The sequence below is a fragment of the Fringilla coelebs genome, assembly GCF_963513975.1.
Source record: "Fringilla coelebs genome assembly, chromosome: 5".
Lineage (NCBI taxonomy): Eukaryota > Metazoa > Chordata > Aves > Passeriformes > Fringillidae > Fringilla > Fringilla coelebs.
This window is the reverse complement of record NC_140033.1, coordinates 59,778,264-59,921,626: the sequence shown is the minus strand read 5'-3', so window position 1 is coordinate 59,921,626 and position 143,363 is coordinate 59,778,264. Positions and strand designations below refer to the sequence as shown.

Here is a 143,363-nt window from a genome sequence, read left to right as displayed (position 1 = left end):
AAAACTCTCATGACTCACATATACACATGTATATTAAATGTGTGCATACACATGGACACAAATAAAACCTATGAAGACCAACCTGAGCCTCAAGGCCAGAGGTGCCTCTATGCAGAGACAGCACATGACACTGATTACTGCTTGTGAACTCCATTCCTAAGCAAGGGTTTTTCATAGCCCTGCCTGAGATGAAGGATGGATTTATTGTTGAAGGGAGAAAAGTGGGAGCCATGGTGTTGGGGGTCTTGTTTGGTTCATTTGGGTTTCTTATTTGTTTGTGTTTTTCCTTTTCAAACCATGTAGGGAGATGGACTTGAATTTTAGAAGTTGAAAAAGGAAATTCAAGTTTTAAAAGCACATTACAGAAAATCATAACCTCAGCAGTAAAAAACCCAGTAACAATACAGGTTACAGTCTGGGGCCAGCCCCAGTTTTGGCACAGCTAGGAGTAAAACACAAACACAACATTTCAGCAATCATTCTGTCAAACCTTCAGCCAAGACAAGCCTCTTCAAATCCAAAAGTGACTTCAAAGCATTCCTGAGCAGGAAAGCACCAACAGGAGGGGCAGGTGGGGACCCAGAGCTGCCTCAAAAGAAGAGCCCTCCAGGGACTGGAAAAGGAATGCACCCAGCAACCTGGGTACAATCTGAGGAGACACAGCACCCAAGTGACTGCCCAGCTGTCCATTGGCTCTGCCCTGCCAGGCTCACAAAGCGAAAAACAGCAGGAAAATCAAACACACACCCACCACAACACATCCCCAGCACCTGAACTGATCTCAGAGGATGAAGAGCCCCACAGAGATGCTGCAGGCTCTGCCTTCACATTCCTGCTACACAGCAGCCCCTCAGTATTACCTGCATTCAGGTGTCACCCATGCATCTCACGTGGCCAAAACAAGGGACAGCCACAATCCCAAAGTTTGTGCCCGCAGCTAACAAGATCAAGCATGGGAGGGCAGGGGAAGAGCTTACACTCTTGAGCCTATCAGTCACAAGAATAACCATAGTGCCTGCTGAAACTTGGGTCTTGCCTTGCTCCTGGCTATCAGAGCCACAGTCCTCCCTTTCTAAAAAGCTGCAGAGACTGGAAAACTGAAGGCAAACCTGCACCGACCACAACAGAAAATCAGGCTTCTTTCCCTATTTCTTTACAGCTGTCAGAAATGAATCTGTGCCCCAAAAGGCTGAATGAGACCTCCCTTACCCATCAGCCCTATTCCCAGTCTGCCCTCCCAGCTTCTTCATGTCCTTTCAAGAGCATTTTCCACTCCACAGCTACCCACTGTCCTTCCTCACAACCACTCTGCAGCTGTTTCCAAAACCCCAGGTATCAAAACTAGAAAGGAGAAACTTGGTGGGAGAGAGGAGGCAGTGCAGCTGGTGTGGACAGTTGGTACACACGACACAGCCTCCTTTTTCATGTTGCAGCCTGAAGCCCTCCCCAGGCCATATGCCTTATTCACCACTTCAGGCCAACAAAAGTGATCAACCAGCTGCAAGCAGCCAGGTCAAGCCTGGAAATCTCTCTCCCTCTAGTTATCTTTAAAGATTATGCAAAACTGAATCTAAGAATAGATTCTCATCATGGGAAGAAACCAAATAATCCATTAAATGCCAGATGTCTTGTACACTTGTGCTTTAAAACTGACACCTTCAGAGAGCCCACAGGCTGCAAGTATTCAAAAAAATTTGTTCTGTACAAAGCTGGAGAAATGGCCCTCAATACAGTGAAGTCAGAAGAGTAAGTGGGGAAAGCCAGAGTTTGGACCTTGACTTTATGGGCACTTCAATGTATTCTCACCTTGAGCTTAACAGGACTTCTCAGAAAAGTTAAACCCAGACTTATGAGTTTCCTAAATTTTACAGTTCTAGCTCTTTTTAGAAAAACTTTATATAAAATTTACAGTTACAGGAATAGGTCAATTCAGCAGTTGCAGAAATTATGGTAATGGCCAAGCAGCGGCCAGCAAGAAACTGCTCACAGCAGAAATTACTCCTTCCCCTGCAGGAGTGGGCAGGAAAATGGAACCAGAGCAACCAATCACTCCACCATAATGGCTGAGAGGAAACATTAAATAACATTTTCAATAAGGTGGTGGAAGACTTGGGGGGAGGCGGGTGTTGCTCTGTTCTTTTAAAGTTGTTCTAAGCTTTTTGATGTTTACATATTTGCAATGGAGTTTCTCTTGCACTTTTCATGTAAATAATGATTGTTTTGCATTCCTTTCTGAAGGAGGAGAGAACTGATGGACTGTTGGTTTGACCAGCGTGGTTGGAGAGGTGGCAATTTCATCCTCCAATCCAGGGTCACTTTTGGAATTCTATAAATATCAAAGTCTGGAAATAAACGCGCCTTTTTTGCCTTAAACATCTCAGCGTGTGAGTGTCGTTCATTTCGTGTCCTACTGCAACAGGGGGGGAAACAAAAGATGGAAACAGACACCAAGAGGCTTAAACCTGTCTTGAACATCATGTGCTGAACAAGGCTAGCCTTTTTCTCAGCCTCCCTGCATGCTGAAAAAAAACCACCCCTCACCAGAGAAAAATCACGAAAACACTACAAGAGCTCACCAATTTGCCCACTGGGATGGGTATTTGGAGAATGCAAATTTTTGGGATATTTCATATATGTCTCAGCTCCTGCCACTCCACAAAACCCCTCCCAGCTCCCCAGCAGCAGAGGATCATGCTGAAACATCCAGACCTCCCCCTCCACACTCTGTACCTTCTGGTCCCCAAAAGGAAACCGGTGCTCCCAGTGTCTGTGCCCTCACTCCACCAAGGGGACTGGCCTCCACTGGAGCTGTCAGGAGCACTGTGTACCTTTGCTGTCTAATAACAGAGATGCTTTCAATCCCCAGCGTCAAGCCCTGCAGTACTGTCATCCACAAAATCCTCTTTTCCTGCTCTCACAGATTCAAGGAATGGAAAATCATCAGGGTGATGCCTTTGAATATCTATCAGACAGCCAGGTTCCCTCTAATATTGCAATTTACTAAAGTATTTCTCTGAGCTTCACTGTTTTGAAGTCAATAGCTGCAGAAAGATTATGAGCACGATTCTGGGGTTAGGACTAAATAAAATCCCAAAAACCAAGAACAACTCCTCCTCCTCCTCCTCTCTTATAAAACACTCTGCAGAGTGAACATAAGACAAAATGTTTTCCATTCATTTTCTATTTTTAAACCCACTTGTTAATGTTTCTTGGCTTTTTAAAACATCATTTGGCTACAGCTCTATTACAGTGATCTCAGCAGTATGCATTTCTTCAGGAATTTTCCCCAAAGGAAACTTCCCTCACTTTTAGCCTAAGTTGAAGCTTCCCCTAGTTAACTTCCAGAAGAGCTTGGTTTCTGATGTTCCTTGTGCTTGTTTTCCCTTCCACAATTAATATCTCCTGTATGTGTTAATTTAAAAATATTCCTATAAAACAGCTAGGAAATAGAAAAATGGAAAACTTTCTGTAGATTATGTCTCCCAATAATTTCCAAAAATCCTGTCCCACATTGAAAAATCCTTCTCACAGGTTTTATTAGTTGCCCTCTTGTCAAATCTCTAAAAGATTTCATCTTGTTCCAACTGAGCACTTTGGACTACAAAACTGTCAGCCTCTGAAGACCTGTCTGGTGGATCTTCACAGTTTAGCTGGTCAATGCTTAGCCAAAAGCACTAATCCCTCTCCCTTTTATTCTAATGCAGCTTAACACTCCACTGTTTTGTGCTGTAAAGCTAATGGTGAAGATAAACTAATTTTTAGGAGTCAGAGTCTGGCATTGCATTTATTCCTTTAGTTACCAGATATTCATGGTCTTGCTCCTCCACCAACCACTTCACACCAGAACAAGTTTGGATCTCCTCCTCCCACCATTCTTGCCTTTCCCCTTTTCCCCATCTGGATGTTTATAACTGCTGAACTGCAGGTAGCTGTTAAAAATGCTATGGGTTCTCATCAATTTCTGTGCATCATCATTTTCCACAGTTCCACCAGAAGCATTTCATTACTGCATCATCACAACAAATGAACATGGGCTCAGTGTGCTGTACCTTCATTAAAGTTGTCATCAGTGGAGATGTGGGTCAGGGGAGACTGGGGTCGGGAGTCCCCACAGAGGGAATAGCTGTGCTCAGCCTGGATGAGGGGTGCTGGGGATGCTGGAGACAGTTCCACCTCCATGATTTCATTCTTCTCAGACAAGAAAGGATCATTCAACAGCTGGCCTAGGACATCAGGTGAAAATTCATCCAGGAACTCTGTGAAGTGCTGTGGAGACAAAAAGGCAGGGGAAAGTTTATCTCCTAGCCTGTCTGTCATGCCAAGCACAGGAGGGAATAGATGAGAACAATTCTATATGTGCACTGGTCATCGGTGCCAGTCAGCAGCAGGATCCCCCAGCCCTGTCTAACAACCTCCTCCTCCAATCACTGCTTCAAGCTGAAGAGCTACAGCTAGAACAAAAGTCCTCTCAGAGGCATGCATTACAACAGAAGAGTCTCTCACTGAACTGCAACAAAAATGGAAAATGGAAGCATGGTACTCATGTCCTGAAGCAGTCTCCTCCTGCCACCCCGAAGGTACTCACTACCATGCACCATAGTGGCAAAAGTGGGAAAGCACATCTCCCTCAGACAGAGTGAAAGATCTTGCAGGATCCATCACCAGAACATACTGTGTATGGAATAGAATATAAGGGGTTAATGTTCACTGAACCACAGAAGAAAAATGAAACACATTCCAGCACAGACTGACACCACATATGACTGTTTTAGCTGCGCAGAACTTTCCGTGTGCTCCAGGAAAACGGGTCCATGCACATCCACAGCCAAGCAATTAACACATTTGCTATAAAATGGGCTTCCTGGTTGATTTATGTATCTATTTTAGAAGTAGCATTCCACCTAGAGCCCATATCCAGCTTCTAGGCCCCAGAGCTAAAGCTCCTGACAGCCAGTACTAATTACCACTTTGTCTATTGCACTGAATTCATTACACCAGCAGCCCATGTTAGATCTGTATGTAGCAGAGTAATTCCATGTTTGTTTATTATTCAAAATGAGCACAAACCAAAGCTTGCAATCTATTTTCTCCAATCTCCAATCCAGTTCCCATCAACCGCAGAAAACTTTGTCTCTTCATCTTCTTTCCAATGTCAGAAAACTACATCTTTGACAGATGAAAAATCTGCACTGCAACAAACCATTCCTGTTCATCTCATTCACACAAAGAATTCTATTTTTGGATAAAAATACTTGCACAGTGAATTGTAATGAGATTTTCTGAACAATGAACGATTATCTACCATCTTATATAGGAATCTTTTGTCAGCTCAGGCATGATGCTATAAAAGTCTAAGTTTGTTTGATCTGTTTAGTTTTGCAAGCAGTATTGATCTTGGCTCTTCATCATGCTCTCTCCTGCAGAAACAAACACTGAAATTCAAGATTCAGCTTCCTGTAGGCTAAGTTAAGAATTAAACAAGTCAATATTGTACAAAACCCACAAGGGAAGCAGTGTGCTCACACCCTCACATTTCACAGCTCCAGCAGCACCTGTGGCCTTGAAGCCTCATGCTGAAAACCCTGAGCACAGCTGGCTCCCACAGAGTTCCTGGATGTTCAAGCACCTCCTCCAAATGCTAACTGTGCCTTTTTTCAAAATCACTAAATCTTGAGTCCATTCCGAGCGACAATGAGGAAAAGAAAATATTGACTGAATACAAGGCAATAAACAGAGGACCACGGCTGCTATGCTGGAATAACAAACCAGCTCAAGAAAAGCCTTTACAAATGGCAAAACAGATTTGTAGCCTCATATTTACTTACTGTAAATCATAACACTAATAAACTCTTAGAGGACTCTGCAAGAGGGTCATGACCACCTTAGAAAGCCTCGTTTAATTTTGATGCCCAAGGACTCACTAGCACTTCACAACCAGGTGCTTCCCAACAAGGATAAAAGTATAAACACCCCACTACACCACCCCACTATGCAAAGAAAAAAGAAAAAGGATGCACAAGAGAAGTTGAACATCTTGGTACCTCAATAAAGACACTGAATAAAAGAGGGTAGGCAGCCATTAATGTGTAAACAAGGCACAGAAATACTTCCCATCCAGGAAAGAAGTCAAGGATGAACCTATAAAAAAGCAGTGCCTTTCTTAGGGACAATGCTTTTCCCCCCAGTCTACACATTTCTTTTCATTTGGAGCAATGGCAAGAGTAAATTATATTTGTTTACATATTTTCCTAAAGCTGGAGCATTTCCTTCTTTTTAATTCTTGCATGCATCACTCTGACTGATGAGTAGCAGATGCTGGAATATGGCTGCTACAGTATTTGTACCATGGTTCCACAGGCAGCTGCTTTACCACCAGCATCATCCAATTTCAGGATGTCATCCTTGAAAATATCATACCTATGTGTTGACTTAGTCTGACTATTTAGATGTCATAACTTAACAGACACAGCTTAAAGAAACATGGTCACAGTCTACTCAGCTATTTTTAGCAAATTCACAAATAAAGATTTTTATTAGCCTTCTGTCTATCACTGCTTTGATATGGAATAAAAGCTTATCAAATGTTATTTTACTATTCCATTTGACTGAAGTTAGGCCCATCAGATTTTACTTTTTTTTTTTTTCCTTTCTAAATGGGGAATTTTACTAAAACCACTTCAGGAAAAGCAAAGGAGGAAACAAACATTCACCTTCAGAAAACCAGAGAGAAAGAGGACCTCAGGGTGGGGAAGGATGTTCAACACATTTGTCAATATTTGTGCTTTCTCCTTTTCACATGCAGCTGCAAAGCAGCAAACTGTGAGCAAGAAAAGAATATGCATTTATAATAGAATATGCATTTATAATAGAATTATCTGAGAGCAAATACATGGTTGGTTTCTAAAATGATTTTCTAGTTTCATTATAAGTATCAAGTTTATTTTTAATGGTCTGTGATGTAACATTGTACACTGGCCAATAGAGACTGCCACAGGTCAGACTGTGCAGCTACTGAACTCAGCAAACAGACAATTTTAGGGATCTGGATTTCTCTGATTTTAAATATCACAGGCTCCTTGATTTATAGGAATTTTTCAGATGTTATGCACTTCTCTACTACAGTGAATGCTTAAAGCTAGATCACTTTTTGTCCCAAATAAAGCAACTGTCTCACTGAGCGTGGCTCAGTTTGCTTAGAGAACTAAAGAAGAAAAGGCACCTGAGCAGCAGCTAAAGTAGAAACCACCTGAGGGCAGCTCCCCAAAACTTCCACCTACACCTAAGCCGCTCCTTCTCTTTTCAAAGCACATTCTCCCACTGCCAGCCCCTCTCCTCCTCCTCCTCCTTCTCCCCTCTCTGCTTCCACATGCACCTCAGCGGTCATCAGCCACTTCCATAGCTGGAAAGCCCCAGAATAACCCTCAATTTTGACACAGTAGCAACCACCCCTGTGCTCAGGAACAAGAAAGGGCAATTTGGGAAGGAAACTGAGACTTTGACCCCTAGAACCTGTATATAAATTTCCTTGCAAAAGAAAAGAATTCTTTGTCTACGTCTTTCAGCTGGGCATCTTTCACCCAGTGAGTTCACCTTTACAAAAATTTTAAAAACAGAGGAAAGAGCACTTGCACTGATAATCTGCCTTTTTTTTCTTCTTTTCCCTTTTTGTTGTTAATACCTCTGTAGACAGCTCAGCTGCCAGATTCCTGCTATCCTCACACCCCACTGGCAGCCCCAGCACTAATTGCAGACATGTGTTAGTACAAGGAGTCTGTTTGAATTATTAAACTGTTCTCACCACATAGCAAAGAGATGTGTTCAGCTAGGATTTTAACCTCTGTAAAAAGTCAGGGATTTAGGACAGATGTAACCTTATCTTCCACCTCCCCTTCCCCCAGAACCCTGAAAAGAAAAACAAAACAGCAGCACTCCTGTTTACACACAGGAAGGAACTGGCAGCCCTGAGGAGTTTCAGCACTCATCTGGCTGGACACTAGCTCATGCCTGCATCCTGGGTGTTTCTGGGGAACACAAACACCTCCAGCCATGCTGCTGCAGTAAGCAAACAGAGCAAAGCTCTCACATCCGGGTGCACAGGGGGGTTTTGGGCAGCTCTTGGAAAGTAGCATTTGGCTGTACACCAGCTGTGCTGCGGGCTGCAGCTCTGCACAGCATCTGCCTCTTCCTGCCACACAAAGGCCCTTTTCTCCAGCTGCCTCGGGGACCAGGGTTTTTTTTATTTCTTGTCTGATCAAATGAAGGTCTGTGAAGCAAAACACTCAGGTTTTGCTAGGTGCATGTCAGTGCTGGCTTCTCCACCAGCCAACCTGAATCCAGATGAGAGCAGCACCAACCCAGCTGGCTGTTTGAAAATGACATTACCATGCTGAAAAATCAAAGTCATCTTCAGAAAATTGACCTTCTAAGAACTCATTAAAAAAGGAACGCAGAGAAGTCAAGAGCCCAAAATGACACTTCACCATTATATTTAAATTTTAAAACAAGCAGCAGGATTTGCTGAGCCTGCAAAATGCACTGCATCAGCTGCAAGTGTCACACACCTTTGTAGCAGCACAATCCCACCTTCTCCAGCAGAACCATGCCAGAGGGGAGCTGCAGTGACAGCACCTTTGCATACTGCAAAACAAGCCCAGCTCTCCCAGCAGACCAGGGTAAGGCAGCCATGCAACGTGCCAGGGTTATAAACACCCACAAATTCAAGATATTACCCTCCTGGGAGTTAGTGGCTCCCTCCTGGCCCAAAATCTCCCCATCCTGAAGGGATCTGTCACCCCTCCATAGGAGGAACTGTCAGGTACACAACAGGCACTCATAAAAAAAAAAAAAAAATCCCACCACCCACTTGTGGGTACAAACAGCCTGGGGGGTTATTTCTTTATTATACTGTAAAATCATTTCATGTCTACTCAGTAACTATATTGAAACTCCCTCATTTGTGGGGGAATATGAAGAGTAACACAAAACTGGTATTTGAAACCAGCAGTGAGATCCACTATAAGAGCAGACACAATTGTTTGGACTCACACCAGCATTTACTCACTTTAAGCACTAAAAAAAAAAAAAAAGTGGACAGATTTTAAAAAATCCACTAAGTGAATAACGTGCAAGTTGTGTCATCAGCAAAACAAATGCCAGGAAATTCAGAGCTAATAGATTTACATGGTAATTAAAGCTGCACATCTTCCCAACTTGCTCAGGTTACACAGTTGGAAATGCTGAAGTTCATGCTGAGCAAATCTTATAATCCACCCCATTATGTACACATGTATGCACACATTTCCATTGCAGACACTCAAATATTTCCACCCCACAACCAGCAAAGCAGGCATGCAGTTTTTTAATTTATTAGGGGGATTTTCCAAGAACCATGCTTACTCCTTTGCCTGTCTTCCAAAATATTCTTTCACTTTTTTCTTTAACAACCCCCACCAAAAAAATATTTTGTATTTAAAAAGATAACTAAAACCTAAATGAAACTCTTAAATGGAAAGGACTAAATATGGGTTAAAAGAAAGAAAAACAAAAACCAAAGCCAGAAACAAAGAAGCTCTTGTGCAGCAGAGGCAAGGGTGAGAAACAACCCTCAAGTTCAGTCCTTTAAGTTCACTGTCTGCAAGAAGAGAAAAGGATGCTATTGCTCCTTCCTTGCCCAAGCCTCTCGGGAGTCAGGCAAAATAGGAAAATCCTTCTCACACTCCCCTGCCCTCCTCTCAGTGCATAGCTCTTGGATCCAGCCTACTGTTTCGCCAGGCTGGGTGCATGTTTTGCTGTTTCCCACTCCCTTCCCAAGAAGCCAAAGCCAGAGGAGTGAGTCACTGGGGCAAGAGCAGTGAGTCAGTGAGATGGAAGCCCTTCAGAAAGGCTCCCCCCATGTGAGTCCCTGACTGAGACCTCAAAGTACATTATTAATTCTGTGTTACAAGTAAGCATTTGGATTAAGCTTCAGGTCAGATGTAGCTGTTATTTTCTCTCAGCTCTTCCCCCCCCAACTCCCCTATGCCTTTTCTTTTTTTTTTTTTTTTGCCAGCTGGAGCAGCAGAAGCCCAGAACACTGAACCTCTCTATTACTTGTCCCCTTCCCCTCACCACTGAGCAGCAGGGTCACAATTCCTTACCCAGTGATTGCAGAGCTGCAGGACAGGCCTGACTGACCCATCTGCATCTCACAAGCCTCCAAGCCACCAGGAGTAGGGGCAAGCCTCTCCTTGCCACCTCCAGCCAGCATGGCTCACACCACACAGGGAGGGGAGCTCAGCTTCCAAAACTTACTCACTGGGGTCTCCAATGGACACAAGATACCCAAAGAGACCAGTGATGTATTAAAAGCTGTGTAGTGAAGAAAAGTATGTTTGGTTGGTTTGTTTGGGTTTTTTTTTTCCCCGTGCTCCAGCCATGCAGTGCCAGTCATAAATATTTGCTGTGAGATAATATTAATTTGCTTGGTTACACCCCAGCTACACCTCCAGGCTCTATGGAAGGAACTTGGATTTACTGCAAGTTTTACATCAAACTATGTCTTCTGTGGAACTCACAGGGTTAAGCCAAAAAATAAACAGTGAAGAAAGTTTCCAGATTGTATACAAAATTTACAATTCAGTGGTGGGCAGTTATGGCCCTCTTTGCTGCCCAAAAGCTCAGCAGCAGGGATAACACATTTTGTTCTTGCGCAGCTGGCTCAACTTACAGCCATTTTTAAAAGAACATGGTTGCTCCAGATCCTTCTTGACAGGAGACAGATCTTAATAACATAGGAGAGTTTTACACCACTTGGGCACACAGCACTTGGCTTCATTAAACATCATCCCTCAGCATGGAAATGGGAGGGGATGAAAGCAAAGAAAATACATCTCAGGCCTCCTGCAACAGCATCCCTTGGTGATGGGTACAGATGAGCCCTTTGTAAAGGGCACAGCCAGCACAGTTCCTGCATTTTAAACAAAATCCACTAGTCCTGCACACATCTCAGAGATCACAGAATATCTCAGGTTGGAAAGAACCCATAAAGATCATCAAGTCCAACTCCCAGCAGACTTTAGAATTATAACAGGAAGGAGGAAAAGATAACCACTGATACTGCTAGGAAACCTCAGAAAATTCATAATTTCACATCTAGGTTCCCATTAGTGCAGGGGACCTCCTGCAGAACACAGATGCTTTCCAGTTCAGCTGTTTCATGTTTGAAGCATTCTCAACAGCCTCCTCCCTGAGGACCAAATTAGTATCTTTCAAAGGAGGATCTTTCATCAGTCTGACTGGTGTAGGTAGGAAACAACTCCTGCTCTATCAGCAGTGCTTGCTAGTCCTGACTGACAAGACACTTGACATTTAAAATAAAAATCCTAATTCTTTCCTTTAAAAGTATTTCTTCTTTAATGGTTGCAAAGTTTAAATGGCAGGGTTCCAGCTTGCAGCAGCCATGATTCTTTCTTTTTCCTAACGCTGACTGCAACCTACACACCACCCAACAAAATCCTGCCCTTTAATTAAAGCTGTCTGTTATTATAAAATAAGTAAGGCTTTATGATCAGTATTGGGCATGCTATTTCACAAAAGAGTTAGCAGTCTTTGTTTTACAGATTTATAGTACTGGTTGGGAGATGTTCTGCTGCACTGTTTGTTTGTTTGTTTTCAAGAATAGAAGCTGAGGCTTGAAAAGACACAAATTTAAGCTCCTCAATGTTTATTTAGGCACTCTTCAGTTTTGAAGAGTCAGACTATCAAGTGCCTAAATGCAGACACCTGAATTAATTAGAGAAAATATGAATTACCTTTTATAAAAACTACCAAAAATTCATACACATAATAGTTGAAATTGCAGATGTGTGCATAGTTTTAAAAGGAAAAAACACACCATGCACATATAACCCTTTCCTGAACTCAAGAAACAGGTGTCTGAGTACAGTGGAGGGAGAATAAAAAAGCAGTGCTTCTGTGAAACAAATGTAAAAAAATCAACAGGTCATATTGCCCTACCCAGGAGGATGAACTGCCCAACCCTTGCAGAGCTCAAGGATCAGCAGCCTTTGGCTAGCAATGACCTGAGCTGCCAGAGGGTTCAGACCCTGCCCAGCAGGACCTGTGTCTATCACACAGATATCTGCTATCAGGGCAGGAGGAGGAACACACTGGCAGGACTTTGTGTTCAGTGCTGCTGTCACTGAGGGTTACACATTAAGTACCTGCACTAAAAGAGTTGGTTGTGTGTGTGTCTAATACTCTTCCAGTGTGTGATCTCACCAGACGGGCAAACAAACAACCACCCTGAAGAAAACCTTTCCAAACAAGTCCTCTACCTTGCTTTCAGTAGAAACATCCTGGGCCTTGATGTGATGTACCTCTCACATTTCCCCTGAGCTGGCACTAAGCCCAGACACCACGGATGCACCAGAGCTGGGACTTCATCAACAGCAGGTACCATCACATCCCTGACTGACCAAACATTTCCAGTCTGCAACTTTGCAGCAAGTTTAATGTCAAACCTGCTGCTGCCCCAGCAAGCTAATGAAGAGCAGTGTGACAGTACTTGATGATGACAACACCAAGAACATCCCTACCCTGTACCTGAAAGACAACATGGTTTTTGAAGGCATGACACTGGAGCTGCTTCAGATGAGCCAGCCCTACCAAATGCATCCCACAGCAAACAGCCTTGCATTTTAAAGGCACGCCCAGTGGTCCTCTGCTCCATGAGATGGATACTTCAGGACACCCAAGTTGCACTTGCACAGCCTTAACTCTGCAGAAATCCACACAGGAACCCACAGAAACGGTTTTGGCACCTCATTTTGTATGGACCAGTACTTCCATCAGCACTTTGGGACTCTTCCTCTGAGGGAAGACATATTTCATTTTATGTCAAAACAAGAGTGTGGGTGGGTCACTTGGTTTTTACTCGTGTCAAAGGCAGACAAAGTTTGTTTTGAAGCCCTGCTGAAATCTGCAGAAAGGAAAAAAAAAAAGGAGACAGGATATGAAAAAGATCAAATAAATATACACTTACAAGCATGTGTCTGGAAAAATCATTTTAAGATACCCCACACTTGAGAGTTGGTATTCCAATTTCCTATGACAAGCCTTTTGTCCCAGTGCCACTAAACATTACTTCACTCAGTTTTATAAAAAATAAATAAACAAACCATGAGTGGTACTGGAATAGGGTTCAGGACCCACAACAGCAGTAGATGGAAACACCTGTATCCTAAGACCAGGTCTTAAAAACAAGCTTCTGTGCTAATTTTACCTCTCTGCTTCCTTCCAGAGATGCAGGGACTTGTGGAACAGGTTATCTAGCAAGAGGTATGGTGGCTCTCTCTGCTCATGAGTCCTGGGAGTACAGGGGAGACTTTCAAACCAGTGCTGCCATCATTTGTCTGTGACCTGACACTTCAGCTTCATTTTTTAGCCCTCTCCCACTCAGAGCAGCCCTCTCTTTCATCTCTAGCTCCCTCTCTGTACTTTCCATTTCCAGGCCTTTGCTCCCAAGCAGGTGAAACTGAGGCCAAGCTACTCAGCCATCCCCTTGCAGGACATAAAGAAGAGCAGCAGAACTGGGAATGAAGCTGCAAACTGCAAGCAAAGACTCTGGAGGAGCAGAGCCAGAAAAGCAAAGCAGCAGAAGGAAAACAACAGGAAGAGTCAAAGTCACAGCACCTGGAAAGGGATAAAATAAACCAGTGACAGATTAAAATAAACCAGTGACAGATAAGCAGCATATTAAGATTGTGCCAGAACTTCTTCCATCCCCAGCTGTGTATTTTTCCCAAGTGTCATTGACTTTTGTGCACTGCCATTTAAATCTCAGCCTATTACAGCATTTACTCTCATGACTGCTCCAGACTTTCTCTCTTTTGTTCCTCCCCACCTGGAAGACAAAACCACTGCCATCTCACCATGGCAGGGGAAGAGAAAACCACACAGGGAAAACAAACCTGCTTACCATGGGAACATAAATATTATTCATTTCAGCTACTGAGAGAAAGGAAAAATGACCGAGAATTAACGTAAATCAGAATCTAGAAAACAAGAAAGAGTTAACAGAAAATGCAATTCAGAGGGAGAAAGATTGCTTCTGAGTTTGTCAGGATCCAGAAGAATGTTAATTATAGATCAGGCCACTGCTTGGCTGCAGTTATTGAGGGGAGAAAAAAGAAGATCAAAATGTTTAATTGAATATTCCTGGGAGGGGGCGGTTCTGAATTACTGCTTTTTATATAAGCCCAGATGATACAGCCATCCCACAGGATGGTAATGAAACCACTTTTATTCCAACAATAATGGAAGAGAATATAAAAACAGCTACTCAAAGTTGGCCATTTTAATTAGAAGACCTAGAAAACTTCCATCTGTAAAATCTAAATAGAGCTTCTAAGGAGCTCTTGAAACTATTTTCAGTAGGAGACAATATTAGTGGACTGTAAGAAATAATACAAAAATATTTAAATGCAAACAAGGCAACCAAAGTAAAAGCAAGTTAACCTACCTACTGTTCATTTCTGAGGAAGGGAAGAGATGGAAAAGGGAAGAGCCCAAGAACTTCCAAAAGGAAGAGAAATCTAATTTATGCTTATAATTCCCCAATAACTGATAAGCTTCTTAAATTTTCTCTCATTCTGAAATAATATTACAAGCTCAATACCCCTTGTCATGTAAGGCAGTTGACTTGGTGCTATACAAACAAAGCCAGAGTGAAAAGAAGTCAACATGCCCCATTCAGTGTGACAAGGAAATCAGAAATCTCCAGATGTGAAACACAAATGAGCTGACTGTGCCACACGTTTTCAGTGGGTTCCCATAGGGATCAGACTCTAATACTGTGACCTGAGAGGAAAAGCCACCACCACTGAAGGTTGCAGATAATGCAGTATCAGCAAGGGCAGCAAGTAACAAAATGGTCAGGTCACCAAACCAAAACACAGAGAACTTGGTAAGCAGCCATAAACAAGAGACATGTCTTAAATAAAGCTGAAGGAAAAATAAAATAAAATAAAATAAAATAAAATAAAATAAAATAAAATAAAATAAAATAAAATAAAATAAAATAAAATAAAATAAAATAAAATAAAATAAAATAAAATAAAATAAAATAAAATAAAATAAATTTCTCTTATGGTGTACACCAAAGGCCCCAAGTCACACTTGGGCAACTGACAATCAGAAGCCAAGACCTCAGGACTCAGGGACGTGGCTGAGGAACATCTGTGGGACAGGTACCACAAGCACTGGGTCCTGGGGAGGAATTACTGCAGGTGTGTGCTCATGCTCCAAGTGCAGGAGAACCCTTCTGTATTTCAGGTTCAGCCCCTCACCCAGTGCTGGAGTTTCACTCAGTCCCTGGTGTAGCCAAGCGCTGGGAAAACTTGCATGGCCATCCCATGCTGTGGGGCCAGCACCCAAAGAACAGCAGGGAGGTACTGCAAAAATTTTTGCCCTTTTTATTTATTTAGGACTTCTTTTGTTTGTAATTGTTTCTTAAATGAGAAATTTCTTTCATATTTAGCAGAAGTGTGCCTGTAAAGCTCAACCCCCAGCTACAGCTCTGTACTGCAGCCTCACCCCACTCACACAACCTGCTGCACAAGTCTGTGCTCCCTGCAAAACCAGAGTTTGAGGACTTCAGAAGACAGAGAGGCGTGAAGCACAAATTGCTCTGTGCTCATGGTGCAGGCAGCTGCTACTGGTCACAGCCAGGCTCCACTCCTATGCCACCAAATTTCAGAAAAAAAGGAAGTTGAACAACTGGAGAAAGTTCAGAGAATCACAAGAAACACTATAGAAAGGGAAATCTTGCTTCAAAATAAAAGCAAATAAGAAAAGAAGAAACCAACATATTCAGCTTATCAAAGAGGAAACAAATACAGAACATGAATGTTCCTAAGTAATGAAACAGGGAATAAGACTTCTGAGGATGGCTCTACCAGCTTGCAGCTAAGTTTACCATCTGGAGCCACATCCATTCATTGTGGTTGACAATATTAAAAAAAGGGAGGACAATCAATCACGAAGGAAGAGTGTGAATTCTTCAACCCAAGCCATTCTTAATTGAAGAGTAGAGGTTGCCCTAAAAAGATATGCAGGAATTCAAACAATCTAGGGAATTTTTATAGCCCTTGATTTATTTATGTAAGGTGAAAATAATTCATCATAATTGTTTCCTTTGGCCCTCTGGCAGCCACACAAGGCTGTTTACTAGAACGGCAGCGTGCTCTGGAGAAACTGATGCACAGCAGAGCTGGGAAACCTGCTGATGCAGCTTAGCATTCCTGTACTCCAGATAACTCGATACCCTTGGTATCAGGAAGGCAGCTGGGGAACACAGTTCAGGCAGGCAGGTTTGAGACCAAAGGTTGCTGGTGTCAGACACAACGCCCCGCTCCAAGCCTGCTCCAAACACAGCCCGGCAGGCTCCAGTGGCCGGCACATCCCACAGCATAGCCCACTGGAGGCCTTTTCCCTTGTTTATTTTAAAGGCTGGGCTTCCCAGCTCTGCTGCACAAGTGAGTCAGCTTTCCTCCCCACACCAGAGGGCTGCACGCATGTCCCAGCTAGCTGGGAGAGGGAGCCCCTACCACTTGTCATCACTGCAAGAGCCCCAGCCCAACAGCGAGCTGGGAGAGGGTCTCAGAGGAGGAAAGATTTGGTAAGCTTGCATTGGACTTCAGGGTTTCTCTACCAAAGAGACTGAAATGCAAGCACACACATGCAAACTATCCCCTATCCTTCTGAAATTCTTTCCTCAAGATCGGAGTGGCAGCCACACCACACCACAAGCAAGTGGTAGTGACAACCTGCAAGGATTCACAAGCACAGAGCACTGCTACAATTTTCAGAGTCCACATTTGATTTCCACATCCAATAGATGGCCAGTTTCAGTGCTGATGGGAGATTCCCCATGAGCCCAAGTGAGAGGAATGCTGAAGTGCATAGGGAAATTAAAAGGGAGCTTCCACGTGAAGGGATTTGCTTCAAAAGAAGTAATTTAGCAGCTGCTCACTTCAAAATCTTTTTTAAGTCTTCTAGTTAGTAAAGCTGCATGTGTCTGGGCATCTCTTTCAGGGCCTATCATCCTTTCCAAGTGCCAAGAAGCATTTCCTTTCCAGAAGCCTGCCCACAGCAGAGAAATCAAAGGCAAGTAACTTTATTCTTGCTTTAAATCTGACAAAGAGCGCAAACACAAGCATGTAATGTGCAACCCTGTTCAAACACAGCTAGAACAAGGTTACTTGTGCTCCTATTTTACATTAGACATAAGCTGTTTAAAAAAAGGTTTTTAAAGCTTTTTTAGTTTGATAAAGATAAGCTTTAAAAGCAACCAGCTGACAGAATGAAAGGAGAGGGAGCATTTAAGGAAAGGAGGAGTTAGATCCAGTTTTAAAGATTAATTACAAGATTAATGCCAGCAGAAGGTGCTCCAGCCAGCACACACACACAGAGCCCTGTGCAGCATCTTCCCCATCCACATCTCCCAAACCCTAATGCACAAACAAAGCTGCTTTCACTTGTGGCACTGAAATTTAATTAATTGGATATACTGAGCAAGTGAATGAGCCGTGCAGAGTGGAAGATGCCTCTCCTGAGGCTGCAGAAAGAGCCTGCCAGCGTCCTGGGGACAGAGACGGCGCAGGGGAGTATCAGACATTGCATAAGCACAGGCACACGTCACGGCTCATTCCCACCGTCCCGGCCAGCGCTCGTTCAGCCCCCTGCCAGCCACGGCCAGGATCTATTCCAGCTATTCACAGGCGGCTGGGTGCCCGAATGGGGGAGCAGGGAGGGGAGGCCAGCCTGGGGGTGTGCCTGGGGACGGGCAGGGGACCTGTCCCAGCACCCAGACAGTGCCTCCAGGGTCCCCTCAGCCCCTGCTTGTGCAACCATTACCCCCAGTTTAGAAGCCGGGGGAGTAGGGTGGAAAATGTGGTTTTTCCAGACTTTAGCAGCATATTTTCCTTCTTCTAAGGAAAGAAGTATGGCCTAGTGGTTGGAGGGCTGGGCAGGAGCTGCCATCACACCCCACCTGGGCCAGCCTGCCCTTTGCCTCTTCACTCCACGCACCCAAGGGCAGTACTCTCCAGTCACAAGGGAGGGATCTCAAGGGTAGTGGCACGGAAGATTGCATCACATTCAACGCCAAAATTATCAGGCTCATAAGAAAACCAAAGCCAGCTGGAGAAAGCCCCTTGTTGCAGGGCACAGCACTGGACACGGTACAAAGGCCAGGAGTGAGAGACATGCACACAAGCGCTTGCAATTGTTTAGGTTAGTAAATACCTTTGAGATCATCAAGTCCAACCCAGCACTGACAAGACCAACATTGAACCGGGTGTTTAAGTGCCACATCTGCACATTATTTAGAAATCCCCAGGGATGGTGACTCAATCCCATCCCTACACAGTCTGTTCCAGTGCTTAACAATCCTGTCAGTAAAGAAAATTTTCCTATTATCCAATCAAAACCTCCACTGGAGCAACTTGAGGCCATTTCTGCTTGTCCTTGGGAGAAGAGACCCAACTCACATTGCTGTGACTTCCTTTCAGATAGCTGTACAGAGAGCAAGAAGGTCACCCCTGCACCTCCTTTTCTCTAGACTAAACAACCCCAGCTTCCTCAGCTGCTCCTCATAAGATTTGTGCTCCAGATCCTTCCCCACCTCTGTTGCCCTTCTCTGGACTTGCTCCAGCACCTCAGAGCCTTTCCTGTCGTGTGGGCAAACACTGGATTCAAGACGTCACCTCACCAACGCCACACACGGTATTTTAGGCTCTGAGGGGTACCCAGAGGCAAAATGCAAGCTCAGGAGCTCAGAAATCAAAATCTGCATTCAGGAATTTTAGGTGCTGTGATTTCTCCCATGCAGCCTGTAAGGCACCTGTGGCACATGGCCACACGAGACCCCACTGCCAGGGACCAACCCAGCACAGCCCCTGGCATAACACAGCTCCAGCAGAGACCCAGAGGGAGGAAAACTCTCCTGGAGCTAAATGAGCCTGTTTGGCTCCAGGGAAACACAGGTACAGAGCCAGAAAAATAATCAGGGGAACCTTGTACTGCTTATCAGCAATGTGTAACTGCAGAGCCAGTTAGGAACTATATATACACAGATTTATATACATGTGTATGTGTGTGGGCTGGTGTGTCTGTGTGTATTAAATATAGATCATTTTTTTAACGCGGCACCGTTGGCTGTGTAACATTTCGGATGAGCATCTGCCACAGACCATCTGGGCTGGGAGGGAGGGAGACCAGAATGCCATGGGACTCTTGAGGAATTTGAAACTTGCAGTGGATTTTACACAGAAAGCTGTTGCATAAGGGACACTGACAAATGTGTGGTAGCAGGAAGGTTCTTTAACTAAAAGAAGGAAAAAAGAAGAAACAGAAGTGATCCTAAAACTGTTGCTTCCTGTGGGGGTTGGAGCTGGCTACAGATGACAGGACTGACTTCACACCACTTATATTCAGCATCATGAAATGAAACCAAACCAAGTTGCCAGGACAGGCTTCAGTGTGCCAGAAGATCAAGCACTGAACTGATGTTGCCCCAATGAACTGAAAGTGGTACCTGGTGTTCAGCAGGTTAGCACAGAGTGCCTTTTGCTTCTGTCAAAAAACAAAAAGCACATCAAAGCCACACAAGTTTTAATTCATTAAACTAACATACAAGAACAAATGGTTCCTGTGTAAAGCATTCCAACATCCTTCTAACCATCACATTCACAATGTTTATGTGTAGATAGAATCTCAACCACTTCCCTGAGAAGACTGTTGCAATACTTGACAGCCCCTTCCACAAATTTTTTTATCATATTATCCAATCTAAACCTACCCTTGGTACGCCTTCAGGCCATTTCCTATTGCTGGTTACCTGGAACAGACTGACCCAACCTCCTTTCAGGGAGTTGTAGAGATCACTAAGGTCTCCCCTGAACCTCTTTTTCTCTAGGCTAAACAATCCAGCAACCTCAGCCACTCCTCAGAAGATCTGTACTCCAGATCCTTCAGCAGCTTCTGTTCTCCAGAAGCTAAAGTTTTACAAACTAGAAGATTTTATAAATCAAGGCTCACAATAATCACATCTTATGCAATAACAATAAAAAGACTCAGACATGCCAAAACTAAAACCATCAGATTTTTCAGAATTGCTGAGCATCCTCCTCTCTATTCCTCTATTTTTAATTTATTTTTTTAATCTAGTTGCATGAGCTGCAAAGTCTAACAAAGGAAACTAAAGAACATGAAATATGTTCGAGTTTGCAGAGTCCGCAAACTTCCCCAGAAAAGCGATGGGTGTGCAAAAACAGCAAGGGATATATAAAAGCACTGCTCTGTCTACCAACAAGTTGTGGCTTCAGATGGCTTTGGAAAATCTGGTCTTTGGCAAGTCAAAATGAGCATGGCTGGCACTAATGCCAAAGAAGAACCCAGTATTTCTGGGATTTCTGAAAGCTGAATTGCTCCTGTGTTGTAACAGTTGCAAGCATGCACATGCTGGGAACTCAAGCACAGACAGTAGAGAGAAATAGCTCTTCTTTTCGAAAGAGCAGCTGCCCCTCTTTTCCCCACTAAGTTACCTTTATTTTTCCAATAATGCAATAAAAATATCTAGTAACATTTCAAAAGGTCCAGTAGGGTACCATTTTGTAAAAGGAACACAGTAGATCATTTTACAGAAAGACCCAGTAGTTTTGTTCCATGAAAGGGTTCTGTTACACAAGCCTCCAGTTTGAGCTTTATGGGGACAGCCAGGCACACCCAGAAAAGCCTGCAAACAGATGGAGATAATAGAAATTTAAATGGACCATCCAGTTTTTAGCATAATTCCCATATGCACTATTCTACAAGCTACCAGGTGGGTGGGATGGAGGGAAGGAGTAGAAGACATCATCCATCTCCCCATCCTGCCTACAGTGCTTCAATCTCTGGTGCATGTAGCTGCAGTTAAACCTACTCCCCTAATCACAGGATTTGTTAAACCAGCCAGAAAAGGTCAGGACAGAACATGGAAATAGATTTAAACCGGATTCCCATCCTAATAGCAATTCAAACTGCATATTCCCTAACTAAAATGAAAATATTGAATAAAAGCAGCAGCAATCTGATATGCTTTTAAAGGTTTACTGCTCTAGCCATTCTTATTTAAGCAGATGATTTGTCTGATCCTGGTGTAAATCCATTCTTAAAAGTTCAAGCGGTAAACAAGGATACATGCTGAGAATCAGCCCTTTTTGATGTGTAGAAATTTGTATTCCTGGCTTTTCTGTTGATAAGATAAAGGGTTTACACACAGTGCTGTACCTACAGGAATAAAAGCTGGACAGGACTTTTCACACCACATCACAGTATTGTTAGGCACTGCACTGTACTATCACACAACACCACAACCCTGCACCTCCAAGAGGGACAACTGGGCCAATAACACACAGGTTACAGACCCAGCCAAGGGCTGTGAAATCTCTCACTGCCAAGGGATGTCCATGCACGTATTCAGGTGTTCTCCTGGGACACTCTGAAGTTGGTGCTTTGTTCAGGGAGAAAATCCAGCATTTAAGGAGGACTACAGAGAAGGTCCCTACCAGGACTTACAAGAACCACACCTTCTTAAGTCTTCAGTGATAAGACAAGAATACACAAGACCCAAAGACACAACTGGAGAGCAGAAGAGGAATGTGCACAGCTCCCCATCTTGTCCTTCAATATCAAATTCCCATGACAATGAGTCTTTTCTTCCCGAAAATAAGAGCACGCTTGTGAAACTGCTGCAGGAGCACCACCAGCAAGCCGCCTCTACTGATACACACAAGCTTCATCCAGCCACAAGCAAGATAACCTCTAGCAGCAAAAAGGTCCTGTGGTCATTCACCTTGTTCAGCCCCTGCCAGCAGTGGCACAAGAGCACACTTGTGAGCCTGTGATGGGGAAGAGGCACAGGGATGTTGGGGAAAGGAACAATATTTCACCAAAAGCCATGCAGAACACCGCAGGTGTTTTCTGTATCAGATACCTATCTAGCCCCAGGATACCTGAACCCTTTAGTCACTGCCCAAAAACTCAGATAAACAAGTTCTGGAAAAATATCCAGGAGAACAGCCCTGGTTTAAGATAACATCGTGCCAGACACCTGCAGGACTATCACTCTCCTGATGGCAGGAGCAGGCCTTCACCCCTGCCACTCCTGTTCTCAGGAAGGGACAAGGAGCCTAACTCACCTGCCTGGGCAGGGTTAAGCTAAAACACTGGTGCAGAAGGCCCAGGCACCTCTTCCCATGACAGTCCCCAGCAGAGACACCAAAGGGACAATGGGGACAGCGGAATGGAAAAGCAGCCCTGTGCAAAGACAGACCCAGAGCAGCTCCAGGCCTGCCTCAGCCCAAAGCACAAACACAGAGCTGTTGTCCTTGGAAAGAGGGAGAGCATCCCCGCAATTCACCCCACCGCCGTCCCAGCCGTGCTCTCACACTTTATATTTAACTACCAGTAACCGATGTGCTAACCCCTGCCTGGATTTACATCATCCCTCTGGCAGAAGGAAACCACACGGATTCGGCGGGGTTTGGCTCAAGGCGGTGCACACAGGCACGGCTCGGTGCTCGCAGGCCCTCACAGGCCGGACTGCCGGCGCTGGGCCCTGCCGATCCAAGGGAGCACTGAGCCATTCGTGGGGAGCCCTTTGCCCCTTTGCGGGCGCACACGGGGAGCAGGGGTGCGCTCTTTGCCCCCCTTTGTGGGCGCACACGGGGAGCAGGGGTGCGCCCTTTGCCCCGCTTTGTGGGCGCACACGGGGAGCAGGGGTGCGCGGTGCCGGAGGGGAGCTGCGCTCCGTATGCCTTCCGCACGCATTCCCGAGGCTCGCTCTTCCTCCAGCGCGGCTCGTCCAAGGCATATCAGCACGGAAAGTGAGACATTTCTGAGTAGAGGCAGCAGCAGTCTCCGGCCTGCGGAGAACGAGCAATAGCCCCCGCCTGTCCCCCATCCTGAGCCCTGCCGAGGCAGGGCTGGCAGGGATCCAGCCCAGCCGGACACCGCGCCAGGAGCCTGCAGCTGCAGGAATGTCTAGGACGGCGCACGCAGCTTTTTTTAATTGCATGCCTCTGCTTCCACCGTCTCAGACTGCCCCAGCCGGGTACATTTTGGGCTCGGCTTCTTTTTTGTCCTTCTTATTTCTTTCCCAAGTTCTACTTTTAAGTGGATGGGGAAGGGGAGGGACAAGGGGAGTAATTATAAGGCAGGCTGTTGTGATGGAATGCTCCTCTGCCTGTTCCTAGACTTTGAAGGGATGCTCTCCGGCCTAAATGACCACAATCTTATCTTATCCTCGTTTTTGAGTAACACTTGGGTTTTTTCAAACTCTGAGAAACCGTTTTTCTCTGTTGATAGCGGTGAAGAAAGCAGGGATCTCAGACGACACAAACCAGTGTGAACAAAGCTGAAAGAACACATTTCAGAAAACCTCGATGTGCCTGAAAACCCACATGCAGGCAGGAGTGTTATAACAATATCAAGCTATGAAACATACTTTGGCAACCTATCTTTAACAGCTCAAGAGTCTAAATGCTGCTCATATCCAATGGATGAGAGCATATCTTGAAAACTGAGCAAGTTCTGGCAAAGTCACATGCAAACTACACGGCTACGCCAGCTCTGTCATTAAAACTCAGGCTGAGCACAACAAAGAGGCACATTTCAACTGCAAGACTCAATCTGAAGCCATCACACCAGACTGCAAATGCAGAAGGAGTTCATAAATACGCAATTTCTTATAGCCTGACTTTCCATCCTATCTGTTTCACCAAAAGGAGTGGTTCAGCCTCTTGTCAGCATCCCACAGCATCAGCAGACCACGCAAAAGGCCACCACCAAGAAAATCCTAGTATTGCTGTGTCACTAGAATTCTAAGATAAAAATTTTTAACAGCCATAACCTGCAGAGATATTGTGCCCTTCTGCCAGAAACTTTTTGGTTTATTCCTCATATTCAACAGAAGGCACCATCCTTCCCAGAAGTTACTGCTCTCAGCTTCATTCCACATCTGCTGCTCCAACTCAGTTCCACCAGGATGGATTCATGGGTTATTCAAGCTAACAGAGACCACCTTGGCAGAGCAGTATGAGGGAGCTACTCCCGGTTCAGTTATGCCAGCATCTCTGAAGTGGACAGCCAGAGCATCCAACCAGCGGTTCATTTATTGCTCTCCCTCCCATGGGTGGTTTCTGCTTTATTTCTACCTGTTTGGTCAATCAGGACTGACCTCATTTACGAGATCAGTGAGATTCCACAACTTCAGAGCAGCAGCAGCCCAAGCACTCAGCCCTACACAACTCAAGCAAAATTTGGATTTCTTCTTTCTCTCCGCCTCTCAGAACTGCACTGTTTACAGCAGCAGCTCACCTCACAGCCTATTTCTTCTTGGAAACATAAGAGAATGTAGAAGTATGTAAGAAATTCAGTGTTTTCATCAATCTTACAGTAGCATGATAAAAAAATCATACATTCTTCCTGCATCATCTGGTGTGTGTAAGTCTTTATAAAATGAGACATTGTGATGTAGGTTGTTCAGGCTGCTTCATCTAAATCACACTGCCTTGCACAAAGCACCGCTCCCTTTACAGGTATTGCAAATGACAGAATTTGGAGATTTAATTGCAACAATTAGACCATTATTGCTGAGGTCAGGTGCACAGAACTTCACTGAAGTGAGAAATGCACTTCCAGAAAAAAAATAAGACCCGTATTCTTGCAGCAGATCATTGCCAATAATATGGGCAACTCTTCATTTTCTGTAATTATTCCATGAAATACAGTGAGGTATGTTAGCATTTACTTTCCTGATAAGGTAGTGCAAGAAGTGACCTCTTCAAACTAGAGCATTTGACATTGAAAATGCAACAAAAACTTGAGTATTCCTGTAAGGGATCTGCAAATCTACCTATCCCCATATGTATAAGTCTGGAAAAGAGATTCTCTGTCTTCAGCCTCAAGAAAAACCAAAACTGGTAGAGACAACAGACATCTTTAAGAATTCTTCTTAAATTCATGGAATGAGCAATTTGAGCTCTATCAAAAGCTTCACAAAATTTCTTTGTTTGAAGATGCACTTTGAAGTCCAGTTTCCCTAAATTGTCATGCTATGGTCATAGGACAGGGAAAAAAGCAGATTGATCTGGACATCTTGTCCAAGTTTGCCCTGTGTAGCTGTACTATCTCCAGGGCGAACAGCTCTTTCCTAGAGAAGAATGTGTGGTTTGTGTGGTTCCCTGTCCTTATGATCTCATGGATTAGCCTGAAATGCCTCGGGCTACAGTGCATCCTGACCAGGACATGGTGTCTCTTATAATGTTGCAACAGCACAATTTAAGTGCCGAGTGGATTTCGCAGGCTGCTCTCCCCAGCTCTGAGTCACCAAACGGCTGGAGGTGTCAGAGTTACCATAAATCACAAAATCCTGCAGGCTGGACTGACAGGACTGCCACTGCAAGCTCTGGGAGGGCATTAGCAATGCTGCTTCCTCCAAAACCTGTGCACACTTTTGTCACAGCACACACACAGGACTATTCAACCCTTCCTACTGAAGGAAACATCTGCTTCTGGCAGCTAATGTTCCCAAATCCCGCCAGAAAAGATTACTCTAGGTAGCCACGTACTTCATGATGGCAACACATCAGCCCCAAACTGAGCAATCCACTCATCTCTGGGCCATCTGCCATCCACCTGACACAAAGTACCTGACTTTATTTCTTACTACAGAAACAATCCAGCCATGCTTTAGCAATTGGAAAATAAAATTCAGCTGAGGCTCTTTTGGCCTGACCACTGCAGTGGGTTTGTTGTTTTTTTCCCTGGTTTTCCATATTTAGTTGTGACAGCAGCAGTAAAACATTCTCTCAGCCGCCCTCCGGCAGCTGAGTCTGTACCCACCCACACCACAGATGTACTCAGAGGTACAAACCCCTCCCTCCCTAGTTACACAGCCTGACCAGCCTGGGATGCCGCTTGCTGCAGTGCTGTTGGTGCTCCAGCCCTCCCACAAGATCCCAAATTTGTGTCTGGGGTGCAAGGCAGCACCTGTGCCAAGTGCAAGGAGCAGGAGGAGCCACGCACATCTCAGATTCCAGGGCAGTGCACTTCCCGTGCTGCCCAAGATCACTGTGGGATCAGAGCTGGCAGGTAACTATCACAAACTCATAACAGGAATTAGTTCATTCTTAGAGAGTTATCAAGGCACATTTTAAGCACTGCACATACAAGAGTAGATTTCGAAATGTTTCACACTTCCTTGTTTTCTTCTTCACATATGTTTCCATCTAGCAAAATCCCACCACATTAATGAGCAAGATCTTTACCTTCCTTGTGTTTATGCATAATCCTAACTAAGCAAAACATGCACCTTCCACTTAAATTTCTTTTAAGTTACTTAAGCTACATTAATTAAACAGTATTTTGTTAATGTGCCAGTGTCACATTCTGATATATTCTGCTTTGGATGGTGCACTCCCACTCTTTTCCCAAAATACAGAAACTGTCTCCAAAATACTGCACACCTCCAAGAAAAACAACACACCAGTGGACAGATGACAGTTTCTTGCTAAGGCTGAGTACACTCCTTCCCCTGGTGAAGAGGGAGTCAAATTTGGATCTTCTGAGGTTTGCATCACCTCCTGGTAAGGGCACAGTTTGTCTTCTTTTTTTTTCCCTGTCTTTAAACCTCCTTTAAACCCCTCCAAGCCCAGAAAGAATCCAAACCAAAGTGGCTGAGCCAGCTTACACTACACTTTATCAGTCAGCCTTTGACCAAAGCAAGCAAGCCAGACTCCCCAGAGGTGCCTCTGACCAGCAGGCCCAGCTTCTCACAGTGGCATCAATACACACAACTGCATCATGTCTGCCAGGGACAGATAAAGCACAGCCTGCAGATAAACATTCTGCTGCTAAGTCACAGGTTCATCATGCATATACTAGAAATATGGAATGAGAGGAACCCAGCCTCCTCTAGTGATAAGTCTTGTTTTAAGTGAAATTACAGACAGTTTCTGTTTCCTTAAATCTCTTCCTGGTCCAACTAGTTGTTATTAAAGATTTAAGCTAAGAGAGCTTCTTGCTAATTTTTCCTCCCAAATTCTGTCAAACTGACTGTTGGTTCAGTCCGTGCCCTGTCCCTTAGGCTGAACCCCCTGAAGAGCTCTCTGAAGCTTAATCTGGAAAGGGAAGAGGTTCTCCTATAAAAATATATTCAGCAGGAGCTGGCAGGTCTGAGTTAGATACACAAAAATTTAACAATGAGAGCCCCACAAGACCATCAGCACCTACCAGCAAGGTAAGGAGCAGAAGTGACACTCTCCTACACTGTATGGTTTCTAGGGCAGGAGTTGGCTGAAAAGCACACATTTCTCAGCTCTTCTACATCTCTCTGCCCCTTCCCTGGATCCCCTCAACAGATCCTCTGGCTATACCCTTTACCAGTAAAATAATGGAAAACCTTTTTACTGCCCATCGTGGTTACACTTGTGCCCTTCCATATCAGCCTGCCCACCAGTGTGAGAAACTGCACTAATCTATAGTGAAAAGACCTAAATGAGGCAGAGGTGCTCCTCACATAAAACTATTTTAAAAATTGACATTTTATAACCTTTTTTTTTTCCTCCCTGCCAGAGAGGGAAGGAAAAACCTTCTCCTTCCTCCCAACCTTATTTTCCTGTTTGGTTTTCAAAGGAACACAAGGACACAAAGGAACCAGGTCACAAAGACTATTTGCTGAAAAGAAGACTCTGAGAAGTTAGCAGTGACCTTGAGCATTTGAATATACCGTCTGCAGTACACTGACCATAAGGTCCTAAGGCTCCCTGCTCCCTCTCTGAGTGGGGAACATCCCTGTTTGGCTTGGCTCAGCTCCCTGAAGCGCTGCGTCACTAACTGGAAACAGGCAGGTTTGCAGGGAGATTCCAAGAAGAAGCCCAAAGGAGCAATGCAACCACAGGCACCACTCCTCAAACCAAATCAGGGGAAAATGCAGGAGGCTGAAGGAACCTGGTCTTTGCTTGGTCCCTGGCTAAGCTAACAAAAGAGGGTGTAAGTGTCTCTGTGCTGCAAATAACCACAGTGAGGGACCTTAAAGCGATGGTTATATTAATTGTGCCCTTGTACTTCAGAGAAATCCTTGACAATCTGTTTAGAGACAAAAAACCCCAACCTCCTCTCTGCTCTATGAGACAGCACCAGGCCATGTGTAACCTCAGGGCTGCTTCTACCTCCTCCCCTCCAAAGCCCAGAGGGAAGATCAGCTCCTGTGTGAGTACAGCTCCAGTCCAAGATGTGCCAAATATCTCTGCTTAATGCAAGAGCTCGGAAGCAAAGCATCACCCTGACACATTTCAGATTGTCACAGCACTGCCTCAAAGCTCACACACAGTGCAGCATCTGCCACTGACTGAGCTGGTCAAAGAGCTGTTTCCCAGCCCCAGCGCAGCCATCTCTCTTTGGCACACAGTGCAGACCTCTGATGTCACAGCCTGGGCTGCACACCACTCATCGCAGTTCCTCACCCCATCTGCCTCCCCACTTCTTCACACCTCTACTTGGTCCAGGTTTTCCCAGGCATTTGCTCACTCACTTCATATCATCTCCACAGAATTCTGACTCCCATTTTTCCCTGTTGCTTGACTGAACTGATGGAAGGCAGCCTGCCTGCCTCAAACACCGCACCTCTTGTTGGAGATCTCAGCAGAAGTGGGAACTGAGATTTTTGGGGCACCTGCTGGAAAGTGCCTTAAGAGGGCTCAATCAAGAGAGGCTATGTAAGTCAAGAGAGACCCCTCAAAGGCCTCTGGCAGTACTCTGAAAAGCCAGGCATGTCCTGGCCCGTGGCTCCACTGCACCAGGTTACCTTTGCACAGCAGAAGGACAAAGGCAGTCACAGGAGGAGAACTTGTCCCACAAATTAAGTGGTGCTGAACAATCTGCTTTGCTCATTTATTCCATCCCCAGACAGGCTCTGGAGGTGACTCCCAGCAGCACGTAGCTGCAGCCTCTCCTGGTGGAGCCTGACCAGCCTGACAGGATCGTCAGGCTCAGGAGCTTCATTCCTTGCCAGACATTTTCCAGGAGGCACTTCATGCTGAGCAGATCAGGAAGGGGCCACCCCAGGAGTGCAGCAGCATTCCCTCACACACCACCACCACACCACAGGCACACTGGGACCTCATGCCACAAGGAGAAGCAGCACTGCTTTAGAGAAGGTGGGCACTCTCCTGGTCATTGCCGTGCTTCCAATACAGCTTCTGGACACTTTCAAACCACATCTGCTGTCCATACTACACTAGAATAAAATATTTTTGCTTCTAGCATATTCCAGAGAAAAACCAAAACAGCATTACCACTACAAAAGGTTATGCCATGTCATGGAAGCAGTTTAAGGCAGTATCTTCTGTCTGCCAGCTGCCTAAATACAGAGATGCCAAGGGAGAAAAATTACTCACCCTTCCCAAATGCCCCAGGCCCCCTTCTCCTCCTGTTTCAATTTGCATGCCAAAATTAAAGACTATTTCCCTATAAACTATGAGGAGACTGACCCTGGATCACATGAAGACCTCCAGGCTTGTTAGAATGCTGCAGAAGTTCTGGACAGGCACTAATGAGGTAAGGCTGCCACAGCCAAGGGATTTTAAGCTTCCTCCAGCTGATGGTGTAGAAAAGTACAGGTGTGAAGTCGATGCACAGAGGCAGAGAGACAAGAACAATCTTCCACTGTTAAACACTGGGGTAAAAGTTGGTACTATATCAACCACCACCTTCTATTACTTGTACCTTTAAAATGAAAGCTACAAACTTTGCTTTTTTATCTGTATATTTATCCCATCTTCTCACACATTCCCTTCTTCCTCATACCTCACCCTAACTGCCTTGCTTTCTGCTTCTCCTCTGCCCTTGCCTTGTCGGGTTGAAGACCCTTGGCACACCAGTCATGTGTGTTTTACCCACTCTGTCCCAGACAGAGGCTTGGAGGATACAAGGCCACCTTGGGTACTCAGCTTCAAGAGGGAATATACATAAAGGCACCCCTGTATTTTGGGACTAACATCTTTTTTCTAGCAGAAATCTTATCCTTCTCCATCTGCCTTGCATATTTTCCTCCTTTATATGTGCCAAGAGGTGTCGTGATAAACACAAGCAGTTCAAAACCAGCTTGGAGCAATTAAAGCACTTACTTAAACATCACTGAAATCAACAGTTCAAGAAAATGACCAAATGCTGTGATGCATGTGATGTATGTTATGCCTTGAAGTATCCAGAATCAACAGACCCAGCAATAAAGTTTTATAGCATTTCAAGCTAGAAAGGACTATGAAACCTTCCTAATCTTCCCTGTCCTAATCCACTGTTTCCATGAGGTACCCTTATATAGGATCTGATAATTTGTTGAAATATAACTGCCAGAAGAGAATATGGGTGTGCCTCAAAGATTGAGGAATGAGCCTTTTTCTAAACTCAAGCATATTTTAGCACTTCTTTTGTTATGCATTCCAAGTCTTGATTTCCAATATATATTCACCTGTCCCATGGGCAGACACATCTTTCTGTTCCTAGTCATATAACTTTGCTTCCAGACCATGGATGAAAACCTTGAGAAGCCTCCTGTCTGGTACCTTTTTGCAGAACCCAATAAATCTATCCTCTGATGCCAACTGTCCTTCAACAACTACTTTGAGTCAGTCCTTTAATTCCATACACTTTGTGGTACAATCTTCAGCCAATACAATAAAATAAATAGCCAATTGCTTGAAAAATTTCTCCATTTACTATCATTTTTTTTGCTTCTCAAAGAATGTAACCAGGTTTGTCTGACTATATCTGCTTTCCATTAAATTCTACCTACTAGGGTTAAATCCTGTCTGTATTATTGCACTCTCTAACTGTGGAATACTAAAAGATTCCAAATATTTTTACATGTCTTTGGTACCAGGATCTCCAGTGCATAGTTTTAATTTCCTCCCCTTTACTCTATTAATTGAATATTTTCAGATATTTCCTCATAATGTCATGACCCAACAAAAATCAATGTCAACAAGCCAAACTTCCCCTCTGGGACAGTCCAGCTTATCTGGATTTTCAGTTATCTAGATTTATTGGTTTCAAGGCATTTTGTAACCTGATTACTGACAACGGCTAATTTTCACATGACACTATTTAGAAAGGTAGACACCTTTCTACCCTTACACTTGCCAACATTGTTGTTTTCCCCTTGGATATTCTTTGCTGGTCATCATCAGTTTCTCTTTACTTCACACCAATTCTTTTTTACCCTTCTGTAGCCTGGAAGCATTAGATCAGACAAAAAGAGAAAAGGTACTATCAGAGGACATTAGCAGTTTAAAAAAGGCACAGCATAATGATAGCTGAAGATTCATAATTCCCTTTATGATAATTTTAATCTAAGCACAAAGCTCTGAAGGGATCCTGCTGCAAGTACAGAAATATTCATTATCTGTGTGTTATGAGAATCACAGCTGAAATCAAAGTTTTCAGACGCTCTATTCTGGTACTATTACTGAAAATGACATTACATACATCACATGAAACTGAGAAAGATGCCTCAAGAATAGTAATGTTAGCTTAATATAAACTGTTCTGATCACACCACTTCCTCAAACTCCTCCAAACACCTGTCCACCTTTAAAGCAATACATATTTAATGTTTGTAATAATTTCTCACAAACCTGCTACTTCAACCACTTACTTTTGCAGCTGTTCTTGGAATTCTCCCAAATTAGCCTCTTTCAGATATCCAGGTGTCAAGAACTGAAAAGTCCTAAGCCAAACTGTGACACACTAACACTTGCAAGAGCCAGGTTTTTAAGAATCTCCCCAAACCATACTTTTCAACACTTTCATCCCCACAATAGCAGCAGCACCGCTAATTTGTCATCCCCAGCCACAACCCAGTCTCCTTTACACCCAGACTTCACAGCTTTCTGCACTCAACTGCTTCAGAAGCCTCTTCAGCAATGCAAGTTTCTGCAGACTCTTGTTTCTTGCTTACAACTCCAAGCTCCCTTTTCCCCCTCAAATGCCTGTGAATTTCAAACAATTTCCTCATAGCTCCAGTGGCTCCATCCCAGCCACCACCCTTGAGCACTCTTGAGCTCTAAAGCCACATCTTAAAAACCAAGTAGGGTTTTTTCCCATCCCCAACTAATCTTGCCAGCAAGCTGTCCCAAGCAAGGGGTTCTTTTTCATTAAAGCCAAAAAAAGATGTTCTGGACACAAAATGCCTTTAAACTTTTTAGAAAAGTAATCAAGATTTTTAACTGCACATTTTGGAAAGTCAGTGACACTTTTTGTGTTCATTTTGATCTTGCAGATCTGGCAGTGTTTGTAGTTGCGAAGAAAAGCAGCAACATAAATTAAGTTCATCTTTTCCCTGTGGTTTTTCTAACATATTTCTAACAACCCAACAAACAAGCAATGGCAATAGGGAAACATTCCCAAGTCACAGAGCTGACTCCCCAAAGCACTTTTCTGATGGAAATTTAGCCAAAATTTTGAATTAGTAGAGCCAAGTGAGAAGTCACAAGTCACCCTGGGCAAGTACAAAATACTACTTCTTCTCTTTTGTCCTTCTGGCAAGCGACAGCATCCCCTGAAAGCCACGAGAAGCGAACGAGCTGAATTGAAAAAGAGCTGCAAAAGCACTAAAGCTTGAGGAGGAGACAAATTTTGCATCCAGAAAGCTCATGCCTTAAAAGCAGTGAGTGCCAAAACTCATTCCTGCCATGCCTGCTCCTGCAGGCAGTCGTGCCTGAGCCGTGCCTTCCAGCGGAGAGAGCCGGCTGCAGATCCCGAGGGAGCAGCACCCACGCACATCTGGAGCCCCCCTGCAGCTGCACCCATGCACATCTGGAGCCCCCCTGCAGCTGCACCCACACATCTGGAGCCCCCCTGCAGCTGCCAGCTCCTGCCCTCTCGCAGCGAGCCCCGTGCTCTGCCCCTGCAGGAGTGCCATGAGGGAAGGGGTCAGCCAGGCAAGCAGGCACTGAATCATGTGGATGGCATTCTCCATGTGGAGAGGCAAGGGGGAAATGCTTCCCAGGGAGAGGAAGGGCAGATGGCTCACAGCCAGCTATAAAGGACATCCCCAGAGAGCCCTCAGTCCCTGTGGCATTTCACCGGGGAGCACACAAGGCATTAGAGCCATCTGTAGGCAGTGCCAGTTTGCTTTTCTTTTTCAAAAAAGAGCCTTCTGCTTTATGCCCTTTTTCTAAAAAATACATCTTACCAGCCTGCCTGAAAGCCCACACCACTCCCAGGCCTGAGTCACACACCCAGCAGTGCAGGGGGGAGGCACAGAGGAGGAGGGAAGGGAGCTGCAGCACCAAGGAGCTCCAACAAGACATACCATCAGCGCTGATGACGAGGCCAGTTACACCCATGATGAGAAAGACAGATGTTTTGCACAAAGTCAGCCGCTGCCTCATATTAGCAGTTATGAAAGTGGAGAGTTCAGACATCATATTTTCCTTCAGTCTTCATCCAGGACAGATCCCAGAAAGCCAGGTGTCTGGCTGCAGGAAATACCGCAGCCTTAGCTCTAAGCTCTTAGTCTTGGCCCCTCCTGAAGGCATCACCGTGTCTGTAATATCTCAGGCTTTCTAAGGCAACCCTGCCATCACTGCTCCAGCAGTGGTGAGAAAATCCAGGACAGAAGATCAGTTCTCTGCTGCTCCTGAGTTTTGGTTCTACACCTACACAAATCTCTCCTGTGGGTACCAGAGGCTCCATAAACGAGAACACACATGTCTTCAGAGAACCCCTGCACAATCAAAACATTGCAGGTGGATTAAAGAAACCAACAAAAGAACCTATTTTTTTCCTAAGACTGCGAAAAAAAGCAGCCTTGGAATAAGCATTTTCTTGTGCACAGAATTTGCTGCAGGGATGAAGGAACAGAGATCTGCTTGGTATTCAAGGACTGGAGTTTGGGGGGTTTTTTGGTTGGGTATTTTTCAGGTTTTAGGTCTACAAAAACTTCTCTGTGCTACTCACATGAGCTAATCCATGAGGAGGTCTTTTCCCACATCCACAGTTTCAGGGTTATCCACAAAAAGGAAATAACAAGGGTATGAGGTAGCATAGACAAACTGCCTTGAAACAAACCAGTCTGCTGCCCAGCAGTGCCCTGTCTCAATCTGAGCAGGTCAGTGCCCTGAGTCCAGATGCTGTAAAAGGAACCACAGCACAGGTCCAGCTGGAATGGGGCTCAGACCATCTCTAGCCCAGCCTTCTGCCCAAAGAGGGACAACACTAAGACCAGCTTACTCAGGGCTTTAGCCAGTCAGGTCTTACAAACTTCCAAGGAAGGAGGTAGTGCAGTCTCCCTGGGCAGCTCTCTCTCCAGTGCTCAGTTATCCTCACTGTGAAGCCCTTTTCCTTACCAGTCTGAACCTCTCTCACTTCTGCTGATGTCCATTTCCTGTCACCCTCCTGCCATGCTGTGGTGTAAAGAGCCTGACTCTTTTTCCACTCTTTTCCACAGACCTTCACATCACAGCATCCAAACTTTGGAGAAGAGAAATTAAACCAAGTACTCCTAAGCACAGCGACTGAAAGATGCTTCTCTTGCTTCACAAGTCACCATGAGCTTCAAAGAATTTTGCCACAGCTGAGGACTCTGCTCACATCCAAAATCAGGGGCAGCACTCAACATCCTTAGTGCAGAACAAGGGCAAATGACTTTCCTCCTGTCTACGGGAGATCAGCCCATCTCACCCAAAAAAGCACACTCCTTAGCTCTGCAGGCAACTTCAGCTGCAGCAAGAGCTCAGAGATGAGTGCTGCAGGGTCACCAAACAGCCTGGGCTCATCCCAGCAGAGCTGCAGGAGTGTAGTGAGCACAGCTCCAGGTGAGCCACTGAAGCCCATCAGGAATATTGCTCCGTGTCCCTACACTACGGGAGAGGAGCCTCTACCAACTTCTGCCCTGCATCGCTGCTCAGGACACATCCAATCTGGCAAGGAAGGAGGCCTGAAGCTCCCTGAGACACCCAAAGCTCCCTCAGAGGTTATTAGAGCAGCCTGGTCTCTATTTCTCACCCCATATGACTGACAGATTGCATGAAAGGACAAAGCCAGCCCCAGCACAGCTGCAGAGGAATGTTTTTCTTTGGCAGAGAGGAGAGAGATGAAGTGCATGTCACGTTTTTCCATTAAATTTTTGCCTGTCACCACAGCAGAGCCAGATCACATACAGAAGATTGAAAGCCAGTTAGCAGCAGATGGCAAAAAAAACAGAAAGTAGTAGTTTCCAAGACACAGAGAAGGCACAGAGAGGTCACTGGCAGTATCCAGCTCTACATTTGGATGGATGGCACCAATGGGGACAGCTCTCACAATTAAGATCTATCCCATTTAACCACACTTTATTTTCCCACATTGCCTTCTCTACTTCCCTGCTCACCCTCAGGAGAGGGAATGCTCATTATCTGGTAGAGTATGTGTATCCTTCCTGCACCCATTTAGCACTCCACTCTATCCAGTGACTTTCTTTTCTGCACTTGCAATCTGTGTCTGACAGCTCAAAGACAGAGAATGAAGAGGAAGGCCCTGCTCTGAAAAGCTCAGCGTCTCAGACTGAATGTGCACCTCAGCTATGCCTTGGTAAACCCCACCATTTTTCACCTGTCTTCTCTACTGCCTCTTACTCACTTCAGAGAGGTGAAAGGGCAACATATTTGCCAGCAAAATTGTGGCCCTAAGCCAAGCTTATTCTTTGCATGCCATTCTTTTTGCTTTTATGAAAGAAAAATAATTTAGCATCCAATGCAGCCTCCACTTTTCACCAGCACTTGCATCATGGAGGGGTGGTGGGGCCATGGACCAATCCAACATCAGTGCTTCCTTGAAAATCAGGTCTGTCTGTTTTTCTGCTACATACCCACATCCCTCTCAAACAAGCCTTTTTCCTACTGACCCTTGAACAAATACCTCTTCCAAGCAAACGCTGTTCTTTCCAGTGACATCCAAATCAGAGTCTGCTGGTATCAAACAAATACACACATGCACATCAGGTTTGCATCTAAGCAGAACTCATAAATCTACTCTGACTATTCCCACTGTGCATTCCTTTAGTTCAAAATGCAGTTCCACTACCCCTTCCCCAGCCAAACATTCCTACCTGCCCTTTCACATCAGCATCAGTACCTGGGCTGCTACAGGGCAAGCTGTGTCAGGGAACTGATAAACCTGAAAGCTAATTTCTGGCAAAGAAAGTAATTGCTAAACTGGATGAGCTTGCAGGCAGCTGCCACAACAGCCTGTGGTTACATCCAGGTGCAGAACTGCACTGTCAGGTCTTGTCACCCACAAAAAAAAACACAGCCAGAAGGCATCTCCATGATTCAGAGAGAGATGAATAGGGAGCAACAGCACAAAAGAATGTGCCCTCCTAAAAACACAGACTAAGAGCTCTGCTGTGAGAGCACCCCTCAGGGACCCACCAGGAACCTATTTCTCTTGGAAAAAGGCAAGATGCTCTAGGGAATCAGAGGAGTTAAAAGGGGGGACCTTGTAGGCTCAGGGTTGGTAGCCAAGACAGCCTGTGACAAATGCCACTGAGCCAGGTCAGACATTCTGTGTCTGACAGCAATTTCACCTATCAGTAATTGCTAATCTCACCCACAAAATGATTCTCTCCAAAAGTGAGAGAAGCAGCCTAAGACAGAGGATATAAAGATGATGGATGTTTAAACCAAGTATTACAAAGTGACTGGAAAACAGCTTTTGGGAATGCAGGGAGGAAGGTGTACAGACAGCAGCAGGGACAGCAAGGCCTGATAACCAACATTTGAATACAAAAAAGCGGCACCTATCTGCAAAGCCAGCAGTAAAACTTGCCTGGTCAGAGACAGGGGGCTACTTTCAAAGTGTCTTCAAAGCAACAACCAAGTACCTCAGAGGGACCTTGCGAGCTGAGGGACCAAGAGAAAATGAGCCCACAGTGACACAGAGCTCCAAACTCTTTGGAGGAAGGAGCAGCCAGCAAGGCACAGCACACACTGGCCTCCTCTACAGACACAGATAATCCTAAAAAAGCGAGAGTGCTTTAACAATAAACTAGTCCCCATCCCATGAGAGGGGAAACTCACTTAGCTCTAGCTAAGAAGGGACTCTTCACATTGCAAACAAAGACCTGCAAAGAGCACAAGTTCCCACCAGCCCTGTAGATAAGTTGAACAACTCCAGACACAGGAAAGCCCTGTCTGGTAACACCATAAGTGAAATTCCTTTAGCCCTGCTATCGTGCACAACCTGCTCCGTGTGTAAGGACTGGCTTTCCAAAGGAAACATTTACAGAGCACAGTGCGCAGCAGTCACGTCCATTAGGAAAAAGAATAAATAGTGGGTTTGTACGTTATGCTGGCTCATTCCTATCTACCACGCTTCAAAGTTGGTCCCAGGACAGACTGACATTTTTTCCAGCTCCTGTCTTCACTGCAGATCAAGCACTTCACTATACAGTTACAGCCAGCAACTCAATACCCCCATTTTTCTAATTTTAACTGTCAGAAAACAGCAGGGTAAAGTTTCAAGGCCTCCTGCTTGTGTTTATCTCAGCTTTTAGAGGAACTGTAGATCAGTTAGACCCATTACAAGTAAGTGACATGTCTCTTGGCAAACTGGAATAGTTTTCTTATTTTAATTTGGGAAGAAAATGAGGAAGAATATGGTTTTCAGTGCGAGGCACCATGTACAACTAATTTTGCTGTTCATCAGTTGTGATGTTAACTTTTTTATTGATATGGAAAGTCACTGACAAAATTTAACACTACTGCTTTGTATGAGCTCTGTATACAACTATTTAAAAATCTCACTTTCTCATTTCCCCTCCTCACTGCAATTTTGGAAAAATCTTTACAAGTACTGACTGTACAAATATTTTACGTAAAGCCAGCTGCAGGTGTATGGGGAAGAAAGAATGAGGGATTTCAGCTTTATGGTTTGTGGCCAACAGACCCAACCCCACGTGCAAATAAATGAAATAGTTCTCCCCCCTACCAAAATGAAACAAAAATTGGATCCAACTACACTGATACCAGAGAGCTACATGCAGCCACCGCACAATCAGATACAGCCAGCTCCACATCCATAGCTGCTGCAGCAATCATAGCTTTCAATTAAATACACACAGACTTCAAAAATCAAGCCCTGTCATCCATTAAAGTAACAACTGCCCTACTCCCAAAGCTCGAGGCACTCCCGGGCAGCTCATCCAGAAGCACTTTCCTGCAGAAGTCGTTAGAAACACAAAGTAGCAGCGAGCATCCTTTCTGTGGCAGAGGAAATGAGTCACCAGGCGAGCTCCGCTGAGGCTCAGAGGTTTGTGATGGGGAGGAAAGAAGGCCAGCTCAGAGTTTCCCCAGCTCATCTTAGATGACAATCACAACCCTGACCATTAACCTTCACCTTTGGTTTTGCTTTCACAGGGAGGCAGAAACTTGGGAGCTGCAGCTTGGGAAGCCTCCTCCTCTCATTCCAGCCTACACTACACCCCTGACCCAGGGCTGAGCTGCCCACAGCATCACCAGGGACATGGAAACAGGATCACAGGGTCAGACACCACTCAGAGACCAACAGCAGCAGCAATGTGACACTTCACTAATTTCAATGCTTTCATGAGTTCTAAGTTCAATAGGCAGGCTCTTTAACAAATAATGCTTTTGGGCTACTTGGCACTTGAAGTTACCTTCCAGTTAACCACTCATCCAGACCCCCAGGACATGACATCTAGGAATTTGGTCATAAATATCTGAGCCAGCTGTTGTGCCCCCATACCTGTAGGACAGCTGCAGTTCTATGTGTGCCATGCCACGATCACATCCATGCTTGCATTTTGCTACCATCTGGAAGCACCCTGGGTTAAAATAGCCAGGAAAATAAAACTGCCTCCTCAGTATTACATAAGGAGGTTTTAAATGTCCTAGAACCCCCTGCCTTTCAACCCCCATCCAGCAATGGGACAGGTAGCTGGCGTGTTTGTCAGACTTATCCACCTGCATCAGATGTAGCACTTGCCACAGAAGACGGGGTCCCAGCTGGGCCATGTCCAACCACAGATCAATTCCAGTGGAACTCCAGGGCCTCCAGCAGAGCTCTCCCACTTCAGGCCCACCTGTGTGTTACGAAAAGTTACAGCAGCAGCAAAAAGCTGGAGGTTTTGCCACCTGGCAAAACTCCTGCTCCCCTTGGGCAGTGGCAGCTGTTGTGTTTCCCCTCTGTTCAACCACCATAAAAAAACACACAATAACAATAATAACACTAATAATAACAATAACCCTGCCTTGCACAGGGCCAGCACATGGTACTACCAACACAGTCACAACAAGCTACAGCACAGCTGAAGATTATATAATGCAGACACGTGACACATACCATGAACACACCTCTGGGAAACCTTTCAGCCTTTGCTTCCATGGGAAACCACTCTGGAAAAATAACTACTACAAAGCAATCTGGCATCCAGGTGAGCACTGTGAGGACTTTAACGAGACTTTAACCTCCAGGATTGCTGCCTGCCAATAGCAGAGCTGAGCTCCTCGAGGCCCCACTTTCTCCAGGTACAGCTGATGATATCACTGACAGCACCAGTGGGGTGAGGGAAGGGCTCCTCACACAGCTCCAGGCACTGGTGAAATCATCAGCTGTTAAAGAGAAACGTAAATCCCCAGGAGGTTGGATTTCAGCCCTGGTAATTAAGGCAGGCTGGAACAGTTTAAAATAGAGGTCAAGTTTTTAAGTGTATGCATACTTTCACACTTGTCTGCTAGCTCAAATCAACAAGAGCCAGGAACAGCCTTTTTGGTCATAGAAAGGTGAAATTTCAACTCAAAATACACAAAAGGCAGTCGGCACGGAATTCTCACCCTCACCAGTCTGTACACACGGGTGGAATGACACCGACCCTTCTTCCTGCTGGTGAGCTCTCCCCTCAATCATCATCATCTTCTCCCTCCTCCCCCTGCCAGTCCAGCTTGTGCTCCCAGGGCTGCCTGAGTGTCCCAGAGGCTTTTCTCAAGCCCACAGTTTCCCTGGATGCAGACCTGCACATCCAGCTAAGGGGTACCTCAGCAGTGTGTGAGGACAGGAGATGCTGTAGGAGCCGTGTTCCTTGGCTGTGAGGGTGACAGCCAGCACAGGGCACGGGCACTCCTGCACAGGGGGCACAGGAAGGGTCTCCTCATCATCCCAATCTTTCCAGAAAAACCCTGCAGTAAGTTTGCAAACAGCAGAATAATGGGGTCAAACCAGTCCTCCCAGAAGAAAAGCACAGCCCAGGAGAAGAACAGATGTTTCATCCAGAGAGTTTGTTTGTTTGTTTTGGGTTTTTCAAATGATTCTATGAAGTTTTGGCCAGAGGTAAATAGAGACCTTGTGTTTCATGGTATTCTCCTGCACATGGCAGGGCACATTCACAAAAGAAAAAGCTCAACAGGCAAAGTGTGGGGTTTTTTCACTCTAAAGAATGTCAATTTCATAAACGTGCTTTTCCTCTTCAAAGATTGCAATACCTCACTACACCTACTTTATAGCATTTAGTTGAGCTTTTTCTTTTTTCTGAAACTACTTTCAGAAGAATTCCAAGAACAAGCAAAAAGAGAAATTGATTTAATGCTTTTTATTTGGTTTCAAGAGGGTCTCTAAAGAAATCTAAACTTCTAAAAAGACCCAATCAGCAAGACAGCAAACACAAACAAATCAATGTCAGTGTTACTCCCAACAAAGGTCATCACAGCCCAAAATTTTGCAGATCCAGCTACACACTGCCCCTTACAAAAGGCTCATCCTCATAGCATTTGAAGCTGAAAATCCCCAATAAAACTTGAAAACAGAAAAGGGAAAAGCATTCAATTTTCATCCACCAGGATGTTTTCCATCTACCACAGGGTGTTTTCTTTATCAAGACACACTTAATTCTCAGGCTCCTTGAAATAGGGCAGAAAGGACATATCCATGTCACTGCAGCCACCATTCCTAGCCCAAGTGTAAGATCTCCTTCAAAGCACTAATTAAAGAAGACACGAGAACACTGAGTAAGAAAACAAAAGTTAAGAGTGGCAACTCCATTCTCATCACAAGGATCCAAACAGAGCATGAGGAAGTATGCCAGCACAACTGTAAAATTTGAAGGGGAACACTCTCCAAAGAGCCTCTCATTTCATTCACAACATTCTTGTTGATAAAGAAAAAAAGCCACAAGAAAACAGCTGTTTGAAGGAAGAGCTTTCCATTGTTAAGTGCTCCTGCTGGCTCTTTTAAAAGCCCAAGCCACCATAACAGGATTGCCTTTCCCCGGATCTACCAGAAGATACACATTGCACAAGAAAGCCCAAGATTTTCAAAGACAAGCCAAACACTGTTCAAAGACCGTCAGGCGTGCAGCAGGCTCGCTTCCTGCTGGGACGAGGCTTGGAGCTTGTGACGGACACGATCCCGGATCAGTCAGACTGCCACACACCACACACAACAAATAAGGTTTTCCTTGTTTGCCTTCCAAGACCGACGCCAAGATCAGCACAGAGGCAGCGGCTGCGGGATCACCGCTGCCCCCATGGAGAGCCGGGCGCCTGGCTCGGGGCTGCATTCGCACATCACCTCTTGGGTGCCAGGAAGGGACGCGGAGCCCGTGGCAGCTCCTGCCAGGCGCGATCCCTGGGGCACTGCCACATCCCGCTGGCCACCACCGCCTTCCTCCGGGGCTCGACAGCCGCACCGAGCGTGGCCGCCCCGCACCTCGCACCAGCAGCGGGCTGGGGAAGACTTCCATGCCGCTGTCCCCAGGTGCTCCGGCACACTTCCACTCGGGATTTACACCGACAGGGGTTTACAGAGGCTTTAAATCGCTGTGTTTGCGAGAAGCCTTCTGAGTAACAGTGAACCAACAGACACGATTCCTCGGAACTGTCCTAACTATGCGTTTTACGCAAGCCAGAATATGGGGATTCCAGCCAAAAAACAAACAACAAAAACATCGAAACTTGTGTCACTTCCTTCCTGCGCTTGGGGAGAGGGACGGAGCCGGGACAGTCCTTAAGAAGACACGGCCGGCGACTCCTGAGCGGTCGCCCGGGAGAAGCGGCAACGCCGAGGGCGCAGAGGAAGCCCCGGCCGGGCGGGGGGAAGCGGCGACGGACGGAGCGGGGGCTGGGGGACCCCGGTTACCGGGAGTCAGGCTCGGAGGAGAGGGAGTTGAGACCCCAACCCCGGCGCACAGGGGACCCCAAGGCCTGCCCGAGGACAGCTCGGCCCTCGGGGTGCAGCCCCCGAGGGGCGGCAGTCACGGCGAGGGGTCCGGGGAGCACCTGTTGGCCAGACCCGCCCGGTACCGACGGTGGCGCCCGCCGGGGCACCCACGGGGAGCCCGAGGAAACCCGCCACGACCCCCGAAACGCGGCCGCCCACGGCGGCGTCCCAACCATCCCTCCCCCGGCCTCCCGGCGCCGCCAGGAGCCGCCGCCCGCCCCCGCCGCTCCTCACCGTGCGGCTCAGCAGCGTGTCGGGGTCTGCAGGCTCGCACAGCTCGCTCAGCTTGCGGTCCCAGTGCAGCAGCGGCGGCTGCTCCCCGCCGCTCTCGCACACCTCCATGGCGGCCGCAGGCACCCGCGCCGGCCCGTCGGTCGGTCTGTCTGTCGGTCCGCCCGCCGCCCCGCTGCCGGACCCTGCCCCCGCCGCTGCCCCGGGCCGCGGAGCCGCGCGCTCGCCCCCGCCCCGGCGCGTTCCCTCCGCCGGCGGCAGCGCGCGGGCGTGGCCGGGCGGGTCACCCCCGCCAGCTGCGCGCCGCGCCCCCGCCACGCCCCCGCCGCCCCGCCCGCCAATCGGGGGCGAGCGGTACCGGGCGCCGGCCAATGGGCGCGCGGGCCCCGAGCGGCCGCGACCGCGAACGTGGGCGTGGCGCGCGCGGCCAATAGCGCGGCGGAGCGGCGGGAGCACCGGCCAATGGGGCAGCGACAAGACTGCGGCCGGCGCGCGCCGCCCCGCCCCGCGCCGAGCCGCCCTCAGGGAGGGACCCGCTGCTGGCCCGGGACGGCGGGGCCCGGAGAGAGGGGACGGGACCGCGGGGCACGGCCTGCCCGGCCCGTGAGGACAGGTCAGAACGCGCCTTCTGAAAAGCAGAACTTCACAGCTCTGGGCGGCCGCGCCGAGGACTCTGGTGCCTGCCTCAGATCGGTCCCAGAGCGCTCATCAACCGGCGACAAAAATAAGCCCAGGCAAGGGGAAATTATGGTGTTTTGAGACTTGTGTTCCTGCCAGGCCGGGGCAAGACTGACATTCCATTGTTCTTAAAAAGTGACAAGTTGCCAAATATTTCGGGTTCACAAAGCTGGGCATTGCTCAGGGCTTGTCTGAGCTCAGGCACGGCCGGGTGCTGCCGGCTCAGCTCAGCGCCAAGGGATATTTCCAGGCTGCCTTGTGCAGGAACAGAACTGGAATTCCTGGCGTGTTCTCTTTCCTAGAGCTCCCCTGAGACATCACCTCTGTGGCAGCCACTTCCATCCACTCACAGAGCCCGCACCTGTGCAGCACCAGTCATCCAGCCCTTGCTCGGGAGAGCCCAGACTCTCTTGAGGAAAACAAAGCCAGAAGGATTTCCCAGCACTTAATAGGCATAACACCAACAAAACCAGGAAAAATTATGGTGATTTCACCAGGTTTGTTGCTTAAAAGTTTATTAAACTGCTGAAGTTTTATTAGGGGGGAAAAAAAGTGTAACAGAAGTTACACTATCTAAGATCACCTGCCAAAATTAGTTATTTTAAGTTAGTGATTGTGAAAGAAGTCAGTCTGGTATTTGCCTTCAGCAACAAAGAAAAGCTAAATTACCAGTGCCTGAATTACTACCTTCCACTTTGGCAAGCCCAACCAGAGGTACAAACTTCTTGTTTGTACTGCCAGGCACTGTTATCAAAGCAATTCCATTGTGCCAGTCCAGAGATGCAGATTGTGAAATTTTTAAAGGTCAGTTCCTGATCCAGGAGCCTCCGTGTTTCCATTGGATGTGTTCTTCCTTTCAAAGCTCTTGAGGCCTTGTGATGATCCCTTCAACAAAAGGCTCTCCATCACCCTGCTGGCTGAGATGAACACCTTCTAAAACCACTTCTGTGACTAGTAATTTCTTGGGGCTCGGCACTAAATGAATGTTTTGCCCATATGAGAAGTCTAAAGGCAGACCCATGTTTGCCTTGGAAACCAAGAGAATGAAGGCCACCGTAGAAGAAGGTGGTCCTGACTGGGTGAGTGCAGCTTCCTTTGCTGAGCATGATGAGAACAGAAGGCTCCCAAGGACTGGTGTTGACCAAGAGTACTGGGCTGGATTTTCTCATCCTAACACATTTCTCAGGCAGCAATATTTATTTAAGGAAGAAGTTGTACAGGCACACACTTCTGTCCTTCCCCCTTGGGTAAATCACTCACACAAACTGAGGCACCCTGGGCAAACAGCACACTGCTTTCCACTCTTCCTGCACCATATAAAGCTGTGTCCCTCTCCCCTCTGCACTTCCCCAGGAGCTTTCTTTATCATTGGTACTGAGGCACAGCTGCTGCTGTGAGACACAGAGCTGCTGAGAATTCATAAGTGTGCTGGAAGACTTCTTTGGCCACTGAAATATTTTGACACACAAAACTATGCATTTCTGGGGCTATAATATAAAATATAAAACACAATATTGGTAACTGGGCATTCTGCCCAGTTACTGACACATTATTAAAATTAGTCTTCAAGGCTACATGTAAGTTTTGAGCTTCAACATCTCTGAAACAATGACCCCAAGACTTTGTAAGGAAATGTGATCAATTTGCTTTGCATGGTGACAGCCAACAGCACAGAGACCACACTGATGTGTTTGTGCTGCAGCACCAGTTCTTCTTGGGAAAGGAAATCTGAAACAGCAAGGTTCTGCTAAAGGTTGGCAGCACATACAGAGCACCAAGAAGGAAGAGACAGAAGTGCAGGAAACTATTCCTTTCCAGAGAATATTAATTATTCAGTGTGCTGATACAACACATGGGACAGCAGTCTAATGTGTCACATGTTGCTGCCCACAGACTGACACTACAGCAGCAATCAGGCACTGGGGAAAGCACCTTAAAACCTACAAGAACATGATACAGACACAGCTATCCTAACTTTATCCCATACTCCCTGGAGGATTTGAATGGTGGAATTCAACTGTTACAAGCCTGCTGAAAATCAAGGCTGTTTCTCCATGCTTCATTACTTTTCTCTTAGAACAGCTTTAATAGTATTATAAAGTTCCAACTCATGTAATTCTAAGAGCATTTTTGATTTCTTCTTTTGTGCAAGACCCTTTCCTCACCCCATTCTTCTGAAGTGGGTTTGAACTCACCCCAAAGCACAGAGGGGGGAGTGCAAAAATTGACAAAAAATCTACAAGAACATAAAATGGTGGGGAGTTATTGTCTGCACATATAGGGAAGAGAAGAGCTCAGCTTTTGTTTACTGAGAATTCTGCTCCCTTTCTACAAGGAGCAGAAAGCCCACACAGAAAATGCACATAGAAAACCAAACCAGCTAAGAAAGAGGAGGCTGCTAAGGCAGAGCTCCAAACAAACACCACTTAAAACATCAAAGAACAACGCAAGGAACAATACAAAGCCTGGCAAAGGAAAGGTGCTTTCTTTCTCCTTGCAGATCCGGGTTACAGAAGTCACAACTCCTGCAACCACATCATTACTCAGTTCTTGATCAGGTCAGCTGCACAAAGGTTCATTAAATATTTACAGGTGACATTTTTCTGACTTGTGACAACCAGGTTCAAGATAACCATCCATTTTCTACAGCTGCTCTGTTCAAATCAGTTTGAGAAACCAACCAGCAAGAAAAGAACAAACAGCAACAGAGCCCACAGGATGAAAACTGCCAGGTTTCTGACCAGCTACCAATAAAAATCTCACCCCTTGAAAGCAACAGAAAACAGCCACAGCTAGATTTCAACAAGTTCAGCACCGCTTAAAGAGTGCAGGACACAAATTTCAGGTCTAAGAATATAAAGGATAAACCAGCAGGCCATTTCTAATCACAGTAGTTACTGGAGATTTTTGTGAAATGGCCAGGTATGGTAATGAGCTGAATTTTTTACATAGGACTGAGCAACAAGCAGAAGACAAATCTCACACACACTGACACACATTCCCCACAAGAGGATGTTTCAGGAGAAACCCTGTGAAAGTTATTTCTTTGTGTGTTGTGCAAAGACTTTACTTGCACTAACAAAGCAAATTTCTTGTGTAAATGAGATTTAAATCACACTGCTGTGCTGAGAAGCTCACCACTGCCAAGATACACAGACACCAAGTCTTAGTTTGTACATTTAGACATGCTCAACTACTTGGCAAAAAGGCTTCCACCACAGAAATTTCAGAGTTAAAAATAGAAGGTGAGTTTGAGAATAGTAAAGTTTTCTTCCCACAATCTTGGCATTTCATTCCTTTTCTGACACATGAAAAAAGTGGGATAGCCAGCCCTGCAGACAGCCTGTTACTAAACCCACATAATTGGTACACTGACAGAAATACAGGCTCCCTTTACCAGAATCTTCCTTGCTGTTGTACCCAGGGGTGTTTCTAAGCTCCGATTCAGCTTTCCTGCCTTTGCAGTCCCTGCCCCTCTGCAAGGGCTTTCACCAAGCCCCCAAAGGCACTGCTGATCTTGAACTGAAGTGTGACCTGTGTTTGGGAACACAGACACAGTGCCCCCAACCCACAGAACCGAGGAGGAGAACCAGAGGGCTATTTTGGTGAAGAAGGACTTGATTTCTTTGGCTGAAGCATCTTCTCCTACTTCTTCATGCCTCCTAATTTCTGTGGGCAGAGCAATTACTGCAGAGTAATGAGAAACAAAGTTGAAAGGGTTCTTTGCTGTGTGACACAGGCACAATAACAAGGTGTCTTCCGCAAACCAGCCACAAAAACAAGCAGAGAAGAGAGTGTTTCCTACACCTTACAGCAGGCTGACAGAAATAACTGAGTGTCATGGAGCTAGCTGCCTTGCAGACCAGAATAGCTCTGCCTCAGAGCTGCTCAGAAACGCTCCAAATACTAGGTGAACATGCTGACATTTTAAAAAGAAGTCACCCATATTTATCTTTTGTAATTATCTCCATAAATACATAAAATAAATTCCTTGTTAAGGTCAAACGCTTCTAAATATCCTGGTTGATGCAAGCAGCCAGGGTTTGCCTCATCAGGTTTACACAAGATGCTAACACAGACAAGAAAAAGCAGAATGCCATTTTCCAGGGGACACTGTGGGAAAACACTCATTGCCTAGTTACAAACAAGGAATCACTGTATTTCACTTAGGTGATACCATTCCCATTGCATTTCCTCACAGAACAAATACCTATCCATAAAAAACCCCTGAAACCAACCAGATGCTACAGGAATGCTGTTTTCACACAGGATTTTCTCACAAGTGAAATGACTTAGTTACAGATTAACTTTGCCCCAGAGTAGCAGAGCAGACATAAGATGAACACACAGCAAGCCTTTGCCACTGGTTATTTTTGCTGTAACTAGGGCAGTGCAGAATCATTTGGGAAGGCCTACCCTACTGCCAAGCTGTGCTGAACATTCAGCACACTGCTTCCAGTGTGTGCTCAGTGTGTGTTGTCTTTGTAGCAGGTCAATCTTTAAAAGTGTACTAGCTACTTTAAATAGAACTGGAAGGGCAAGAAAACTCAAAGTTCTTAAGCAAATATTTTTCCTCGCTGGCACTTAATCCTAATACCTTGTGCTAGCTCTGCTGTCTCCAACTTGAGCCCGGGGCAGAGATTAGCAGGAGCCATTCAGCACCTGCAGAGTTCTGGCAGTTCTGGCCACTCCATTGTGGTGGTGAAGGGAATCCTTGCTGCCACTTCTGCCTTGAGCCTGGAGGCGAAAGGCAGCTCCCAGACACCAAAACAGACACTGCCATGAGCTCCACCACCACAGCAGAGTGCAAATGAAGTGACCACTGAATGAAGAGAAGCTCAGCACATCTGCTCAAGGCCTCCTAGAGAAGGCTCAAGACAAACCCCAGCTTTTAGCAAACAGGAAAAAATAGTGTGGAACAAGCACAAACTACTTGGATCAGTACTGTGCAAGAGCACCATCACAATTATCACAGCAGTACAACAGGCTCAGATTAAACAAGTAGTTAAAGGAATTAAAGTCAGGACTTTCTATTTAAAAAGACATTCTCCTGTGGATAACAACCCACTGAAGTAGCTAAGCCTTTCCAATACCTCTGACACCCCAGTATGGTAGTGATAGGGGCTCAGATACTTGTTAGAGCTTTAACATCAACCAGAAATAGATGCTGAATTGAAAGAATTGAAGTTTTTGTTAGTACAGACAATGTGCACAGGGCATTAAAAAACCCCCAACGCTTTGTAGAGGAAAGAGCTACAGACATGAATGTGCACTGGGATCAGAGAGAAATGAGATACAAAATCCCTGCTCTGAAGGCAGGAAATCATCACTTCTAATATTTTTCTTTCCCTGTTCCATCATGTTGTATTACAGTGGGAATTTCCCCTTCTTTGTGTAGTAGAATTAAACACCTTTTAGCTGAGCAACTTCTTACCAATAATACAGTAATTCTCACTGTGACAACAAAACGCAGTGAAACAAGGGCCACTCCCACACCACGAATCCCAGACCCGAAATGTTTTTCGCGTTTTCCACGCAACTCCCTGAAGGCACAGCCAAGGCAGTCGCTCCTCCAGCTCCTCCTAATGGCAAATCGCGGGCACAGCACCCTAACGAGGGACGGGATGGGAATGCTGATGTCATCCTACACCAAACACCACTACAAACAAGACCTAAGCAGGATTTGGTGAAAGACAATACCTAGGATCAGCAGAGGGGCAGATGCAAATGCACAGGAGGCCTTCTCTGGGTCTGTGACAGAAATCTCCAGCTGAGCACTAGTCAAAGGCAATGGTTCTGCTTTAAACTCACTGTCCAACTGGCTTAGAGAAGGAAAAACGGGGAATGACACCTATAGAACACAGGAGGGATGTCAAACGTGAGAGGGGATCAGGCTGGCAGGTCCCGCAAGACAGGAGAGAGATTAAGGCAGACAAGGACAGAAGGATTGACATTGGCTAAAGATGCATATATATTCATTTACATATGAATATATAAATAGGGAGTCATAAACAGTGACTCCCTATTTATATATTCATCAGCTCAAGAATTGATACAGCTGCCTAGGGTACTTCTTTTAAGAAGAAAAAAAGAAAGTAATCCAAAAGATCATTACTCTCAAAAGAGAGAAGCACGTGGTAGAATAAAACACACAGAAATACCCTCTAGGTAACAAATATTTTATTTATTTCTTAAAGAAACTACAGCAATATACGTGACTACAGAATTATGAAGCACTGAAAAACCAAAGGAATGAAATGGCATGGATCCAAGCACTAAGGACATCACACCTTTTCTCTGACCGAGCCATCACTCAGAAAAATCACATTATCTGAAAAGAAATTTAAAAAATTAATCTTGAGCATTGTTTTGCCTTGTTGCAAGCCTTCACACCATGAAGCCCAGGTATTTGTGTTAAAATAAGTTGCTAAGATGTGGATTTTGGAACAGAATAATAGTTCATAAAACAAATCAGTGTCCAATACAAGGTTCCTTCTCTATCTCCCCTGAAAGCAGACAATTCAAGGTGGCCTTATACGCTATGAAACAAGTGTGCTAAAGCTGATGAAGAGCTGCTGAACCGTGAAAGACACTAAAAACATTTTAATATAATGGTTTAATTCTTGAACTACAACCTCCATCAGTAACAGCTTGTTTCCCTTTTCTTTTGTCATGTTCACTCTGCACTATATACTATACCATGTCAGCAGCCTGTAGGACTATGGGAAGCTCCTACTTCATCAAACCTAAGGAATTTCTAAAGTGCCTTGAGACTGGGCCTCTTGAACAAGAATCCATTAGGAAAATACTAATTAAAAAAGAATTGATTCTCCCATCCAGTAGTTTATAGCACTGCTAGCTTTTAAAGAGGCTGCAGAAACATCCAGGAATATGACTGTTCTTTTCCCTTTTTTTCTCCCCTCTCCTTTTCTACTCTTCTAGTGTTTTTAGACATACTTGTGTAACAGAAATGTTCACTCTACTACCCATTAATTTATTCCTCATTCAAAAGCAACACAGGAGCAGCTCTGTCCACAATGAAGATGCTGCAGAATGCTCAGGCTATTTGAAGGCTCAAGAAAAAAGTTGAGTTTCCTAGTTTTCTTTGTTCTGTCCACCCAAGGCACAAGTCTACTCCTTATCCATTCTGTGGGGTAAGCAAATGACACCAACAGTTTGCAACTGGATACTCTCATTTTCTGTGTGTTCACAAACAGTGCCAGAGGAAATCTGCTGGTACACACTATTCATTCTCTCAAAATCCCTTAGTGTGGATACTGAGGACGAAGACAAACCAAGCTTCATTTCAGAGGCCCTCCACCCTCTTTTCATTTTAAAAAGGCAAGAGCCACCTTGGTGCTTCACTCCTTACCTGCTATAATTGTTGTGGCCTGTCGCCTCACATTGTTCTTATCTGTATATTCACCATAATCTATCTTCCCTTCAACAAAGATTCGAGAGCTGAAAAAAACCAAGAATTTGATTTTGGTCACAGAACTGTGCTGCTGTTTTCCACTCTGTAATCACAGAATGGTTTGGGTTAAAATGGGATCCTAAAGACCACATGTTCCAAACCCCTGGCCATAGCAGGAATACCATCCCTTAGATCAGGCTGCTCAAAGCCCCATCCAGCCTGACTTTGAACACTTCCAGGGAGGGGGCATCCACAGCTTCTCTGGGCAACCTGTGTCAGGGCCTCACTACCTTGACAGTAAGGTTTACATCCATATATCCAACCTAAGTTTCCCCTATTTCACTTGGAGCCCATGACTCTATCTTATCACTACACTTCCTGATGAAAAGGCCGAATTCAGAACCTGATTCAAAGTACACAGGCTTTTGTATCAGTTGTTTGTAGCTGCTCTGATAACTTGTTTTATGCCACCTGTATCTTACTACAGCTCCTGGTCACCATAATTATTACAGTAATCCATTATTAAGGCATTAAATCCTCACCTACATTTGTTATTTACTTACCCCTTCCTCACATACTGATAGGTGACATCCCTGAGGCCAGGTCTGAAGACAGAGATCCTGTGCCATGTCGTCTTCTGACTGACATCACCTAAGGTACACAGAAGTAACAGAGCCGGATGCCAAATCCTCTTTGCGATACAAGACTCAGAAATTAGTTTCAACACATTGGTATTCTCAAATTATGAGGAGTGATTTGAAAACAGAAGTATACTAGCACTCCATCTCCCACTTCACTCCAGAACTAAATGTTCCATTTGTCTACATCCAAACAACTTATTGTGCAGAAGCACAGTTCAAACCAAGACAATGCTTTTTCTGTAAGACAGTGCTCATGCTATTAATTTTTTCCCCCTCAAACACTCCATAATGAATAGAATCTAGAGAATGAGACATCTGCAGATGCAAACTGATGACAGAATCAATGAGAAAATTATCTTTTCTTTTTCTCATCCTGAAATACAAGTAAGAGTACAGAACCTGCTATGCCTCTGACACACCCCCACCAGTGACAAACTGCCCACTCAGCACACTCTCCTCTCCTCCTGAGGAAGGACAACAGCAGAGGTCTCTTCAGTATTTGCTGCTGGGCATCAGTGAGACACACACAAATGCACCAGCATCTCTGCTGAGCTCAAAGGAACCTTCCTGCACCCCAGAGATTTGCAAGTGTGCTGTTGCTGGCCCTGCAGCAGTGACCTGGGACACGTTGCTGTGCAGACTCACCTCCCTGGCCCACTTCACTATCTCCTGTCCGCCACATCTCATTGGTTGCAAGGGAAAATATGGTAACAGGATTTTTTCCTTCCACTTGCCTCATGATAGGGTCCTGTCCCACCCGACCAAGCAGCTGAACACGATTCATGGCTGAAACAAGAGAGACCAAATGCACAGGTGAATTGTGATGCTTCTAAGCATGGCAAGCCCTCAGTCAGCAGCTTTTCTCAAGGGCCAGCATTACAACTTTCTTCACCTCCTGAGCACTTTTTAAACTCTTGTGACATTTGGCTTTTTCAGCAGACGGTTGACTGTGTCTGTACTGCCATTACCACTGCAAACTAACTGATTTAAAAAGCCAAAGGTTTCTTATTCTTTCTATTCCATCTCTTTCACAGATACATCCGTGTATCACTTGCGACTAAACTGCATTTATGTGACTTTTGTTTCATAATGATAAAACACAATGCACAGCAGTACCTTTGAAACAAAGTTGCATTACTGTACTCCATCCTCTGAATGAGAGAGTCAGTTTTTACACCATTACCAAGCCTAGGCAGACACAGTCTATCCCTTCTCCATGTTCAAGGACAAGTGGAAGAGGTCAGGGAAGTATCCCTTGTGCACAACGAGCGTGTGAATAGTGAAGGCTGAAGTACACCTGCAGCAAATCCTGCTGGGGCAGCAGCACACACACAAGTGCCCCGGGGACCCAGGAGTCTAAGAAACAAGCACACAAGACATCTGAAGGCAGGTGTTAGAAACCATGCCAACAGCAGACCCAAACCACTGCCACAGATAAAGCACAACCATCTGCCCTATAGAGGTGGAAGTCTTTGTCAGGGCTTTCTTCTTTTCCCCCTGAAGTGCTGCTTCACCTGACAGAGACCAGACAGGAAGCCACTCAAGAGTCTGTGTGCTCAAAACAACACATTCTTAGGCGCTACAGTGAGGAGCTACAATCCCTGCCTGTTTCTCTCCTGCCCTATTTCAGATGTTCTAAAACTGAGGGAAACACAATGAGTAACAACTCAATTGTATCTCAGGAGGTACTTACATCTCTCGAGTACCAATGAGTTAACCGTATCAGAGTCATGTCTTACAAACTGGCGGAGCACCTGAAGGAACAGAGAAATGTGAGTTTCCAAGACAGACTAGGAACAGCATTCACAAGGCTTCACAACTCATTTTCTGAGCGCTTGCAGAGGCTCTGCAAGTATGTTCTCTGTCAGGTAACTAATGGGAGACCTGAGGAAAGAAATCTGTTCAGCCAAATGAAGCTAGTAAGATTATTTAAAGAACATCTGGTTAAATCAAAGAGTGCCTAGAAAAATCTGGCCCAAAGGTACACCTCCAGCATTATTTTGGGACATGCAGTAACTACTGTTTTTCTGTAATATGCAAATAAGAGGGGAGGAGGTTTGTAGGAGAGTGGGGCTTTAGTTGTTTGAGCTTTAGTCTTTAGAAACAAACTGGTCTGACGGTTCTGCTCTGTTTCAGAGATTAACCAGGTATGCCCAAAAAGTACATCTATCCCCTGGAATGAGCTGTGGATGCACTGACACCCTTGTTCCCAAGGCAATTCCGAGGACACAAAATTCTTAGTGCTGCAAGTGGGAAAGCTGTACAGGAACTGCAAGTATTCCATCCCAGAAGGAAGGAGGAGGGGAAAAAGCCCAGAAACACTTCTGCTAGAGATCCACGCTCAGGAATTGGAAAGAAGGCTCATTTCCCAGAACAGGTGCTTCCAGAGCTCACACGCTTTCTCCCCAGGAGCAGACCCAGCGCCGAGGCCCCGGCCAGCGGGCACGGCCAGGCGAGGGCTGCGGGCGCTCGGCTCCGTCCGCCCCTCCCCTTCCCGGGGCAGCGCCGAGCGCTGTTCCGGATCCGGAGAGCCGCTCCAGCCTCTCGGCGGGGCAGAGGGGCCGGAGCTGCTGCTCCCCCGCCGCCCCGAGGGCACCGGGCCCGCGCTCCGTCCCGGCCCGCACGGCCCTACCTGCCACGCCGGTCGCCGCCACATGCTGCCGCCGAGCCTGCGGAGGGAAAAGCAGGGCTGAAGCAGCGCCCCAGGGAGCCCCGACCGGCCCCCGACCCCGCGCCCTCCGCACCTCTCCCGCCGCCGCGCTGCGCCCGCGGCCGGCCGGAACAGGAAAGGGCCGGGCCGCGGGTTCCGGGGGAAACGCGCCCGAGTCCCGGGGGGCGGGAAGCGCCTGCACCCGAGCCCCGAGCAGCGCCTGCACCCCGAGCCCCCATCCCCGAGCGACGGGCAGCGCCTGCACCCCGAGCCCCCACGGGACCCCAAGCTCGCGGAGGGGGAAAAAAATAACCAACAAAATTCCATCACTCCGTCATCGGTTAAAAAATGATAAAACCTTTATTCGCACGAAACGATAGGGTCGAACAGTTAAAAGCCAGCATGTGCAACATTATAAAACAAACCAGTAAAACCTGGAAATAAGCGAGTTACCAAGCGCTCCCTCATAACGCTCTCTGTCCAGCCAAAACAAACAAGCGACAAGGACCCCCTAAAATTACATTTAGCAGGGAGAGGGGGAAGGGTGTGTGAGATCTCAAATACGAAATCCATACAACCATCAACACGGGCAACTCCAAAAAGCTGAAAAAGCCCTTTCTAATTGCCCTCATCTTTGCTGGAAGGCTGCAGTTCACAGGCAGGCACTGCACCACGTGCGAGATACCGGACAGGAACTGGGTACAGAGAGACCCAGCTACCAACACCCTGCAGTTGTCTCCCCCACGCGAACAAGGAGTCCTCCCCGACTGACAGAAAACGAGCCGGGCATCAGGGCCTAAGTAGTCTGCTAGAGCACATCCAGTTACAAAAGTTTGAAAGAATGTTTTTCTTCAATTCCCACTCCTTAACTCAAAGTATTTCCTGTGACTCTGTGTCCCCCCTCAGTGAAACACCATTCCAGCTGCATCCTGAGCCCCCCAGGACAGCTGTGTGTAACCAGCCTGGCTCCTGACTTGTAGCTAAAACCGGCTGCCATAGTCTCTGCCTACTTGCTCCTAGAAGGGGCTAGCTATAGATGCTGTCTCCCTGTACAGCCATTATCACCCCTCTGAAGATATAGTCAACCCAAGTGTTAAGGACACAAAATCATCAATAACAGGGCCCAACTCAAGAAAGAGGGAAGTGAGTAGAGAAAACGTCATTCTTTTGTCTATAGCAAGGCCGATTACACAAGAAATTAAACAAGTAAAAGACTGAGGACAACCTTAAATCCCATTATCCAACACTTGTCAGTCATTCTTTTCTCAGCCAACATCTCATCATAACTAACAGGGGAACAAAAAAAATAAAAAGAAACAGGGAGAGAATAGGGGGCATTGGTCTGTGCAGACCCTCTGCTTTCACAGGGCCATTCAGCAGTCTTTGGACAACACAGAAATTCAGAAACCCAGAGTAAAGCTAAACGAGCGACAGCTCTTCCCTCCCACCAGACGCTTGCTCTTCTGCTTAGAAGAGGTTTCAGACTCTTGTAACTTGGCACTTCCTAAGGCTTGGTCCTTCATGAGGCTCTGGGCAAGGCGAGCTGCTTTAAGTTCCCTGCAGGGGGGAGACGAAGGAAGAGGAAAGGAAGAAAACCAATCATGCATGAGTCCCCAGCAGCTACAGAAGCAAACTATGAACAATCTTGCACAAGAGGGTTACTGTGATACTCCAGCACTGCTGGAAGGGGGCAACTTCTCAGCCCAGAGGGTAACATGAAGATTACTGTAGCTGTCTCTAGAGTTCCAGTTTGAAAAGGTAGGAGCTCTGAAGAATTACCAGAAGAAAACTATGTATCAGGTCAGCAACACACTGGCACCAGTGTGGGGAACGCCTGGCTCAGTCTTTCTCCCATTGTTTCAGATAGTTGTGAGTGCTGAAACTTAGGCAATGGAAAAGAAGCATCTGCCTTTATTTAGGTATTATATATGTATGAGATGACATTGATCATTCTTCCCTTTCTGGTACTTGCTGTTCTTCCAGAGCACTCACTATTCTGTCTAGACAGAAAACCTCCTCCCCAGCTGAGTATTGCACTTAGAGGGGTTGTGGGGCAGTTCTTAGATCCCAGCACCCCAAAACACTGCTGCCAACAGCAGTGAGAGGGAGCAAGGAAAATCTGCCACCACGTGATATTTCTTTTCCTTCTATGCTTAGCCCACTATCTCAGTCAGTGCATTATCAATTCCTTTTCTGCCCACTGGCTGCAGGTTGTACCAGCACTTTGCACCACCACTGGCTGCAGGAAGTGCACAAGTTCACTCTTATAACACAGCCAGAGCTGAAGCACAGCTGCTGCCTGGGCACAGCAAGTCCCTGTTTTACATCCCCATCATCCCCCCAGCTCCAGGCACAGGAACTGGCTGGGGATTTCTGCACGTGCATTCTCCCAGCACTGCCACCCTCCATTCAAAGCTGGTGACCAGCATGGTTGTGCCCATGCCTTGTCCCCTTCATGCCCAAGCCAGCCCTACCTTTCCAGCATGGCAGTCTTGCATTTCTCCATATTTAGCTGCTCCTGGAGCTGCACAGCTTTTCCACACGAAGGACGAAGAACAGGGTGTTTGGCGAGAGCCGTGGCAGAAGGTCTTTGTGCTGGGTCAGGGTGGATCATGAGCTAGAAGCCAAAGGGGTTCAGAGTTTAACATTCCTGTCAGATGCCAGCTGCAAAAGCCACCATCCTGTCAAGACTACTTCCTCACCTTAAGGAGCTCAAGAAAACGGTGGGGAAGCTTCTGGGGGATGGGTGGGACATTGCCTTTGCGGATGTGGTGCCACAGGGCTCCGTTGTGAGGCAGCGGTGCTGTCCCAGCTGCCAGAGCCACTGTGAGTGCCAGGGCAAAGATGTCTGCCTTGGGCAAGTAGCAGTATTGCTGCAGAGAGGAGGGAAAGGTGTTAGAAAGGAACATCTTGCTACACTAAGCAAAGGTGAGTTGGGGTATGAGCTCAAAAAGAAGCAGCCAAGCAAGTGTGTGTATATAGCACTGCCTTCAGTGAGCTGTTTCCCATTCTTCACAATGAAAACACTGGCAGCAGGACTAACCATCAGCACGTTGGATCTCAGTGATTGGGATCACTGCAGTAACTCCAGAGGATGGCCTAACACGTGTGTACCTCCAGCCTCCACCACAAGGCAGTAAGCTACCCATGCCCAACTCAAACTGGAGGCTGCATCTGATACATTGGCCCAAGAGCTCCTAAAGCCACTTGCAGCACAGATACTGTCCCTTAAATACCTGAACTGAATAACACATCCAAGCTGGTTGTTCAATTCTGATACCCTTTCCATTTGTTGGCCAGAGTGACAAAACTGCAGTCAGTTTAAGAGGTGTGTTGTGCCTCCCACCTCTCACCACTATTTGTTCAGTGTTTGTTTTACAAGGCATCTGTCTGGGTAAATATATTCCTCAATAATCACATCCAGTAGTTTCATCTCAGCTGGATATGCAAATCAAATGTCCCCAAACTGATAAAGGTTTTGTCTCACTGATCCCTCAAGGGGAATAGTTACAATAATCCAATGATAGCTACTTATGAAGTATTTACATATTAAGTAAGTATTTACATGATAAGACTCACACCACTATTGTTCATGATAAAGTGCTAATTTCACAGATTTCACAGCCAGACCAGACAGAAGAAAGAGAAGATAAGGTGAGGAACAAGTCAGACTAATGACTGCTCTACAGTTGATCTCTCCCCACTGCCCTGCTCTAGCAGTTTTACCTCTTGCAGAATTTCATTGGCCAAAAACCGTCTGTCTCCTTCCTCCACCTGAGGGTTTGTTATTGATGTCACATGTCCAAGGTCCCCTGAGACAAAGAGCAAGCAGCTGAAGTGTAATGAAGCAAACTGAAGTCATTCCCCAACAAAAACCTGCACTTTATAGGCACCAACAGAGAAATACTGAGTAAGAGAGCAGGCCTGCTCCTAACTCAGGAATCTGCACTTGGAAACAAGTACATGAATTTTCTGTGATTTGTCTTCTTAGAGGAATTAATTCTGGTGAGTAATTGGGGCATTCATGACTATCCTATCAGTTCTCTGTGCAAGTCTCTTCAGCCACAGGACACAGCAGTCTCAGGCAGTAATGGGCAGCCCTAACCTTAGGCCAGCTGTAAAGTAGGCTAAAACCTACCGATCTTATACACCACACCAGGAGAGAATTCATCTTCACTGTCACTCTCCTCCTGCCCAGCAGGGCCTGAAACTGCCAGCTTGTGACAGATGAAGATATTACCTGCAAGACAGAGAAGTTTAGCAATAAGGTGATACCAGTAGTCAGGCTGTAGCAGCCTGACAACTTTGTCAAAATCCCACCTGTCAAAGTAGTTAAGCTTTGCAGCCAGAGAAATTATGCACATGCTTCCCACCCAGTAGTCAGCTTCCTGCCCAGCTCACATTCAGCCACATAGCTAGCTTAAGACAGTTGCATCCTGTGCATAAAATATCCCAGTGAAATCAGCTTTCCCCTCCCTCTGCCCTCTATGGGAGAAGCATAATGTCAGTAGGAAAAAGGAGTTCCCCTCTAAGAATATTAACTATGTGACAGAGGGGAAGTATTGCCCTGGAGGTGACCACCCTGAGCTGCAGAGAGGAAACCTTGTTACTATTTTTGCAGCGACTTAATCCCCTCAAGGTAACTAAACACACAAGAGGCAAGTGTTGTGCAACATGACAGCAGTAAATAAGGAAGTCTCCAGCTTCCTGGCAGCCCTACTTGCTTTATCAGTTTGAAGGTGATTCCCATGAGATAGGATTACAAATGTCATGAGACAGGAGTAAAATGCTGCCAACAATCAGAGAAGGCTCAATTTTAGAACAGCAGTAGTGGCATAAATCAAAATAAAAAACCCCAAACCACCATACACAAGACAAGGGCAAGGTCCTCTTTTCTTTGGAGCACTACAATCAGTCCACTCAGAAGGATTTATTACAGGTCCTGCCCCTGAGGGTTCACTAGAAAAACCCTCCACAAAGGAGGAGGGCACTCTACTTACTAGGCTTGATATCCAGGTGCACAAGGCCAGAGTTGTGGATGTATTTTAGTCCCATGGAGACTTGCAGCAATATTTCCTTTAGCTCTCCTTCTGGGAAATACTGCCCATGCTTTGCATTTTCCAGCAGCACATCTTGAAGACTCCCACCTAGGGGAAAACAGTCAGTCTGAGACCTGACAGAGGTTTTATGGAACACTTGGAGGCTTGCTAGTGACAAACCCCAACCCCAGCAGCTCTGTGTGCTCTAGTGAGCAAACTTGGACATCACCACTTGGCTTCAGCCTTCCCACTGCCCTGGAATGCCCAGCCTGCTGCTCAACAAGGATGACCAACTGCAGTTCTAACCCCAGCCTACAGCTCTACTTCCTGCCAGGAGGGCTGACCTGTTAGTGATGCTGGTGCTGCTGCGAGTGACCAACAGTAAAATTAATTGCTTCTGCTGTGCTTGGATACAGAAAGCAGGTGTAGGAGTGATGGAACAAGGAAATTAAGTTCCCACTAGCAGATTTCTGACTGAAAAGCATTCTACATCAACATTCTACATAGTTCTGTGAGTGTCCATCAAGACACTTCGGCTATTTCAGAGCTAGAAGATATCATAGCCTCTGTCTCCACCAGCTTACTTTTGAGCACCTCTTCTTCAGCCTCAGACATTCAGCCACCAGAACACAAGCCAGACACTGATGCTGCAGCAATGAGCACATTTTGTGTTTGCCTCCACCAGATTTTAGAGCAATACTCCAAACAGCTGTCACGAGCCCCAAGACTACAGTTGCAGTCAAAAGATGAACATTGCATATTTGCTTTCAGCAACTCTGGTAGCTAAAGGCATCTTTTCCAATTTCTCTCAAGCAGTGGTATTGCCAAGGGCAAACTTCAGTAGGAGCTTACCACCCTGCCTGCAGCACCCCATTTATACTTTGCCTCATCATTTACTCCATTCCTCTGCAGCTATAAACCCCTTTCTTCTAGTCAGGATGCAAGGTGCCTTCATCCAACCAGTCCCTACCCACCTCCATTAAGAGGAGGTTTGCCAAGATACAGTGACTCAGCGGCTCTTGAGTCACTCATATCAGGTGTTACCTGGACAGCCCCAGCACAACCCTGAGCATCAGAATGGGGAATGCTTTTCCAGGCCAGTCAAAACAGAGAAACAGTTTTCAAATCCCAGAAATACAAAATTTCATTGCTTCTAAAACATTAGCACCACTTAGAGCTTCACCTAAATATTATGTGCCCTTACTGGATTCTCCACAGGAATGCAGCCCCGGGGCAGTTTGCTTTCTTGTAAGCCCAAACACCCACATTTAAGTACAAAAGAAGGGAACTTTGCCCATGCTGGGATGTCAGGCCTGAAGGCAGTGCAGCCCTTACCATTGCAGTGCTCGTTCTGGATAATCATGTGATCGTCCTCCGCCCAGGCCGAGTAGTAGCGCACCACGTGGGGGTGGTGCCCCAGGACAGCGTGGGCATAAACCTCCCGTAGTGCCAGCTGCCTGGGGGGGCACACATGGAAAAAGCTGAGGTGACAGGCTGCCAGAGGCTACTTGGCACCAGAGAGAAGCCCTGCTTTGCAGCCTGAAAGTCCTGAACCCCTCTGTTCCCCCTTTCTCTCAGGTTTTGACAGACTGGCTCAGGCAAAACCTGCCCTTGCTCAAATGCCCTGAGCAGCTGTTAAAGAAAATAATTGCTGAGCAAATCTTTTGTTAAAGAGGCAAAGGCAGCAGCAGCTTCAAAGTCTTTGCTTTAGCTACAGGACACCACAAGCTGGTCAACACAGGTAAGAGTAGTTCTGGCCATACAGCAAGGCAGGGACAGCAGTATGTCTGTCAAATAAACTTCTTGACAGTTACTATAAAGAAACTGTCTGGATGGACCCAAGGTGTTCAGGTATTCCATCCTCTCACTTTGCAGTGCACGTGACTTCTTCCTTCCCTAGACATTTACATCCAATAGTTGTATGGTGGTATCTTCCCCCACTCTCCCAGCTGTTACTTGTGTGCAGCAGTAGCCAATTTTTGTTCATGCCACCCATCAGATACTTTTAGATCCACACTCCCTCCTTCCCATCACACCTCTCAAGAACATGCCCATCATTTCAACTGGCAGTTTCCAGCAAGCACACTCACTCATCTGAGGATCCTGCCAGAGGCCTTTTGGAGCGTTTGATGGCATAAACACATCCATCAAGGCGTTTGATGCACTTGTAGACAGAGCCAAATTCCCCCACACCAATTTTTTCTAGTTCCAGGAACTCCTTCTTGTAGCGGGAAACCATATTGCTCGCCTTCAGAGGGTATCTCTGCAAAGTGACAAAAGCAGCAGAGACAAACAGGAGCTGAAAGACTCAATAGCTGTCATTGTTTTAGAGGTGTGTGACACTTGCTGTCACTGAGCACCCACATTGCTCCCTCTCCCATTCTGGCTGTTCATCCAGGCATATGTGCAGGTGTGTGGCCAGTTCTTGAAATTAGCTTTCACTTGTGTTTTTTCTGACCACTTTAAGGCCACCTTTCCTGTGGGTTAGCCAAGTTGCAGGTTTGGTTAGTTTTATATAATCAGGACTTGTTAGCCATAGAGGTAGAAATCGTAGTTAAGGAGAAATTTAGTCTAGTTGGCTGTATATGCCTAAGCCTCCTTGGGTTGCTGCCATGAAATCCCTTCTCCTGATAACTCCATCCCTGACTGATGGAGACAGTCAGGGATGAACAGCAGGCAACAACAAGGTATTAGCCCAAAGACAGGACTTGAGAAGCCCTCAGGTCTATTGCCTATTTTGAGCTCAGGAGAGGAGCTTGGTGTTTTGGCTCTGTGTGACCCCAGCTATGCAAGAGCAGCTCTGCCCTGGCAGCTGAGGTTGTCTGCAGCCAAGGCCATTCTGTATCAGCTCAGACTCTGCAGGTTTGAAGCACCAGCTGTTGGCTAATGGCAGATCAGCTGGTCTCAGTGTATTTGTCTGTATTCCCACTGATATCTCACCCAGAGACACTTTTCCACAAAGAGTTGAAAGCTGGCAGAACTGTTGGAACATAATTATTGCTACAATAATGGCCACTAGGGATCTAGGAACTGCTGGTACTGCTGGGAGAGTGATGCCTACTGGCAGGGAAAATAAGTAAAAAAAAAGATAAGCACTGGGGCATGAAGTGAACAACAAGAGTGGTCTAAGTGATTTTTCTCCATCCCTTCTGGGGACAGCAGCTCATGTTGCTCAGTGGCTTCCACAGAAACTGCTGTGGTTAGTTTATGGTACAGAGGAGGAGGTAAGAGTTGGTCCTCACAGCCAGTAAAATGTGGCTCACATGAAAGAGCAGCCCTTCCCAATAGGTTGCATTTCATAAGGCAGCTGTATTTCACACTAGGCTAAGAAGCTTGGCAGTACAAATACCTCCTAATACACAATCTCATTAGCAACCCAGCGGAATAATAGTCCAGTAATTCACAAGTTACTTGAGACTTTCTTCTAGGTAAGACAACACTTGTGGCGGCCTGGATGTTGCCTGGTAGCAGATTTGCTCTGCCGGTGTAGTTTTTCCAGGGAGCCCATTTGCCTGCAATCCCAGTCTCCCCGGCTAGAGGGTACCGTTATCCTTCCATAAGCCTGGCCATTGCAGTGACAAACAACAATTCCACCTTTTCCAAGTTTGTCATCTCAAACAAACGTTAACAAAACATTCAGCTTAGGCCTTCTCTGTCATAGCTATTCATCCTCTGGCACGGTGCCATGGTTTCTACTCCAATAACAGAATAAATCCCATCAAACACCAAGCTTTTACAAACATCTTATCCACCCTGTGGGAGGAAAATGTACAGACTCTCACCTTTATAGGCAGCTCCTTTTTAACCTGGCTTCCTGGATGAGGATCATTCCTATAACAGAAGGTTGGGAAAGTCTGTTGTATCATTTCAGTGCAGCAATCCAACTGGGTTTGAAATTAAAACACCTTTCAAATAAACCTCCAAACCTTGCTTCACATCCTAATTATGTATTTTATAGAGTTGATAAACAAGTTTTTAGTTGAGGTCTTAAAGACTGCAGTCCCAGGTTAGGAATTCTTTGTTTCCATTTAGGAGGCCTCCACAAAGTGATTCCAGCACTGCCCACAGGACATTGGTGCCTCTGGAGAGGCCACATTCTCCTGGCCTCCTTATTCCTGCTGAAGCTGCAGCCACAGCACTAAAGAGAGCTGTTGATCCCCCACTTTCCTTCCTGAACAGAGGCAATGATTGATTTTTATTTATACTTCTGTTACCTTTATACATCTGCTAACATTTACTCTACACCAATGAATACTACAGAAGCAGATGATTCATTGTTAGCAAATAAGTCCAGATACTGAACATCTCCATTGCTTATCTCCTTCCACCAGTCTGATTTCAGTCTGCTGCCCGAGAGCAGCTCACTTACAGCTCTCCTGCAGCCTTCCTCTTGCCATTAGGATGGAAGAGCGTTTGTCGGTAGGACTCAGGTGTGAAGGGGTTAATGTTGACAAGAGGAGCGTGGGAGGAGTCCTCAGAGTCAGCGCGAGGAGTGAGCCTCAGGTGTCGGAAGCCTTTGGCCGGGACCTTTGTTGCAGATGAAGGAAAGGCTGTCTTCGATAACAGGCTCTGTGTTGAGAGAGGAAAAAATAAGTGGCAAATAAACCAGGACATTTTTTTGTTGCTATTTCAGAATAAAATTCTTGTTCTCCTGTAACTCAAGGAGAGCTCAGCTCCCTTCCTTGGCAGAGCTGAATCATTAAATCCCTGTGTCCCTAGTTTAGTACCCACAGTTTTCATTTTCCACAAAGCATTCCATTCTTTGTTAAGCCCTTTCATAGTCTATTCCCTGCTCACTTGGGTGAGGCCTGCAGAGCCATTTTGGCAATCACAGTCCTCAAGAGGAGCCAGCTGCTCCCCTTTCCCTCCTACAGAGAGGCAGAAATTGCATCATATGTTGCATTAACATGGAAGACCTAGTTCTGCCAGGCATGGACCATTGCATCAGTTCAGTCAGGATGGGTTTGTCAGGAGATGAGCTAGAATACAGCCAGATTTCCCAGCACTAAGCAGCATTAGGATAGGGGATGTTGCTAGAAATATTTTTTTATATAGCTACTAGCAAAGAAAAATGAACCCATTTCTCCTCATGAGTAAAAACCAGAGTTTCAGAAATTTAAATTCAGAAGAAACCTCTGGATAGTTCACCTTGCCACAGAACACCTTGGACCATAGAAATCATATTCAGCAGTCTTGAGCTGAAGACAGAAATCTACTCTGACTTGACTCCTTCAGTAACCATGAGCTTTTAAAAAAATGTGTTTGGTTTTGACTTGTTTCAGCTTCAAGAGAGTGGTTTACAGTCTAAAGCATTATTTAAGATCGTGTTTTTAGTTGAAAGTCCTTTAAGAGCACAGAAGTCTCCCTGTTGAAGACCAAGGCACTCATATCTTGACAATCCCACAGTGGCCTCACCAATAAAGTCCTGGTGCCACATCTCCACTCACATCTGGTGGCTCTGTCTGCAGTTTTAGACAGGGCTCTGCTGTCTCATCCTTTCTATCCCTTTCAAATGTTCTAAGGCCAACACTCCCAGGTTGGTCTACAGGCCAATTTAGGCCCTTTGGAGCCCATCTTTTGCAGCATCCTTGGGAAACAAGACCTTTATCCCAGGAAAGAAAGGAAGAGAAATGGTTGATTTCATGTGATTGCTGCTTATGGGCTACAACATGCCAAACTACAAGCAGCATGTTTTGAATCAGCCAGCCAACATGTTATCCAGACAATGCACACCCTGAAAGCAGCCTTCACTACCTGCAGCCCATCTGGTCTGGAAAAGATTTTTATACACCTCTGTTGTGGTTTAACCCCAGCCAGCCACTAAGGCCTCTGCTTTTGAACCCTTTGCTCACAACTACAATGCCTTCCTCAGTGGGATGGGGGGCAGAAAAAGGGAAAAACTGTGGGTTGGGAAAAGAACAATTTAATGATTAAAATAAAATATACTCACTATTATTGCTATGAAAAGAGAAATAAAACCCAAGACAGACAAGTGATTCACAATTGCTCACCACCTGCTGACTGATGTCCAGCCCATCCCTGGGCCCTAATCAGCCCCTCCTGGCTAATTTCCTTCTGTTTATATGTTGAGCATGATATTCTATGGTATGAATTTTCCTCTGGTTTGTTCCTGGCAGCTGTCCTGGCTATGGAGCCACACAGCTGCTGGTGCTTCTGCTCACTGGCAGAACATGGGAAACTGAAAAGTCCTTGACTTTGGGTAAACACTTCTCAGCAGTAACCATGTTTTAGCAACACTGTCCTTAAGCCCAAAATCACAGTGCAGTGCCAGTTACTAGGACAAAATTAACTCCATCCAAAGCAAGGACAGCTTCTCACCTATGTTAAGGTGAGATTTAAGGAGATTTCTTATAAAAGATCACTGCAGGAAGTTTTTGGAGTGGTGCCTTTTAGTTTGCTTTCCCCTAGAGAGTGGCAGGCCATTCCTCAGTAAATATTGCCACACAGTCAATCATATAAGGAGGATCATCCTTCTCTTCACATAATCAGGTTTTTGGAGGAGGAGAGAAGTCAAAGCCTAGCTCAGAAGCATTAAAGCACTGATCCTCTGTGTACCAATTAAGCAAAGGAGTGAACAATCTATCAGTAGAGCAGGAGCATTGAGAGAAGACCAACAGCTACACTTCACTGCAGGCCTGGACTGCTTGGAGCCATGCACACACCAGAAATCACCCAGGAACAGAGAAGCTGGTGCCAAGTCTCCACCTGTGCTTACTTAAGACAAAGAGCAGCTGTATTATACTCTCTCCAAGAAGTTACACATAAAACAAGGGCTGGGATCATTCTCCCAAGAAACTGGCTCGGTAGCCAAGTTGTATTTTAGGACAGTGACACAGGTGAAGAGAGGTTAACTCCCCTCCACAGGCTCACCTTGGTTTGCCACCCCTTCCATAGGAGATTTGACTGCCCTGAGAACAAAGCCCTGCTTTCTTCAGATTTGCTGAGCAACTGTTTCACGCAAAAAGAAACACTGTGGCACCAGACAACAAGCTGGCTGGAGCTGACCTGTCCTGCCAGGTGAAGTACGCATCTCAGCCATAAAGCCATTTCCAATTTTCAAGACAAAACCCATTAGCATCCAAAAATGTGCTGAACAGAGCAGCAAGTGCAGCTGCCCACATCCAAGCTCTCCCCCAAACCACGAGATGCATTTGTCTCCTACAGAGGTGCCACAGACCTGCCCTTACCTTAGGAGTGTGCGGGGTGTCACAGAGCTGCAGCTTTTTCCAGGTGATGTGCAGCGGTGTCTCAGGTTTGCTCCAGCTCTTGCTCACAGTTGGGGAAGACTTCAGGGTGGGACTCATCCAGGCTTTTGTTCTCCCCAGGAAAATCTCACTAAGCTTTCTCTGAGGGGTTGCTGGCAGAGGACTGCTCTCTTGCCATTTCTGGAACTCTGAGCTTCTGGGGGGGCTCAAGCTCAGGGAGTCCTCCTCATTTACACTTCTTTCTTCACTCTCTTCACCACAACTGGAAAAGTCCAGCCGCTGGATGAATTCGTTGTTGTTGTCCCAGTCATCCATGTTAGCACATGAAACAGAACAGGTAGAGCTGATACTGGCCTGTTTTGTGAGAGAAACAGGAAGGCAGCATTATTTACAGATAAGCTATCTTCTTCCTTGCTTCATCACATGCATCAGTTCTGCTGACCACACTCTGAAATCCCACATCCACAGAAACCTTGGTCATTCATCAGTGTAACTAGCCAGCACTGGTTAAAGAAGGGCACCCCAGAATTACCAGGTACAAAGCCATTCCACTACTGCTCATGTAAAAACAGATTTTTGCTTTTTGCCTTATTGGCATAAGTCAGATACAACTCAGAAGCCACTGCCTTTGCCAGTGAGTTTCCAAGAGAACTCCTCCATCCCCTATTCCCATCACACAAGGAAACACATACTAAAGAATAACACACACAGCCTGCACTCACTCTCTTCTACATCAAATTTCTCAAGCAGGAGGAATATGCCACGCTACATACAGCTGTAAAAGCAGAGGGTGCCCCAAGGAGTCACCAGATACCCCACAGACAGCCTCTCTCCTGCCCTGGACCATTTATAACCACCCCACACCTGAGCCAATGCTAATGGGAAACATCTGGAGCTTGGCAGCACCTGTCCACAGTTGCCTGGTGGATGAGGAATTCTCTCTGGATGTGGATTTGCAGTGCCAACAGCCAGCTTTGCAGGGAGCTTGACTCCCTCTCAGTCTGAGTCATCTCCCTGCTCCTGCATGCTGATCCCTTCTCCAGCTTCCTGGGGCCTGTAAGGGGAGTGATGCTTGCTGACAAGCTGTCTGCTCCATAATCCCATCAGAGATCCAGCCTTTGTGGGCTTTACCTTTACCGGTATACCCCTGTGATGATGGGCCCTGTGTTTCCGCCTTTAAGATTGAATTTCACTTCCTGCATTTAGATGTGTGTTAGTTTGGGCAAGCATTGAAGCCTGCATGGAGAGGTCATTAGCCTAATTTATGATGTACAGATTGATGAATGTATCATTTATAAGACTTCAGGAGAGAGTCAGGAGCCAAACACAGGTGTGGGTGCAGCTTCCCATTCGAGGTTCCAAAGGAGAGGAGGGAGGAGCTGTGCTGGGGAAGGCAGCCCCAGAGGTGGGGTCCCTCTGTTGCTCCCTGGGAGCAGGTCAATGTCTCCCCTCACTGCAGCTCTTTGTAAAAAACAGGAATCTTCTGAGCCTTTGGCAACCTGTGTTTCAAAGTGGGACTAGAGCAAGTTTTAATTGGGAACAAGGTTACAGCAGCCTTTTTTCTTAGCCTTGAGCAGCTGCCAGAAGGACGTGCAGAGATTGGAAGTGGCTGCAGCCCATAGGAGATGGGTGCTTGGCAGAAGCAGCACCTGCTTTCCTTTGCACACATCAAGGGCAATTCCCACCAGAACACACAGGACCACACTGGGCTGAGGTCTCTGTGCTCTCCTAACCTGTTCCTTCAGTGAAAAGTGTGGCCTTATGGGTCTCTGAAATTGCTTGTTAATACTGTGATGAACAATTCATTTGATACAGAAATGATTTGTATCCAATTCACCAAAACAGCCTCAGGAGGACATGCCAGGAGCCCAGTAGTGGTTGGATCTGGCCCAGAGGTTGCAGTATTTCTTGCAGGCACAGAGCTGTTGCTGCCATGCAGCCTCTCTTAGCCTGAAATGCAGCTGCTGCATCTCCCTGTGCCTTATCCTGAGCGAGGTCAGCCTGGCAGTGCCAGCACTGGCTGCTTTCTGCTGGGACAAGCTGTGTCTGCAGCATCTGGCCAGCTGAGATCCAGGGCCACTTCAGTACTGCTGTGATCTGACTGCATTCATCAGATGTTCAGTACCTGAAGCATTAGACTGAAATATATTAATTCTGAAGAAATAATGTTTTTAGTCCCCATGACTACATGTTTTTAATACCCAGAAAGGAAATTCCTCCAGACCAGTCTTCAATCCCACCTTAAACAATTTTAAAACTTTTTCCCTCTGCTCAGGATTTAGAGGAACTATTCATTTTTCTAAGGAGGGATGTGATATTTAAAGGAGAAAACTTGGACCTGCTGTGTAAAGAGGGCCCAGCTTATTCATCTTGCATTTTAAAAATAAAAGCTACCCCACTTTCATTTACATTTTTCCTGACTGTTCAAAGACCTGATGATAATTTCCTGAGCCTTCACCTGGCAAGAAAAGGTGTTCATTTTCTTTTGAAGTAGAGTTTTTATTTCTAAAAGGGTAATATTATCTTCCAGCCTAAATCATTTCCATTTTGGTGAAATAATAAAACAGTAGAAAATGTGGTCTTTGTTTTTTGCATGTATGCAACAAAGAGTGTACCCTCAGCAGGCCCAGATTTCTGGCCAAAACCAAATCAATTGTTCTGGTACCACCAGGTCCCTTGTCCCACGGGTTTTTTCAGCAAAGCTGGGAGCTCAGAGCATGATGATGTTTCACACATCTCAGAGCCAGCACTGGCAGCCACTGCTCCCTGTCACTGCTTGCTCTTCCCACTGCATCCCCTCCCTCCTGCTGGGGCAATACTGGTGTGACTGCACTGCTGAGGGGACCAGGAACAGCTCTGCACCACAAATAGCTCGTGTGGGTCATGAAGGAATTCTTATTTGGGATTCATTTCCTACGTGGATTGCTGTGGGACAGACACTTGACATTTGTAGCAGCACTACTGTGGAGATGAAGATAGAAATGAGCTGTCACTTCAGCATCACCAACATGCAAAAATATATTCATCCAAATGAAGATTGGCACTGTCTATACAGTTAAAGTAAAGCATGTGGCCAAGTATTTGCAGAATCTGGCTTTTCTTTACACAGTAACAAAATATTGTGCAGGGTTTGTTTCTTTTTTTCTTTACCAGTCACCTTCTATGAAAAACTCCATCTGCTAAAAACCACCTACTCTGGTCTATAGCTCTGCAAAGTAAACTTGTGCATAGGCTTTGCAAAACAAAATGCCCACTCAGTGTTGGAGCTGTCTGAAATGAAGCTCACAGCAAATGGATGCTAATGTTACCAGAAAAAAGAGAAAAAACCCAAACCCCACTGCTGAGGAAACTGGATGATAGGTTTCTTAATGGGGTATTGAACACTCAGAATTGCTCAACAGGAAAAATGTTAGACAATTAAGGCTTTTATGACAGTATCTTCTTTTTAATTGTGGCCTGCTTAATTGGGCAATTCAATTAATCAGAAAGACCTAGGAACCAAGTTGATCCTAGTGACACTTAATGACATTGGTGGTGGCATAAGGAGGACAGTAATTACAAAAAGTTGGCTGACTGTAGATGCCTTGGTCATGCTTCTGTCCCCATCTTTCAATCTGCTTCTTCCACCCAAAACTGTTTCACATCCTTCTGTAGCACACACGTACATAAATACACATATATATGTACATATATATATGTACAAATACCAGTATGTACTGGATCAGTAGCCCTTCAGATTTGTGGCTCGCAGCTTCCACCACAGCCGTTTGAGGGGGTGCGAGCCTGCCCCCGTTGCTCTGCCCAGTTCCCGCGGCTTTCCCAGCAGGACGGCTTGAACGGGGCTGGGGGACGCAGCTGCTCGGCGTTGCTGTCCCAGCCTGGGGGGGGACAGAGGGCGGGCAGCTGGCTCTGCCCGGAGCGAGCAGGTGAAGCACGGGCAGACGGACTGTCCCCAGCCTGCCGTGCTCCTCCAGGAGCCGGCACCGGGAGCTCCGAGCCGGGATCTCCTCCGGCTGCCCCGCGGCCCCAGCCCCGCCCCGCCGGTGACACCCCCGTGCTCCCGCCCCTCGCTTCCCGCCCCCCGCCGGTGCGGCGCGGGGGGTGCGGCTCCGCTCGGCTCGGCTCGGCTCAGCTCAGCTCAGCTCAGCTCAGCTCAGCTCAGCTCAGCTCAGCTCATCTCTGCTCGGTTCATCTCGGCTCGGCCCGGCTCGGTTCATCTCTGCTCGGCTCGGTTCATCTCGGCGCGGCCCGGCTCGGCTCATCTCTGCTCGGCTCATCTCGGCTCGGCCCGGCCCGGCTCATCTCTGCTCGGCTCGGTTCATCTCGGCTCGGCCCGCCTCGGCTCGGCTCCGCTCGGCCCGGCCCGGCCATGGTGGAGCGCTCGGACGAGGCGCCGCTGCTGTTCTGGGCCGAGGGCCCCGCCGTGTCGGCGCCGCCGCCCGCGGCCGAGCCGGGCAGCAGCGGCAGCGGCGGGCGGCGGCTCGGCGGCGGCTGGAGCGCGGCTCCGTGGGACGGCGAGGGGCCGGCGGAGGCGGCGGGGCCGCAGCGGGCCGAGGCGGAGGAGGACCAGATCGTGGCCGTCTTCGTGGTCACCTTCGATCCCCGCACGGGTAAGCGGCGGCGGGAGCGGGCGGGCCGGGGCGCGGGGGCCGGGCCTGGGGCTCCCGGTGCCGCTGGACTAAGATGGATGCGGCCGGGACCGGGCTTCCCTTGGGGAGCGCTCCCCCCGCATCCCGCCTCCCAGGGACCGCTCCTCCCGCCGCGCTGGGGCAGCGTGGCCGGACCCCGTGCCGAGCGGCCGGCGGGAGCCGGGCTGCCCTCTGCCCCCACCGGGGACCGCGGCTTCACCGCACGGCTGCCGGTGTCGGGACCGGGGGCCGTGGGCATTTGCCGAAAACGGAGCACAAGGGGATTGGCTCTTGATTTCCATCCCGCCGAGAAGAAGTTCTGGCGGGAGGAAGGCGCCGCGTCTGGTGCCGCTCCGAGGAGAGGGATGGGTGTATCTCCACGGCACAGGGAGTTTGTGGACGGCGCTGGGGCATCCCCCGTGCTCCGCACAGATTTAGGCCGAGCCTCTGCCCAGCGCTGCTTGGAGGGCACCAACCTGTTAGCAGCATCTTGAGAGCATCCTTCTGTCTCCGTGGAGGCCTGCCCGCAGCTATCGGTGATGGATGGCGTTTGTGGCAGGCGTAAATCCGGCAGGCTCGCAGGGAACGATCACCAGCAGCAGCGGCTCAGCTGCGTGTTTCTTGGTGACCACTGTGTTTAGAGGCTGGCCTCTGTGGGATCTCTGGGACTTAGTGCTTTAAAGGAGTGCTGCGACCCAGGAGGGCAGAGGAGAGGGGCAAGGGAATGTATTTCTACTTCTCACGGCTATATCCATCTCTCTCAGTGTTATTGGACTGTGCTGTTGTATCACTACTGACAGAGGTTATTAATTTCAAACCTGTAAGTCAGCATTTCAGAGAATGTCTTAACTTTGTTTTCCTAGTCCCACTGCTCCCACAGTATCCACCAAACAGGATGTAGGACACAGATAGGAAGTTAGCACCTGCCTTGCAGCTGTGAACACAGGTACTACTGTGCAGAGGGGTCTGATGTGCTGAGACACATTGTTGGGTCTTTTGGTTGCCAGGCACCAACCTGGGGTTCAAAGGCAAGAGAGAGATTCAGGAGCCCATTTACATCCAGGTGTGAGACTGAGCTCCTCTTTCTTCTCTAGACAGGCACTGCCTTAGCAAATCCACAGCAGAAGTACAAGAGACAGGGGTCTGTAAAGCACAGTGAAGTTAGTTCATCAGTGGGAGGGGAAAGTACCTGACATCCTGCTCACAAGAGGGCCTTGGTAGTGAAGACTGAATGCCAGTCTTGAACTGAAAATCCTAAGGAAGTAGAGAACAGGACTTAGCTGCTGGAGTGATGCGTTGTCAGCAATGCCCACTGTCAGACAGTATGGCTGCTGTGTCCCAAAACACCCCAGGATTTTGAGAAGTTACCGTTTCATACAGCCCCAGAGGGAAGTGTCTTCAGTCTAGAAGTCATTCACTCATAAAAATCTGAAATAAGATTGGATGTCATCTTTCCACCAGGAGATGGAAAATGGAGGTGTTTCTCCTAAGTATCCGAAACATGAAAGAGTCCGGGTGACTGCAGCAACAGCAGGTTGCCTTTCAATCCGACAGCATATGCCTTCTGTGAAATTGTGAGATTTTCTTGAGAGCTGGCAGAAAGCTGAGCTTTCTCAGGAGTTTTTCTGAACCAGCTGTTGCTTTGAATGAAGTCCAGGGAAAGTTGGGAAACAGCTCTTCTCACATCTGATGTGCAGTTAATGCTGGGTGTCATCAGCCTTGGAGTAGTCTGTCAAGTCCAGGAAGATTCAGCCTCCTGCTGCTACCCAGCATGGATAATAGGACTGTGAGCAATATACCAGTAAATGTCAGCTTTACAGCTGGGGAGCAAAGTGCCCTGTGGAGGGTGTGGACTTGGAAGAACATCATGAAGGTGCAGTGGTGTGAACTTGCTGAGGTCAAAAAAAAAAATACAGAATTACTGGTAAACCACATCAGATAGTGTGAGGGACTTCTGTAATGTTTGTAAGGGTAGCTGGTCCTTGTGTATGACTTACAGGAAATCATCCAGTTAGTGTCTGAGCTGGAAACAGCTCCTGCTTGATCCTGCCCAGGAAAAGCATGGACCTCCTTTGGCAGCTTGCTGAGGCACTGGAACAGCTGAATTTCTGGTGATAGCTGTGCAGGTGGTTATGCCAGGTAGTGTCTGCCCAAATACAGGCAAGTAGATTGGCAAGAGAGGTTCTACTGTAGAAGTATGAAGTGGTGACCATGCTAATAAAGAATGTAACAACTTCCGTACAAAATTTAGAAGGGCTTGAAGCAGAGGAGCTTAGTGTACAGCAGTTGCATGTGATGAGTTTCCAAAGGTAGGTTATGGGGTTGCCAGGTCACTGTTACAGTTCCAGTGTCCCTGTGACTGTCAGTGCTCATGTGAGTGACTGACATAAGAGCCAGAGGCAGCTTCTGAATCGCTGTCCTCACCTGCAGCATGGTGAACCTTGTGGCACTTGAGAAGGAGCTCTCTTCACTGCTGTTGTGGGACAGCTGATAACAGTCACCTTTGTGGAGGTCCCACACAGTCTGTTAGCTTAAAGGTCTGTGAGTAATAGACAAGGAGGGAAAAGAGGGAAGTAATGTGTTTTGCGCCAGTGAACATGCAAATATTCTGTTTTTCTGTCCCACATTTCTTCCGTGCAGGAAATGAAACGAGTGTGATGTTTAGGTTACACTTTTGGCTTCTCCTGTCCTGGCACAGCATGGTAGCACTGCACAGTTGGGGACCCTAAAGCCCTCGAGAAACATCTAATAGTAAGGAGTGATGGGTGATGACCCTAAATGCTGGTGCCAATATCTTCTTTGTGAGGATGTGAAAATCCAGTGGAAAGGAAATACAAGGGAAAGAGGAAGAACATCCTTAACTTTGCACACTAGAATATGAGTGCTGGTTCAGACCTGACCTGGAGGTGGGAGATAGCTTCCAGGAGATCAGATCTGCAGATCTGACTCTCAGCAGAATCACTAGTCTGCTGTCTAATACTGGGTGACTCTCACTTGGAAAGTTTCCTGTGTGCACGAGAGCTGCTTTCTCCATGGGGAAGGGCAGTGCTTCCTGTTTTTCTACAACATTGTTCCCTCCTCCCTCCTCTGGTTTCTCGGGCAGACTGGCAGTCCTGTTGCATCTGGGTGAAGTCTCTCCTTTGTTTGCTCTCCTGTTTCGCCAGACTGACTTTCCTACTTTTTAATCTCGGCGTTTGTTCTCCGACTGCCACGTCGCCCGTGTGCTCATAGGGCAAGGTGGCGTGAGGAACAGCCAGGAGCACAGCTGCAGGTTGCTCCTGACAGATCCCAGAAAAAAAAAAGCGCTACGTGATAGGTGAGCTGGTTTTGAGGTCACATGCAGGGTAAAGATCTGTTCCAAGGGCATCCTTTCCTTATTGCTGCTAGAACAGGCATTGTTTGAGCAATGTCCGCTTTAACGCCTCTGCAGCGGATGTGACACCTGACAGTGTTTGTGACTGAACTGAGCAAAGCCCATCTTCCTCTGCTCTTGCCAGCACTCTCACCTATCAATCTCTGAATCTACAGGTCATGACCAATTAGGGATGCTCTGTGGGGCAAGGCTTAAAAGCACATCTGGCCTTAACCACAGTTTCATGGTTATGAGGCAACAGTCTCAAGAGTTGACTTCCTCGCGCTTTCAAGGAAGGCTCTTGTGCCTTTAAAAAGCGAACCAAACAGGCTCACACAAGCCCCAAACAACAAAAGCCACCATCTATATATAATCTGCAAGCCCTCCAGGGGAGCGTGCAGGCTGCTATGATGTCAGTGGCTCTCTCTGCCAGCCTTTCACACGCCTCAGAGGCCGAGGCTCCGCACAGCAGAGCTCTGTGCTCTCGCCTGTCACTGCACAGGGCTGCGCTCGGGGTCACGAGGCTGCTGCTGCTCCCCGGCTCTGCGGGAGAGCTCTGCTTGTGCACTGCGAGTGGGCTCTTGGATGCACAGCTCCTCCTGTTGCCATGCCTAATGCTGTTGGGTTTTTTGAAGTCCTTGCCAGGCAGGGCTGGGGGAGGTCTACTGAATCTATGTGAGAAGAAAAATAGCCTATTTAAATGTCAGTAGCTAAAGCCCTATTCCTGTGCAGGCATATACTTGTGCAGTATGAGTAATGAGACAAAAGACAGGCTTCAGAAATGAGGCCTCAGATTTAAATATCTCCAAGAGTCTTGGCTGAGTGTAAGGTCCCTCCATATGTACGCTGTCTGTGCAAGCACTGCTGGAATGTTCATCCCAAAGGGCAGAGAAAGGAGTGAACCAGTAGGAAGCACCTTTGTGCTGCACCTGCCATTGCATTATCCTGAAGAATTTTGGTTTGTTTGCCTTGTTTTTAAAACTAAGCCACATGACTTCAAACGCTGTGGGCAGACTGACAGAGAACAGAAACTCGGTGGGCAAATTTGGAGCACATCTCAGTGCAGTGGGAATGTCCAGGTGAGCAGGCTGGGCTCTGAAGTGCTGTCATGGGAAAGTGTAAGAAGTCACCCCTTTTTTGGTCCATGTTAAACTTGTTGGACTTCATTTGCTTTAGGGACATTTTGTAACTTCTCTGATATCATCTGTTCCAGGATCAGGCTCCTCAGGTGGCCTTTTCCCCTGAACAACTGCATGCTTTCTGGCTGGGTTGGCAGGTGACAGATGTTTGCTGATCTTGATCTAGCTTGTAATTTATGTACTTTTTTGTTGGTTATTCTAGCATGCACAAACACATTGCAGTACTTGGATCACCTCAGCCTCCATATAGAGCTTCAGGTAACTCCTCCTATCCTAAAGAAAATAGGAGAGACTTCAGGGAAGAAGTGACGACTTGCGTGATGGCTTAGGGGTTTCTGTTTGACCAGGTCTGCCAAGCACAAGCAAAGAACAATTTTAGTGGTGGTGTGAGCTATCCCAGAAACTCATCCTAAAGAGCAACAGTCTGTCCTTTGGTTCTTTCTTATGGGATGGATGCTTGTGTAGACCAAAGCTTACCCACCATCAGGTAAAATGATAGCTGCTCTGTAATTAAGCTTATCATGGATAAATCCACAAAATAGCACTAGCTTCAGAAGTGGCCCCAAATGTCCTGCAGTGTCTGTGTGTTGTGCTACAACAAGTAACATTTGCAAGTGTGGAGTATTGTATGTCATGCACTGTCTGTGACAATTTAGGAGTTCAGGAGTTGTGTTTAGGGCACTGTTACAGGTGTCCCAGGGTTAGAAAAGCAACAACTTGCTGTGTATTCAAGCTTACCCAAATTAATTTGCTTCTCTGCAGGCAACATGGTGGAATGGTGTTTACCCCAAGACATAGATTTGGAAGGTGTGGAATTCAAATCCATGGCAAGTGGGTCCCACAAAATCCAGTCAGATTTCATGTGAGTACATCTGAGCTGTATTACTTCTTCCTTTCTTAACTGTGCATCTACACCACCAGCACTTAATTCAGAACATGCAAGAAAAATACCTTCTAGGAAGCTAGGGTCCTGCAGAAAGGGGCTTGCTAAGCTGCTTCTACCTGTGCCAAAGATACTTGTCAGACACTTTCAGTATCATGTTAAGTATGAGCTAGCTGCAGGGATCTGCTGTATGACTGCATTGCCTGTGGAGACCAACCGGGGCAGGCCAGCTTCTCACTGGTGTGCAAATTTTAATGTGTACTGGGCAAATGATCTGCACTGCCACTATTGAGACTGTCAGCAGAGGCCTAGGGTGAAGGGCAAGGAATGGCAGAACTGAAATGGGAAGGATTTTTCAGGAAGAGGACTTAGAAAAATGTTCTTAACTCTGACAGGGTTTTTGGTTCCTTTAAATGTTGTTATAAACGGGTCTCACTCACTTTCTTTGCTAATTCCTTCAGGGGAAACACATAAGAGAGGACTTTTCTGCATTCTGCTAAGCTAATGTTGCAATGCAGCAATGTTTTGCAATGAACTGCAGTGTCACAATTCCTTTTGGTCAGGAATAACAGTTACTTTCTTAAAGGCATGTGAACTGAACTCTTGCAGTCAGATAATCAGAGTGTGCTTCAACGTGCTGGCACCCAAAATATGACCAAGTAGCTGTAGTGTACTCAAACCTGCGTTCACTGACTGAATCATACATTCTGTTGGTCTTCCTTCCAAGTTACTGATTTATATTTTCTGGCCTGTGACATGGCTGGTAGGGGCTTTAGTGGAAACTCCTGGGAACTCTTGCCTTAAATATTTTGTCTTGCTACTTAGAAGACTGGGGCACCCAAGGCCTGTCCAAGCCCTTCAGTTAGCGGGGTGGGATTTCAGGGAGCTCCTGGCAGAAGAAAATATATTCCCAAATCAGCAATTTTAGCTCTCAGTTACCTTTCTTCTTCTTCCCTCTTTTTAATACTAACCCTTTTGTCAAACCTTTGTCTGCAGTTATTTCCGGAAGGGGCTCTGTTTTGGCCTGGCCTGCTTTGCCAACATGCCTGTGGAGAGTGAGTTAGAGCGTGGTGCCCGCATGAAGTCTGTGGGCATCCTCTCCCCTTCCTACACGCTGCTGTATAGGTACATGCACTTTCTGGAGAACCAGGTCAGGTAAGTTCCCTTGGGAATGAGCCTGGCCATTCCCCACCTGGGAGAGGTAATGTTCCTTCTATGGAGAGCAGTTTTAGGCAAGTGAGAATTCAGTGACAGTGCTCTGCTGTGATTTCCTTGACTGGCTATTTCTCCAGAAAGTATTACATGTTCACAGTGTCAAGGAGACAAGGAACTGATGAGCAGCAGTCTGTTCCTTTCTTTACAGGCTAGTCAAATGATACCCAAACCCTGCTTATTGTAGGCAGACCTAAGTGTCACAGGGAGAGTTGAGAGAACAAGAAGTTCCCCTTTTCTCCTTCTGAAAACCATTTTACTAGGGGTTTACAAAAGGCTTGTAACTGTGTAATGGTGCTCCTGGCTAGCTGTGTGCTTCAGTTGTGTTGAGTGGATCTAGCAGCAAAAATGGTGATGGTAGAAAACTGTTCCTACCATCCTACCTGGTGATGGTAGAAAACTGTTCCTACCCCAACTCGTTGCCTATTTCAGTGTGTGTGTGTTCTCTGGCTGTACTGAGAGCTGGTTGTTCTGATGTTTCTTCAGCCCTCCTGGAATAATCTGTGCAGCTGAGGCACCCAGGATCCCTTTTAGCTGGGAGAGCAGATGTTTGCTGGGGGCAAGGCACTAAACAAATAGTCTGGAGATACTACAGATCTCCCCTTTTTTCCTTTCTTTTCCAGACACCAGCTGGAAATGCCAGGGCACTACTCCCATCTAGAGGCATTCTATGATGACAAGAAAGGAGTTCTCCCTGATAGCAAGGGCACCCCCAGCTCTCAGCAACCTGTCCACTGGCTGCCTTCCATCCACAGATACATGTACCCAGAGATGAAGGTGAGGCAGGTGCCTGAGGCCTGCAGGAATGGGCAGAGGGCTGCTGCTCCTTGCTGGTGCTTCATACTCCTTTATGTAAGCAGTCACTCCCACGCTTTGTAGGCTGCTTAGATAAGATTTTGTTACTTGGACCGTTGCAAGCTGTGTGCTGGTCTTGCTCCCACATTTAGACTTAGCATCTGTGCAAGTGTCCCTGTTTCACCTCTAAGCTGTTTTCTTCCCTTTCGCTCCACCTGCAGATCACACACCCTGCTGGCTGTATGTCTCAGTTCATCAAATTCTTCGGTGAGCAGATCCTCGTCCTCTGGAAGTTTGCCCTGCTGCGCAAGCGCATACTGATATTTTCTCCACCCCCAGTTGGAGTTGTCTGCTACAGAGGTATGTTTCCAGGGACACTGCAGAACTCTGATCTAGTAGGCTGAAGCATTGCAGAAATTCCCTGCGAGTACTGAGAGACGTCATGCAGGGCTTCAGAATCCATTGTGACCATGCCTCGTGAAGACACCGCTCAGTCTGCATTTACACATTTCCTACCAAATGCTTTTCTTCAGGCCTCATGAGTAAGGACACATCTGGCACTGTCAAACTCAGTTCCTGTCAACACAGGACAATAAGAGCACTGACTGAATGTGTGGATTCTAGAAGGTGGGATTCCTATGGGAGAACTGATTATTTCCTATGCAAAATATCACTTGAGAAGTTCTGGTGTTCAAGGGCATTTCAGAGCTCTCATTGTTTTCCTAGAGGTCTGTGGGAGAACTGGGCAATTGGGGTTCAGAGTGCCTTGAGGGAAACCAATAGCATCTCAGGATGTACTTCTCTTGTCCACAGTGTATTGCTGCTGTTGCCTTGCAAATGTTTCTCTGCCTGGTCTTGGAGGAACTGTCCCAGAGTCCAAACCATTCTTCTATGTGAATGTGGCAGACATAGAAATGCTGGAGACAGAAGTATCATATGTGGCCTGTAAGTATGATGGATTAGGCATGATAGTTTTTACTTCAGGCTGCAAAATGTCTTGAGACACCAGACTGTGGAATAGAACTGATGAGAAATAGGTTGTGCATGGAATGACTAACTATGCAAGCAGGAGAGAACAGTTGGTCTGCTGGGAAAGCAACATGAAGTGCATGAAAGCTGCTCTGAAAATCTTCTCTGGTTTTGGCAGGTACAACAGAAAAGATCTTTGAGCAGAAACGGGATCTCTATGATGTCTACGTGGACAACCAGAATGTGAAGACGCATCACGAACATCTGCAGCCACTCCTGAAAATTAACAACGCTGACAAGGAGAAGTACAGACGGCTCAATGACCAAAGGTAATCACAGATGTCTGGGTGCTCCTGACAGGAGATGTGGAATAAAGAAGACACTGCTCCTTTGTACTTTCCTCCTCGTAGTATTTTCAAAATATCCCACTGGTTCAGCTCCTCTTGAAGATTCTGGTCATCTCATAAAGCTTTGAGGTTCACCGTAGGTATGTGCAATTAACTTGTCTCCCTTCTCTCAGGCAGATGTTAATGTATTCTCAAGAAGTGGGTGAGGATTGCAGCTCCTGTGAAGAGGACCTTTTTATCTTGTGAGTGGCTACCTCTAATACTTAGTCAGACACTGCTAGTTTTTGGGAGCCTCTTGCACTGATTTTGTGTTGCACTGTTTGGCATGTTATGAAACAGCATGTTTGATATAATTCCATAGTTAGCTTTCTTCCTCTAGGGTCCCAAAAACAGACTGGCTCTTCTTCTTCTGACCACCTTCCTTTCATTTTGAGAAGCCAAAATGTAGTATCCACTGGGGTTGCTTATGTGCCAGAAGGGAGAAGTGAATTTTAAAAACACAATCAGAGATGTAAGAATGCCCTCACAAACATAAGCACTATTGCCAGAACATTAGGCTCTGGAAAGGACAATGTTCATGGAAAGCAGGCACTGTACTGTGCTGGGGGTTGGTACAGTGTGGAGATCAGACCTGCATGTGAAGGACTGGCCCACTGATGTGGCTGGCTTCATACCTGGCAAACAGAAGAACCTGAACTGGGTGTAGAGTGGGAGGTACAGAATAAGATAAAAACCACATGCCTACCACCTCTGAAGCCCTTCTCTGCCTGGTGCTATTCACACCCTGCAGCAGGTGAGAAGTAATGGGATGAAACATGTGAAAGGGCTGTGGGGGCAGAGCTCTGATTGTTGAGCTTCACAGGTGTAGCCGGAGCTCTTTCAAAATAGCTTCGCATGTTTCTAGGAAAGCAACAGGTAAGAATTTGCTCTCACTGGTGTGTTCTGCACCAGTAATGGAGAATTTATTTATCCACTGGCTTATCAGATGGGTGACAACACTGTTTCCTCCTTTACATTACGGGAGCTGTAGGTGTGATGTACCTGCTTGGTGATCACAGATCACACTTTAGCTGATAACGTGGCTCCTTCTGAGGGAAATGCCACCCACAGACAGGAGCACCTGTGTCAATTAACGGCTCCTGCTTTATCTTTGTTTATTCTGGGTCACCATAGAGAGAATAGAAAAGCACTACAGCACCACCTAACAAGGTGGGATTGCTGGCTGAAGGGGGTTCAATGCAGTTCTGGGGCTCTGCTGCCTGTTTGGTGAATGCACTATCTTTTTGGAGTGTGTGCAATCCCTTTTGCTGACTTTACCCTATAGGTTTTTCATGGAGCAGAACAACCGCATATTCCAGACGCTGATGGAGGTGTCAGCCAGCCAGGACAAGACACTGACAGCTGACCATGCACGAGGCATGGGCCTGGATCCCCAAGGGGATCGAAGCTTCCTTATGGACCTCCTGGAAGTGTATGGCATTGATGTTATGCTAGTCATTGACAACCCCTGCTGCACTTAAACCAAGGGCAAGAGAAATGGGGAGCAAAGATCACTTTTTAAAGACTACTGGACATTGCTTAGGAGGATCACTGGAACTCACCACAGCCACAGTTATTTAATAACTTTATATGGAGAGTATTTATAATTTTAAAAGAAAATGTGATTTTATTTTCTCACACTCAACTTCCCAGTGAGTACCTGCTCTAAGGTTCTTTTTGGTTTTGTCTCCCTTTCCCTTTCATTTGTGTTTTTTTGTTTTGTCTAGCTAGGACCAGTGGCACCTTTGCACCAAACCTCACTGTTGCCAGTGATAGCTAGGTTTTGGCCTAGCCTGGATACCTGAGGGCTGAAGACTTCAGGAAAGCACTTTGTTTGATGACAACCAATGTGAAATGCTATAGCTGAGCTTTCAGACTTGGCTGGAAAATCGTCCTATCAACTCCCCCTTGCACTTGGGGACTGAAGAGGGCTTTAGCACAAGCTGTCAATGGCCCAATCTCATAAACAGCTCCTACCAAGATTATTGGTGGGGACAGTTAAACCAATGATAAGAACCAGGACTCCTTTAAACATTCCTCACCCAACTTTAAGGTGAACTGGAGTCAAGTCACCCTTCCTTGTAAATGGCAGAAGCAAGTTTGGGATCGGGGATGCTACAGGACCTCCTGACTTTGCTTACTGGAGCAGCACGGTTTCACTTCCAGCATCTGAGGTGCTCTAAACTGGCAGAGACTGCACCTACCAATCTCATAGCTGGAGAAGAGCACCCTCTCTCCTCAATCCATCCCATCACCACCTTTGGCTTTTAGTTGCATCATACCTGCTGCTTTGGTTTAAAATCTTCAAACCAGCAAGATGGTCTCCCACTTAACAGGGACCAACACCACTGAGCCACTTTGCAGTCACTTTGTTGTCCAGCCTCAGCTCGGATGGTGCTGGGCTGGAGGGGGGGAGGCTAAGAATGCTTTAACTGTGCCTAGCCCTTCCTTTGTAGCTGATGGGACTTGTTGCTCCTTTGCTTTAACACTGTCTGCTAATCCTCCTTTTGTTGAGCCTTCAGCACTGCCTGCTGCTATCTCTTGCTTTCCGTGTGAGACGGAGAACAGACCTTTCAGCTGGGACAACTGAAGTTTGCAGGAGGTTCCCTTGCAGTCCGGTATTCTTACCTGGCACAGCTACTAGGAGCAATGCTTAAAAGCAAGTCTGTCTTTTTTTTCTGGGCAGAGCTGTAGAACCAGATGAAACAGATGTTTTCTTATGCTGTTGAAAGAACAGGATTCAGTTCCTGAAGGACTAGTCAAGACCTCCAAGAAGGCTATCCCAGTAAAGAGTAATCCCTTTGCCATACAAAATCCAAGAATGCTACTATGGATTCTATGTGTGACATACAGCTTTGCTCCAAATCCTTTAGCCAGTAGCAATATCAGCTTTAAGCTGACTGTTCTTCCTGAACTGTGGCTATAGCTGATTAGTTGCTGCTTCTGTCATTACAGATTTCAGCACCGTTGGAGGCTTTCTGTGCACTGTAAGAATGCAAACTGTGGCTGATGTATCCATTTGTCCTAGCATTTTATAGGATGAGACAAAGCCTGAACCACTCTAAAGCAGGCAAGCACCTTTTTGAAACAGGTGAAGCAAATGTTCTCCAAGCACACCCTCTGTGGATTGTCTTCCTCTGGAAAGGAGGAGGCAGTTGTTCCTGCAATTTGCCTGTCTCTGAGCAGTCACTCCCCTAGCTTCTTTTTCAAGGCTTTGGGATGTTTTTGTACTGAAAAAAATATGCTGTTGTTCATACTGTCAATTGCTCACAACAACTGTAACATCATCCTTAGAAGGTTGAGGAAAAAAATGGAGAAAGAGGTAAAAGCAGCTGAGTATCATTTAATGGACAGACCAGTCTCTTTTCCTTAAGAAATGGCTTAGTTTTTAAATTGACACCTGAAGTATAAAAGTGGCCCACAACCTCCACATTTTTTTTTCTCTAATTTCCACTTCAGTTTTAACATGCTGCCTGCAGTGATGATCCCTGAGGAAGTACAGCTGAGCTGCCCTTGTATTGCTGTCACTTCTTCAGACATCAGAAGTAAAACAGAACTGAAACTCGTCACAAGCAATTTCTCCTCTCACTTTCTTGAAAGGTTTGCTACATAGTTTAACTGTAATCAGTTGTTAATGACTTTCTATTTCCTTGTCAGTAGTTCTTTTGCTTAACTGAACAGAAACAAACCTTTGATTTAATGTTGAAGTTTTACAGTCAGCCTAACACTCTGCATTAGAGCACTGGTGTTTACAAACTGTTGGAACATGAGATCTAGTAGATTGCACTGACATTCACTGAGCAGAAGCTCCTGAAATTCCTATTTGACATTTATTAAACCTCTGCTTTCCAGAAATCAGGTCCTCAGTTGTTAGCAGTAGTATGGGTGCAGCAGCATCCATGTGCTACAGCCAGTTGTATGGCTGCAGCCTATCTTGTTCTTCCTTGTAATTTTGTTCTTCCTTGTAATTTTGCTTCTCTATCAAGGCTCTCTTGGCAGGCAACTGCTACAAAAGTCAGAAAGTTGTCCAATAGAAGACAGAACAAGAAAACTTTTCTCTCCTTACCCTTCCTTATTTGATTAGCTGCAAAAGTGCTTTCACCTGCACTCCTTTTCTAAAAGATAGTTCTTTTATTTTTGTCACATGGTGAAAGTTCTTGAGAAATGGGTAATGGGTACATAATAGAAACAAATTGTTATAGCTTAGGACATGAAGGACTGTTCTGTGGAACCAGTTTAACTGAGTCTTATCTTTCCAGAAGATACCATAATTCAAGGTAAAACAGTTATATACAGATATTCAAAATTCCCTCCTGGGCCCTCAGTTGGTGCTTTGTTGCATAGTAGCAGCTGGGAGACATCTACTGGTATGTTTTGAATCAAAAGAGGGATGAAAATGGGGCACAAGATAGGATATTGCTGATTTGTCTTCCCCCCTTGCCTTTACAGTGGCACCTTCAGTTTCTTGGGTGTAACGCCTCTGGTCAGTTGCTGCCATCAGAGCCCAGGTTTGAATGGTGGTTCAGTAACCAGGTCTATGCTCTGCCTCTGTGTATTCTCCAAAACTCAAATTGTTGGATAGCCAGTGCAGGTTCTCAGCTTGTACTTGCTTGACTTGAACCAGGAGAACAAGAGCTTCCTAACTGCATCTTAACTCAAGCTGCACTAGAAATGTATAATCAAGCAATGAATTATTACTGCTTGTACTATCTGCATTGAAAAGTAAGGCTTATGAGAGACATAAAAGCTTGGTTTTCAATCTGAACAAAGAACACCATGCCAGACATTTAAATCATCCCAAAGTCTTCTCACTGCAAGGTTAGGCCAAGCTGCATAGAGCCAATAAAGAACTATAATGAATACTAGGACAAAGGCACTTTATGGAATCAGAATTCAGATTTGTCTTACAGACATGCCACTACCTTCTTTTCTAGCATACATGAGGTACTTACTGCAGTGATCTTAGAGCCGATGGTCATGACTGTCACAGGAGCTGAGCTTGCCTGTTCACCATCCTTTTGGGCAGAAGAAAGTTCCATCACCTTTTCAAGAGGAAGTAGCTCCCTGTACAAGTTATTCAGTAAAGCAGGGTTATGGTGATAGCCCATTTTAACACCTCTCAAAGTTAATGAGCAAAAGGCTGGGAGTAGCTATGGCCATCCTGGCCACAGCTGTGCAAGGGACAGGTATGCTTTGCTCAGGGAGGTGGAAAGACAGTGGCTCCTGGAATAGCAGGGCAAGAGCACTCTCTCCTAAAGCAGAATTCTAGGTAAAAAGCATGCACACTAACTCTCATCCTAGCCATTACCTCTAAGTTAGTTGCTGTCTTCTTCCCACCTTCCCAAAACCAGTAGTGTAGGGATTATAAGAAAGGATGACATAAATGTCTTTTACAAGGGACTGGAATGTATTGACTTAACAGTGTGATCTGTCTAAAACTGAGGGTACTAAATGCCTATGAACCAGGATATTAGATCTTGGTTAATGCAACGTGTCATTCAAATGGGAATGTTTAAATGCGGTCAAAATAAACAGGTGCCTTGTGCTGGTCCATCATTAGATTGTTATCCCTCCTTTTTATTTATGTTACAGTATTTTAAGTCTTTCTAGAATGGGTTGTAAGTTGGAGCCAGGATAAGTGTTTTCATGAGTGGGACCTAGGATTCTACTTCTCCTTCCTGTCTTGGAGTTTTACAAAGATTTTTGTGCTGCTGTCAGACAGAAACATGAGAACTGAGTCCTTTCCTCAACACTTTAGATAGTGGGTTCAGCCCCTGCCTATTTTATGTAGTGTCTGTCTCACACCTCCCTTCTGAACGTTGCAATTCAGAGGTCTAGAATTACCCGATACTGGAAGAACTCTGAACTGCAGAGGAAGGAGAAAAACTACTTGAATGGTATTTGTACAAGCTACTCAACTTATGCTGAAATGAATATTTAAATACCAGCCTATGTCTCAGATGATCCTTGGTACTTCAACATCAGCAATACCAATTCTGAAGGGATTTCCTGGTTACCCTCAAGCAAGGAATCACATTGCACTGGGAGCTATGGAAGAGAACTAGTGATTTCCCTGTAAAATGGTACAGGTGAACAAGGAGCCAGTTCTCACCATCTCACCCCTTGCAGCAGGCTGGGTGTAATTCTAACAGCTCTGATGTTGTTTGCATCTTGCAGATGTGTGGTTGCTCCCATAGGCCTGTGGCTCTGTAGAGAAACTGCTTACTAAAAACATGGGTATTTTTTAATACAATTAAAGCTTACCTTTTTGAAATGGCTGTTGCCTTGTCTTTCCTGCCACTGGAGAAAAAAACACATTGCTGATTTTATTACAGAAATGTCAACTTGAGGGAAAACTCCAATGGTGAGAACTGCCCTTGACTGTGAATGAGCCAGGGCCTGCAGAGCAATGTCCCAGGTGCCTCTGTGGCAAGCAAAAAGAGCAAAGCACAACCACCATGTTCCTTGGAGAGTGACCCAGGGCTCCCCTGAGCACTCTTCATTACTGCAAACCAAAAGACTGCACAGACCAGGTCCTACCACTAGCACCAACTATGAAAAGAAACTAGCAGGCTTCTAGTCCACTCAGTCTCAGTCAAGAGTTACAGAACAGCTAGGGCTGGAAGGGACTTTAAAGATCACCCAGTTTAGCTAATTTGTGTCTCTACAGTGTAGTCCAGGGAAAAACATTCAGCTTGGTTTCAGCATCATGCAGAAACCCAACCCTGCTTCCTCTTTCAAGGCATTTTTCCTTTAAGATGTCTCCAGCAGAGGATGCTGTTGGAGCACAGGCTGCCAGGATTCAGTCCTTGACAGAGCTGCTGGAAGCCAACTCACTTAGCAGAGAGTCAACAAGCGAACTTACACTGGACCACAGTGTAACACATTGACTACAGACAACCACATCAGAAAAATAAGGAGAATTTTCTTTCTTCCAGTAAGCAAGGCAGAATCATGTGAATTTCTAAGTTAGAACAAGGGCAACAGATAAGCTTGTCTAAGTCAGTAATACTTCCTTTCAGCAATTAAAGCAAAGCTATAAAAAAAAAGCACATAAAAGCAACAAAAGTAATTATGGTACTGAGGCTCAAGTGGATGGAGGTTGCATATGGAGTGGTGAGCACTGTTTACATTAGAGAAGAGCAATCAGACACAATAAATAATAAACTTTATTTGGATATCCTTACTGGCATTATACTACTGCAGGAATAAAAGGAATATTTACAAAAAAAAAAAAAAAAGAGACTCACTCAGCTTGTTAAAGACTCTTTCCAAATGTACTTCATACAGCTTTGGATCAATGATGTTTTCCAATTTGCTTCTGTGCAATATACCTAAATTGATCAAAGGAATACATTCCTACTATATAATTATTGGAACTCTGTGCTGTTTATCCGGCAAGATGGAAAAAATTGACAAATATATTTATTATCAAGATACATATGGGGAATTTTTAAACTTGCTCCAAAGCTTTGTATCACCAACCTCCAGTTTATTTTGTGACAGAGTAAATAACCAACCATCTGTTTTAATGTGGCAATTCCAATGTTTCGTAGAATTCCTTAGCATTAGTCCCCCAAGTATTTTTTTCCCAGGATCCCAGGTTTTGCAAGATTTTTAGATGGGTAAAGTAAACCTAAACCCTTACAACACAAGGACAAGTATACTTAAACTTTACTTTAATATACAATTGCATTACAGCAGTGGCATCTGGCATGCAGCACTCAGCCTGTAGTGCTGTAAATGATGTAAATGATGACTTCTTAGGGGAGGGCGGGAAAAAAGATGCCATCAACTTAACATGCATTTTTCAGAATTTTAATTTGCATTTTTAACCCCTTTGAGACCAGTCAAATCATACACTTCCAATGGAAGTACCTGGCACATAAAAATAGCCAAAAGGCTTATTAGTCTAGTGGGGTTAATCAGGTTACTTAGGTCTCATGTGCCTTGAAGAGACCCTGGTAAGACTGGTGAACGCTGGCCCCCCTGCCATGAGCTCTCACTGTACCACTGCCTGCAGCAGCTGCTCTCTTATTCGGGGATCACAGAAGAAGCGGAGTTTGCGGGGTAGGAGCTTCACCTCCACAGGCATCGCTTCATACTCCTCATTATCAATGCCAAAGGATCCCCCAGTGCCCTGTGTGCAGCGACAGTTCAACATCAGATGTTATTTCAGCAAGGCAGGAATGCTGATTTTACTAATAAAACACAGCTGCATACTTAGCTCAGTCTCAACCAAGATGACCCCCTGCCTCTGCCTTCCAGCCCATTTTCTCTCCCACAACACAGGGAGATCTATCCTTCACCACACAGAATGTATTAAGAGTCTGGTGCATGAGATGTTACCTCACTTAGTTACTAATTAGTGATACTTAAACGCTAGGAAGCTCCAATGACCCCACATTGTTTATACTGAAGGATTGTTTTCTATTGGAACTACAATTATGTGCACTTAGATCTTGGGTCTGCCAGTGGTGACATAAACTAATCTGCAGAAATGCCTGTTAAGTAACTTCTATTAAATCCATGTTACAAACCCCTTTCAGCATTGTTTTACTATATTGATCTGAAACATGAGATGCAAAGTAATTTACTGGCCAGAAATTACTCAGCAGTAGAATTTTCTCAAGTGTTTAATGCTGATAAAGTTACCATGTGATTAACACCATTCATCAAAATGGCAGGCTGACTTTACCTAGAAACAACTTCAGTGACTGCTCTGTGTGCCCTTGACTCATGGGAAGGCTGTGGGTACTCAAACCAGCTCCAAGGAAACTGAGACACCAGAGCAGCACAGACTAGGGGAACCAGTACAGGCTCTGGCAGTCAGAGGTACAGCAAAGCAGTTCATCTCCATCAGATGAGTCTCACCAACATAAACTGGTGAGACTCATCTAGGCTGCCTCCAGTTCCTTCACTGGAGCTGGGCCATGGAGTTGAACAGCACTGCTCGGTACCACGCACCCATGTTCTGAAGATCTTAGCAGCAGCTGCAGTATGAAGAGCTCATTTTACACCACAACCCTTACTTATGGCCCGGCTGTACTTAGTCCAGCACTGCAGAATATTCTTTCAGAATAACAAATTTGCTATTATATGAATTCAGTGGAAGCATTAGGATGCTGGTTAATCATGATGCCATAATTCATGATTTTAATTTGGTAGCAACAGATTTTTTTTGCCTTTCAACAAATTCTTTATCCCTTAATATGGAATTATTTTGCCAAATAATAGATCACTTGAAAACAGAAATTGTCTATGAGATTGATTTAATGTCCTTGTAAAAACAAGAAACTGTCCTCCCAGGGCTGCAATAGCAGCTCAGAGGCAGGAAAAGATGAATCTAAAATTACACAGGCAAGCACAGCTTTGTCTTCGTTCTCAGCTTCATCATTTCAAAGTTTTGAGGCACTTCCTTATCCTGATTTCAGCTCCCCTGCCCTGTCTTACCCTCCTTTGTCTCTAATATTTATCTTTACAGCACAATGCCTTCTAGGGTAAAATGTACACACCTTCAGTGCTAAGGAGAAGATCTGCATATTACAGCATTACAGAATGTTTGAATCAACAGTGGATCATCTGGTCCAACCTCCCTGTTCAAGCAGGGTCATCCCAGAGCACATGGCACAGGATTGTGTCCAGATGATTCTTAAGTATCTCCAGTGAGGGAGACTCCACAACCTCTCTGTGCAGTCTGTTCCAGTGCCTGGTTATGTGCACAGTAAAGAAGTTCTCCCTAATATTCAGGTGGAACTTCCCATTCACATGCACTACACTCAAGTAGGAGACCCTTTAACCACCATGACTGTCTTCATAAAAGATCTGCCACTATTTCCTGGTAGAACAAAGCTCCCCCATCAGGTTTACAGACTACTTGGGGAACTTCAGTATGTCTGTCTGGCAAGGGACTCACTGGCTGCACTGGGGAACTGAGTATCTCACTTGCAGTGTAATCAATCAATCTCCCAGATTTAGAATAGGAATTTCTTAAAGTGCAGCATCAATAGGTACAGGAAACAAAGTGAAAGAGTTTTTCATCTCTCTCAGCTTCTCACCTCTGGAACTTGCAAGATGCATCTGCTGGCTTGGATGCACTGACTCCCTGCAGGACATATGTACGGGTCACGCATCTTTTGACTTCTGTCCAAAGCAAAACAGAGGTAAGGTAAGGACATGCTTCTCTCAGAAATGGCCTTCTGCAGGGATGGCATTTTGTTGTGGTAAATCATTATGCATTTGGTAAACTTAGAGGTTATATAAAACAAATATTTGTGGGTTTAACTGTGGAAAAAGTAGAAGAGTCCTTCCCTCTTCTGCCACAGTCAATGCATATCATAATGCACCAACAGCCTCCAAACAGCTTCTGCTCTGAGGCTCACTAATTATATTTGAACACGGAGCAGAGTTTTGTGCTCTTCACTCCCATGCTGAACTATGCACTTCCTGCAGTGACTACCATCTCCTCATAGTTCATGCAACTAAACTTACCAGCAACTTAAAAAACCTAAGCCAAAAAAAGATAGCAATTTAATGATTCAATATAATTATAATTCTATCTAAAAACAAACAAAACCACCACATTTTTCATATCAAAACCAATCAGCATGACATTTATCAGCTGCTTCTGCTATCACTCATGAAGAAACCCCCATCAATTTATCCATTCCAAACAACATATCCAGTTTTGACAGTTTCTCTCTTCTGGTACCTGTGAGATTCTTATTTATGTAATGTACTTAGATAAGTGCTGCTTCCTTTCCGACATCTGTTGATGTCCTATGTCATGTAGAATGCAGTTTTCTGTCTTGGAAAGCTGGTGTTGCAAGTGCCATGTGGTCTATTTCAAGGCTTAGGCTGCTGTCCTGTCACTGTCTCAGCTGTTAGAGACAGTGAGTTGTGATTCCTTTTCCCCACAAGTGCTGCTGCAGAGTGAGCACAAGCTCTGGGCTGTGCTGACCTTCCTCTGGCCTCCTGACTGACCACACAGCAGCCTTTTGACTGACCACTGGCAAAGGGTACATTGCACCCCAGGCAGCAACCTCTCAGTCTGGGCCCCTCTCCAGACAGACAGCAACACACAAACAGCAAAGAGAACAGCACAGAATTCCAGTGTTAATACACCACAACTCTCAAGCATGGTGAAATTATCACAGATATTTCTCTGACAGGAAATGCCTGCTGTCCCCAAATTTCCCTCTCCAGACTGATATGAAAGAAGGGTGTATTTTAATATTGCCTAGGAAAAGAACTCACAAAAGCATGTCAGAATCTCTCTGTACACCAAATCTTCTACGGCCCAAGGAAGGCAGCGCCTCTAAAGTCACAGAAAATCCCAGAGAAGGAACATGAGAAGTGAGGGTAGAAACAGGAGATGAAAATCAAAGACAAAGGAAGAAAAGCTAAGGAAAGGGCAAGGAAAGACAGAAGCAATATTAACTGTGGAAAGTTTGGTTTTAATCAAATATGTATACACTAAAAGATTGATGAGTGACTGTGAGGGAATTAAACATCCTCCAGCAATATAAATTATAAATCATTGATGGCATACAATACTGTCAGTTTATACAGTGCTGTACAAACAAGCAGCAAGATTCCTCACTTAAAGTTTAACCTGCCTGGAGTTTATCACACAAGGTCTTAGATACTAGATACATAAAAGGCATACTCTGGTAAGTGAGCAGATTTTTTTGGCCAATGAAGGCACATGAAGCTCTGTAGAGATGTAACTGTGGGGTCAAGGTAAACTCAAAAGAACCAAGATATGGAATTAAAGATCAATCAAAAGAGAACACTGGTACAAGCAAATAAGACAACTCCACCTGCAGTGATTGCCCCTCTAGTGGTCCAGCAGAAAAAAATCATAATTCATTTCCCTTAGACTCTGCCCCTCACTCAAGACCAGACAGCAATGTGAAATAGCAACAAGATCAGAAGTCTAACAGCAAGTTTCCATTGATTGTTGCATCCAACTCTATGCTGAACCACAAAAATACAGGCAGAGAGAGAACCCCAACACCTACTGCACATAACACACAACCGGAACGTCATTTCCATATCCAGAAGCTGCCAACGTTAAATGAGTCAGAGTAAGACCTCTAACAAAAAAAAACAGGTTTGTGCCCTGTGGATGATAACTGCAATCGTGCCCTGGAGTGACAGCTCTCCATACTTTCATACACAGAATCTAAATTGGCTACCAGGATGTGGATTACTGATGCCACACTTTCCATGCCTGCTCTCCTTCCCTGCAGCACTTCTTAGTAAGCGCTCCATTGTAAACAACTCTTCTTCCCCCACCTTATCTAAACATCAGCTCTATGGCTGCTGCTCTTGTTCACACAGATCTGATCCACAGCCAGAGGGCACTTTGATACACCTGGGATGACCTCCTCCTTTCTTGGAAATCCAACAGCAGCTGCCCTGCAGCACACTGATGCATCCCCACACCTCCCCAGACACACACACTGCCTGAACCTCCAGGGTAGTTTCCCGCTGGATGCGTGGTCTTCTCTGTGTGACCCATCAGTCCTTATCAGCTCATGTCAGTGCCCTCTCCAATATAAAAACCCCTTGTTATCGGCACTGATAAGGTATTTCCCCTAAAAACCTTTTTCAACCCCCCAAATTCTGGTATTTAAACTATGCACTAAAAAAGAAGAAAAAAGAAAGAGCAGTTTCACACATTTCCAAAGACAAACCCTGTTGGTGCTAGGCAATGGGGGGCCTCTGATAATGGGCTTAACTCAAATCCAGCTGGCAAAGGCACAGTGGGACCTCTGAACACCCTGATTCTGCCTTGAAAAAACAGGGCACCTTTTCTCTGCTCTGACTCCTCTCTGTACAACTAACCATCCCCTCCCACTGCTCCCCCACCCCTCCATACCTCTTTTTCTTTGTTACCTACAGGCTTTTTGGCACTATTTAATCAAAAGAGCTTGTTTCTCTGAACTTTGCTTGAACAGCTCAAAGCTTTCACTACTGCCTCTAATTAGCTCCCAACAGCAGGGCTATGGTAATGCTCCTCAGAGGCATTTTCTGCACGACACTGTAACTGCAGTCAGAAAATGAGCCACACTCCTGCAGGAAGCATGTCCAGTCAACACAGGAGGTATTATTTACACTGGGAATACACTTGAATATGCCTCCCTCAAGTCACACAAGCTCATTTATATTTTTCTGCCAGTGAAGTGTTGGAGAACCCAGAATAACATCTCCTTTATGAGACCAGATTCTTCTTGCTTCTAACAGGAAAACTGCCTCCTTCTTTCCCTCTGTAGCCTTCAAAGCAAACAAATCAGTCCCAAGCAACCACAGTCCACATGCTCAGGCACTTTGAAAGCAGCTGCAGGTGGTAAACTAACTTACAGTGTATGCATAGGTCAGAAGACTCTATTCCCACTGAGGCTCCTGGGAGGCTCAAATAAGGGCCCCGTGTTGGCATCAGTATCATAAACAAGTATCTTGCAGGAATTATTAGGGTGATGACAAGCAGGTAAAGCTGCACTGAAATTTTTCCATTGATTTCACTAGAGGGAGCTCGAAGACTGAGAAAACAGCAAATTAAAAGGTAATATGGAGAGGAGCTCCCCTGGATTTAGCAGGAAAATCTGTTGCTGGTAAAACCTGCACTGAAGATGCAATGTATTTGTGAGTGGGACTGTAAGAAGGAGCTGAAAAAGGCAGCTCTGATTCACTTCTTGTAAGAGCAGGAGTAACAGGCACACTCCAAGACAACATCACAAGCAAAAAGGAAGCAGTGACGCTCACTTTTTCCACACACTGCTTCTTCATACCTGCAGCCTTTCTTATTCCATGTACAAGCAGGATCAATACATTTGCTTAAAGTCTCTGTTTAAATTCACATCTTCCAAAGTTCTTCCAGCTCAGACCTAATTTCTCCCCAGAGCTATTGAGGTAAGGAAGCTCTTTTCTTAGAGAAGGGCCTGTCTAGTCACAGTTCAAGAATTCCCAGGTACCACTAGTACAAACAAACCAGCTCTGTGACCCACCTTTCAATCCACTGAGCAGCTAGGTCTAAAAGATTCTGGGCTAAGTCTGCACAGCTGCCTATAAAACTCAGCAAGGACAGTAATATCCAAGCAGTACTGACTTACAGCAACAGGGGAAAAGATGAAGGTAGAGCAAACTCAGAAGCTAGGAAGAACTCCAGGTTCTGAATACTCCAGGTTCTGGAGCTCTGCCTTGTTTACAGAAACAGAAGATGAGTAAGAATTTTAAAGAATTAAAGTACTAGTCCCCAGGAAGCAGTACTGACTGGTGTGCTTTGCAGACCTCTGCTTCTGAGTCTTGCAGCACAGTATGAGAGAAAACCAGCACACCTTCCAGAGATCCTGCCCCCTTTCTGCAGCCTTCCCACACTCACCCTCTCTGAACAAACTCCCCTTTGCCGACATTCTCTGCTTCGATGCAAATGTCCATGAAGTCCTTCGTGCGCTGTGCAAAAAAGGATTCAGAAATCAAGCAGTTAACAGCTGAAAATGCCACACCCACGATACTGCAATATGTTCACACAATGGCCAGTCCTTTGTCCCCCAAAAGGAGGCAGAAGATGCATTTCTGCATTTCATGGTTTATTCAAATCTCAACTTGAGATTTGAATTAGAAATTACAGACAGTATTTTCCCATTAATGAATATTCAATAAATATCACAAGAAGCAAAATAATGAGTCAAACGCTTGGCATCTTGTTACATTTAAAGACAATAGCAGATCTCTTAGGCTTACTTATTTTCTATTCAATAGGTCTTTCATGATTTTAAGCAATAGTATAATGATACAACATTTGGCCACCAAACACCACAGTAAGAGAATTTTAAACAATACAAATTGGAAATCGAAATGTCCTTGGTAACAATTCTTTAAACTCCTTACTTAGCTTTCCTATTCACAGCCTGCCCTTAAAGTGAGTACAGTACAGCTTTTTCCAGGAAAGCAATTTTGATTAAGATGCAACTTAATTTTTTATGTATTTTAATATTTTTGTCCTGGCAAAAGTTGTAGTGTGCACACAATCAAAATGACAAAAGTAAAAATAAATGCATCTATTAGTGTAACTTGGTTTATTCCTTTGCTGCTCTGCAGAGGCACTGCCTGAGCTGCATCTGTAGGGCTTTATCAGCTTCCCTTCAATGGGGCAGCCTCGCATGAATCTGAGGTGAGACAGAGAGACAGGAGTGGCTGGCAGCAGCCAGCAGATATGGCTTGGTAATTCCAGAGAGCCGCTGGGCAGCTTGAAGGACTACAGGGACAATAGTTTCAAGAGAGGAATTTAATGCAGTAATAAGGGATCCACACTTGCAGAAAAAGAGATGTAGTATCAAGGTACTTCCAACTCTAGAAACAGTAAAGTACAACTGGTCTAACATGAACTTGTCCATTTCTCTACGTTATGCAAGAGACCTGAGAATCCTACATGACTTCCTTCTTTTCAAAACCAATATTAAAGTGCATCTTGAAGATCTAAGGAAGACAAAAGAGACAAAACCACAGAAAGAGCATAAGGGAGTTTGTGGTAACCAGATACTTTATCTGTTCTTGGTAGGTCTGTTTTTACTTTACATCACTGGCTCCAATCCAGTCCAACAACCAAAATTCTTCTGTTCAAGTGCCACCTAGAAACCACTAAAAACACCCAAATACTAGTCTCTGTCTAGCTTCTACCATTAGTAGGACACTCAGTCCAAATCATAAATGACAATGAAGAAGAAACTAAAGGTCATGGTGGTATAGTCTACGGAGAAACCAGGAAAACATTAAAAAACTATATGTGCCTGATTGGGTTCTTTCGGTCTGACCCTACAAGATAAATCCACATAACTCACATTTTCATGTTCTTAAAGACCCTGACTTCTAAGGAAGAACCATATTGCAGAAAGTTCAACACCACCTCTTAACCTGGGTATAGTGGCAAGGGTTTCCTGCACCCTGGAGGAGGAAATGCAGGGCAGCTCACAAGTATAGGATCACTGTGTAAGCATTTTCCTGTAAAATTAAAGACTGACATCTATCCAAATAGCTTTCACAGCAGTAAAATTGCACCAAAACACAGGCATAAGCCAAAGAGAGGTTCTAAAACAGTGAATGAACAGCACGAACATGCTGAAAAGGTTATGACAGGAACTGTTGCTTTGATGCCTTGCTTCTGTTCTTTCAACCACCTGCACTTCCTTTGCTTCAAATCAGTGTAGCCCCTGTCCTTTCCCTAGTACCAATTATTTTTAACTCCACTCTCCAAGTCTAAAAAAGAGAGAGAGAAAAAAATTCCAGCCAGACACTCCAGCTCAGCTTCCTTCTAGCAGCAGTTGATAAAAGAGAATCACTCTCACATAGGTGAAGAGGGAAATGAATGTTTCTTGGTGCTTTTTTTATTCACGGGAAATCCTAAAACTTCTGTTTGGCTACTGAAACCTTGTACAAATTCTTTCAGACCCCACTGCATCCCAGTTTTACATTGGTCTCCTGTGCTTTCACACTGGATTTGAAACTTGCCCATTCCTGGTTTTGATCATGGACCTCTGTAGCAGGCACAGGGCCTGCAAAGCCTCCCTGGCGTTCAGCAGCCTAAGACAGGAAATGCCTGGTTCATGATGACTGGACCTAAGAAGCTCCTGTTCTACCCTCAGACCCTTGCTTATCTCTCTGTAAGACTATAAGTCACATTGCCCCTCAACCCCTACTATTGGACAATTTCTAAAACCCCTGCATCCTATAAAAAGGGCTGCTTTTGCCCAGCTTGGCAGAAGCAGCTGTCACTGGGAACCTTTGCAGCAGATCTCAATAAGGACGTCTCTGTGGAACCTCCCACAGCCTTCTCCTCTCTCCCTGCATCTGCCAAAGGCACCTAGCAAGCTGAAGAGCTGAAATCACAAATGAGCTGAGAATCACTAAAGAGCTGATATCACCTAAGAGCTGAGCTTGCTCAGGTTGCCTGTGGCTCTGGAGCCTGCCTGAAGAGCCCAGACAGGTCGTGCTTAACTGGACCTCTGTCTTGGGCACCCATGGCAGCCGGGCTCAGGGAGACCCCAAAACACCAGAGTCACCTCACAGACCTCTTCTTCCATGAAGCAGTAAATGTTATTTACATATACCCATGAATGGAAGTTTAGCAAGACAGGAAAACTCTGGGGGCAGGCAGCATTTGGAATCCCATTATCTTATGGTCTTACTGTTAGATCAAGCTGCCTGTTCCGAGTTGCAATGGAAAGCTCAATGGTGGACAGCTTCAGTTCTTCCCAGTCCTCCGGGGCTACCTTCATGGGGAACTCTGTGTAGCAGGAAGAGAAGGTTATCAGTCATTAAGTGGAATTTAACGACACAGATCACTATGAAGTGGATGCCAGACACAAAAATCCATCTGAGCCATTCTGGCCACTAGCTTTGTTTCTCTAAAATGTCAAAATCCCAAAAAATTGAAAGGAAGCTTAGGAGTACTGAACAAAAGAAGAAACACCATCAGCATTTACACAGTATCAGAAAAGACTGTCAAGCACAGTACACCACAGCCCTGTGATCCTTATGTTCAAGGATGAACAGATCTCCTGGGCTGGTGACAGGAACATTTAGAAAACCCATGAAATGCTAGTACACCAAAAAACCAGGAATCCAGTGTTCAGGAGGCTGTGGTAACACATTTTTTACAGGAGGAGCTCAACAGTTCAGTTCTCATATCCAGGTCACTTGGTTTATGCTCCTGCATGAATCACCTCTGCTAGCCAAGGTGAAAGTCTTAGCAGCAGACTGTGCAGAATACCCACTCTCCTTCCTCCTGTGGCCTGCCAGGTGCACTGCCCAGACAACAGCCCAACCCAAGAGAGACTCAGAGAACAAAGTTTATGGTACAGAAAGAATTTAACATACTAAGAGAAATTTAGGCCTGGCCCAAATTTTACTGTTCTATTTAAAGCAACATTTGTTGCTCTGTGTCAGCAACTCTCCCCGCCCTGGAAAAACAAGGGCTGCTCCTCTCTGCCCAGCTCACTAAGAAGCCATTCTCCTGGAAGATTAAGAAGCTCACCCAGAAGTGCCAAGTATCTTCAATGGATGCCTCCACTGCAAAGGCAACTGTGAGTCCAGGGAATGCCCTGGGTTCCCTACAAGTGAGTATTTGCTTATGAGACCACAAACACTGGCAGGACCACTCTGTTCCATTTCTGATAGATGCCACTATAACTGTCTTGACAAAAATCACAGCTTAAAGAAATAAAAAAAGGAAACTAATAAATAACAGCAACAAAAAAGAGAGCAGAGAAGTAGACATGCCCTCCACACAACCCACCCCTGGATGTGTGAGAGGAGTAGAGCCTGCATGTGAGTTGATGCCAGAACACACCCAGCCCACCTTTTGGAGACGACCAGTATGATCGAAGTCGTCTGTAAAGCCTCACATACAAAGGAGGTCTGGATGATGTCTCCTCTGCCTCTTCTGGAGGTCTCTCAGTTGGACCCACATACATGAGAGCAGCTTGATGTTTCTGAGGCCACTCCTATGGAAAGAAAAGACAGAAGATAAAGGGCATTTTGTTTAGGGCATTTCCTGTTTATTCTGTTTAGTCCTGTAGCCCACATATTGTGTAGTCACACATACTCAGGCCCCCCCCCCCCCCCCCCCCCCCCCCCCACTGCCTCAGCCTACTTTATGGCTCTCTAGTCTCCAGGTTCATTGGTGAAATGACACTTCTGCAGTTTCAAAAAGATTACCCACAGTTCCTAAATCCACTAATCTAATCCTTCCCTGCACAGCAGTGAGGGCATTTTCCCCTCTATGAACAGAGGGTGAAGGGATGTTTCCTTTGCTGCTGATGTGTGGCAGGGTGACACAGCTGCTTCTGCCTGGAGGGAACAGCCCAAACCAGCCAGGTCAACAGTAATGTCTGAAAGCACACTTGGTTTCTGCATGCCAAAAAGGCAACCTCAAAGAGCAACTGCTCAGCAGGATCCAGTGCAAACAGACAAAGCCTACAGTGCTGTGTGCGGCCAAGGGGCACTAAACCTGAAAGGCCTTTGTTCTCCAGCAACTCAAACAATGCAGACCTGACCTGATAGTCAGGTGCTTCTAAACAGCAACACAACAGCTCTCAAGACAAATCACATGAGCTTCATAAAGCATCTTAAAAAAAAAAAAAAAAAAAGTACAAACACATTATTCTTGGTGATATTTCAGATTCCAGTACCAGGGCTACAGAAGAGCCTTAGCTTTTGAAATATCTCCAGACACTGACAAAATTTATTTCCTGCCAGTGTTATGAAAATAATTTCTGAAATGCTCCAAACATAGGACTTAGGGAGGGAATCATTTAATTGGTTTTTAAATTTATATACTAAAACAACACAGCCAAGAGCCCACATGAACTCAGTACAATTATTTTTCTATGTACAAAACTTCAGAAGTAGTTTTGGATCATATAGCACAGGTTGTTAAACTAATTCACCTCACATCTCTGAGAGCAAGGAAAGACACCACTCTCATATTACATAATAAGCAGGACAAACAGAGGTTGTATCAGTAGGGCAGTACACAAACAATAAATATTAATGATTAAATGCAAAAGCAGCAATGCTGTAAAATTTAAGCCTGTGTATTTTAGAAAAGATGATAACACTCATAACAATGCCCCTACCCATATCAGAGGTGATATTTCCAATTACATTTTTTTTCAGCTACAGGTCATCCTGTTTCAAGAGACATCCCCAATAAAACCAGAAAATATGGTGTGGAGCAGCAAACACAAGCCAGGAAGAAATTAAACTCAACAGGCAGGAGACTTCTTGTAGAAATTAACAAAGTGATAACATAGGAGGCACGTAAAGCAATATGAATATCACAATTAGGTGAGATCAAGTAGAAAGTTTTCTATCTAAATGGCTGAAGAAGTAGGCCCTTCTCTTTAACCTTCAGCAGGTTAAAGAGATCTTTTTAATGCACAATTAATAGCTCACCAGAGAAATTCACTATTACCACCCCCAGCTGAGCCTAAGGACAAAGGAAGTGAGAAAGGAGGTGGACAGAAAAGCAGAATAGGTTTCTACCTAGAATGCCAGAACACAGAAGCATAACCTCAAATTTTCTGTGGATGAGAGGGGGCGGAAAACCCACCTCAACTTTTCTGGATACATTACTATTAAGTCCCCCTTTACAGGAGCTGCCTATAGAGGAAGCATTGGCATTGTCACAGACAGCATGGCTAGACTGCACTATTTGATCTACTGTGCCAGCTCCTGGGCATTTTCACTGCCTTTCAGGAGGTTCCTTCTATGTTGAGAGAAAAGAAAAACCACGTGAATGAAAATACCTTACCTTTAATACAGGTCAAATTTTAATCTTTCCAGGATCAATTTTAAGCAACAGGAAAGTTTAAGGTGAGATAAAAGCTATTCATCTTCATGTTCATTTTACTACACAAGGAAGCCTGATTATCAATGTGCATGAGCAGTCTAATTATAGACCCTTCTGCCAGATGAATAAATCAGAGTGAAATGTTATTACAAAGACTTGAGAAAATGTGGCTGAGCACTTTAGCACTTCACCACTGCTGCTCACCAGTTTCACAGGGGGTTACTGGCTTCCCCCGGTGATCTTGCAGCAAAAATTTAAACAATTTTTTTAGAAGTATTTCTCTTCCCCTTCCTCTCTTCACAAGTAAATCTATCAATTGGTAGGCTTTTTAACAAGTTGAATTTTAGCCCCATTTTATATTGTTACCAGAATCCTTCACGAAAGCTTGCAGACAGATTATACAAAGCAAAGTCAGCCTGTTCATTTCCCAAAGAAAAACACTTCCCTCACAATTATTGCTTACCTTAAACATACTGTAAAGATGAGCTGCTTTGGCTTTCAGAGGCCCAAGGTACCAGAACCTGGAAAAATAACAGAAATAGAACTTGTGAGACATCCTGGGGTCAATACTGGGAAAGGAAGAAACTTTGCATGAAGTCAGAGCACACAGACTTGTTTGCCACTGGGTTAGTGCTCCCTGACAACCTTTAGCTTTTTGATACTGTAAGATAGTTTCTACACATCACCAGCAGCCTAGCAGTGACATCTCTATCCTGAGTTACACATCACCAAAAAGCAGTGTATAATCTTCACTACAGGCAGCAGGACATCTCACTATCAGAATTTTACTGTGTTATGTGAGACAACTGGGGATGATTCAAAGGTCTGTGGTCTAACAGCTGGTGGTGTGCAGCTCCACAATATGCAATACAGCATATTTCCAAAGTTTGGAAGAAACAAACAAAAACCCAAAAGCTTCAGGGACAAAAGAACCAGCAAACATTCATTAGTCCTAAAGGAGTCTCACATCAAAATAGCGGTTTTACAAAATAAAAATCCTGCCAGCCACACAGCATTGTACAGAATCTAAAGATGTGACTGTATCTAGGCAGGCTTGGCACACATTTTGATCAGTGTCTTCCAGCAAAGAGGGTCAACAAAGCACTTTGAACACCACCAGCTCAAGAGTACTGCAGATCTAAGGGTCTCACTAACCATTAAGGCATGCAAATGTGCCACCACTCCCCTCAAGCCATGAAACTGTCTGTAAAATAGTAACATAAGACAGCACCAGGTCTCCAGCAGCACAGTCCTTACCAGAGGGATAGTCAGATACGCTTCTGGAACTGTGTCTTATGGCTTAACTCCTTTTGAGTGCTTTTCAGTTTAAGATCAGCTGCACTGGAACACACCAAATGTTTCTAGTCCAATAAGCCATGTCTCACAGGGAGCAACAGTGGATGAAGTGGAAAAGTATAAAAAAAGGACAAGCACACAAGAATTTTGTTCCAAGCAGACTCTGAGCACCTGTTCATTTGTTGCTGAAATGCTTTCCAAGCTGAACACGTTTTTCTGCATTCAAAAACATTTATAGAAGGAAGCAAGGCTTGGGGATGTTCATGCGCCTCACGTAGCAAAGGTACTGTCATGCCTCCAGCACTGAGCCCAAAGGACTCTTACAAAAGGGAAGTGCTGCAGGGAAAGATGCGAAGGCTGACACCAGGAGAAAAACAGGGCATGGGCAGGAAGCCCAGTAGGAGTGCAGAGCAGAGAGAAATGCATTTCTTGGAACTGGGGGCTGCAATTAGCAAGAGAGCCTGCAGCACAGCCAAGTCAGCACCTACACAGCACACTAAGAATGTCCCTGGCCTCCCAGGGACAAACAACCTGACCATTTACTGCATCTCCCACATCCCCTCTTAAACCTACTCAAACATTTGCCAGACAAACTCCAGAGGTCTGTTTCCTCTTCCTTCCTGACAAAGACAGCTCACAAAGCACATGGTATTTCCTTACAGCTGCAATTCCTCCATAAGAAATGGAGGAGTGAGCTGCTTTGGCTCTGCTGCTCCTTCAGCAGATAATGCCTGTCATTTGATACACCGACACTGATATGCTAAGTGTCCATTTGGAGAAAGCCCAATAATTATGAGTTTAGCATTCAGAGAATAGCCATCAGACAGCACAGTCCATGCCACTTCTGGCAGGAACCTGAGGCATTTCCTACTGCTCTGGTATCCCTTGCTGGAATTGAGTTTCAGAGTACACACACAGCTTTTCATTGGCAGATGATGAAAAACAATGGCCAATTACTTACTTAGACTTTACTCAAGGGAGAGATTTTCTCCCTGTTACAATCTGAATAAAGTTCCAGAAGCAGATACCACAAGGCAAGAAGAAAGTAAATACTTAAATTAAAGAACAGGTCAGCACCAAATACTTATTTCAAATTACAACAATTCTGATACATCTTACACTCCCATGTGTGTAATGCAAGATCCAGCAAGAGTGGGTGCCTCTGCCTGTCAGATGCCTACATTCAGAAAAAAGACTTATTTGAGAGAGGGGAGTGCATCTTTTTGGGCAACAGATACTAAAAAGGGTAGAGTTTCAAAAAATAGTATTTTCTTACTTGCTAGCTTTAACTCCTGCATCTCTGTAAGATCCCCATCTTAAACCAGAGACTGCAAAGACAGGCTGCTCCTTTTCTCCCTGTAAAGAAAAATAAACACTGCAAATTTGCTTTCTCTCACCTTTCTTCCAACTTTATTCTCCAAAGTTGGAAAAACAGCATTGCTACGTAAAAACTTCTGCTAAATTTCTACAAAGAAATTTAACAGAAGTATGACAAAGACCTAACAGCAATAAAGCTTAGCAGAATTTAAGCACTGTACATTCCACTGCTCCAGGGAGGAATATAAGAGATGAAGTTTTGAACAGGTAGCCCGAGTTTGACTGCACACCCAGCAATGGCCATTTCATTTTGTGGATTTGACTGTTAGCCAAAAGCAAGGAGCTCTGCACAGTGACACAACACTCTTGCTGCAGAAATGTCCATTCTACAACTGAACAGAAAAATAATATTCAGAAACCATATCAGGCATAGTCAAAGGTTTTCCAATTTTGTATTTTTCCATTTGTCAAAGAAAGCTATTAACTTCACAATCCACATGAATGCATCAAATCAGCAGACAGCTCCTGCTATCTCTCACCATTGCTACAGAAATATGACTGTAATAAGTTTTGTATTCATCAATATTCTCTGAGTCTCAAACAAAGGCAATGTTGAGGCATTCTAGTGTTTTCTTCTGTTTATATTGTCTGATGCCATAGCACATGGTGGAGAAATGACTGCCAGCAGAACTGCAGATATCATAAACCAAAATTGATAACAGCAAGACACAGAGGAAAACCAGTCCATGTAAACATAGAAACATCAGAATGGGAAAATTTTAGACATGTTGGCTTCCAAGTAAGCAGATGCTTTCACCTTGATCTGTAAGACATCAAGAGGAACTGTCTCTCCTTTCAAAATGGCCAATGTAGCATTAGTAATATGTCTGCAAAACAAACCGGAAAAAAAGCAAAGGAAAACAAACAGGAATAAAGGAAATGAGTAAACTTTAAAATTACTTTTTTTTTCCCCAGCAAATTCTACTATGAGTCCAGGTAGGGCTTTTTTTCAGCAAAAGTAAAAACCCCAGGGAAACGTGCTGCACTTAACTGAAATCAGAAAGCAAAAAAGGTGGTTGCAACACATGACAAAACCTAACAAACAGCAAAATACAGAAAACAGCGAAAGGAAATTATCAGCCTAAGCTTTTGAGATATTCCTCCTTTTTGAGCTAACCTGGGAGGTCAGAGGCCAACTGCGTTACCTCCTGTTTCAGGTACTTAATACACTAAGGACCCAAATCACGGTTTTATTTTAGTGGTAGCAAGTATTACAGCCTGGGAGAGAGTGGGACAGCATGACTGGTCTCAACTTAGTAAATCTACCTATCAGCAGTGCCCATATTGTTTAGGTCTCCATTAAGTTGTGGGCAGTAGCCAAGGCACTCTGTCCTTTCAAGCTGTAAAGGTTTTGTAACCAAATGTCTAAGTCCACTAAATAGTCTATGTTCAAACCTTGAAGTATATACTTGATTGAAACCCCTTCTTTGTTTTCAAAGTTGGGTAATATTTAATTTCCATACTGCATGCATTTCCAGTGTCCCAGCTGGACAAGGAAAAAATACAGTTTTCAGACCCACCCCAATATTCATGTGAATCAGTGGGAGAAACTGCCCTTGGTTTCATCAGGATTACAATACTGAGACAGATAAGGAAGCTGTTCTTCCCACAGCCCATCTTCTCTCCCAGCTCTTATCTTTCTCTAAGACCTTTACAGTTCCTACACTCCTAAGAAAGTGCTGAAGGAACCAAAGCCCAAATATTTCTTCAAAAAATATCACTTCTGCACTTCTTAACTCAGGTTCTGCCACTGGTGCAGGTTGTTAAGCAGCCTATTGACCAAATTACCTTAATCTTCTCCAGTGTGCTGCAGTCCTACCTGCACAGTTCATCACCTTGGCACAAGAAGATCATCCATCTCAAACAGTTTCTTTAGAACCCAAACATAAATTATTATTTTAATCTTAGCTGCTGATTACAGCCTTGTCCACCTTTCTGAGCTTCAAAGCACTCCAGAAGTTTTAAGGAAGGATGTTAGGCCAGTTGACTCATGGCTTTTACATATGATAAATACCAGCAACGGCTTCACAAAAAGAACAATATTAATGAGTTACTGGGAGAGTGAGAGTGAAAAGATTTCAGGATCAAGAAGAAATATATTTATTATTATGAGAGGAGAGGAAGGGAAAAATTGAAAAGAAATGAAGTGTGGGGAAAAGAAAGACTGACTCCCTTTTCTCTTTATAAGTGGAGAAAACAATCCTGCAGCAAAATGAACCGCAGACAACAGATACCACCAGACTGGATCATATCAAGGATGCTGAAGAATTGGGTTGTTGGATTACTGCCAGCATCAGTCCCACCACAGGGAAAAGTCACTCCTGCCCTGCAAAAGTCTGTAATGGGACCCAACCTTTCCCATATTGTTGTATGCCTTACTTTGCAGGTCCTAACCAGGCTATATGTGGACCAGTTTCTAGAATTCTTAGAGTGGAGAAGGGTCAGAAAGAGGACTTATTTTTGGCTTATTTTATATCCTTGCTACATCCTTGTCATACCCTTTCAGCTATTCCTAAGAGGCTGATCCTTTTAATCCCTTTTTCTTTTTAAACTCTGAGCATCACACGATCACAGAGAAATTAGCCACAGCAAATGATTTCTAATAATACATACATTTCCTTCTTTTAATTTTTAGTCAGTTTTTGGAAGTCATTAACTCAGGTAAGTCCAGAGAATCATCAGGCTCTGCCCAGAGACTGCCAATTTCTATGTAATACAGAAGAAAAAGAAAAACATCAAGCTACCAAGAAGCACTGCTTCTTGAAAACAACCAGCTATGTTTCAGAAACACGTCATACTTACTGGACTTGATTCGTGCTCTCAGGGTACAGTGTGTGGCTCAAAGTGCAAGTTTTTCCAAGGGGTATGAATCCTATAGGAATCTTACTGAAGGCAGCCTGGACACATAAGGAGAGTAAATTAACATTTGCATGAAGCTTCCCGTGTGGAGATCACAGCTGTGTCTGGCATCACCCCTTTGGCACTGAACACCAGGCACTTCCTCACACAATGACTCAGAACATGGCACCCAAATCTGTGAAGCCACCACTGCCAACTGGGTACAAAGGAGCTCTCTGTAATCATTAAGAGCATTGTTACATGCATTTTGGCAGACACATCCCAATTAATGCATGGATTCTGTCAGCTATCTGCCATCTTTCTTAATACTGATGATGGCATCACAGGCTCTGAATCCCATTTACCATTGCAGAAATCCCCCTCTGACAGAGTAACCTTGCATAGCAAAGAGATTTTCTCACTTAAGGAAATTAATTGATTCCTCTGCCATCCAAATCATGAAGCAGCAGAAGGCCTAATTTTTGGAAGTCACTGACCATATTATTTTTCTGTACAGCTGTTCAGCAAAAGGGCATGTTGAAGGAGCAGGTTATTACCCTGTACCTCATCTCAAACCTTGCTTTTTGAAGCATGTCAGCAAAGCAGTGTAAACTACCCCATACCCCAGTGCACCATGCCTGTCCTGGGGAATGCTGCCAGCAGCACCAGGACACAGCCAGTCCACAGCCAGCCAGGAATTTCCCTCTCACTGCACACCCAAGCTCTCTCCCCTGCTGTGTCCGTGTCACCTGCAGGTGCTAACACTCTCAAACACCCTGCTCTCATTTCCCTCAGCACTGCTTTGCAGTGTGCACATGAGAGGCTGTTTGCAGCTCCTGCAATCAAGGTCTGCTCCCCTGGCTGCTAGGAACAGGGCTTCAGGAATACCTTGCATAGGCTCTTATCCAGGCAACAGTGGCGTGGCACCCCCAAGGGAAAAGGGAAGCAGGGCACAGAGAGCGCGAGCTCAAGTGCAGATCTCTACTCCTAGAACTGAGTGACACGAAGGACAAGAATTCCTTGGCCAAAGACTTGAAGTGACACAGTGGCAATACTACAACACAGTATTTCACCCATAATTGTGCTGGATGCAGAATTCCCTACACTACTGCAAAAAGATCCAAGCTACATCAAGATAAGAAGCCAAAAAATAAAGAGAAAGTAGCCAGTAAAGCCTCTTAAAGTTTGCTTCCACTATTGTCAGATTATAAAAGTCTCAGGATCCAACTATAATAATATTAGATTTAAAGCAATGGTGCACCAGAATTGATGTAACTAGCCCTCCTTTAAAAATATTGACTTGGTTGCAGAGTCCCCCTTGTCACATTCAGACAAAGCAAAAGTCTAAACAGATACAACTCTAGCTGCCAAAGGTATCATCATAATCTTGTCTGGATTATTTAATTGAATTTTAGCCAGCTACTGCCAGAAGGTTTTGGGAACAATGATTCCCTCCTTTCTTCAATAACATTGTCCTCCCACTTGAAAAAGAAAAATCTCTCTCATTTCCATTCAGAGAGATCCACCTTGAGAGGTTAAAATTTGCTTAGTACAGCCATCTGCATAGGTAGGTATGCACTGCTTGAAAAAACAGCAAAGCAATCCCAAAGCAGTAGGAGTGTGACCATAACTGAATTCAGTTTCAAGCCTGTAGAAATACAAGAAAAACATGTACTTTTGCCCAATGCTTCTGCCAAACAAAGTGGCATGCACAGCTGGTCCATGGGTCTTTGAAAATTGAGCATTTGGCTTCTCCACAATCCCTACTCTGATGCTGGAAACTTCCCAAAGCCATGGCTTGGGAGTCACTGCACTCCCTCAGAAAGGGAACAAAGAACAGCAGGCAGCATTGCAGGACAGTAGCCCAGCTGGATTTCTGCAGAGAAAGCTGGCTCCAGAGCAGTAAGCAGAGTATTTGCTGGAGGCAGCTGAGGCCAAGAGATCACAGTGGATGCATAACACACTCCAAGAAATAAATACAATTTTTAAAATTACACCTTCTCACCTCATCTGCTCTGCGGAGAAGTCCAGTTACAACCTGAAAAACATGGGAAATGCTCTAAGAATTTTATTTTTCAGTTACAGTAAGAACCTATGAAATTCTTAACCACATTTAATCTTTGATAAGATTTAAGGAGCAGCTACTCTTTTTTGGAAGGTGCTACAGGTGTTTACATGGGAAAGGAGGAATGTTCAGCCTGCAAACAGGTTGGAAACAGCAGGTTTATGAGTGTGTCTGAGTACATGCTGCTCCCACAACCAATGCCAGTGTAAACGTTTTAACACTGAACAATGTTCTGCATAATGTAAAACCAGCTCTGGTCAGTACAATTAACAAAAGGCCAGAATGACCTACAGATGTGTTCTGATCTCTTTCTCTTAAGGTCATTGTATTCATTTAGCCATTGTCTTATGAAATCAGTAGTTAGAAATCAGGAACTGCTTGAATAAAATACAGTCTTGAAAAAGAGAGTATCCCCCAGTTCTGCTCCTGTCATTAATCATCTTGACAATAAGCATTTATTAAATATGTTCCATGCTTTGTTATCATTCCCATGTAATTTTTAAATTATCTGATTCCCACTTAGCAAAATTTGCATTCTTCTTGGGGAGTTTATAGAAAGGAAGGAACTCTGAAAAATCAAACCACCACAACTACATCACACTGAAAGAAAAAGTTAGAACCACATCCCTCCAAAGAGTTTGCTCATTCTAGAATAAAGTTCTGGAAGACAGCTATGTCACACACTCTTTTGTCCCCCATTTCCATCATCTCTTAAGACTAATACCAACAAGCAGAGTGTTCTGTGCCCAGAACATTGGAACATTTACTAAAAAGATTCTAAACTGGACAGATTTCTAGGAACAGTTGTTATGATGCTGCTATGTTACACAGACTCAATCTTCTTGCCCTCAGTCCAACCATGATTCTCAACAAACGAGGCTCCTGCAGTACCTCTTGGACTGTGCCATCTCCTCCTGCAATAATGATCAGATCCGTGTTTTCCATCAGTTCCAGAAGCTTTTTTGCTTGTCCCTCATAATCAGTCTGAAGAAACAGAGATCCAAACATGAGCACTCAAACGACTATTTTTAGTATACCTATTTCATAGAAAAGAAATTATCTATCCATCTGGTTAATAGTTATTTTTATACAGGCATAATAGAGAATAGAATAGAATAATCAAGTAAACACACACACACACAGATTAAATGAAATATCAGACCAAATCTTACTCAATAGATCTAGAATACCACAGCAACCATCTTATTTCCAGGTAATACTACATTGAACCCAATCCAGGAGCCAATCACTTGCACAAAAACTCCCACTATCTTTTACAGCCAAAGTGCTCAGGTGCATCTCCTGAAACACAGCATCAACTACACAGAAGACCACTGCCTGACAGCCACTGACAATGGATTTAGCAGTAAAGAGTACTGACTTTTTAAACCATTAAAACTGTTTTCTACAAAATTCATGTCTTTTACAGAATCATCTCAGCCTCACTTCCTGGCCCAGTCCTGTTTTGCCAACTTGTCAGGTCTAACACTACCAAGCATCCGTTTTAAGTCTTGGAAAATTATTTCTTCTCTTAGGGTGGGACTAGGTATTTTAATGACCAGAGAAAGGGATTAATAAAAACAGCATTTTAATAGTAAACCTCATGGAAAAGATTCCAAGATAGAAAGATGCATATCAGAGTATTCTGCTGTTATGACACACTGACTATTAGGCAATCCACATATCACAGCTTCAAAAAAACTGCAGAAAGAGCAGAATCCCTTCAATGTTTCATTGTTCTTCTCTTTCCAAAGGAAACCTGTTTGTTAATTCACACCATTTAGAGCTCAGTGTTCTGCTTTCATGGTGGGAAATGTTGAATTATTTGGAAAGGCACAGAAATAATTTCAGTGTAAAGATAAAAGGTTATTTTTAATTAATCTGAACGGTTCAACTGCATGTCAAAATTCCTCACTTTTCAATTCTTCAAGTTCTGGAAGAAATGACAAATTCAACAGCAATGGGCACGCACCACTAGCCAGCACTCAAATATTTAGAGAGGCTTTTTCTCAAACATGAATTTTAGAAGGGCTGCTTTAGACAGACAAACAAACATATGTACTGCTTTAGCTGAAAATTAAAATCTCACTACGTTGTTTGAGAACCAACTGCGAATGAAAAAGATTAGGTACTGGCCTAATATCTCAGTATTTATTTCTTCCTGTAAGATGTCTACAGGGCAACTGAGAATTTCAAATGCATACAGGTTTGAATTTCAATTCCTCATGTAGAGAAAGAAGAGAGTCAATATTTCTACAGTAGCAGGATCTATCAGTTCTTACCTTAACCACAGTTACATCCAAGCCAGATAAGTGCAAGATTGGTGCAGCATTCTTTTCAAAAAGGTTCCCAGCTTTGCTAGAAATAACAGAGTAAAAACTGTTTAATGGTGCCTGTCTCTAAAAAAAATTTAAAAGGAAAGAAACAAATAAATATCAAGAAGAAATCTACTTAAAACCAAGCATTCAATCCCCACAATCAGTCACTCAACCTGACAGTGAGGAAAGATGAGATTTCACGTGGTTCAAATGCATTACATTTCTAGTCTCATACCTCAGATGTCAGGGTTTTGTTGCAGTTTTATTAAGTGCACAAGATGCTAACTTTAGCCAAAAATAATTTTAAAAATCCATTAAAACAAATTAAGATCTCCAGAAAGAAATTTATTAGAAAATGAATGACGTACAAAGCACTAGCCTTTAGGACCACAAAGAAGGCCCACGTAGGCTTTAAGAAGTATTTTTAAAATCCTGATTATTTATTACTACATATTATTAAATAATGTTAGAAGCAGAATACTGACCTTTTTTTTGTTGTAAGACTGATAATTTTATGCCTGTCATTGTATAACAATTATATCTCTAACTGTAAATTGTTTACAAGTAGAAACATGAGATTGATTAATACTATGCATTTTCCAGACTCACAAAAGCATGTCAGCTATAATATTCCCCTCATAATGGTAGTAACAACTCTCTGCCCCTCCACAAAATGCAACTATTCCAAAGCTTATTTGATCAGCAGAAACAGACACACATCATATCCAAGATTATGATTTTTCTGCTAATGAGAACGTAAAAATAGCAGCCGACCTCTTCCAGGAGTCTTGCTCCAAGCCCATATTTAGCTTCTCAGTTTGTGGGCACATCCCTTTCAAGGGCAGGTTCCCACAGAAGTAAGATCATTTCTTGCCAACTTCAAGTCTTGAAGCAATCAAGGTCATCTCTTACTTCTATAGTTTTTCAGGATGGAAATATATCACACACAAAAGTTTGGAAGGAATACAAATGAATGCTACAGACAAGGGAATGACAAAGGCCAAAACACAGGATTAAAGAAAAAAAAAATGAAGCATATATATATGTGTGTGTTTATAAATAAATTCTTCCACCTCTAGTAACTAATTGTATTTCTCATCCCAATATTTTTGGTGAAATAAAGTTTGGCATAGTTACACAGCACCAGCTTGGCATCAGAGGGAGGCAAAAATGAGCTCAAAAATCTGGCTGGCTTTTACAGTGGATAGCAGAGCAAAAATGCAGCATGAGTGCCTCAAATGAGAGTGCTAGGAAGGGGGAATTTTACCCTTTGCAAGCTGCTGGGTTGAGGAAGACTGTTGCTTTCTTCAACGGCATAGTGGCAGGCATCGGCTGGTTGCCAAAAACCTAAGTAAGAGAAAAAGAGCAGGGCTCAGTTTATCTTTTAAACACACTGCTAAAACAGTTCAAAATAATGCATCTCTACAAATGTCAATGGGCTTTCAAGCCTCATGACATTCAAATGACTTCCATCTTCAGCCACTGGACAGGTCTCTTATTCAAAGACCCACACTCTTAGCAGCAGCTCACATCACTGGCGTAAGTACTCTTTAGCTCATTTTTACAATTCTATCACCATTTCGTTTTTGTCAACCTCTGGTTTTCTGCAATGGGCAGAAATCCAGGGAGCTCTCCTTGACTCCAAGGTTACTGGATTTTCTTTCCTTATGCAATTCTCTTACACCTGCCTGCCACCTTCTTTCTGCATTCTTTCCAACTTCTGAACTTTAATTCCTCTATCTCTTCTACTCATTTTAGTATTTTCTATGCTTCAGTTTTTGAAGACAGGAAGGAAAGATAATTACAAGAGAATCTGCCTTGACCTATAAGCAAGTCCACTGTTTCTTACACGTTTTTAAACTGATCTCTCTCTCCCTAAATATCATTAAATTCCTCTTCAACTTTTAATCCAATTTTGAAGAGGTACCTCAATTTTAAATTCTTTGAGAGTTTCTCCACAAAGACTCTTGCACTTTGGACTGATTTCCAAAGCTGTTCAACACAGGCAAGGAAATGCAAAAGTTCCACATGTTACATCCTGCTCCATAAGCTTCTAGAAGGTCACTTAAAGGCATCCTCACTAACACACCAAATCAAACTGGATTTGAACACAAGGTAGTCAGCAATACCATCCAGAAGCCCCACAAACAGTAGGAACCAAAGCCTACTGTGCTGAACACAGCTCAGCCAACTGTTCCTGGCTTTTTTCCCCCTTTCCCTTGGAAGTTAACCCCCTAGAAGTAATTTTTATATTGAAGGAGGTGATATTGTACACAAAACCAGGACATTTTAGTAGCTGTTAGCTATTTAAACTTATTATTAATTCCACTTGCAAACTTTGCTCAGGAAACTGTTGGTATCTTATTGCAGGGGTTCCATACTGTTGTCTCCTATCGCAAAAATTTCACACCTTCTTGGTGTTTGTGGTGGGCAGCTCCTCAGAGCACTGACTCCTCCTTCACAAAGTAACCAACTGACTCCAGTTCCCTTCTGGACCCCCCAACTCACACTTTTATAGCACTCTTCTTCTCATTAGTTACAGCTATGGCCTGTTAAAGTCAGGCCTGTTCCTAATCTTTGATAACTGGCCCAGCTGCAAATCCTTAGGGGTAAGATTACTTTCTACACTATCTTTATTTTCTTATAACCTATCCCCCTACCAGAAACCTCAATTTAAAGATGGGTACAGGCTGGCTGTGCTGCTTAAAACATCCAAATTTCTTCTTCAGGAAAGAAAAAGCACGAGAGAAGATGCTGAGAGTAAAGAAATCTTCAAAGAAAGTGAAACAAATCAATAGCTCTTAAGCTTTACTCAAAGATCAGCTGGAAAACAGACCAACTTATTATATTGCACTTGTTGGGTGGAAATTGGGGAATAGGGGCCCTCTAGCATGTTACAGCTGTTGGAAACAACTAATTATTTGCTTAGGGGGCACAAAATAATGTATTTGCATGCTCCAAACAATCTAGCAAGGCTCTAAACAACCCAACAAGGCTCATAAAGATTTTATTAGTAATGACATAATTGCTTCGTTATGTAATATACTTAGACATTTATGTTACATAGAGGGGCATTTCTAAAGCAAATACGGATTTGTAAGACAGGAAATTAAAAAATAATAATGCAATATGCTAGAAGTCTTTCAGAGCAGAACATAAGTAAAGACAACTCATAGTCATACCATAAAAATGGTTACTAAATATACATACATACATATATATATATATATATATATATATATATATATCAAGGTATAATTTAGGTAAGTCAGTGCCTTTTTCACTTTCTGGTAATATGCACACTTCTAGGTATTAGAAATCCGCTGGACTGCTAAAATGACAACCCCTATTCTACAACTTTGAAAATTCCTTCATACAAAGCTTTTATAGTGCTTTATGAATACCAACAAAGAAACTACATTCTTTTACACAAAACTATCCTTGAGTGAATTGCTCGCCAGCTAAACCGCATCTCTTTATACGTGCCCAGAGTTCAGCAACAGCAAGACTGATCTGCCAAGGAAGACTGAGTCAGCTGACACTGATTTATCCCAAAGGTGTAAAATGTTAAAAATATGATAAATGGGTTCTTCATTATAGAATCTTTCTATAATCATTTGCCACACCAAGGCTGTCATCATAAACTGGTATTTAAATTCAGACACACATGGCAGAACTTTTGCATGAAATACTGCTGTCATGGAGTCACTCTCAGGAAGGCAGCTCCCTTATCAATTTGATAATGTACCAGGCTTAAAAACCTAAAAATCCAATGTAAAAATGGTACGAACTTCACACACACTTTGTTGTCATCATATTACAAAGTTCCCATACCTTCTCAGTGACGTCTCATGAGCTGCTCTTCATATCACTGACTCCTTCTTCACAGCACAACCAACAAACTCCAACTCTCTCCCTAACCAGCTATCTCACTCTTTTGTACCACTAATCTTCTTATTGGACACAGCTGTGCCCTGTTAAGGGCAGGCCTGTTCCTAATCTTTGGTGATTAGTACAGCTGCAACTCCTCAGTGTGAGACTACCTCCTGCACTATCTTTATTTTCTTACATTCTATCCCCCCACAACACCTCATTCAAACTAAACTTTCTCTTTGGTGAGTTTGTCTCTATTTTTTTCTGATACTTATATACAGCACGATAAAAGCAAGTAGCATTTTTCAAACAATTTTAGATTGTTGTTATTCTGAAGATACCAGACACTTAATGCCTTAATGCAGCACCACTGTGTGTTTTCAAGCACTATTTGCCAATGGCATGTCAGTGAGAATGGAAATTACAGCAAGAATTGATTACTAGGCTTTCTGGTTCATTTCTGTCTAATGCAGGAGTCTTCTGCAGGACATTTTCTCAGGCTTTAACCACTGAAATTGCAGGAAGCTCTACTGACAGTGCTTTTGTATTTTCATTTGTAAGAATAAGCCATAATGGAATAGAACCTGTCACTTAAGTGGATTTAAGAAATGGGAAATTCAGGATTTCCACAACTGAACTATCTGCTGGTACCTGTCTTTTCCTTAGCACTCAGACCTTTCTGACAATACACACAAACCACTTCATCAGCTCCTTTTAAAAAATTGGTTTAATTTGGTCAGCATGCTTCAAATACTGAGGTATTAATGGCTATTTTTTGTGATATTAAAAAACTTCTATCACTTTGTTATTATGTAGTAAAAATGAATAGTGAAAACATAAAGACTCTGAAATTACAAATATGGTTTAAGAAAGCAGTATTTTCAGGGAAAGATCTCCCTTGCTTTTTCATGAGTAGTGAGTTCCCTTACATCTATTCTGGCATGAAGATCCACTGCAAAAGACAAGTTGCTGTGAAAATCTTTCAACAGCAGACAGGCTAAAATTGGGATAATTCAGGTGCACAACACTTCTTTACTGAGAAAAATAATTTTCACCATTCTGCTCAGGTCCCACAACATAGCAATGATGGGAGCGGTGTTACAACCTGCAAAACGTCAAAGATTTGTCACAAAGAGCAAGTTTAGAATAAACTTTATTTGTGGGAGGTAAAAACTTAAAATCCTACAGAAGTGATGTCATCCATGGGAAGCAGCACTTACACCTCCAAAAGGCTGCTTATTAAGGACAACATTTCTTTGTGGGAATATTGCAGTATGGGAATTTGTTGACTGCTGTTTGCTCATGCAGGTCACAAACTAAGAAATACAACAGTCAGTACCCTGAGAGAGTAACTCTCCCCCATGAACAGTGGCCTTCTTGTCACTGATCAACAACCAGGCTGTGCCCATTGAGTTCCCAGGAGATGGGTCCCAAAAGAGCTGGGTCAGTCAGTCATCACAGCTGGCATCCCTGATAAAGTCACTCAGGGTCAAACAGACAAGGGCAGGGTCTCTGCAGCTGAGCACAGACACAAAGTGGTTTGTGCTGCTTCTGCCCAGCATACAACCCTCCTGGTGGGGCTGGGATTTCACTCTTATCAACAAATCATCTCCCTGCCAGAAGTTTACAGGCACAGAGCAATTACACATGCAGCAAAGGAGGTCTGGTAGCTCCAGCAGCAATTAAGATCACCCCAAGGATAACACTGCCCTCTCCTGCAGCAGCAGCCAGGACACACAAGGGGCAGCACCCACGTCCACCCCTGGGCATCCAGGGAAAGAACACAGATGATGGCATCATCAGAAGGCTCGTCACGTAGGAAAGGCCCACTGGGAACAGCTCAGGAGCCCTGCACAACCAAGATAAGAGGTAGATCTTAATCTAATTTTATTACTTTAAACAGTATTACCTGGGCTTCTTGGCATGCAGCTCTTCGTAGCAGGTTATCACTATCAGGTAAGACAGAAAAGAGAGGGGACATTATGTTGTGTAAATTTAAAACAATTTGCTAATTTTTAAAATGTAGGTACATACCCTTTTTACACACAATTTGACAACACTGGAACAGAAAAAAACCCAAAAAAATTTAAGAATAAAACACCCCCACTGATGCACAAATGCATATTTTTTTTCTGCATGTGCACATAAGCATTCTTTCTACAAAAACAAAAGCAAAAAACAAGGACCAGGATGCCAAGTGTGTTGAGATTATGTAAGCTCTGGCTCACTGTGTAAGTGTGATTTATTTGTTAAATTGCTACATAACTGTAGTCCAGAGCTCAGGTGTGTTTTTTTCCAATGTTCTTGCTGCCTGGTGTTTACACTAAAGGTACTTACCATTCTGGCAGTGTAGAAGGGTTCTAGAGAGGACTTAAGTCTTTGTGCATTGCAATTGTGAACTCCCCTTTCCATCAGTTTGCAAGCCAAACACACTTTAATGCAGCACCTCCCACTCACCCAGGTCTGAGCATGGCCCAAAGCAGTAACTCAGAGGGGTGAAAAACATTCATCTCATTAAGTGAAGGGTAAAAACAAAAGAGAGATGCTCAGTGTTAGATATGTCACAGATGGTCTGTTCAGAAATATGTTCCCGACTTGTCACTGGCAAGGGTATATAGACAGCAAGCACTGGAGGCACAGCTGTTGAGTGAAGAATGAAAGTCTATTCCTTCCCCAGCCCCAAAAATGCCCTATTTCCCCTTGCAGACAAAATGGCAAGTACTGTTCTGCTGCGCCCAGAGTCTTGCCTTTCCTCTAGATACCAACACTCTCCATCCTCCAGCTTTCCCTTGCCTAATACCTGGCAAGACCATATATTTTTGTCTGAAAATATCACACACAAAAAACCCCACTTACAGTCAGCATACCAAAACAAACACTGTACCAACCAAAAGGACTAAAGGCCAACCAGACAAAAACAGGTGGCTGGGAGAACAGCACACCTCTCCCCTGAAGTGTGGCTCATCAGGCCAAACCCTGCCATGGAAATGGCAGAAGAGAAGGCAAGGCCAAAGTGCCATCTATTGGATTCCACTGGTTTACAGTATTTATCTGTCACTGGAACTATATAAGCTGCTCTTTTTGGCATCACCAAGAGATGCTGCAGTGCCATGAAACAAGAAATAGGGTGACTTCAGGTGAGATATAAAATTGGGTTCTGTGAAACTAACTACACTATAAAAGCCACAGATTTATTCCTGGTAATAATGAAAAGACAAAGGAAGAGTTCAAGCATGGAAAAAGAAAATATGTGAATAATACCTCATCAGGATAACAAGTAACTGGAATGTCTGCAAAAGAATTCCTCAGAGGCAAGCTGTCATATTTGCTCCTTAAAAACCAAAGGAGTAGATAATTTGTATTAAGCACCTGCAATATCACTTAGAGGAGCAACAGCCCTGGGTTTGATTGCAGTAATATGATGGAAATGCACCAGTTAAAATAACTCTGCAAAGGTTGGTGTTCCAGGCTGTGCAACAGCAGTGTCACAGCTAATTCCAGACAATCAACACAGCGTGACAGGCTGAGTCCACACTGTGCCACTGAGGGCATGAGCCCTCACACAGGGACATTTTTACCTCCCTCTGTGACTACATGTGGCCAAAGCAAATAGAAAATAATTGTGATTTCAATACATAAAATTGAAATATTATGGGATATCAAGGAGCTCCCATTATCAAATAATGGCTGCACAGTTGATGTCTTTGAGAATTGCTGTCCTAACCTTCTCAACAAATCCCAGCCAAACCCACGTTATCTGTTCACTTCACATTGACGCTATTTTGTTCAGAAGTCAAGCTCTGTCACACTGTCAGCCAGGCTGTTTTCCTGGTGCCCCCAGCTTTACGCTGCAGTGTTAATTGTCTTTAAAATTAAGCCCAGCAACACTTCCCAAATACAAGCTGAAAATACTGTGCTCTCTCTTTCAACCTCAAAGATCCTCAAAACAACTGTCAAGGATTCACCTCAGTGAGTTTTACCCATAAAAATTAAGCTTGACAGTTTAGATGTCAACATTTATGCGGATTTTCTCCTGCATTGAAGCACTTAAAGAGATAGAAGAAGCCTGCTTTGACACTTACCATTTTGGTGTCAAAGGAAAAGTTAGATTCTGAGACTAGAAGAATCATTTACCATCCAGCATTTTCCAGGTGATTTGTCTCACTTCTCCAGCAGCACAGCACCCAGAATCCCACACCATCCTAGCCATACTCATAGGACTTCCACTTAATTCAACTGGTACATTTCAAAGTCATCTGAGTTTGTCAAGGGTGTCCCAGGTTTGGTTTAAAGATGCCAGGAATTTTTTAATTTCCTTAAAATATTACGTCAATATTTAACTAGATTCAAGCTCCAATAAAACCAGTACAGGTGCACTCACAGGGATGCATTTGTAAGAACAGCAATCCCCCTCCTGCATCACAGCTGCTGCATTTACTCACCTCACATAGCTCACCTAAAGTACCCCAACTGGCCCTGCAAGTACCCTGCAGATCATAACAACCACTAAATAGAGCTAGAAAAAACGTGAAAACCAGCTAAACTTCTTAAAGCCTTCTGCCTCAGTATGTATTCATTCTCAAAATATGACTGCTTACCAGCTCCCATAAAAGATGAGACTTTAATAACAAATATAAGATTTTGTTGATTTTTTTGTACTTTATTGTCTATTATTAGGTGGTAACAAAGCTTTTTCAACAATCCTCAAACATGAGCAGGTGGACGTGGAGGGAAATTGCTCCACTGCCTTAAAGAATACAAAGGGATTTCTTCTGACTTGCACCATATCCACAGCAAACTAAAAATCAATTTTTACTTCACGTTTCCCCCAAGGCCTTATCCACAGCATTCGGCCTCAAAGGCAAACAGACAAGCAGTGTTGCATCTGCTGGCAAACTCAGGGCTGTCTTCCTGCTGTGAGAATTAAGCATCACACAGCTTACAGCTGGGCCAACTTGCTTAAGCAGTAAAAAATTGGGAAACGGAGAGGAACAAACAGTGGCAGCAGGGTATGGAAGAAAGAGACTGTCCTAGGCTGAACCCACAGACAGAACATTCCCAGCACAGCCTCAAGGCCAGCAGCCACAGCAGCACAGACTCTGTGGAGAACAGAGCAGGCTCATACCAAAGGATGGAACCAACACAGAAAGGACACAAGAGTGACTGTGCAGAGCTCCCCACTCCCCAGCCCTGCCGGGCTGCCATCACACAAGGCTCTGAGAACACAACATTAGTATGACCTGCCTGGACAGGGGTGCTTGGATTCCTCTGCAACACCCCTAGGGCAGGACAGCTGGCCACTGCTCCTGTCCTGAACGTTTTCAGCTGGAATAGGGCATTAATACTCTTACACATAAGCACAAGATGCACACAATTTAGTATGGACGCTGCTCAAGATGAGGCTCAGTTTTGTGCCCAAGAGCCAGCAGAAGCCAGGGTGGAAGGACACCTCCCATGATGAAAGTCACTCAGGGCAGCAATGAATGCAACAAGGAGAGGACAGTGAAGTTGAACTGAAGCTGAGGCTCTCAGCTGCAGCAAGGGTCTGTCTTACATCCAACCAAGGCAATTCCCCTAAAAATGATCACACTACAAATGTAAAAAGAAGCTCAGGATCTCATTCCAAAATGGGTTATCAGCATTAAATCTAAGACTATTAAATGTACTCAAATATGAAGAAGTCTAAAAACTTTAAAGTTTAGTGACCGCACCGAACAGTTTTGTGAGGAGAAACTTGACCAAAGCTGTGCACACAGAATCAATCCTCAGGAGCTGTATCAGAGCTCCTCAAAAAGATTTTATCTTAGCAAAAAGCTTTTTTGGCTGCTTCTAATACAGTAAGAGCACAGAATCCTCTTTACTAGGTATTAGAATTTACTTCCATCTTGGCCTTGGAAGGGCATGAAAGACAAATCTTAGGTTTCATCAGCTTTACCTAAGACTCAGAATGTTTTTTGACAAAGTTTGGATGAAATAAAGTCAGCTACTCAGGAAGTATATGCAGAAAGGTGACAAAGTGAGTTATCAGCTGGCAAACACACAGAGACTAACATTCAAATTGTAGATAACAGCACCACTCAGGATTACTGGCAGGCAGTCAAAGGCTCAGGTGCTTTGCCAGCATTTTCTACTGAGAATGTCAATACTTTAATATATACAGAGTAAGTATGTGATGAGTCCACTGCCTCAGCAGAATATCCAGGGTCTCCATCCTGACATGGTGATGATCACTTATGCAGTGACATCACTGTAACAGTCTGGTCAAATCTGACAATCAGTTCAGCTGATGTCCATCATGCTGGAGATTTCATTTCTGCTGATTTGGCAGAGCTGGTAACTCACTGTACCCCCTGGGGCTACAAAGAACAGCTGCAGCTCAGTTCAGGAAAGGTGACCCAGGACGTAAAATTGAGAAGGGATTCCAAACTTGATGAAAATTTTAGAACAATCAAGTGGTAAAGAACAATCTTTATTTGTAATCCCCCTCACCTGTGTATGTTAAGCAGAAGTATGTTACTGTGTATGAGCACACATCTGACAATCTCCCTACCCTGCAAGCTTTGATCTAGGATATTAAGTGTCCCTGGTACCCGCAACATGATATGCGATAGACTAAAATGAGCCTAATATATAAATTCATGCAATCCAGACAGCCTCACATGTAGCAACAGTGAGTTATCCTCCTACTTCTCAGATAGCACAAGAGTATTTGCTATCCTAAATGCAAGACAATGGATCTTTAAAGCATGTTCTTTTATGAGAGCAAAAGGAATTATGGTTTTGCAAGAATGGCAATGGGGTTCTAGTTAACAGTAGTTCATCCAGACATAATTCCTATCATTTGACACATGAAAAACCTTTGCCACCTCCTGACTGACAGCCCTGTGAAGAGGTACCTTCTGCACTATCACATGCTCACAAGAGCTGAATAACTCATGGCAGACGGGGGAAAAAGCACAAGGCTTCCTCCTTTAATTCTTCCTGCTCTTCCAAAACTCCTTACTTTTAAATCAGTCAGTATTTGTACCAACAACCCAAAATTAAAAGGCTATACACTGATCCAGAAACTAAACACTGCAGGAAGAAACTACCAGGACTAAGCAGCTCCTCAACCTTTACAGTTGCCATCCACAACCTTCAGACCAACTCAATGATGATCCATCACACAGCAGTGCCCCTCTCCCCTTTACACCCTAGAGAGCACAAGGGCATCCACACCAGGCTCCACAGCACACTCTTCAGGCCGTGCAAGGGGCACTCCCACGTCCATTTCCAGGCAGAGAAGAGGCACTGGGAACAAGCCTGGAAAAGGTAACATTCTTCTTGTCCATACAGCATCCTCCAAAGTCTTAAGGAAGTACTTCAGAGCTCTTCTGTCCTGTGAGCTTGGAGAGACTGACTACAGAAGAGCTGCCATTTATCTGCAGAACAGATTGTTATTTACAACACCTCCACTTAATGCAGGCATCATGGCTGCTGCATCCAAAAGAAGGAGGAACCTTGAAAAGTCAAAAAAGCAAATCACCTTCTCCTTGCAAGAGAAATATTTTAGAAAACCCACAAGGATGAAAAGAGGGATGCAGGATGGCAAACAGAAATTTTCTTTGGCTGCAAATAAATGACCAATATCAGCTAGTTTCAGGAAGTCAGAGGCCAATCTGAGCCAATGCTGTGCGAAAGCAAGGCCCTTCATCAGGAACTTGTGATGCCAGAAACCAAAGCACAAGACCTCACTACACTTTAAATGTGTTCTCAAAGGGCAAATATCAGTCTAGTCAGGTATGGCTCATGCATATCCAGTGAGGCTCTGATGTGGATAACAAGAAGCCTCAGGGCCAACCCAGCCCCTACAGATCCTTCATTAACCTCCCCCAGCACTGTCTGTGGCCATCTGTGCATGGGGCAAAAGGCACCTCCCTGCTCCCCAGCACAACTGGGACAGAGACACAGAAACTGGGAACAGGGAGTGTGCAAAAACACACCAACAGCCATCCCCACAAGCTGCAGAGAGGCATCCTGGCCTACTCCCTGCTGTCCACCTGCCACAAGGCAAGGTTCTCACCTCACAGAGTGTCACAAAGGGCCGTTGAGACCTCTGAACTCTTTTTAACACTCTTGCCATCAGGCTCTTGTCATTCCTTGTTTTTCTCTAACCTGGATAAAACACCTCTGTGCAGGAAATAGCCCAGAAACTGCTAAACAGTTGTCAGGGTTTCCAAACAGTGTTTAAAACTCTGAAAACAGTAGCTATGGCCTGCACCAAAGTCTCACTGAGCTGTCTGTCATCACAGGATTTCCTTCCTTGCATTTCCAGTGCCTCCAAAGGAACTGCTGCATTTTCTTTTACAGACAATAGGGAGATTGGAGAATGTGATATATAAAATTTTTCTGCCCCCAGTACATCACTGGGTTAAAGCACCATGCCTACACTTGGGGCAAACAACCCCCACACACCAAAATTTAGATACCAAAGATTCATTTTTTTCTTGTTTGCCTTTCATATTTTCCTCCTTATTTCCCACCACCTGTGGGAAATATTTCCCACATCACCTGTGGCACACTCCACATTCTCTGTGATCCAAACAAAATTTCACTGCTACCACACAAGAAATCAGTGTATATCCGAAACCAACAGCACATGGGCACAAGAACTCCCAGACACAACACAGGGGACACTGAGCCTCAGTGCTTCAGGTAAGAAGCAAGCAACTAAAGCAGATGTACCATGCAAAACAAAGGCTGATATAATGCCAAAGTCCCTAGGCAAAAGGATGTGAAGAGAGTATAAAAACAACATAAACAGATTTATTTTCCTAACTTTTCCACCAAGGCTTTGGCAGCATTGCAATGTAAGCAGAAAAGAGCACTGTTAAAAACCTGAGTAAACAATTAAAAATCATTAAGACTGTGACAATAAGCAGCAGAACCAAAAGTAAAAGCTTTTAAAAATAATTTGGCTACACCTGCTTTTCAGTCAAATGCATTACCCATAATCCTGAAGGACAAGGATTAAAAGATAAACTCAGCTTTTTAAAAAAACACAAATGAGGATTTTACTTAGTGGAAGGGACAATTACTCCCCAGGTAAGCAGTGGCAATGGCACCCCCAGGTATAACTTACGGGAGGAGCAGCTGCCAGGCTTCTTCCTGGGTGAGTGACAGCAGCAAAGACCGCACCGTGGGGGGAGACAGCACAAGGCTGCCGGTGCCAGGGCTCAGGAAGAGCCAGGGGCTCCCGCTACAGCCAGCAGGAGGGGAAGCCCACAGGCACAGGACACCACGCTGGGCCGGGCCACGCTCAGCACACGCTGCAGGCCTGGCTCCAGTCATCCCTGGGGTACAGGCTCAAAGCCAGCTGAAGGCACACGTGTGGCTCACGACATTCTTCTTTAGGGTAGAAGACAATAAACATTCTCCTCTCCAAGAGGCCCCGACACTGCTCATGCCAGCCAGACATCCACCCTGTTTGAACCTCCCGCCTGAACCCGCCCCAGTCCTGCAGCGCGGCCGACGTGGGAAGCCAGATGAGGCACTGAGCTTCCCACGGCCCCGCTGCCGAGCAGGGGGGAGATCCATGCCCTCCTCCATCCATCCATCCATCCATGAGGGAGATCCATCCATCCATCCATGAGGGAGATCCATCCCCTCCGCCTGCCGGGGCCCTCCGAGAGGCGACCCCCCTTTAGGCGCTCCCCCTCCCTCCACCTCTCCCTCCCGGCCCGGCCCGGCCCAGCCGGCATTACCAGTGCTTCCCATAGAGCCAGTGTCCGCCCCAGCCCAGCAGGCAGGCTCCGAAGGTGGATTTCTTCCAGTGGTGCCTGAGGGCCGTTAGCACTTTCGCCATCGTGCCCCGCCGCGCCGGGGGCCGCTGCCGTGCCCGGCCCGGCTCGGCTCGGCTGGAAACGGCTCCCGCGGCCCCGGCGTTCCGCGCACGCAGCCGGCCGCGCGTCACGGAACCAACCAACCAACCAAACAAAAAACAAACAAATCCCCGCGAATGCCGAGGGAAAGAGTTTTCACTCTTCCCAGAGTCCCGGCGCTCGCTGCCTTGCTCCAGCCCCCGAGAGGACCTGTTGCCATAGGCTCTTGGCTGCCGGCGCTGACGCTGCCGGGAGCACGGGCAGGTGGAGATGGAGCGTAGCGGAGGACAGAAGTGAATCGGTCTTTTTTTGCACATCGATAAAAATATCCATGGTGTTGCCCCAAAGAAAAAAAAAGCCTTAGGAAAACCCCAAACCTGCCAAAAACACCAAACCCAAATCAACCAAACAAAACACAACAACAATAAACCCAAAGAAAATCAAAACAAAACTCACAAGTGAAACAGAATCACAAACAAACAAACAACAAACCGAAAATATTCCATTCCAAATATTCCATCAAATGCAGTTAGAAGAAATGTTGTCCAGGAGGTAGGGGAAGGTTGCTCTTTAAGCCTAACCATCAGGATGGCCATAAGAACCTGGAGAAATGTCTCCAGTCACACATGGAACACACCAATATCACAAGGATGCCATGCAGCCATGAACAGCATGAACATCCTGCCAGGGAAAGGTGGAAACATAAACAAGGGACAAGATCTGACCTCATCATGGAAAAAAGCTTTGGGGTAAACTAGTGGGGGTAGCCTCTCCCAGCATGAGGTTGTAACTCGTATTCTCTGTTTTTCACAAGATAACCCACCCAGTTGATCAAGGGAAGCCAGTACATGTAATCTTTTTGGACTTCAGTGAAACTTTTGTCAGGAAAAGCCACAAACGCCAGAAATTTATGTCCAAAAGAAGACAGAGGAGTCCTGCAACTTTATTGGACTAAAGGGAGAGAGTCCACCGGGGCACACCTGCGGGGTTTTCTCTCTCGAGGTTTTGGAGGGTGCAGCCTCCTTTTACCCTGAGCTCCCGGCCATATGCTGCCCTCTTCCTTTCCCCAGTGGCTGAGGTACTAGGAAGGTACAGCCTTCCCAAACCACCTGCAACATATTTCCCCCTGAACCTGACATTTTACCCCAAAGTTCTGAAGCTCGATCTTGTGCAGACCCGTGTCTATTTCAGGAGCCAAGCTGTCTGGGCTCTGCAACAAACCTGCCGCAAAACATCAGGAGGGACATCAAGACCCACAGCACCCATGGAATTGATGGTAAAAGACATGAGATCTCCTCTTCTTATTTCTCGATTTGTCTTTACAAATCCTAGTTATTATTAACTTAACCCTTTTCAACATCTGGAACATTTGAAGCACCCTTCCTGACTTTTCCACCTCTGGTCCCTGCACCAGGTGTGGCAAGTAAATACAGAACTCAACTGGTTCATGGTAGCCCTTCTATTTGGTTGCACCCAGTCAGTACAGACTTACTAGGTCTTAAACTAGGTTTAAAAAACCCAAAAGCAATGAATATCATTACACAGAGAAAATGTATAAAACTCCTCGGTGGACACAAGCTGTCACTGTCCTATTTTCTGGAAAAATCCCTTTGCCAGGATTTCTTCTCCTGGGAAGCTGAGAAGCCTCCGGGAAAAAGGAAAATACTATGATCTCATTTGCTTCTCCTGTGTTTTTTTGCTTTGGAATGTGTTTGGAGATTGTTTATCCAACGTGAATTGTTTTGACTTAATGACCAATCACAGTCAGGCTGTGTCAGACTGAGGAGAGAGTAATGGGTTTTTAATTAGTATCTTGTTAAGCCTTCTGTAAGTATCCTTCCTCTATTCTTTAGTATAGTTTTAGTATAGCATAATATATAATATAATATAATATAATATAATATAATATAATATAATATAATATAATATAATATAATATAATATAATATAATATAATATAATATAATATCACAAAATAATAAATTAGCCTTCTAAGAACGTGGAGTCAGATTCTCAATTCCTCCTCTGTCTGGAGAACCTTGCAAGTACCACAACAAGCCCACTTCCTGCTCATGACTGATTCTTCCTGACCTCTCTCAACCCTGTACAAGGTGTTGAAGGGAATGGGCAAAGACAGCTATGGAGATAACACACACCGTGGGAATTCACATACCCACACCCACGTTCACCAATTGTGGTTTAATAAAATGTACCTGCTCATCTTTCTCACTTACCAAAAGAACATTTGAACATTGTTCCCCCTTTGGCATAAAATGCAAATTAGAGAAGTTCCTGTGTCTGCTAGGAAACAGCAAGGGCTGCAGTGTGGTGAGCCCCTGGTGCAGTACCTGATCCTGACACCCTTAACAATCCATTTGTAATATTTCTTTTACAAATGGTACCAATTCCTTCCCAGTGGCTGCCCCCTTCCCACTTGTCCTGGAGCTCCCTGTACTTTTTCCCAAAATTTCTCAAGACACATGAGAGAGGCTGAAAAGCCACAGAGATTTCATAAAAGTGCTGAGTTATTCAGAGAGACCCCATCCTATAAGAGAGGAAGAGGGATGTTGGCCATTCCTAGCAATCTTTTGGCTAAATAAGTGATGTGAGGGAGCAATGCTGCTTTTGTAGACCACTCTTGATAGGGACCTCAGTTTGCAGACTCAGGAGAACAAGGATGCAATCTGGCAGGGAACAGTGGGTCAGGGTAATTAATGTAACACTGGACAGAATTATTTTTTTCCTAAATGCTTTTGCCCTCCTACAAAATGCCATTTTAGCAATTCAATAAAATGGCTAAATGGCTTTTTCTTTTCTTTTTTTTTTTCTTTTTTCTTTTTTATTTTTTTTTCTTTTTTCTTTTTTTTTTTTTTTAAAGCTTCTCCAAATCCTTCTCTTACGAATGTCAGGATATGAGTTGTAACATAAGATGGCTCCTTGAGGCCAAATTTGGGATTCTGGGTGTCCAAAAGTCTGTTCTGCAAAAATCAAGTTGATGCAGAAGATGGGCCAGAAGACAGTCTGTTGTTAGTGATAAGAAAAGCTGATTAAACCCTAGGGATTAGCATCCCTACTATGTTTTGGGTTTTCTTTTCCCTTTATTTTGCAGAGCAGAAGATCTGGGATTTTTTTTCTTTAAGTAAGAAAACATTAAATTATCTTCTTCTGATGAATATTTCAGGCATAACCTCATACAGTAGCCATTGCTTCCCACTTAAATATTCCAGGTTCATCTGTCCACTGCATCTCAGTGTGCTGAGTATGTGCACTTGATGCAGTGCTGAATGTTCCATGTGGTGTGGAGTGATTAAATGTCCTACTTTTCTTTTGGTGTTTGTCCTACTTTTTTAGAGAATTCAGGTGGTATGGCCAACTGCTAACAGCAATGATAGCCTCAGATATTAGTACTCTCATCCTTTTCTTCACTTATGAAAAGATTGTGTGCTGATAAATGCTTTTCAAATTCATAATTCTCATGTGGTGCCACAAATAATTTACAAACATCTATAACTTCCTATTTTGCAACCAAGTCTACCGAGTACAGTTATGTTCATTAACGATGTTTCCAAAACAAGCTTGAATTTTTAAAATAAACCCTCTTTAGTATTCAAATACATGTTCAGAGCAGTCAGAAAAAATGCTTAAATGTATGAGTATCTCTAAGATGGCTGAATGGCAATTTTCCTGTGTTCATAACCATGAAAACACGTCAGAGTTAGTATAAATGAGGAATGTTACCTCAGCTGCTAGTTGTTTTCAGCATCCCTAGCAGAGGGACTTGACCCTCCTTTGGGCGGGGTGGTTGGACAGGGCGAGGTCCAGACGTCCCATCCCATCTCCCCTGCTGGGACTGTGTGACACTATCTGAGATTTTGGGTTGCTGATTTTTGATGTGGGGCTTTTTGAAGAGAGTTGCCCTTAGAAGAAAGAAACAGTGCAGACAGCAACAACAGATTGTGCACCTTTCTTTTTACTTGGCTTTACTTAGAATGCCGTGTCCATTCTGAAATTCCTCCTGGCAAACACGTATGTCCTAGTTTTTGGCTGTGGCTGTCTGATCACCCTCAAGGTAGATCACACCTGCCATGCTGCTGCATGTACCAGGTAATTCTCTTTTAGCTGTCCTAGTTTTCTGCATGTCAGATCAATAGAAGCAGGTATTAAAGTGTGTGCACTGGAAAATGAGAGGATAAAGGACTGATCTTGAGCATCCTCTAGATTATGTGCTGTAGTTATTTTTTAGGCCATGTAAAATTCCTGCTCTCTTTTTCATAACGCTGTTCAGAGGAGGCTGGAATGTGTGATTTTGTTTTCTTATGATTGCTGGGTGGTTTTTTGTAAAAAACAGACTAATTCAAAAGGCTGCTCTGTAACTCTTAAAACTTGACTGGGAAAGTGTCACCTAAAATTATCTCACACGTTGTGTACGAAGACAGGTGAACACCTCATCCTAGTTACTCATGTCTGACCCTTGTATGAGGAATAATTTTTAATCATTCTGTCTCTACCATCAGTTCCAAGCCTGTTAGCAGGAGAAGCTTCAGATGCATGATCATGCTTCAGGCACATACTTATTTGTTACTTTGGAAAAGTCACATCCTCAGTCATCTCAGTGCTCAGCCACACAATGTAAAAGAGACAGTAGAGAGGGTTTTGTCTACTGCTTGGCACTGCCCTACAATTGATAAGGACAGAAAATCATTTAGTCTCCATTTCTGTCCAGTACAATCTGTGCCTATGTTTGCATAAAAAAAGGGACCTCCCTAGCCCAATGAAGTCCTTCTGCCATCCTTACAGCAATGGAAAACTGGGACGCCTCAGCCTGCTGGTTATTCTGGCATTTGAGACTCATTTATCAATGCTCTGGGGGTATGGAACAGCAGTGCTGTCAGCACATCCCGTGCCATCATGGTAATTCTGTCTCTTCAGGTGCTGTCTTACAAGTAAAATGCAAATAGCTGCTTGTGTTGCAAAGAGGCCAAACGGAGTGCTCTGCAGGAGCTGTGTTTACCGCAGCGGTGCAGGTCCGTGCTCCTGCCAGACCGAGGCGGCGTTGTCTGTTAGAGTCTGCCCACGTCCCTGTTTTTCACATGATTAATATCCCTGTGGCCAGAGTGACAGGGAAGAGAATCCTCACACAACCTTCAGGCTTTTGTGCAGCCGATGAGGAGAGAAATGGAATCTAAATATTTCCACGTCTCTGAGCCAGCAAGAGAGATTATAGTTTGCTTTATTTTAATTCTACAACACCTGACCACCAAGCATGGTTTAAGCTGAGGGAGAGCCCTTTTCTTTGGTGGATGTGAGCAGCACTAACTGGATACCTCTCCAGAGCTCCGTGAGATGGGAGCTCTTGCTTTTTGGGCACACCCACCTCTGCCTTTTCTTGGCCACAAGCCACAGGCATAGGCTCGGCTGCAGACAAAGCTCTTTCCCTTCCTGCCCAGGAGGGTCCCTGGGCTAGCTGAAATCTCTGGTGGGCTTCCCAGTCTGTGTCTCTCTGCATCTGTTCTTCTGGTTTTGTGTCCAGGGCCTGAAACTCCTCCTCCACAGAGTGTCCCAGGTCCCACTCCATTCTACCCCAGCCAATTATTTATGTAAGAGAGAGGAGCACTGCAGCCACTGAAGCTAATCAGAGAAAGTTCCTGCCTGTGAGAGCAGAGAAAGTTCATGATGGATTCTCTTGCCCTTATTTCCAGCTCTGCCTGGAGGTGTGATTCCCTAGGGCAGTCATGTCTGCAGTCAGTGCCTGCTCCACTGGTTTGGAGAAAGAACTGAATCACATTGGCAGGGTTTTTGGTTGGGTAACTCAGAGAAACTCTGCACAGGAATAATCCCTCCCTTCTTCCCCCTCCTTGCTCTTCCTTGGCTCTTCTGTAAGCAGAACCTGACCTGAGCTTCACCCTCCCTCGAAGGAAATTCAGGAGCGTGCCTAGCGTATTTATATGGCAAAACCGACGACCTTTACACCCTGCCCCCTCTTCCCACATCCAAGCTATTACACAGAAATATTCCCTAATTCTCTGAGTTTATTAACCTTTTTTCCAAGGGAATGAATAGAGATATTCACAGCTTTTGAACAGCAGCAGAAACCCATTAAGTTGCTCTGTGGCAGTCTTGTCAGGAACTTGTTCCTTTAGCAGAGACACGTTTCAGAAGGCTCTACACTCACTCCCAAACCATTTGGATTCAGTAAATGCAGGTGCCACTGAGGCATCAGCATGAGCAGGACCTGGATCCTGAGCTTTGAGTGTAGTTAGATCTCCTCTGGGTCTGCTGCAAATGGAGGAACAATGCCAGTGCCCTGGGACTGGGATCTATCCATTCCCCTAGCAGCACAAGCCCCTGCACAGAAATGTCTGGCAGCTCCTGTGCTAATTCTACACTCTGCTCCTCAGTGAAGGTCTCAGTGAGAGCTACATCAAAAACATCCATTTTGTTGTTGGTACAGGTTCCCATCCTCAAGAAAGTCCTGCTGACTGAGGCTAAGGTCACTCCTCTCTGAGCTCATGCTGTTACTATGGTACTGCTACATATTAGAGGACTCAGCGTAGAAAATAGTAGGATAGCAGGGGGAGAGAAAAGGAGAGAGAAGGAGAGAGCCTGACCTGCCTGCAGGATGTGCATTCCCATCTAAGCAGTGCCTACTTGGAAGGGATATAGCTTCCACCTGCAGGCTGGCAGCACCAAACCTCTCCTGCCTTACATCTGCAGGCAGGTATTGTCACTCTGCACTGAGTGAGGGATGTAACCCATGAGACTCCTCACTCAGGCATTTTGCTTTTGGCAGAGATTAATGCTCATTGTTTAACAAAAGAAATAAGTAATATTTTTTACTTTTATCCCTGTTGTACAGCTGGATGAGAGAGAGTAGGAAATTAAGGCTTTTACACTGTTCCTTGATTTCAGTGCATCCACAAATATTACACATACTTTCCTATATTCACACTGAGATACTGCCTACCCAAAAATCCAGATGCTGCTATATACCATCCTGGTTATATCTCATGGCCAGATGATCTCGTATTCAGAAGAGCTTCTGAAAACTACTAATATATCTGCAGCAATGGTTCATTTTTCACTGAGGCAGTGACATCCTAATCTATGGACCAGATGGAGTGGGGCCTTGGGCAATTGTAATCAAAGAGCAACAGCCATAGTTTGAAGGAAAGAGATTCCCTGTTGGTTTTCTATTAAATGCTTCTATTTTCATTTTCTTTTGACTCAATTGTGTGCATCACCATGGCCCACTGAACACATCTGGCTGACATCTTAGATCACATACCCAGCACATTACTGTGTTTGCTCAAAGTTTCACTCCTTCCAAAGTCAATGGCACAGTGGCTCTGTGACAGTGACTTGTTTTATCCTTGTCCTTAGGTGGAGTTTGGGGATTGACAGAAGCAGTTGCAGGCAAAGGCAGGCTGAGAAAATCTATCACTGTAACGATGAACCACTCCCATTCCTTTTCACCAACCAAATACCTTTGCTGCTGTAGAAGGTAAAAGATTAATTTGTCTTGGATGCTGGAGTGCAAAATAGGACCACTTAGGAAAAGCATAATCACACTAAGTTACTATAAATTGGTCTAGTTCAGTCCGTGCCAAAAGATACATTCTGCATCTTATACTGACAAGGACCTTTGCTCACAAATTGTAACTGGCCACTTCATCAGTCTGTGAAGCAGAGGTCTTAATGTCTTCAAGTGTTGATGAACACATAATTGTATTTTGTCTTCTACTTTTCTCTCTCTAAATCAGTTAAATCAGAATAAAATCTGATATTCTACTTTCTCATAGCTTTCAACTGTTTAAAGGTAATCACTTTTCCTGTGAGAAAAAGGTTGTTGGAGTTACAGATCCTGTTGTATATACTGGTTCCTTAGCATTAGAGAAAACATTAGAGAGTTCTTCCAAACATTTTCTTTACAACTCTGTAGCATTTTCATCAGACGTACTTCAACAATCTCTGTGGCTAGCTTGGTTTTGAACAGTTTCACATTGCATTTATCTTCCAGAAAGTTGCTAAGTGATATGGTTTTATGAATTGGTTTTGTTGTTTTCATGTTGTTAATTGACACACTAATTATGACTGACACAAGCACTGCTTTTAAATCCCATGTTGTTTCTTTCCCTGCACACAGTGCATATTCTTTGAATTCCTATCACATTGTGATCTGGTATCAGTTCAAAGACTGGCTTTGCTTCTCAAGCTGTTTAGACATTCTTTTCACTTAATATGCTGCTTTAAGGATCTCTGATAAGATGTTGCTGAGGGCAGTGAGAGACTCTGGGACTTGACTAGGCTCGATTAGAAGAGCCATGTATTTTACATTAAATGAAAGAGGTTTGAACCACAGTAACGAGCCAGTACTTGTTATCCATGCTCTCCAAATGCACAGGCATTACTGACTCCATTTATATGACATCTTTGCTTGCTTTGTTTTCTTGCTTTCCCTTGCTAAGAACAGATGGGAAGAGTAATTTAAATACCGAATACCATAAGGTACCTGGAGTAAAGTAAATTAAGGAAATACCGTAAGTGAGAGAATGAAGTGTTAAACCTCTAACAGGAGATTTACAATTAAGAATTAACAGAGATGATAAGCTTTGCCAAGAAACAGCAATCACTTCACAGAGTGAATCTGGCAGAGGATGGGCAGGGCTCTGCCATTACAAATACATGGAGGAACCCAGGTCATAAGAAACAGGAGACTCAAGATGTCAAACATGTAAAACAGTGTATGGATTTATGCACACTGTAGCAAGCAATGTAAGTTGGGATAATGTCCATTCCATGATGAAAGAGGCAAGGAATACCAGACTTGACTTTGCTTCACAAAAACATGTGAATACCAACAGAAGGAATCTATAGGATGGGTAATGAAAACAAGGACAGCACCACATGCTTAGATGAAAATTATACATAGTGGAAATGTACAGCATAGCAGCCAAAGATGAAATAATCTAACTGGAAATAAATAAGACATTTATTTTTTAACTGTTATACAAAAGCATATGTGTTGCCAGAAATACTTTTGGAAGATACTTGTAGGAGAGTCACACATAGCAGAAAGTAAATATGGAAACAGAATGGAGAGTGATAAGCTTATTAAGCACAAAGAAGTATGTGAAAAAACGGAAAATAAATGGGCAATATACTGGAAAAGGCATAATTTGTAATATTGACCAGAAAATATCTCAACACCCTTAGCACTGTGCTATGAGCTCCCTGCAGTTCTTATCTTTAGGAAAGGTACTCTTAAATCAGAGGCAAAGAGGGGATGTTGGTGGGATCACTGAAATGGACGATGTTAAAACCATCACATCAATTTTTGTAGGAACAAAGCACAGTTTCTTCTAGTACTGGGACAAAGCTAAGCAAACAAAACAGAAAATTCTGGATAATGCAAATAATGCTGGAATAAATAACATAACATAAAAACTGCAATGAGTATGTCACAGTTGAGATGACGAGGGAGAGCCTGTCCACATAGATGAGGAAAATATGTAAGGATTCATTGGGAAGGCTGCTAACATTTGCCCCTAATCTGGCTGCTTGCAGCTACCACCTGGAGCACTGCCGCTCGCTGATGTTTAATGGATGTGCAGTGTCAATATTAATACAGACTCTGAGAAATTGAAGGAGTTTATTAGGGCACTCTATTCCAATGGTTCACAGCACAAGAGTTAAGCTATGCATTCATTTCTCCAAGGACACTATTAGTGGTCCTGCAAAGCTTTGCTCAAAGCTGCAAAACAATGACTTCTGTGCCACAGATGCCAATGAAATGTGATATTGGTGTGTTCTAGTAAATAAAGAGATTTTGGGTTTTTTCACAGAAAACTGTCTGCTGAAATTGGCCATGTCACACTACTGAGATTGCCAAGCCAGTTCATCCTGGGAATTCCTGCTTGCAGTTAAATACACAGCTGGCAGGCATTCTGGGGGCCTAGAGCTACCTCCAGCTACCTGTGTGAAAATGCAGTAGGTACAGCTTAGAATTACGTTGCGTGTAATGATCTGGCTTTGAAAAACAACAAACCTACTATCCAAAGCTTTGCCCAGCCTTGAACAGAAGACAGGCTGAGATTGCCAGAAATATGACAGAGAGAGACTATAGAGAAAATGAATATTATTAGCAGAATTACTATTAAAATTCTTTAGAAACTCTCATTAGTTAGGACCAAAATGGATCTGTGATAGTCCTTAAGAGACTGAAAAATTTAAGTGAAGAGCCAGGAAAATATTACATAAACCTTTAAAGGCACTAAGAAAGCTGGCAAAATTCACTAAATATACCAAAACAAGCAAGAGATTTAGATGGTTCATCTCGATAGTGGAGGACAAGCTGCAGAGCTGTGCATCTGCTTGTGTGTGTGCACTGTTGTTCCCATCACTTTCCCAAAAGAGTGGGACACAAGCAGCTGTGCACTCAGTGGAGTTTGCCACCTGGAGCACACAGTTAGTTGTGTGAACATGCCTAGATCCAAGAAGGGAGGGGGGAAGGGGATGGTGAGCCTGTTGTTTCAGCCAGGACAGACGGGTGGCTTCAGGATCTGCAGGTTCATGGATGTGTGAATGCTTTGTCCCCAGTCAGCCTTGCAGATCCAAGAAGCAGCAGATTCCTTGCACTAATACTGATCCTGAAATGTCACTGAGCATCAATTTAGAAAGGAATGCGTGGCTTTAAGGTTACAACTTTGATGACCAAGCATCCCTGTCAGGCTCTTGTGGCCATCACACAGGAGTAATGGGAGCTAGGCAAGACATAAGGCCCAGCTCTCGAAAGCCAGGCACAGTTTGATCACTTGGACCTCACCGTTCCCAACCCAGCGTGTTCATGAAGGGTCCCACCTCAGCCACCACATCCTGGGCTCTGGGGAACCATGGCTGCTTGTCCATCCACACCCTGGGCAAGGCTTTGTCCTACAGCCTCACAAGTGGATGGGAGAACCTGGAAAAAGCATCAGTCACAGGCAATCTCACTGTAACGAAATGGTAATTTGGGAATGATTGTATCTTAGGTTAGTAGCCATTGGTATCTTCCCTCACCAAGTTTATTTACTCCATGACATAGTTACTGTGTCTTAAACAGAAATCACCTTCAAGGTATCATCTAATTATCTTCTCATCATTCTACAAATCTGTTTCATATTACCAATAATCTTATTACTACAACTGCAACATTCATTAAGCAAATGGAGAAATACATACAGTACTAGCAATCAAATTAGGTTTGAATCTCACAGTGAGTGATGGATAATTCTGGATCAAATTGTTCTCATAGATTTTTCCCCATTATTTTCTAAAAAAGCTTAAATAGCTCAAAAAATTTCAATTACAGGTTCTCTCCTAGAGTCTGGCCATTTTATGTGACCTGGTTACCACAAAATGGCACACTCAGGACCAGAATTGGTTTCAGAAGCTTCCCCTTGTGAGCAGAGAGACTTCTCAGCAGAGACAACATTGCTCCTGTGGCAAACACCAGTCCCTGCACAAGCCAGGTGAACTCTGCGACAGTGATCCAACACCTTGGGTATGTCAGATGCTTCCAGGGGACATCCTGAGTGGGCTTGCAAAGGACTGGGAAGCCATCACTTTCTTCTCAACATGTAGTGGCTCCTGATGTTGCACTGAGCAAAGCAAAACCACAGATTTCTTCTGAGCCATCCATATTTAAAAGATTTGGGGCTTGATCCTCAGCTCAGGGGAGTAAATGGAAATGCATTCATGAAGTGCAGATGGGTTGATTTTCAAGCTGTTCTTGCCTATCCGCTGTGCCAGTTTATATTTAGGTCTGTTACACCTGCATGGAGCCACTTGAACATGTATCAAAACAATTCCCATCCCTAGCTGTGATCTGTACTCTCTAGTCCAACAACAGATCATCATTTGTCTCACTGGTAAAATAACTGCTGAGGAATACAAGTGATTTTTTTCCATCTGCAAATGCACAAAAATACAGTTGGAACATTTTATGGGTACATTGCACACCTGATGGAAACATGACTGCTTCTTCTCTGGGTACATCAAAAATATCCTCAGCCAACCTCACTGTTTTTATCAACTCTACTCTTTTATTTTATGTTCATTCTGGCCTGGAATTTTATTATTTTTTTTCTGAGCATCACAGATGAGTTTTGGCCACTTTGGTATGCTCTGCCAAATGGTTGTAGAAGAAACCCAGCCTCTGAAGTACAGTATGTGCCATTAAATCAATGAGGGGATGGTGTGATACATGCTTATGTGCATGTGCAAATTGCTGTGTGGGACAGGGCTAAGGCAGAGAGAGGTGTCTGGATTTGGTTTGGACTCAGGAGAGGCTAGTGGTCACTGCCTTTTTCTGCTGGCCCAGTGCCTTCCTAATTTGTTTTCTTCCAGATAATTAAAATCCTTTTTTGTTTTAATATGCAAGTTTACATTTACCTCAATAATTCAGTACCACTACTGCAAGTATAATGGAAATACAGCTACACCCAAATACATTTTTGAGCAAAATGGGCAAAGAGATAATAAATAGGAGTTTTTAAAAACATAGAACTTTCCTGGATCCATAAAGAAAGAATAAAATGGGAAGCTGGAGCACAATATCCCACCCCTGATGGTATGACAGACTGTAAATGTCTTGTCCTTTTCCCAGTCATGTTGTGTGACCCTCCTGTCTGGGCTGTACTTGCCCATGACTGTGCTCCTGTAGAGAAATGCAGCCCAGATGATGTATGCAGCCAGTTTTAGGAGGAATGAGGCAGGTCCCAGGGGCTCCCACCACGGTGTTCAAAGAGACACAAGTTTTGTGGTGTGTAAAGAGGAACAAGAGGTCAAAGGGAATAAGCTCTCTGGCCAGCTGCCCTGTAACTCACATCCTGCATCACACATTGCCAGCATTTCTTCTGCTGCAATCCTATCTGGGCCCAGTCAGAAAATGCAAAAATGCAGTCAACTTTAAGGAAAAAAGTGACATGTGCCCCTGGTTTAGTGTTTGCTATGAGTTGGGAGCCATCTGCCAGCCCAGTGCTCTGCCTGGCTGAAGGTTCCACTCAGCACCCTGTTTCATCCTCCCCATCTCCTCTGTCTGGAGCTGCTAGCTTCTGATCTTTAATGCCCTCACACAGTTTGATGTGGCCTCCCCAGGATGCAAAATTTGTAGGAGATCCCTTTCCAGCCAGCCCTCCTGGGGCTGCAGGAGGGAGCCAGGACAGAGCAATACTCAGCTCTCACCGTGGTTGGCAAGTTTGGAAGTGACTCATGAGGAACTGGAAATCAGTTACATGGCTCCTCCTGGACATTCTCTTGGTGGATAGAAGCTGAGCTGCAGACCTTGGGAATTGAGTTTGCCCTCAACCTCCTTGGATCTCTGCAAGCAGAGGGTGTGTGTTTTCTGAGCTGGCAGGAGCGAATGTGACAGCAAAGGACAAATGAGAGAGGAAGGAGAACGAAGGGCTCTGCACAGAGGTGACAACCTTGAGGGCAGAGCTGGCAAGCTGAGACCTTGGTCTATTTGCACCAGCGTTGCTATTTGTGGCTGGATGCAGGCAACAGTGAGGCAGTAAAAGGCCTTTTATTTAAGGTGCTGACACCTCAGGAGAAAATGAGAAAAAGAGAGGTGCTAAAAGAAAAATACATTGCTTTTCTTTCTTCTGTCCTTTCACTTCTTCCTTAAATTTTATGGGATGAACTCGCTCAATTTAAGTACTTGTCAGCAAAGGTGTGACAAGGCAATCAAGAGTCACCCACTGTGCCAGCTGGGAACACTTCCAGGGGCCAGGTGCTGGCAGGTACCTTGGCACTAAAGGGAGAGCACTGCTTCCCTCCTCTCTCTCCCCTGTCCCCTGCCCACCAGGCAGTGAACCTGGTGCACAACCTCCTGCATTCCCATTAGCAAGTCCTGTGAGCCCCTGGGCTGCAGGAGCACATTCTGTGTTCAGTAGATGAACATTCTCCTAATAAACGTGCAGCTTGAATCTAGCTCTTCAGAGAAGTTGTGGGGCTGGTGAAAATTAATTTGTTGCTGGCAAAACAGCAAAAAGGGACTGTTTTATACAGACTGGGACTATGCCACCTGGCAACATTTGAGCAGCACTACATCAGTAGATTTCACAGTAAGCTCTTGCAGATGTTAACCTCCATCCCATCTTATTCGTGGGCAGAGCAAGGCTGGCAGGTGGGTTGTAAGGTTTTCTGCAAGGCTGTTCTGGATGGTGCTATGGCTGGAGGAGGGAGGAAAGCCTGGCTGACTGCCTGTCCTGAGACACAGCTTCCCTCAGGGTGTCTTCCCATCTCTGCAGATGTGTTTCAACTTGCCAGGTGTACCTTGGAGCATTCAGATCCTGACTCAGATGAGGTGGATCTCTGTTCCAACCGTGAGTGTTCCCCTATCATCTTCCCTGGTGGGCTCCTCTTCGGGACTCGGTCCCAGAGCAGAGCTCTCAACACCGACAGAGCCTCCCAGATGAAAGGAGGCACTGATGGCAGTAACAGCAATGACAGCTGCCACGGGCAGAGGTGTCACCCAGGACACAGAGCTGCTGCTGCCACCTGCGTCCCCTGACTTGGCTGGGCCTCCCGGGAAGCTGCGCATCTTTACGGAAAAAGCTGAGCTCTGAACATAATATTTTTAGACTGGTTTCCTAAGGAAATGAAGGTTCTGTCACTTCATGTCTGCCCATCTGTCCCCATCAAACTCTGGATCCACTGTTGTTTGCAAACAAGTTTGATGGAGCATTAGGAGTTTCAAAAATATTTAGATTTCTATTTGTGAAAATCGGTAGCTGGGAAGAGCCAAGAAGTGCAAGGTAATGCATGAATCTCTATCTGACAGAGGGGAAGGAAGGGAGGACTCAGCAGTCACCTGTTCTGTCTGAAAGCTCTTTACAAACCTCAGCACATGGCATTTCTTGCTGCAAATACGGTGGGTAGAGAATTCCCAAATGAAATGAGCTAGGTTAAATGAAGCAGAAACTGCAGCCTGTCAGAAACACCCCAAATGTGAAACTGAGAACTTGAAGCTTTGTTCAATGCACAGGGCAACACATTTCACTCAGCCTCCTCTGCTCTGACAGGTTTGAAGGAAGCTTGTAAGAAAACATAACAGAAAAGAAGGAAATCTGCATCACTGTGAAGGTGGATATTTGGGGTTGTTTCATGTTTCATACTTTACCTGCTGAGGACCTTGTGTACCTGCATGTGTGTGCTCACTTTATTTAGCCTTTTGAAAGCATTGAAGTACCAAGTGGCTTTCTGTGCATAATGGTTTCAAATATATATGGCCAGCTCCAAGTGCCAACTGCTGCTATGAAGACTTTGCCTTTGTGTTTTATTCCCTTCCCTCCTCCTCTGCCTGCCTCTGCTTTTCCAAATCACATGCTCCTTATGGCAGGGTTTATTATTTCTCCCTTTATGTCCCTGGCATGCATTTTGAGTATTGCTGTGAACAGTAAGCAAAAGCCAAAGCAGGATACCTAATGCCTTCAGTTCTCCTGTTATACACCTCCTGAAATACTCACCGCTCCCTCTGACTGAAAGGGGTGTCTCTGGGGAACTGAGCAGGGCAGAGATGATGGCCCAAAGCTTGGACTCCGTGACCTCTCTCCAGCCATATCTGCTGGCAGTAGAGCTCTCCTGCTGCTGGGCGTGCCCTTGGGCCACCAGCTCATTTCCCAGTGCAGAGCTGAGCTCTGTGAGAGGGCTTTGCTATCACAGGCAGTGCCAGCTTCACTCTGAGCAGCCTGCTCCCGGTGAGGTCTGCTTTGAATTTCAGAGCTGAGAAGGCCAAGGGTTTATCTCAGAATGGGAAGAAATAGCAGGGAATTAAACAGTCAAAGGAAAAGTGCAGTTTCTGAAAAAGAAGCGGTCAGTGGTCAGTCTTTGCAAGTCAATAGCAGATGCAGGATAGCAGGGACGCTGTGTTTGAGGCATGCTGGGGATGCTGGGGCAAGTCGGGGCCTGCATGGTGAGCTCTGGGATGGCAGCAGCCTCTGTCACTCCTGCCTGGCGACAGGCTCACTGCTTTGTTTGACGTGGGTTAGCAAGCTGATAAAATCAGAGCTGAGCTGGTGTAGCTCTTCGACTTCTGTCTCATGTAAATGAACAAGACCATGCTCCCTCTGAGCAGGGAGGGAGCAAAAATTTTAGTAAATGTAGCTTGTTAGGTGGTCTGGTTTTGGTCTCTGCAGGAAAGGAGCTCAGGCGTGACTCTTTAGAGGGCCCCTGGGGAAGAGCCCGATAATGTAACAGAATAATGAGTGTCGAGCTATGAAAGCATTTCATTAGCAGCATCCTCACCCCATGCAGCCCCAGCCTGCTGCAGTTATCATGTGTGTCTGACAGGAAAGGTCACCGTGAGATTACCCTGCCTCTGAAACACAGCGCTTGCATTCTGGGGAGGGGGTCCTCTCTCCTGGGTGGGCGCAAAACATGAGCAGATATTCAAAGCAAAGGGAAAGCTGAACTTTGGGGTGCTCCTCAGGGACACAGCAGGTGATTTCTCTGCTATGAAGAACTGGAGTTGTTGCTGCCTGTCCCTCTGTTCAATCTGCTGAGGCCCCACTGTGTTGCAGATGAAGCTGAAAAGCAGATTTCTTTCTCCTAAACCTAATTCTCAAAATTTGCATTATTTTCTTTCCTAATTCAGTAGTTTTTTTCCCTTCACAACCGGCTGGAATCTTGAATAGATGGTGCTAATTCAAAATGGGAGTTGGACCTTGAGAGATGAGCACTTCCCAAACTGAGCTGCCAAGTCCAGGTGCCCAGAAATGTGGGGGAACAGTGTCTGTGTATGACAGCCTCAGTCCCTGCCTTCCTGACTGAGACAAGGGCACAGCAAACCCCTGCTTTTCCATGGGTGGCTTGTGTGATACTGGGTTATTGAAATCCCTCTGTTCATTTCCTCTGGGGTGAACTACAGTTAATGAGTTTTCCCTTCTCTTGCTGTCTGCTTTATCTAGCTGCATTGCAGGCTTCTGTGTGACCCCGTGGCTCTCATGTATCCTTTCATGCCCAAGAGTCAGCGCCCAGGACTGGAGCAGCAGCCTGGAAAGCAGCACAGAGCTGGCAGCAGCAGGGCTGGGCAACTTGGGCACTGCATGGAGCAACAACGCAAGGTGGGCTTAAAATTCAGCCCTCACGTGGCTAATGCAAACCTGGACTTTTATGCATAAATCTTTCTTGAAGTCAGGCCACTTTTTTTCCGAAGTGCAAGCCCTTCCATGACAGCATCTCTAGCTCAACCTTCAAGGACCCGCTGGCTTTTTAACTTCATGTTCTTCTTCCCTCTTCCCTGTAGGAGCGGCTGAGCAGCTGAGCCCTCTGCCCCTGCGGCCACACTGCTGAGGCTTTCCATGCCGTCCCTGCCACAGGAGAGGGCACCTGCTTTCTCCCTCGCCACAAAGCAGGCTCCGCAGACTTCTTTTTTTAGCAGTGATGAATCACGGTTCCCCTGCTGATGGCAGAGAGCAGAGCTGAGCAACCCCGACCACCGGCATCGCTGCTAAACGTGAGCGCTGTCACGGAGCGGAGGAGGATGGCTGGGCGGGCGGCGGTGCGCAAGGAGAGGAGAAACTTCATCCAAAAGGTTTTGACACCTTGTGGTGCTGGATATGCCGCTGTAACACCTCTGCTCCCTTCACTTGCTTTGGGGGGGGGGTTGCCAGCTTCTGCACCCCCAGCCAGCTCTTCCCTGCTCCTGCTCTCTGCTTCACCCCGCGGATTTTATTTGCAGCAGCCAGCAGGTCATAAGCACTGGCAGTACAAGTGGGTTCTCTTGAAACGTGACCAAAATAGGCACATTCTTGGAGTTCTGTGTTTAGTGTATCACCAAGATTTCTCCCTTCCTCAGCCATTAGCGCCAGGGAGGAGGTGAAGGAATTTACACCGGTACTGATGGGGGTTTTGACAGAGAATTGTCTTTTACACTTCTCCATTCTGATCCTTCATTTTGTTCCTTACTACCGCTGGTTTAGACAGGACCTCTTTGGGGGCAGGAGGGTCTCCATCCTGAAAACTGCAGGAGTCATGAGAAAAACAGTCAGCTTTGGAAGAGCCATCAGGTGCCTTATTTTTGACTGTCAGGTCTTTACAGGTACAATGCCTCAATCGGGTAAAAAGAGTCAACACAGAACCAACACCATAACCAACAAAATAATAATGTTTAAAAATTCCTTGCCGTTATTTTAAAAAATATTTTAGTTCTAGATTAGTTAATTTAAAACTCAATAATTAAAAAAAAATTACTATTTGTGCTTTTCTGTTTGATCCACTCTTTTGCTCTTCTTCTGCTAGGACAGTTGCAAGCACTTTTGTCTATTTCTTTTAATTTAATTTTTATACAGCTGAGGTAGTTTTGATACCTTTTATGAATTCACTGAACATTGGGTGTTCCACCTGGGACAACTGCAGCCTGACTGTGGCTGCACACTCCAAGCCCTACAGAAAATGTGTGTCTGCTGCATGATTGACCGCTGCATTGTTGTCTTCTGCATGATTGTCTGCTGCATTGTTGTCAGCCTGAGGATACAAGTGCAGTGAGGAAGCACTAATATCAGTGCAGTGTTGTGTCTGCCAGGTATCCTGACGCCCTTACAGCTGAGCACTGGAAACCCAACAGGCTCCAATCTATATTCAGTTTTAGTTGTTTATTTGCTGGGGGAAGGTGGGAGCTAAACTACTCTGATGTCTCTATACATTTCAATCAAATCACAGACTTCAACACGTTAAGTGGCTCCAAAAAGAGATTAATGGTGTTAGAGTACATGCAGTACTCTAACATCAAGGTTCCAGCAGGAATCAATCCCTTCTATGACAGACAGAAAGCCTCCTCATAAACAGTCACATTGAGATCCTCCTTGTATTTCAAATGTCTTGTACAGTGATTCTGATCAGAAGCCATCTAATCTTTATTATTGTTAGTTTTCAAAGAGCATTTCCAGTACCCCATAACTCAGAGACCACCCTGTTCCAGATTGTAGGGCAAGATTGCAGTACTCTAACATCAAGGTTCCAGCAGGAATCAATCCCTTCTATGACAGACAGAAAGCCTCCTCATAAACAGTCACATTGAGATCCTCCTTGTATTTCAAATGTCTTGTACAGTGATTCTGATCAGAAGCCATCTAATCTTTATTATTGTTAGTTTTCAAAGAGCATTTCCAGTACCCCATAACTCAGAGACCACCCTGTTCCAGATTGTAGGGCAAGATGTATTCTATTGCCATCTGTATGGCAGTTGTCTGGTGTCAAGTGGGCAATTCTCCTTATCTCTCTTCCTGAGTGATCATAATCAAGGTCCCTCAGCAGGGAACATCTGCTGATAAGAAGCTATTGAATGTCACCACATGACTGATAAGAACCATAACATCCCATTGTGAGATGCTCCACCCAGAGGGAGGAGCCAAGCATTCCTACCCAGATATAACCTGGAAGATTCTGACACACCACACAGCTTTTTCTCCACTGACTCCCCAGAAGAACAGCAGCTGCTTCTACTTCCACGGATCTGCGGAGGAAGAATTCACCCCTTTCCTACAGGACCCCCCTGCTCCAACAGAACCACGCCTGACACTCCAGGAGGACTGCAGCCACTTTTTTCCAACTGGACTGCTACCAACACCCTGACCCACAGGGTGTCAGGTTGAGTTCTGACTCTGACGGTGTTGTTCTAGTGTATTGCATTGTTTTTTGTCCTTTTATCTTTTTTCCCTTCCCTATTAAAGAACTGTTATTTCCTGCTCCCATATTTTTGCCCGAGAACCCCTTATTTAAAATTCATAGCAATTCGGAGGGGTGGGGAGGGTTTGCATTCTCCATTTCAGGGGAGGCTCCTGTCTCCTTTAGCAGGCACCTGTCT

At 44.9% G+C, this 143,363-nt stretch overlaps 5 protein-coding genes across 6 annotated transcripts in view; 1 reads left to right on the top strand and 4 right to left on the bottom strand.

The window, feature by feature from the left end:
* The window catches only part of CREB3L2 (cAMP responsive element binding protein 3 like 2), a 74,781-nt gene extending 32,082 nt beyond the window's left edge, over positions 1–42,699 (bottom strand). For both annotated transcript variants that reach the window (XM_084206709.1, XM_084206710.1), the window contains exons 1-2: positions 42,529–42,699; positions 4,050–4,266 (exon numbers count right to left, since the gene is read on the bottom strand). In XM_084206709.1, the coding sequence (XP_084062835.1) occupies positions 4,050–4,266; positions 42,529–42,636 (325 nt within the window). In that variant the 5' untranslated portion in view covers positions 42,637–42,699. The remainder of the gene's footprint in view (positions 1–4,049; positions 4,267–42,528) is intronic.
* Positions 42,700–49,363: 6,664 nt separating this feature from the next.
* Positions 49,364–54,029, bottom strand: SSBP1 (single stranded DNA binding protein 1). The gene is made up of 7 exons (XM_084205865.1): positions 54,003–54,029; positions 53,891–53,927; positions 52,952–53,012; positions 51,904–52,044; positions 51,181–51,268; positions 50,576–50,664; positions 49,364–49,534 (listed from the first exon to the last, which is right to left on the bottom strand). The coding sequence occupies exons 2-7, from the start codon at positions 53,912–53,914 to the stop codon at positions 49,488–49,490; spliced, it is 450 nt and encodes a 149-aa protein (XP_084061991.1). The 5' UTR covers positions 53,915–53,927; positions 54,003–54,029; the 3' UTR covers positions 49,364–49,487.
* A 967-nt stretch (positions 54,030–54,996) lies between these two features.
* WEE2 (WEE2 oocyte meiosis inhibiting kinase) lies at positions 54,997–66,488 on the bottom strand (the record flags this gene model as incomplete). Its single annotated transcript, XM_084205415.1, has 11 exons — positions 54,997–55,465; positions 56,383–56,525; positions 56,611–56,781; positions 57,635–57,720; positions 58,047–58,148; positions 58,909–59,055; positions 60,283–60,404; positions 61,038–61,210; positions 62,730–62,778; positions 63,317–63,516; positions 66,156–66,488. 11 exons carry the CDS (start codon positions 66,486–66,488, stop codon positions 55,309–55,311), a joined length of 1,683 nt encoding a protein of 560 aa, XP_084061541.1. The 3' UTR covers positions 54,997–55,308.
* A 3,881-nt stretch (positions 66,489–70,369) lies between these two features.
* DENND11 (DENN domain containing 11) lies at positions 70,370–85,720 on the top strand. Its single transcript, XM_084205787.1, has 9 exons — positions 70,370–70,783; positions 76,055–76,154; positions 77,172–77,330; positions 78,011–78,164; positions 78,404–78,542; positions 78,996–79,127; positions 79,330–79,480; positions 79,672–79,740; positions 80,823–85,720. Exons 1-9 carry the CDS (start codon positions 70,543–70,545, stop codon positions 81,016–81,018), a joined length of 1,341 nt encoding a protein of 446 aa, XP_084061913.1. The 5' UTR covers positions 70,370–70,542; the 3' UTR covers positions 81,019–85,720.
* Positions 85,721–86,574: 854 nt separating this feature from the next.
* AGK (acylglycerol kinase) lies at positions 86,575–123,559 on the bottom strand. Its single transcript, XM_084205425.1, has 15 exons — positions 123,404–123,559; positions 115,570–115,609; positions 111,055–111,134; positions 109,752–109,827; positions 108,361–108,453; positions 107,410–107,442; positions 105,369–105,463; positions 103,324–103,393; positions 102,466–102,545; positions 100,357–100,414; positions 97,899–98,043; positions 96,727–96,824; positions 93,924–93,994; positions 89,596–89,680; positions 86,575–87,677 (listed from the first exon to the last, which is right to left on the bottom strand). Exons 1-15 carry the CDS (start codon positions 123,502–123,504, stop codon positions 87,540–87,542), a joined length of 1,263 nt encoding a protein of 420 aa, XP_084061551.1. The 5' UTR covers positions 123,505–123,559; the 3' UTR covers positions 86,575–87,539.
* Between the last annotated feature and the right edge of the window lie 19,804 nt (positions 123,560–143,363).

What these genes read in the sequence shown, in the direction of transcription:
- DENND11 (XM_084205787.1), top strand. Translation starts at nt 70,543, where the DNA reads ATGGTGGAGCGCTCGGACGAGGCGCCGCTGCTGTTCTGGGCCGAGGGC. An exon ending in CACCTTCGATCCCCGCACGG is followed by an intron (nt 70,784 to 76,054) that starts GTAAGCGGCGGC and finishes GCTTCTCTGCAG; the next exon opens with GCAACATGGTGGAATGGTGT. An exon ending in AAAATCCAGTCAGATTTCAT is followed by an intron (nt 76,155 to 77,171) that starts GTGAGTACATCT and finishes CTTTGTCTGCAG; the next exon opens with TTATTTCCGGAAGGGGCTCT.
- SSBP1 (XM_084205865.1), bottom strand. Translation starts at nt 53,914, where the DNA reads ATGTGGCGGCGACCGGCGTGGCAG. An exon ending in GGCGGCGACCGGCGTGGCAG is followed by an intron (nt 53,013 to 53,890) that starts GTAGGGCCGTGC and finishes CTGTTCCTTCAG; the next exon opens with GTGCTCCGCCAGTTTGTAAG. An exon ending in CTCATTGGTACTCGAGAGAT is followed by an intron (nt 52,045 to 52,951) that starts GTAAGTACCTCC and finishes CTCTTGTTTCAG; the next exon opens with CCATGAATCGTGTTCAGCTG.
- AGK (XM_084205425.1), bottom strand. Translation starts at nt 123,504, where the DNA reads ATGGCGAAAGTGCTAACGGCCCTCAGGCACCACTGGAAGAAATCCACC. An exon ending in TGGCTCTATGGGAAGCACTG is followed by an intron (nt 115,610 to 123,403) that starts GTAATGCCGGCT and finishes CTTACCTGATAG; the next exon opens with TGATAACCTGCTACGAAGAG. An exon ending in CTGCATGCCAAGAAGCCCAG is followed by an intron (nt 111,135 to 115,569) that starts GTAATACTGTTT and finishes TCTCTTACTTAG; the next exon opens with GTTTTTGGCAACCAGCCGAT.